Genomic DNA, 121,409 nt, shown 5'->3' with positions numbered 1-121,409 from the left:
AGAAACAGGGACAGTGACATGATGGGAAGCTGCCAAAAGTTCAACCCATTAACAGCATGTAACACATTAACCAGCTGCCCAGAGCAGCAGCTGCCCCAACACAGCAGAACATATGTGGCCTGGGTCTTACTTTCCTTCTACTGGTTCTTGTTGCAGGTCAACTGTTGGTACATCTAGATCAAATTATTGCTGTTCGATGGAGACATCCTGATTTAATTAAGTGCAAATTAATGTAATGCACTGTGATGGGCAGTGTTGCACCACAGAGGGAAATGGGGTTTTTAGACCACTGTCTCTACGTGGTCTGAAGCAGGAGGATCAATAGCTCTGGTAATAATTACCCTTGCAAGTGGAAGTAGAATATCTGTCTTATAGTTCTAATGCAAACTCCAAAGAATGGATATCTATGTTAGAGGATGTAAAGCAAAATTTTCAGATTTAAAAGTGTGCAGTATAAAATTATTTTCTGTCTGTCCTACCCTTCTCCTACTATAATCATCAAAACTTCGGTGAGCTCAGCAACTCTAGAGTGAAGAAATCCAAGTGCAGTACACAAGCCTTCATTACAGACCTCACTCTGCCCTGCAGTGACCTGCATATGAAAAAAGAGGATAGTAGTGCATGTGCAATTTCCTTGGGGACTGCACAAAAGACAGCCCAGATTTGTGCTCTTCTTTCTGCATCTGATACCTAAAGATGACTTTGCTTGCCCAGAAGAAATATCATCCAGGAAAGTCTACCTCACCCACAGAGAAGTGAATTTGTACATATGGGCTGTCAAAGCCTTTTTGAAGATGACAATTCACAGTGTTAAAGGTTAGGAGCTGAAACAATGGAATACAAACCCAACAGGATGAGATGCAGAACTGCACATGGCAGAGGGAGCAGATCTACCCTTTTTGTTAAACAGCCAAAGAGCTCACATGGCTCCCAAGCCAGCTCCTGGTCATGAGGACCTTGGTCCAAAATGCACCCTGTAGCCAAAAACTGAAATGTTCTCAATCCATCCAGACAAGGTAAACTAGGCAAGCTTAGAGACACCATGCTCATCCCACCTACATACCATGATAATACAAAAAGCTGTTTCTTCAGTGGTAACTAGAAGGTTCCCTTCTACAGATGCTAGCACCATTTTGACAAAGCAAGCAAACTGCAGTTTCCCCAGGTCTGCCTGTTGCAGTCACAGCTACTGAAAAGCAGACCCATCCTTGCTGTGAAATGTTCTCACCTGAGACATTCATCTCAGTGAACTCTATGTGAGGCTCTGTAGACATCCACTTAGCAAAGTATGCTAAGGTCTATAGTTTTGTCTTTATCCACCTTGACATCTTCATGTGTAGCATCCTGTGAAGCAGATGGAAGATAATGCCTCTGGTAGCTGGTAAGAGTTTCCTGCAATTATAATAACAACATGAAGCAAATATATGTAGTCTGAAGTGAAATGCTGAAGTTGGTTATTGTACTCTATGACTGTAGGAACAAGATCTCTCCTCAACTTTCTTTATTTTAGAATAAATCCCAGCTGTCTCAGCCTCACCAGATAAGGGAGATGCTCTGGTCCTTTCATCATATTTGTGGCCCTGTGTTGGACTCTCCAGTCAATATGTCCTTGTCTCTCTGGTACTGAGCAGCCCAGAATTGAAGACAGTGCTCCCAAATATTCACTGTGTTTTTATGGCATTCAAATTCTGAGCCTGTCTCTGCTCTATTTGAACTGAAAGATTGTTGTATTAAGGGTTTATCCACTGCCTCCTCTATCTGCAGTATGAAAAGGTAGAGGTGGGGAGGAAAACAGATTCTTGGTGGATTAAATAATTACACAGAATTAGCAGTATTCCTTTGACTCCAGAACTCCAATCTCTTGACTAGCTTGGTTAAACCTGCCTAATTCCTTCCAACAGAGAGAAGAAATGGCAAGGTACACATTTTTGCATTCCTGGAGATTTATTTTCATTGCTGGATTTACAGAAGCTGTAGTTTCATTTCACCCTCTTCTCTCCCACTTATACCACTGGGTTGCAAAAGAACAAGCTGCCACTGCAAGAAATATGTTTATATGTTTTTGTCAATGAACAGCAGGCTTCATTTTCCCAGTCCTTCTGATATCAATGGAGATGCAGGAAATGGAAAAGAAATCTGATGGTCAAAAATAAAGGAAAATTACTAGGTCGCCCCTCAGTGATCTGAAGACACCTGTTGTGACAAAGCTTTTATTTGCCCTTATAGGACAAATAAGAGAAAGACTAGGCCAGGGAATATGTCCCAGGTCTCATCTGGTCACAAACAGCAGCAATCCAACACTTGTGGACTGAGAATAGATCTATTGCTGAGAGTAACCCACCCTTATGGGCAACAAACCTGTCCTTGTAAAACACTTTAGTGAGGGTATGGGAAAGGCAAGTCCTTGTTCTTGTGTGAAGCTTCAGTTTGCAGGACAATGATCAACTCATATTACTGATGAGGTTGTGAGATGAAAAAGCACATGGGATTTATCTAAGGGTTTTCTCACAGATCCACAGAGCCCTAAATTCACAGCTGGCAGCACGAAACTGATCTTTCATCAGAACAGCACAATTTTGCACAGGGCTGTTAGAGTGGACCCTGCAAGAGACATGAAACAGTAGTGAGAACAAAAGAAAATACTGAGGTTGTCTCCTAGAGACAAGAAAATAAAAACATCTGATTTTGAAGGGTGTAGCCCAGAGGAAGAGAAACAACCTCCAAAAGGCAGCTGTTAGAAAATAAAATGTACACCAAAGAACTTTTTTACCCACCACAGCTAAGTAATTTTGCTATCATAGAACCTAAATCAGAACCATACAGGTCTGCAATGGCAGGGTTCAGGCAGATATTCACCAGCATGTGAGTGGCAGTGGTGAAAGTTTCATGGAATGATCACTGCCTTCAAGGAGCTTGTAGGAACAGAAAGCTGGATTTATTCAGGGAACTAAGCCAAGTGCTTGGAGTACTGACCTGTTGATAGTGAGATCTTGGACAAACTTTCTGTGTTGGAGAGGTTTTAGAAACTAACTCATTGCCTTAACTGCCATAAAAAGGAAAGGGCCAGGCAAAGTCACTGGATAAAAACATGTTTTCCCTCATGGAAAACACTGAGTTTAGTCCAAGTAAAGACTGAGATAAAATTAAGGTTCTGACTTAGGTTGGCACCAGTAGAGCAGGAAAGGACCCTGTGACACCAGCATTCAACAGAACGGGTGCAAAGTGGTTAAACCCAGTAAAGCCAAATGCCTTTCTGACCAAGCATCTATGTGCTGGTGCAGGTAAAAAAGTCCTTGGTCTGAGCAGCTGGCGGGAAGTAGAGAGTGAGATACTAACACTCGACCTGCTTTTCACAGGTGCATGCCCTTACAAAGTGCAGGGCAGTAAAAAGTAAACTCTGTTGAGCTTAGTGCAGTACAGGTGACAGAAATAAGAAAATCTACCCAGGAAGAAAGCTCCTGACATCTGGAGGAGGAACTCTGGCTGTTCTGGAACACCAGGCAACCTGAATAAGCACTATTGTTTTTAAAACAGAATGAAACTCACTTGGCATCACTGAATACAGAGCCATCCTCCCAAATCCACCCAGAGCTTGTACTGTTCCTCAGTCCAATCCAGAAACATTCTGCTTGAATACGCTTGAACAGATCCTAGAAATGATGATGAATTACAGAGTGACTAATGAAATCCAGTCTGAAAATGGAGGTAAGGAGAAGTAAAGAGAACAGGGAGCAAGATAGATCCCCTCACCTCAGTGTTCCTTAAGTGACTGACAATACTGCTTCCCCACACCTTCTAATGACAGCGCCAGGAGTTGGACTTGATGATCTTGATGGGTCCCTTCCTATTCTGCATATTCTGTGATTCTATGACTATGATTCTATGAACTGCATTCAAGTCCCCTGGAGTTTCCTGCACAGAGCTTTATGTAAGAAGGTATGCTATTATTATTAATATTAACATCCTACTATACAGCTAACTAGCAACCTATGAAGTATTAACAAAGGTAAAATCAGAGCAGGGAAGAGCAGGGTAGGGCAGGAAGTGCAGGCAGTAACAGATATGTGCAACACACCCAGTATGAAAGCTCTTCAAATTTCATACACATTTTCCTCCTATGTGCTTTCAATGTTCATTTCCTTTTAGCTCAGTTTTAGCCTCCTATTATTATTAAAAGGTGAAGCCTGCAACAGAAATTTTGATCTAAAGTAAATTCCCCATCCCCAACCCTCCTCCCCACAAAAAAACACAGACAAAGTCAGGAGAGGTAAGTTTGTCTTGTCCACCTTTGCAACCAAAGAAGAGCAACTTTTCAGGCGTATGGCTGGACTCCACCCTTATTTCCTGCTGCCATAAACAAAGCTTCAGAGAAGACATCTTCAGAGAGAAGCATTGACAAAGCTGGCTTGGTAAAGTTGTGGGAATAGGAGCAGCTTGAGGAATCACTGTTGTGAGTGATTGCTGGTGGTTTGGAGATGACTGCACTTGGAGGTCGAGCAATCACAGCCCTTGCAGTACAAGGCAATGACAGCTAGGAAAGTCTTGTTTAAATGGGTGAGTCTGAGCAGGGATAATGGGTGAGTGACACTCTAGTGGCAGAGATGGCATTAAGAAAGCAGCAGGAACAGGAAGGCTTTCTTCATGCTGAGAAATTGATAGTTTTGGGAAGATACCTATTTCTCAAGGACTCAGGATTTGTCTAAGAGCATGTGAGAGCCTGGTACATACAGTCAAGCAGAGACCTGGCTTTGTAATCCTCCAGAGAACATTGCACAATGCAACTTCTGTCCAGGGACTGGAAGCTGTCCACGTTCATTGGACCTGAGCTAATAAGCCCTGACTTTAGCAAAACCAGATCAAGGTTTCTGCTCTACTAAAGCAGATGTGCCTCAGCGCCCCAGTAACCAGCACTACCCATTTCTCTAGTGACCATACATGCCCCTGCCCCCAGAGAGCACCTGCAGTGGAACACATGGTTCCTTATTTCACCAGCACAGCTGAGGTACTTTGGCAGAGAGAGGAAGTAAGCATTGAAAAGAGACTGAAAAAGAAATATCTAAGCATGAACACAGGGAATGGCATGGGTCACTGAGCAGGAGGAGCTGGAGCAGTACAGGGAGGAGAAGTATCACTGTTGCAAAGGAAGCATTCCTTGAGAGTGGGGATGTACTAGTTTGGAGGCAATGAATACAATGAGTGCTCAGTGCCACGGTCATTTCCTGTAATCATTCATATCTGCCTTATTGGGAATAGGAGAGGAGGTGGAGAGGAGCAGTGCAGAAGGCTGTCTCCAACCATCCTTCATAGGATGATTCTGAGTACTGGACAGTGGCCCTCATCTCTCCCTTTTCCCTTTTACCTCTCTGCTTCCTGCAAACTTTGTGATGTGTAACATCACAGTTGTAAATCCTTCCTCTCCTTTAAAACCAAAATATTGCTGAAGTGACAGCATTGCTGGTATGTCCGTCACTTAGGTATCTGCAAGGAAATGGGAGATCCTTAAAGCCAAAGGAAACAATTACCATCTCCCAGGTATCACTGATCACCAGGAGGTGAGCTCCCTGTGCCCTGCAGGATTTCTGGCTGGAATTCCAGTCCTTCCTCTCAGTAGAAAAGGAGTAGCAGCTCCCTCTGTAGGCCACCCACTGTTGAGGGCACTGTGGGTGGCAGTCACCTGTAAAGAAGTCAAAATACTTGTACTCTTCTCTACCATTAGCCAACAGAAACAGTTGTCAGCAAGGACCTACTGAGAAACAACTCATTTGGATAGCTAAAATGAAGAAAACTCAAATCAGGATAAGATTCTGAAAATAACAGTGTAATTTCAAAACCCTACAATAGTCTCATGCACTCTGATGCTGGTGGCAAGCATGCACACGCTCACCCCACCCTCAGGTTTCCATTGAACCACTCAGGTGCCCAATAATACCCAATTGACTATCAGAAAACAGACCACACTCTGTGGGTATGGTGTGATCACACCCCACCTTAGGTGGATGGAATTTAAGCAACTAACAGTAAGCTCCTCCACATGGTCTAGCACCATCTTCATGCATGCAAGTATATTACAGACCTATTTGTTCTACAGTTTACCATTACATTTGCCAGGCAAGTCTACAAAGAATTTTCAATATGTTTAACTGTTCTTTGTCACAGGATCTGAAATGGGTTTCCTGGAATCTACATGAGGAATATATTCTTCAATATATTCTGGATAGGCAGTGGGTACATAAGGCTGGTAAAAACCTAGAACAGCTTCTGGTTTTAACTCCATATAATGGGGTTAATGTAGTAGATGTGTCACTGGTCCTTTGCTGTTGGTTGCTCAGCTCAGCATCCCTTTGTGCACTTACTCATCTTCCAAACCAAAGCAATTGCTAGAGAGATGCTCAGTGTCCCAAAACCTATGGCCAAGCCCTTCAAAACTGCTGTCCCCAGACAGGGAGCTGTAAAAGAGAAAAGAAACCATGGTGAACAGAAGTCACATGAAAATTGACTGTGTTTTGCACAGTTTGCAGTTTGCTTGTGTCCTGGGCATTTCCACAAGGAACTGTACTGTTTAGAGCATTGTGTCTGTATACACTCTTCACATGGTGGACATCATTGTCCCTGCCCAGCTAATCCAGGGCCTCCCCACGCCCCTGCCTATCAGCCCAGCCCCATTTCAGCTGGGTTTGGGGCCACTAGTTCCCAGTATCTTTCTCCACATCAGCCACAGTTCTGCCCCTGCCTGGCCACAGGGCCTGCTTGTCCAGCCTTTGTGGTGGCTGACCCCAGCAGAGGAAGCACCTACCACAAGTGAGCTGGAGCCACCTAGGCACCACGAGAGACCTCATACTAGCAGGAGCCTCCCAACAAATCCACTTCTGCCTCAGCATTGAAGCTTGGGGTGGAAACCACAGAGCTGCATTGCTACAGCCACCATGTTCCAGATCACATGTAAAAAGAAATACAAAGTTTTCCCCCAGCTCACCCAGCAAGAGCAACAGGATTAATCTCGGCATCCTGTTTGCATGTTTAGGCACATGGTCATGCTATATATTCCCAAAATAATCCCAAGGTAGTTCTACATTTTCATCTTTCATGGTGGGGTGGCAGGATGGAAAAACCAGCCTTGAAGACCATCTTCTCCTTTACACTTTGACCACCACTGTTTGCTGATCACTGGCTGCCAGTGACAGAGGGTGAGTCTTTGGGGTAATTTCCACTGTAGCCCAACATAGCTTACTTTCAAAGGGCAGGTCAGGACTGGCCTGTAGAGATCTGCTTATGTACAGCACGACAGGCTACATGTTGCTTTTCCATTGCCATCACCTGCAGCCGTGTTTGATTCACTTTGCATAAAACACTTGAAATCTCAGCACTGAATTCTCCTCTCTCCCAGACAGGAGAGAGGATGACACTTACTGGCATGGAGGAGCTCCAGGGGAGTTCAGTTTGCTTGTTTTATTAATCTCAGCATGATAGCTGCACAGACAACAGCACTTCCTAAGAAGCAGTAAATGTGCAGCTAACTCATGTACCACATCCTGCTCTTGTGATGTTCCAGAGCCTTCTACCCAAACCTGGCAACAAAATCCCCATGACCTAATGAAATTTGAGGTGCTTCTCTCTTGGTCATGTCATGAGAATCAAAGAAACACATTTAATCTCTTGGTGGAAGTTGAAAACAAATGCAAATCAGATATGAAGAATATTATAAGACAAAGAAAGCCAGTGCTAAAATAGAAGGTGTAGAGACTCCACTTAAGAGCAAGAACACATCCTTTAAACATTGCAAGCTTTGTGCAAATACAGAAAGTAGACCAGGTCAGTAAATTAATAAAAATTAATTAATTTTGACCTTGGGGAGTTTGCAGACTTACTTATGTTAAGGCCAGTTTCTCATCTATAGCCACACACATAGGCCTGTGGTTTTACCTAGAAATTTCTCAGGTAACAAAGGGAGATCATGAGGGAGTGTTGTTGTAAGCATCATTCTTCTGGTAGAAAGATCTTTTCTAAGATAGAGATTTTCTCACGTTTCCTGAAGCTTGTAGGATCTTTTAGCTGTCCCAAACATAGCTTAAAAATACTGACATTTCTTATTTTTTAAAATCATTATTACATAAAAAACTCCATCTCTTTTCAGAGACAAATTACAGAACGACTTTTCAGCCACAATCTACTCCTCGGCTACACACAAAGGCACAGCAGGAGGACTGGAGGACTTTGGGTCTGGACCTTAATCTTGACTCTGCTCTCTATTCCTCTTGTTTGTATCACTGGCAGCTTGGGTTTTGTCATCAGATTAGGCCTCAAGAGAATGAAGTCAGCCCAAGGTTAAGGGGTAGGGTGGAGGTTTTTCTCTGCAGATTACAACTGAAAAGTTGGCAAAAGGGAATAAACATCTGATGAAACATAACTCCTAGTTCAGAGATCACATTTGTATATTTGTTTCCCTTCCTCTCTTGCCTCTCCAAAGAAGCTGTCTCCTGCACCCTTCAGATTACTGTTACATTTTAGGGAAAACTGCCAAGACAAGGCAATCAGGATGGCAGTCTTTGAAATGGTTAATCCTTAAATGTCAGCACCGGGCACAGAGCTGGTGCCTCCTAGCAATAAATAGAGAAGTTTACTCTCTATTGTTTCAAACCAACTACAGAAAAAAGGGAATGATTCATCATCAAAACAAAATCCCAGGGCACCTCCACAACCCCAGCAGTGGGAGAGTCACTAAAGTTCATAAAAATGAAAAAAATATGGCATTAGATAATTTTGGAAGGAAAAAAAAAACAAAGGGAACTTGGAAAACAGGAAGTGTTTGAGGCGAATTTAAACTGCACTTGAAATGCAGAGATCAGTCCAGAGAAGTGGAATAAAGTATTTCACAAATCAGGACTTTTACCTACTGCAAAAAGGAGTCCCTGCAGTTCACACTTTTTAAAACAGGTTCAAGGGCTTCTGTTTGATCCTCAATCCCCTGAACTACATGTGAAGCTCTTGTAGGAGTAGATGGGAGAAGTACCTAAAATGAGTTCAAAACAGGAGGAAAATCTGAATGGAGCATCCAGAAATATTTTCACATAGTTGTCTGATGAACTGTGGAAGAGTCTATCCAAGGGGAAAAGTGAAATGGTGGGCATTTAATGTAAATATCCAATGTTACCACTTTTGTGTACAAAACCCCCAATAGGTCTCTTCAGTGCACTGGAGAAATTACTCTGATACTATCCATTCATTTGCAAGCAACAATATTTTTAGGTTTGTGAGTCCAGATTCAGTTCAAAACCTAAAAACTGTTAGCATTTTACAATTCAACTGATCTAGAAAAATCTGAAGAATGCCACAGCACTGTCCCAAACATCTCCCCTCAGCTCCTGCCTACCTCAGTATGGGAGCAGCATGACTGCCTAGAGCCAAGGAGGAGAATTTGAGATACAAGGCTTCTGTTCTGGGCTGTGGCACAGACCTGGTTATTGCTGTTACTACAGGCACAGTACACAGGCTAACACTGTCTTAGGTGACTGCTGTACTGACATTCTGGCAGTGCAGCATATCTAAGACTCTCTGGAAGCCAAACAGAAGAAACAGCCAGGGCAACTCTTCAATTTGAGGAGTCCATAAGCACAAAAACCTGTTGGTTTGACCAGAGGACTGATCTACACAGCTGTGATACTGTGCCTACAAACTCAGCAAGGGTGTGCATTTGAACAGAGGATAAATACCTGAGAGCACATCACTCAGAAGTGATGGAGGCAGGGACAGAGTTGACCATAAAGATCCTCAAAAGAAAGGTACTTAAAGTGAGCTCCTTAGGGATCTCTTTCATGCTGAAGAGAGCTGAGAAATAATCAAATAATATGCACAAAAAATGTGTTCAGCAATCAGCTTCCTTATTTTTGGCTGTCTGACCATAGCTCAAAAATATAAGGATCCATAAGAGAATGTGGAGAGATGTTAAAAAGAAAAATGCAAACATCTTAAGAGGGCATCAGTTAATCCCCTTTCAACAGGGTGGGGGTGAACAGGAATGGCAGGGAATCAAAGGATGTTACTGTGTTTTCTGATGTAAGAGAAAACATAATTTCTGCTGAAAACATATGCAAAAGCACGACTGCCTTTCAAACAGATGGAGTGTGAGTACCAGATAGGAACTGGGGAGTTTCTGGCTGGCTTTGTTTCCATAGTGAAGCAAGTGACCAGGCAGCAGTAAACACCACAGGTATACAGAATTATTCTGATCAGGGTATAGAAATCTTGCATCCCACAGTGAGAGTTCCCTTTGCTGTAACACCTCTGAAAATCTAAGGTCACCCATTAGTGTTGCAGCCAATGCCCCATCTAAACGCAAATGCAACTAATCTTAAAGCACACTGGCATTTTACAGAATCATAGAATGATTTGAGTTGAAAAGGACCCTAAAGCTCATCTAGTTTCTACCCCTCCACCATTTTGCACGAAGGAAGTATTTACAAAGAATGATCACCAAGGTAAAGTTTGACTCTTTGAAGGTGGTATTTCTCAATTAAGCAGGCAGAGGAATTGTTCAGTGTGGCATTTGCAGGTCTAATCAGGAGTAATGGAGAGGAAATAAGGAAAGAAAAAAATTTAAGGAAAGCACTAAGAAAATCTTCCTGATAGTAAAGTGCTCTGTCTTGTGGCAAAAGCTGAAAATTTATTCACTGGGAAGTATGTTACACTAAAATAGAGAAAACAGGAAAAAATCACAAAAGAATCCCATATAGCCCCACAGGAGAGAGGCTAGATGATCTCATGTGCTTTCTCTGTCTCTGATCTCTGATTAGCATGCACCTCCAATTTATCTGTATTCGCATCTTGCCTGCCCTTCAAAGTACTAGCGCTCACAAACTCTTGCTGCTGACAGGCAGAAAACTTAAAACTTAAAAGTTTTGAAGAAAGGGATGCCCAGGAGTAGACACTGAAGAGGGCTGGTGAGAGGGAGGTGAAAAATGCTGGGTCTCTAACTCATCAGTTTTTATTACATCTAAATATCCATGGTAATTTTAGAACCAAAGCAACAGATCTCTAAGCTGGCACTCAGAATCGGTGGCCAGTTCAAAGTGTTTCTGTCAAATATTGCTTTCACTCAAAGTATAATTTTTGGTTGACCTACCTCGTCCATCTTTCCTCACCTTTTTTTTCCTGTGGAGCTTTGGCCCTTGGCAGAGGAGTCTGAGAGAATATGACAGAAGTATATGTTACTTCCTCACTCTCTTCAGCTGCAGAAATTTCTGATCTGCTTGCTTCCATGCCAAAGCAAGGAGTGTGCACACAAAGATGTTTCGATTAGGCTGTTGAACAACAGGGCTCAATGTCTGTGAAACAGGAAACCTGTGGCTATATTCAGAAGCCAAGAAATATGAAGTGGCTACCTCTACCTTCAGCTGCTCAAGATAACCAAATTTATAACAGAATGGAGAGCAGTGGAACTGCACCTGCTTTCATTTTCTAACCTGATGGAGGATGTCTCAAGAACAGCTGCTAATGGAAAAGGTGATTAATCACAAAGTTCAAGGTATTCCAGTTGTTGCCAATGCAAGAGGGCGTGGTCACACCGATGCAGCAATTGGAAGGATTCCTGCAGCCCTGAGGAGCTCCCTTCGGGGAAGAAGCTGCAGGATGGTGACAGCACAAGGTGAAAAAGGTGAATAGTGAGAGTACAAGGTGAAAAATGGGATAAGCAATGGCTACAGCAAACTGGCAGCCCAACTGCTGTCAAAAAGGCAGCAGAGGTGGACAGCACGGTTTTGAAAAGGCAGCCTGTGAGTTTTGGACAATTCCACTTTGGACTGGGACCTCTGTCTACACCCAATACTGGTGTGACTGTGCTTGAGACACAAGGCAAGCACTGAGAGCTGGCATTCCTCAAGTTGCTTCAAGTCAACATCTCAACAGCATCAGTAGAAGGTAGGCAAGGACATAGAGAGGAGAATCTACCAAAGGGGCACAAAGAAGATAAAGGGACCAGATCTGTCCTGGGAGGAAAGACTAAGAGGTTTGGGATTGTTTGGCCAAGAAAAAACTTCTTGGTTGGGACCCAATTAATGTATATAAGTACCTGAAGGGAGGGTAAAAACTCCTCAGTGGTACCCAGTGACAGGAAAAGAGGCATGGGCACAAACTGAAAGACAAAAGGTGTTGCCTTCTGAACATCAGGAAACACTTTTTTACTGTGAGGGTGCCTGAAAACTGATAGAGGTTGGGCAGAGAGGCTGTGGTGCATCCCTCAACGGAGAGTGGCCTGCACACAGTTCTGTAAAGGGCTGTAGGTGGATCAGGTTCTAGGTGGCCTGGCTTCAGCAGGGGCTTGGACCAAATGACCTTGAAAGGTCCCTTCCCAACTCAATCATTTCCTGATTCTGTGGTCAGCAATAACAGGAAAGGCTACTTTTCTTTGGAAGTATTGATCATTGATGAGAAGAGTTCAAGTTGTGCCATGGGAGGTTTAGATTGGATATTGGCACACATTTCTTCACCAAAAGGGTTATCAAGCCCTGGGACAGGCTGCAAAGGGAGGTGGTTGAGTCACCATGCCTGAAAGTATTTTAAAAAGATGTAGATGTGGAGCTTAGGGACATGGCTTAATGCTGGGCTTGCCAGTGTCAGGTTAATGATTGAACTCAATGATCTTCAGGGTCTTTTCCAACCTAAAAGATTCTGTGACTCTCTGGTAGGGAGTACAGATGCTTCCAGTACCTTGAGAAATCTCTTAGCTGCATGGTTGGCTGGTTATTGTTTTAATCCACATTCTGATCCCTTCTGTTTCATGCTCAGAATGGGGATATTGGTCATTCAGGCTGCACTTCTTTAACACAGTACACTACAGTTAACTTCCAGTAATTGTTTGGGCATGCTCAACAAAGGAGTTGGGATGATTGCTCCCTGCAACAGAGATGACTGTTCCCCCTTCTGGTGACATGTTCTAACTTCGAGAAATTATTGCACGGGATGATGCTTACCTGACACAGAGTGGCCAATTTGTTATAATGCACATGTTGGGGAAGGGATTGGACATTTCTACAAATTTCTCCACTTGCCTATAAAGGTGGCATATTGCACCCACAAAATTCCTTCCAATTCTAGGTAGAGCCTGTGGACAGAAAGATAGGGTGTGTGTGCTTGAAAGGAAGGAGAAGGTATAGGACAGCAGAGCAAGACAACAGGCAGAAAGTCTCTCCTAACTGCTTCAAACAAATACTTAGAGAAGTCTAAGGAGAGATCTCAAGCTCAGATAGAATTTGCTATACTCACAAGGGAGAGTTTAGCTGGGAATACAATCTGTATAGCTGAAAAGTAACTAACAGGATTCAGACACAGCCTAAGTGTCCAGATCTGATTTTGTCCCCACTTAGTGCTTCTTTGGCAGATTCTCTCCAGTATGTCCATGTTCTGTCATACTTTGGAATAAAGGTGTCACTCCCAACTCCTGCTGGTTTTGTCACTTTTTAAGTGCCCAGGCTGCCTGCTGGCCTAGAGTAACCACAAAAGCAGCACTATTTGTGAGGAACTAGAGAAGTGAAAGCTGGTGGGAAAGAACAGAAAGCTCTGTTTTAATGTGGTTTCTTTTTTTTTTCTTTTTTTTTTTTTTCCTAATAACAGTACTGAGTTGAGTTCTTTGGTCAAGTAGAGAGGGAGGAATCACACTGTAGAAGGTGTGAGGGTAACTCTGTTATTATCTAAGTGTGACTAAATATATCTGACTTCTGCAGCTGTGCCATACCATCAGTCGGGAGCCACAGCAGGACTAAACCATTCAGTTTTCCAGGAGCCAGCAGCACTTCTTCCCCAGCTCTTCACTACCAAAGCAGCAAATTTCTCTGAAACAAGTACCTTTCCAGCATGTTGGTGCTTTCACTAAATGCAGCATTTGTTTCTTAACTAGAGGATGCAGAAGTCCCAGAACTCTGGCAAAAAAAAATCTGTCCCTTCCAATAATAGACTCCTGGAAAGTGGAGAGAAATGTCCTTTGAACAGGCCAGTCTCACATTTATAGCTCTAATAATGACATCCAAGGTGCTCAAGCACACTGACCTTGTGTGGAATTCCTCCACAGTGGCAAAACCTGCAGGAGGCGGGGGAGGCACCTTTATTCCAAAGTGTAACAAAACGTGGAGAGAATCCACCAGAGACACAAAGTGCGGACAAAACCAGAAGGATCAAGACCACAGAGCAGTTTTGTGAAGTGGTCGAGACGCCTTGCTCCTACAACACAAGTCACTCCGGAGGCATCGGGTGGGGATGGCAAAGCCCAAGGACGGAGGGACTGCTCCCGCCTCGGGCAGCGAGGGGAAGGGGACGAGAGAAAGGGGGCAGCCGAGAAGCCTTTCACTCCTGCCGGTGCGGCCTGCGGCTGCTCCGAACCTGTGCGGGGCACAGCAGAGGGGAGAGCGCGGCTTCAGCGAGGGGCAGCACAGAGCACTCGGGTGAGCTGAGTGCATGGGCGATCCCCATGCCGCGGGCCGATCCCCGGCATCGGAAGCGCAGCTCCCTGTGGCACCGCGGTGACTCCGAGCAGTGAGGGCTCCTCCCCTGTGCCCGCCCTCGCCGCTCATTGGCGGAAAGGCGAGCGGGGGCGGTGCCCCTGCGCTGAAGCCCATCGTCCATTGGCTGCGGGAGAGGAAGTGGGCGTGGCCCGGGCGCCGCCGGCCCTGCCCGCCTTTCCCCCGCCGCGCACCATTCGCTCCGGAGCGCTCCTGGGCGGGCGATCCCGGCCGCTCCCCCGCTCCCATTGGCGCCGGGCGCCAGTTCCGCCACGCTCTTCTCGGCTTCCGGCTCGCGGGGCGGGCGAGGGAGCCGGTCGGGACGCGGAGGAGGCCGGTGCCGCCCGCGCCTGTGGTTGCCCGGCCGCCCAGCATGGCATGCGCGTGAGCGGCGGGCCTCTCTTCCCTTCGGGCGGCGGCGCCTGGTGCCGGGGCGGCCGCAGGTGGGTGCGCGGGGCTGGGGAGCGGGGCGCAGCGAGGCCGCGGGGCGAAGCCGCGCTCCGTCCCGGGCGGGTGCGGGGCAGCGGCCCCCGGCTGGAGGAGCCCGGCCGGGCCGCTGGCAGAGCCGCGCCGCGAGTTCCCCGGAGCGGCCGTGTCTGTGAGGGCAGGTCCTGCTTTGGCCTCGGCAGAGAGCAGTCACGAGCCCTCGTGTCATGGGCTTCCTCATTTCGGTGACCGCTCACTGGAACAGATTGCCCGTGATTGTGGAGTCTGCCTCGCTGGAGATGTTCCAGAACCGTCTGGCCACAGTCCTGTGCCGTGTGCTGTGGGATGACCCCGCTTGAGCTGGACCGAGTGACCCATGTGGTTTTTTCCAGCCGTAGCCATTCTGTGATTTCTGCCTTCCCGACCTTCTGGTGGCCCGTGGCGAGCAGAGCCCCCGCCCAGCAGCCCTGAGCTGGGTCTGTGGGGAAATCACTGGGCTCGGTCAGACGGGCTCGGTGTCCGCCAGCAGCCGGGTCTTATTAAAGGGAGGGTCTGCTCTCCACCCGCGACTGCAGCTTTACCAAAATCTGCGGCACAAGAAGGAGAGGAGGGGATGTGTTGCACTGCTTTGTTTGGCTGGTGCCATCATTGAATGGTTCATATGTGATTTTAGCATGAACCTGAAAGCCAGATCTTATAGATAATTATTATTGTTGCTATTATGATTACTGCTATTATTTTTATTACTACTATTATCTTAATTACTGCCTCCTTGATTGGGTCTTCAACACGATGCCCTGCTTTCCTCCTTCCCTAGTGTAAACTGGGAAGGAAAGGAAGAAAGAAACTGTTCTGTGAAGTTGGAGTTTAACATTATTAATGTCTTTCAGATTTTCAGCTAAAGGAGTACTGGAAAGATCATTATAAAGATTAAGGCTCTTGAACAAACAGAGCCTGACTAATCACAGTGGCTCTTCCCTGTGAGCTCTTTACACGAGAGCTGTGAAGATGATTGATTAGAGGCCTCATAAATAATTTTCTGCTGACTGGCTTCTCAGTGCAACGCCATAACAAACAGTGGATTATGCCTGAAATTTACTCCAGCATTCAGCCTGCTGGACTCTGCTCTGGCAGCTAATTCATGTCCTCAGCAGCAAAACTTCTTGTGGTCTCAAGGCAAATTCAGAAAAGAGCCCCACATCAGCCCAGTGAATTATCTTTGGCTGCACAAGAGATTCAGATTTAGTGTCACTTGTGAACTGTGAGTTGTTTCTAGATTTCAGCTTCTCCTTTTTGCAGTCAGGACTGAGGAAGTGGCTAATCATTGACTCCATGACCCTGAAGTTAGTTTGCAAGGGGCTGACACTAATCCTTTGCCAAGTGAATCCTCAGTGTTCTCTGTGTGCAGGATGTCACCACCTTGCCATACCTCTGCCTTGCTGCTGGTCTTTATGGCCCTGGCTGTAGCGGGGGCCGAGCAGTCAGAAGAGAGGAGCTGCGATGTGATTGGGGATGAGAGCAGTGAGTCACAGATGGAGAGAGCCCTGCTGAAGAAACTGGAGCCCCTGAGCCACATGAGGTACAGCACAACACCCTGCAGGCCTCGGGGCTGCACAGTGGGCCAAGGGGAAGGGAGGATTTGGGTCACACTGCAGAGTGGACTCCCCCTGTTAGTATGGTGTCTGATTGGCTCCCAGGTCTGAAGTGCCTGCTGCTCCCAGTATTTTTTGTAATCCAACAGGCTGTCTCTTCTGTTCTCTCCCTGCTGCAGGTTTAACGTGACTGTGGAGAAAGGCAAAACAGAAAACTACATCTACCATTTCAGGGTGTGCAGGGAGGTCAACAGCACCTCGCACGACTTTGGTGGCCTGGTGCAGATAGATAGACAGAATGGAAAGACCACGGTGATAGGAAGAATCAATGAAACCCAGGTCTTCAATGGAAGTATGATTCCACTCAATCCTTTGCTTACTCAGTAGCTGCCTTTTGCCTCCTGATCTGGATTTGCAGCCTGTATTGTTTCTCTCCTGGCAGGTGACTGGATCATGCTGATTTATAAAGGAGGTGATTCATATGGCAGGCACTGCAGTGGTGAGAAGAGGCGAGCTGTGATAATGATTTCTTGCAAGAGGGGAGTTACAGCGGTGAGTGACATCTGGGGTGAGAGAGCTTCAGGAGGCTGCCAGGCCAATGGTTGTGAGCAGAGGGGTTTTGAGGGGACAGTGAGCTGGCCTCCAGTGTCTGGTGCCCAGCTGCACCAACAGTGATAAAACACTCTCCTGGTAAAGTTCAGTGTGTGTGGGCATGTTTTCACATGACTTCACCTTTACCAAATTGCAGAGTTCATTCAGCATTATTTCTGAAGAGCGGGAAAAGGAGCAGGAGTGTTTCTACCTCTTTGAAATGGACAGCAGTGTGGCTTGTCCAGTTGAGAATTCCCACCTCAGCGTTGGCTCCATTCTGCTGATCACGTGAGTCATTTGAAGAGCTGTTTGTGCCTGAGTCATAATCTCCAGTGCTATTTAGAAACATAGCAAATGCTACAGTAAGACTAAATTACTTTCAGTATACTTTCCCACAGCCATCATTTGATGTTACTATGCCTTTGAGTATTTTGGACAAAAGATCTTACTCAAGGTATGATGCAGGGCTGGTGTGTTCCCAGTGAACATTTTCCTTCATAGCTTACAGACATGTGCACTGGAAAAGTTCTGTGATGGCTCTTTGCCAGAGCTGGGAACTCACACCAGGAGTCTTGACTCATTTTCTGTGTTTGTGCTTCAAGGTAATACTTCACATAATGCTGCTAAAAGATTTATGCAAGCAAATTGATAACCTGGGGACCTTTTATGGTCTGGTTTCTGTTTACAGCTCTGTTCTTGAGTGGTGCTAGCATTGTGAGACAGGTAGCCGGTTCAGAAGAGATTTTCTGTAGGATTTCCTCAGCTTTGATTTTTTTTTTTTAATTTTTTATTCCACCTTTTAGGTTTGTGTCACTGATTGCAGTCTACATCACTGGTGGGTTCCTCTACCAGCGCCTCGTTGTGGGAGCAAAGGGCATGGAGCAGATTCCTCACTTTGCCTTCTGGCAAGATCTGGGCAATTTGGTGGCAGTGAGTAAAAATTCTTATGTATTCTCAGCCTGGCCCATGTTAGGAGAAAATAGCACTGACTGTGTTTTGGGTAGATCTACCACCAGGGTGGAGTACCTTGAAGCAGAAGAGGGGGATATCTGTTTCCTTTTTCTTGAGAATGCCATTTTTTAGTCATTGCTGAGACCAATTCCCTGCTTCTGTCCTGCAACTGCTGCATAACAGACTAGAACATCTGCTCCTCAGGAGTTTATACCTTCCAGGTAGAAATGTTCACCTGGGGACTGTGAAATGCATACTTGTGACTTGGTGAAATCACTCCTTGGCCTGATATTGCTGCATAACTGTTCAGAGCTTCTTTATGTCAAGTTTTGGGGAGATGTTTGAGGTAGCACAGAGATAGGCACAATCCCTGAGCAAAAGAGAAAGGTGGGGAGTGCTGTGGTGTGGGTGCTGGGTGAGCTGCACAGCCTGACGCTGGTGCTGTCTGTGCTCTAGGATGGCTGTGACTTCGTGTGCCGCTCCAAGCCTCGGAACGCGCCGGCCGCCTACCGCGGCGTGGGGGACGACCAGCTGGGAGAGGAGTCAGAAGAACGGGATGACCACTTGCTGCCCATGTGATAGGCTTTCCACACCAAGGTCTTTTCTCCCCATCTCCCCAGTGCTTCTTTAGCCAGGTGCCTCCCAGCCAGTTCTCTTTCTCTCACTTCTGATTTTCTTTACACTGTTTGCTTCCGCTGTCTCCGGTGTGTCAAGTCCCATGGATGCCTCTGGATGTGAACAGCACTGGTTCCTAATGGCATGTCTTATAAATATAATGATGGCTTAGGTTTTAAAAGTGCAACAGAGCTCAGGGGAGAAGTGTTGACAGTTGAGCAGATAACAGCAATATGAGTGTTCAACACTGAGCAGGAATGGGAGATGAATCACTAAGAGGAAAAAAGAGGCATGGATGGGTGCAGAAAGGGAAAAAGGTTATGGGTTAAAACAGCTGACACTGTAAAAGGGATATTTTGTGTCTTTTTTTTTTTTTTCCCTAGGGTTTACAGGATCTGTAAGACACTGGAATTATTTTTCTCTGAATGCATTTTCAGCTTTTCTAGCTTCTGCGCTGTTACACAATTTCTGCCAGCATAACTGGCACAGAGTGCTCTATGCCAGACTCTGGGGGTGAAGAGGCATTAGCACCTCTGCAATCTTTTGTTTTCCCTAATGGCAGTGGTGTGTACTTCTCAACAGTTTCCTTCAACAGCTGTAAAGGGATGCATGCCACCCTGTCAGACTGGAGAGGGGCAATGCTAAAAAAAACATAGGAGTTAAATGGAGTCTCGTGACTTCAGTCAAAATATTGACTCAGTCTTCTCAGTCAGTGAGAAGCAAAAGGAAAAGATGTGCTGCTAAGGAAAAGGAACATTTGCTGAAACTGAAAGTGACATCAGGACAAAATGAGACAGGTAGCTGCCACTTGACTTCTGACACAAGCTTCCTAAGGTGACTGCCCACACACCTCAGTCACTGTCAGCATTGTGATTTCATGCTCCCCAGAAGTTCCTTGTTTTGTAGAGGGTTTTCCTATGAAGCAGTCAGTATTTATTTTTATATCAAAGGAACCGTGGCAGCCTGGGCTAAGAATGCTAACACACTGAGAACTGCATAAGGGACTCTTACACGGTCAGCTTTCATAAATCACTGTCCCATTAGGCATGGTGCAGGCCAGTCTTAAGACACTTGCCCTGTGCACATGGTATTTAACATACTGCCACTGGCTGGGAGTGAAAGACCTCTTTGGGCCCGGGTGAAAAGCAGGTACAGTTGAGTTGTAGACTTAATGGGAACCTTCAGGAACTTCACACCTTGATTCTAAATTGCTTTTTATTTGAGAGGCTAGACTGAGCAATCCCATTCTACCCTACTGTGGACTGGCAAAGAACTGCCCTCAGTCTGAGAGCAGAGACTGAATAAGCAAGCCACCACTGTGTTAACAGTAGAGTTCAGGCAAGGTTTGTGTATTTTTAAGACACTGAGAGAAAAGGAGTGACCCTGCTTTCTTTCTGGGTTTGGAGTGGGCAAACAATTCCTGCTTTGACTTTTGTTACAGTCTCAGTCTCTCATAATATGGGAAAAATAGGACGTCAGTAAGTCTGTTACTGTTTTCATGGTGGTGTCTAAGGTAATTTTTTTTGTACAAAACACAACTTTGAAAAATAAAGTGACCAAAAAACCTGGTGCAGTGTTGTGCTGATGTAGCAAGAGCTCACTTGGGTGCCAGAGCATCTCTCTCACCCAAAAGTAAAGGGTTTTTAGTGTATTGTGCCTTGTACCTGAACTCTTGCTGGTAATGAACATGTTCTTGTTAGTTCATGGTTTTTGCTGCCACCTCCTTTGCTCCACTCTGGGTTCTCTCATGCCTTCAAGAGAAGGCTATCCACATCTTTCAAAACTGAAACTTTAGAGGTTCAGGTAGTTATGGATGGATGGGTTATGCTCTGTATTTTTCTGCAGAAATGACAGTAAAAAATAACTTAGTGATGAAGTTTGTACTTTCCAGACACTTGGGAGTTTCAAAGGAGCCAGACCTGCAAAGCCTGATCAAGCATTTTTTATTAAGAACATTGAACATGAAATGAAGAAATGAAACCTTCCCATTTGACTGAAATAAAGTCCAGCCCTCAGGAGTAGCTGGTAACAGTGGCAGGCTACCTGCCTGCCTCCCCTTCCAAGGGTCAAACTAAACAGGAGTTTTATCATACCCAGCCCACTAAGAATAAAATGGTTTAAGGGCAGCCTTCCTCTGCTCACTGCTGCTTCTAAACTCCCCCTCCTCTGTCCCCAGATGACATCAGACCAAACAGGGTGCCAGCAAGCATGGGCAACTTCCTTTGGGCCTGTCTGCATTCAGAAATCCTCAGAAGGCTTCTCACATGAACAAGATGTCACAAAAGTGAGATTCGGCAGCACAGTTAAGACTAGGAAGCTGCTGCCACATTTTATCCATCTAAGCACCTTCCTTCCTCTTTTTCTAACATGGGTCAATAAAGAGCCCATTGCAAAGATCTCTAATGTTTTCCTACCTATGCTATTAGGCTTTCTCCCATGCCACTACAGGTTTCCTACAATAGTAGGTGCTTAACACAGAGAACAGTTATGTTTCACTCAAATATTCATATGACACTTCTGAAAACAGAAAAGCTGAGCTACATGGTTTATAACACCATCTTGCTTTCAGGTATTTGGCTCTAGAGGGCACTTACCTCCTCACAGTTTGTGTAACTCCTTCAGGTATTTTGCCTGTTTGAAGCAGAGGTACTTGTGGTAGAGAATAACTACGCCCAGTTTTTGACCTTTGACAATTTGGCTACAAAACTGCAGAATACCCCATTTGGCCCTTAAAAAAAAAAACAACCAAAGAACCCCTAACCAAACCTGCAGGGGCTGAGTAGGAGAAAATCAGCCTGTAATATAAATTCTACCCTTTAGAAATGAGAAGTCACATTAAAAGATTAGCATTCAGTTCTTGTAGGGTATGTGTTTGGTTTCTTGTAACTGAGAAATACTTGTTTTACAACACACACAAATAAAAAACCAAAAAAAAAACCAAACAAAAAAAAAAAAAAGGCCTGAGGCAAGCAGTACAATCCTGCCAGCCTAAATTTTTTCCCATAAGCTCTCCTGAGGATAACAAAGACAGACACAAAAGGAAAAGAATACAAACTGGTAAGAAAACACACAAAACAAAACCCCAGCCCATTCCACAAAGAGCCTTGGTGCTTCTGGAGACTGCTTTGGATCTGTAAATTATGCTCTAGCACAATGGGAAGACAAACCTAGTGCTGGAAGGTTTCCCCAGTGTTAAACAATCCCCTCCCCTTTGAGTTTCCCATCACTTTGTCATAAGTACTCAGGAAAAACCCTCTGACTGGTTCTGAGAGGAGCACCTGGAGTGAATAGCTGCCACAACACTTCAGCTTTACTGTCTCCTGTAGACATGCAGTGAAGACAAGACAGCTCCTATTGCCACAGGCCTTCAGGTTTGGTATGCATGCTGGAATGGCTATTAAACCCAGTTCATGAGCAGCCCAGGTATTTTTCAAGGTGAAAAAGCAGCAGCCCCTTTTGCTCAAATTCTTGTTTGTCACCTCTGTCACTTGCAATTTGCTAGTTCCCATTCATAAAAGCCCCAAGCACAGGTGCTCCCAACGTCCATGTGGGGCCAGCTCTTCCTATGCCTTGAATTCTGGCAATGATAGTCAAATGTAAGATCTAGCAGACCTGCTGTGGCAAAAAGGGTTGAGGGCAGTTTCCTTTCAGAAATCTTTTAAGACAGAAAGAGATCCCCTTAACATCTTTATGTGGTGTATACAGGGGAGGCATATTCAAAATCAGGAAGAAAGTTGTTTAAAGGCCCCAGGTGACAGTTTTCTTCAACCTTGTAGCACCATTAAGAGACCAAGAGATGGGCTTGTGCATGGCAGTTTCAATCAGTTAAATTCCTTCTCATTCTTCTTGAATGCAAGACCACAGGGGACTGTCCCATTCTTCCCCACCCCAGCAGAATACACCAAAACTGGCAGCTGCCCTGGGGTCAGAGCAAAAGTGAGACCTTTGGCTTCAGAGTTCTTAGGTCTCCTTGAGGACATTGATCTTGGCACAGATCTTGAGAGCTGGTCCCAGCTTGATGTTCATGGCACTCATGAGATGTTCCTCCTTCAGAAGCAACAGGGCCTGACCATCAATTTCCTGTGACCGAAATTCCTCAGCAATTTCCTGGCACCCTGTGAAGCAAACAAACAAAAAAAAAAAAAAAAAACCAGTGAGAAGCACGTGTGATTGGGCACTCCCCTCATTCCTGCTCTATGCACCTCTGGCAGGTACAGAAAAACAAGCTAGGGATCTAACCAACCCCTTTCCCCACTCTAGTCCACAGTCTCCTTGAGCACACAGGCTACTTGAGAAATAAATCTTGAGAATCCATCTCTATGATCTACTCCAATTCAGAAACATGTTCAAAAGCAGGCACCACTACCATTTTCTTTCCAGAAAGAGAGCCCCATCTCCCCAAGCTACTGGATCACAGGAATGCAGGAAAGGATCTTCACCTTGCAATGATGCAATAAACTCGTACACTTCCTCCACACTCCAACGACTAGGATTGCTGGACAGGAAGACTGGGTTGATGCCATGTAGATCTGGGGTAGGAGGGGCCATATTAGAGTTTGCCAGGTCCCTTTCTCCATGACTAGCCCTTACTGACAGGGGTCCTGAAGATGTAGGGGACAAAGCTTCATCATAGCTGGAGTTATCAGAACCTCGACTTGAGTCTTCCTGGCCCTACAAGCCCACAGGAAAGAAGAAAAAGAAAAGGGGTTTGTAAGAAATTCACAATTACAAGCTGCAAAAGAAGACACTGGGAGCAGCAGCTGTCCCAACAGTCTGGAACAAGTGTCTCAGGCTATTGGTCCAGGGACAGCTGACACAAGAGCTCCCTCTCTTCCTCACATCAGACCTGAGGCTCATTTGATTCTTCTATAGCTCAATTCAAGTCAGTCATGTGAAAGACTGCTAATTAAATGGGAAGAGTGGATTGTTTTCTGCCAAGGCTGTCAGTTTGCCTCACTCGCCGAGACCTTCAAGATGCACACGGGAGCGAACACAGAGCACAGAACAAGTCCAAACGTGAACACACAGAGCAGCTCCCTGTGCCTTGTGTAACAAGAGTGTCAGCGTGCCCTTGGCACATCCTGCACGACTGCATCCACTGTGACAGCCAGCAGGGCCAAATTCTGCACAGACCTGCCTTGACAGGTGTGTCCTCACCCTGTGGCGCTTGCCCTGGATCTTTGTTCGAGCGATTTCGGAGCTGCTGCGCCGCGGTCCCCGTCGGCGCACACGGGCATAGTTGGCTTCCTGGAATTCCTTCATCTTCTTCCTCTGCAGCCGAAACTGATGGCTGCAGCTGACATTGTACCTCAAGTAAGGAGAAGCAGAGCAGCAGTGAGAAAGCAGCAACTATCTAAACCTACTACTTCTCCTTGCTCTAGATGGGGTAAGACTACTCTTTACCATCAAGTTCTGTTCCTCCTCCTTCTAAGATTTTCCCTGGGAAGGAACCAGTCCAGACTTCTGACACAAGCAATATTTGGACACCAGGGTCTCGATCTAATATCTGAAGGGTCAATTAAGTCATTCCCCTAAGGGAAAAAAGACCCATAACAAGCACTCTGCTATCAAGAGGAGGCAGCAATGACTAGTCTAACTTCTCCCCAGTTTTGTCCCCAATGCTCCCTTGTGTCTTCGTCTAATACCAATGCATCAGACAGCTACCAGTATGCATTTACTTAGTCAAATGTACATTTTTCTGAAGAGAGGTTCTTTATAGCCCCAGAATTTCCTCCTTCCCACTCCATTTTCTGAGCAAGCCAGACATCCTGTTTATATTCAGCACCACATCCACCTCTCCAGACCTAGAAGCATTTACAAATCATTTTGAGTGCTAAAGGATCTCTGTGGCCAGTACGTGCCACAGAGGAAGGATCAGACGACTTGGAGAAGGGGCACATGCCCAGTTCCAGCAAATGTGCAGTCAGAGATAAGGAATATTACATCTTATTGTTATTACCTTTTAGCACAGGTCATGGAACAAAACCTCTTGGAGCCACGGAATTGGGTTGCTGGGGCATACTTCCCACAATATTCACACTTCAACAAGTTTGCCTTCTTGTCAAGCTCTAGTGAGATACAGAGACATACACCAGTTGATGATCTGAACTGAAGCAAATCACAAACCCAATGATTCCTCATTCCACTGCTCTCCTTCTGAGCAGACAGACTCCAAAAACTGTTTTTTACTGAATCTAGTAAGTCGTTAGCTTGGGGAAGCAACTGGGAAAAGAGAAGCACAAGCTCCACTAATTAGGACCCCAAGATAATGAACAGAGCAGTTTTTTTTCTCCTGGTCAGTAACACTTCATAGAATAAACAAAAAATAGCATATTCCTCACATCCTACAAGGCTGTGAAGGAAATCTCCATCACTGCACTCTCTGCTCTATCCACACAGCCTTTGCAGCCTAGAGTCATTAAAACCATGTACAGTTCAGAATCTGCTTACTGCTGACACAGGATGTGTTAGATCATATTTGCAACAACAACAAAAAAAACCCCACTATCAGTCTTCTGGCACTCAAAAAAGGTGAGATCTTATTTCCACAGCTCAAGTCTCTAAGTCCAGAAGAGATACAAGTCCATAATGCATTAAGTTAATAATACAGAGCAGAAACTTCCAGTAACACTAGCTAGTCTTCCTGGTCCTGAAACTCACCCATGGAAGCACTATCCTCTCCCAGAGAATTGTTGGACAGATTTTCATTCTGGCCAGAAGGAGCCTCTCCCTGTAGTGGTTTCTCAGATTCTTTCAGCAGCTGAGAACAACCCACCTGGGTAAGGAGAGAATGAGTTGGACCCACCAGTAAAGGATTCCCTGTGTCCATCACCCTCTGCCAAGGTACATGCAGCTCAAAATTCAACTCAAGAATCTCTCTGCCTAATAGGGAAGGAGAGATGCTGAAAAAAGTAATTGCTGCTTTCTGACTCACAGGTTTGGTTGTTCATTAAAGACCCCCAAGCACTATCTGCCTCGAATAATGTCCAATTCTATGTGACTCCATTTCCCCTCACTTACTTCCACTTCACTTGCTGCCTGTTCAAAATGCATCTTTCCCAGACAGAGAGGAGAGCCTCCTCACAACTCCTGTGTTAATTATTGCTTTGGTGACTACTGCAGTAAGCAGTTGCTGCAACACTTGTTTTACTCCTTCAAACTCCTTCTCTTTAATAACACTTCTGAATATCGTGCTTCATTCATGACACCCACCTCCCTTCCCTTCCTCTTTACTGTCCATGTCCCAAGCTAAAAATGCTGAACTGGAATATGGGGAAACATACTCCTATGCAAAGATGGAAGCCCTCCCAAGAAAGTGCTACACCTCCTTCCCCCACAACAAAAAAAAATCCCTACTGGAAAGGGTTCTGCTCCCTCCTGGATGACAAAGCCTTCAATGATATGTGTGAGGATCTGGGGCTTGACAATGGCTTGAGGAGGTTTGGAGTCTCCCATCTGACGTGACACCAATGCCAGGTTTGGGGTGGAAGCAGAGGTGGGGGTGGCTGAGGCTCCTTCACTTGATGTGGCATTTGAGGTTGCAATGGCAGCAGTATCAGAATTATCTGGAAAGTTAACAGCACAGGTGTCAGTTACCTTTGCTGCACCTACTTCAGGTCATTGGCACAAACAAGCAGAGTGCTCCTTTGTACCTCACCTCCAAGGCCACTCTTCTCCTCCATGTTTTTGGGGCTGTCTGTTACAGGAGAGGACCTGGCAGGCAGGAGTGTGGTGACACTGGGAGGCTCCTCCTTCTCCTCCTCTGACTCTGCCTTGCGCTTTACTGCCAGGGTCTGAGATTTGCCCTGCATGAATAAAGAGGAACACATAAGCAGACAGAAAAGCTCCAAAGCAAACAAGACAGATCAAAACAACAAAACCCAAAAAAGATGCCTCTTGCTCCCTCAGTACCTACCTCGACTTGGGAGCACATGCCTAGCAAGGAACAAAGCTTGAGAAGCCACAGACTAGGATCTGGTGTCCCAAGTCATGTTGATACACTGGTATAAAACCAAGACACTGTGTGAACCTCAAAGGATTATTGCAGGAAGAAATGGAATGGCATTCACCCAGCCACTTCGAAACAGGTTTTTTGGATAATTCAGATCAGTTTCAACAGGGAGTTGAAAGAGAAGAGGACACACATTCAGCAGGAGCAGAACTGGCAAGGTTGGATGGAGGAACCTAAAGGTGTCCCTGCCCATGGCAGGGATGTTGGAATTATGTGATCTTTAGGGCTCTTTTAATTCCAATTATTTATGATTCCATGATCTGAGCTGGCAAAGTGCTGTTGTCTCAGGGATTTAGGTAGGCCCTAGCTGGACAATTCACAACAGCATGGACAAGGCCTATGGAATTTGAGTTCTCTCTGCTCGGCCTGTTGCTAGGGGATCCTTTAAGGCCTAGAGTCAGTGGCTAGTACCACATACCAAGGGATCTGGAACCCAGAAATATCTGTGCTGGAGCAGTTAATGAAAAACTGCAGCCTGTGGGAAAGACCCACACTGGAGAAGAATTTTATGAAGGACTGTATCCTTTGTGAAGGACTATATCCCATGGGAGGGAGTCCCCCATGCAAAAGCAAGGGAAAATCATGAGGGAAAGACAAAACCTTATGAGCGGACCACAAATCCCATTTCTTGTCCTCCTGAACCATTCAGGGAAAAGAGGTAGTAGAAGAATCAGGAGTGAAGTTGAACCTGTGAAGAAGGGGGGAGGTGTTTTTTGCATTTTTCTTATTTCCAATTATCTTACGCTAAATGGGCAGTAAAATTAATGTATTCCATAAACTGAGTTTGTTTTGCCCATGATGGTCATTGGCAAAATGATCTCCATATCCTTATCTCAACTGACAAGCTTTTCACTGTATTTTTCTCCTCCTGTCATGTTGTGAAAGGGGAGTGATGGAGCAGCAACTTGGTGGTCATCCAGCAGCCAGCCAAGGTCAACCAAACCCCACCTTTAAATGGGATACTCAGTATGTGATGTGGACACTCACCCCATCTGGGGCAGGCTCTGAGTCTCACCTATTCACTTCATGCAAGCCTTTGAATGATAATCTAGAAGACCAACACTTGTAGTCAGTAACCCCAGGGGCTGGATTGGAATTAGTGTTTTTGAGGGTAAAAAACTCTCCACATCCCTTTCCCCAAACCCCTTACCCATCCCATCCCACTGACCTGGGCCTGGACTGCGATTGGTGTCCTAGGAATGAACAAAGAGAATCCATATGCTATTCTCCTTCTCAATGGTATCACTTACTGGCAACTGGACAGACTGCATGTAGAATGCTGCTGGCATCTGAGCCACAACTGGAGAGGAAGCTGGGCTCTTCACCATGTGGGCTGTGCCTTGAACTTGTGCCAAATTCACCCCTGTGGTGAGAGGGGGAGCTTCCTGTGAGGATGCTGGAGCTGAAGATGATGATGGGGAAGCAGCATGGGTTTGGGAAACGGGCTGGACTACAGCTGGCATTCCCCTGGATGTGGGCACTGCTGCAGCAATCTGAGCCAAGCCCAGTGCTTGGGCTTGGCCTGAGCCCTGCTGCCGAGTGCCCACTACCTGCACTGGGATGTGTGGTGGAGGCTGCTGTGTTGCTGACATTTTGGCAGGCCCAAGCTGAGGGGGTTTGATGGGGGTGACCAGAGATTTTGACTGAATAGGAACAGGTGACTTGGTGGCTGGCTGGCAAGGACTGTCCTGCTGGAGCTGTAAATGCTGTGGCTGGGACTGCAACATAGGTTGCACCACAAGGGTCTGTGCCTGCTGCTGGTTTGGAGGGGGAGCCTGCTGCTGCGTAGGCTGAGCTTGCTGCTGCTGCTGGCTCAGAGATGCTGCTTGCTGCTGTTGCTGCTGTTGAGCCAGTTGGAGATGGGTGGCTGTGTGGAGGAGCTGGGACTGGCGGTGCTGGAACTGCTGCTGGTGATGAATGGCTATCTGCTGCTGGATCACCACCTGCTTCTGCAGATGGATCTGCTGCTGCTGTTGGATCAGTGAGTGTGGCTGGATCTGTGTATACGTTGCTATACAAAAACAGAGTAAGAAAAAAGAGAGCACAAAAGTTAGCAACGGTGCAGCTGAGAACAACAACAACAAAAATAAGGTAGCCACTGCATTGGTTTGAGATGTTAAACTCCAAAATCACTGACAGCTTACTTGCAGAGGACATGAGGGATTAAATCAACTTCTTGTGCTAACAGAAAGGGATAGCCTCTTGAGACAAGTCTCTGGGAGGACAGAAGCTGGGAGATATGCTGGAAAAGCTTTTATCACCAAGCTTCCAAATGCCATTCTTGTGAAGGCCCAATGATTTTGAAGAGGAAAATTCCAGGTGAGTGCTTACCTGAGCTGATCAGCGTCTGGCTGGGTGCTGGTGTAGCGGTCCTGGTGAGGTTCATGCCCACCGTTTGCTGTCCAGCACTGTCTGTGTCACCTTTCTTTGCAGCTGCATTCTCTGTCTCTGTCTGGCTCCCCTGGCTGACAGTCACGGCCTGGGCAGCCGCCACTGGCAATGGCTGAACCACCCCGGTGCCCTTCCTCTGGCAGCTGCCAGCAGCACCCACTGAGGAGCTCTGGCTCAGTCCTAGCGAGGGCTGGCTCCCACCAGTGGCCACCACAGCCCCGGAGACACCATTGCTGCCCGCTGCTGCCTGGCTCAGGTTGAGGGACTGGCCCGCCCCGCTGGAGGAGGCGGGGGCCACTGCCATGGTCTGGCCCGTGCTGGTGGCCTGCGGCAAGCCCGAGGCCTGGGAGCTGCCTGCCAGCGCTGTCTTCTGGGCAGAGCCTTGGAGCTGGGCGTTGGTGGCAGAGGTCTGCTGGCTCCTCACTGCCAGGTTCTGCACCTAGAGACACACACAGCAAACAGAATCCATTCGCTTTACACACGCTCCTTGCCGGGAGTGTGACAGAGTTCAGCAGGCAACGCGCTCCGCCCGGCTGCAGGCTGAGTTGATGCCTGGGTCCGTGTGAGGAGCTGCTAACACTGCAGGGCAAAGCTCAGCACGGCCCTCCCCAGGAACCACATTGTGTTGGGTTGATGTGGCCAGAAATGTGTATTCTATCACCATCTGTTGAAGCTGGGTGCGGCAGTGATCCTTATCTCCGTGGCACATATTATCTGCTAATGGGCCATTTTTAAGACAAGATGGGGAATCATCTTTATCTTTTCCACAACCCATCCTCCCTCCAGGAAGATATCATCTGCTGTGGCCCATTGAGTCCCACTGTATGACTGATAAAATTACATCATCCCACTGGGAGATGCTCCAGTCAGGGGAAGGAGCCAAGCCTTCTCTACCTAGATAAAAACTGAGATTTTGAACAGCAAGTTACTTTATTTCCACTGGATTCCAGAGGAAAAGACCTTTCCACACCATCCCTAGACCTTCAGAGGAAAACTCCACCCTTCTACAGGAGCACTGCTTCAACTGAACCACATCTGTCACTGCAGGAGGACTGTAGCCACCACTTAATGGGACTGCTACCAACACCCTGACTGACAGGGTGTCAGATTGTATTCTAACTCTGTCAGGGTTGGGATTGTTCTTTGTAATACTGCATTTCTATTTTAATTTTCCTAGTAAAGAACTGTTATTCCTAATTCCCATATCTTTGCCTGAGAGCCCCTTAATTTCAAAACTATAATAATTTGGAGTGAGAGGGTTCACATTCTCCATTTCAAAGAGAAGCTTCTGCCTTTATTGGCAGACACCTGTCCTTCAAACCAGGACATACATCATCCTCAACTCTCTCCTCTGATTTCAATCTCTGATTGAAATTAAAAATCTCAGGCACTTTGTGAGCAGGATCTGGGGACACAGTCTTTCTCCAGGGCATGGGACAGACTTCAGACCTGCCATACCCTGGCATTGGTAGGACCCAGTTCAGCACAGCTGTAGAAGCATTGAGATACCCCTTTAAAGACCGGTCATTCTTTTTCAATCTTTGTGCCATGTGCCTGCCCCAGGCCCACAGATCTACTCATGGCCCACAGTCCTTCCAACCTCACTAGTTCCTCTGCATTTTGGTGCTCCATCCTCTGTATTTACTTCTGCTCCAAATGCCATGTTATCTCCAGAATTTGATCACAGTTGACTTTAAAAAAAAAAAAATTGCTTCAGACAAGTCTTTAGCATCTTCACAACAACAAACCAACTGGATGGAAGAATACTACCTCTGGCAAAGACTCTTACTTGCAGAGTGAGTGAGAACTGTACACTGAACCTTCAAGAAACTGTGAAGGTGGAATTGATGCAGCCTGTGCCCATGTCAGAAATTTTAAGCAGAAAATAATCTCATCTCCGGAGGCAAAAAGCAAACATGAAAACATGGTGGCAAAAACCTCCTGCCTGCACAGGGACGCGATCTGGGGATGAAATAGCTCTAATCTGGGATAAATACAGGGATAGCTTGAGACTAGTGTCTCAAGTGTGGTGCAGCAGAAGCAGGGGAAAGGGAGGACTCTGGAGTGGGCCACTGACCTGGTCTGTGTCTGCATGGACCCCAGGAGACTGAGTGGCTGGTACCTCCTGCTGGACAGCAGCCACAGCCCCATTGGGCATCAGGATGAGCTGGGAGGCGAGAGGCACATTGCGGCCCAGGGTCCGGTTCACCTGCAGCAGGTTCCCCAGCTGCGGCTGTTAGGGTCAGGTGATGTGGAATGAAAGGAATGGAAGAGAGAAAGGAAGACAAAAAAAACACAAGCAAACAGATTATAAAGGAACACTAAGCTGTAATGTCATACATTGCAAAACCACCAACCCTCCCTGCACTATAACACTGAACATAACCCTCCAAAGCAGGAAACTGGGAACAGTGTTCTTCTGTCAAACATAGCCTGGGCTAACTCCCACAGACTGCCCAAGGCTGTGTATCTAGAACTGGCTGAACAACAAGTGATAAAAAACATACAACTAAGATTAGTTCTGCTTGAAATGAAGGGGATTAACATCTGTATCTCAAGTCAATTGAAAAATGGAAATTATTTTTCAAGTAGGTAACCAAACCCCAAACTCCACAGTCAAGCCTAATGCTTTCTACCCAGCTGCACTTCAAAGCACTTAAAAGAATGACATTTGTTCACATTGATTTATTTGTCTAGGCTTACTGAATTCTGACTTACACCCCTGAGCTCAGCAAGCAGAAAAAGAGTAATTTACCGTGTATCTGTTCCAGAATTAAACCAGAAGAGTAGTTTTATTTCTGTGAGCCACATTCAAGTCTAGAACATATATTACACAGCTGCACTCTAGTAAGAAGTGCTATGGAACCTTTAACATCTATGCAGAGCAGTTGTTAACATTCTCACTTGAGCCACGCAATACAAAGCTCATCTCGAAGGCTGAGCCCAGAATCAAACTTGTGGCTTCAGGGATGAGAGCATCCCCATGCAACTTTAAAATATACTGCACCATCCTTACAGCTAGGTGAGTCCATAAGTGTTGGTAACCCCTCTGCAGTGGCTGGTATCGTGGTCAGGACAGAGTTTGCTGCCATCTCTTACCCGAAGGTACATCTGTGCCTGTGACTGGTTGAGGGGAGGGGAGGTGGTGTTCCCGAGGAGCACGGACTGGGTCAGCGTCGTGGCGCTCGGGGAGCTCACGCTCTGGGACCGACTGATCAGCTGAGCAGCTGAGGTGGTGGCAAGGTTGATCTTACAAGAGAAAAAAGCTTCAAATCATATATGAAGAGATGGAGGCCAAGAAATATGTACAAATACATTAGTGGGGTACAGGAAGAACAGACATTTTATGTTTTTTTCTTGTATTCCACAGTGGACCAACAAGAAGAAATTTCTTGTATTAGAGGGCTTGTCCTACAGGCTACACAGTCTAAATTAGCCAAAGTCCTGAATACTGACCTCTTTTCTATGCTGAGCTTGAGAATCACTGTTAGCATGCAACTGCAATAAGAGATCCACAAAAATACATCATTTTCTCCAGCCTCCTAAGTAAAAGTAAAAAACCCACAAAACCTTCGCTACCGACTCATCTACTCTGAGAAAATCCCAACTGCTCAACACTCACTACAATACCAGACATCCTCTCATTCAACACACTTCTGTCTAAGGCAAAAGCTGCTCACAACTCCTTCTTACAAGTCCTGATCTAATCCATGACAATGTATCCCCAAAGCCACAGGAGAGATCCATGTCTACCTTTCCAACTAAGAGGCTGCTCCCACCCAAAAACCTTATCTGGTTTCCTCAAGCCCCACCAAAAATGACAGCACCCTAAATCCTCAAAGTTGTCTGCATCTTGTTGATTCCCAGCATTCTTAGAAGCTGTGTGCATCCTAAAGACAAGGAGCAGGCAGAACAAGGCAGGGAGTGGGAGGGAGGCTTCAATTTGTGTGTGAGGGAGCATTTTTACTTACAGAAGCCTGGGTGGTGGTGGTCTGCTGCGAGGTGCTAGTGTTGGGGGAGTTGGCCTGTCTACTGGCTGCAATTGTAGCCTGCAAGAGAGATTGGCAGAGAAATGAGTGCCTGAACAAACTTTTCAACCCAACTCAATTATTTGGCTCTGTCTGAACACCTACCAGAACTTACCCTCAGAGTGTATCACCTCCAGTCCTTCCACCCATGGGTACATGCACTACTCTTGCCCAGCTTATCATACTACACACTGCAACTCTCACCCCAGTGCTGAAATCCACTGTTAACATCCAGACATTCCCCACAACATTAGTAATCTGTTGGGCCAATTAGGCAGTTTAGTAGCAATGCAATGACAGCATTCCAAGTAACAAAGCTCAGATTAGAGAGCATATGGTTTGTGGAAAAACTTAAATATTGATAGATTTACTTCCCCCTCTCTGATGCCATGGGAATTCCCCTGCATGAATTTAGTTAGTTTTGTAACTAAGACTTGTGCAAAGCTGATGAGAGGATTCTATTTCTTCTATACTATAATACTGCAGTCAAGGATTTTGAGAACAATGACATACTGGACTAACTGCCAAAGAGTACAGGTACTGACACATTGTTACACACACAGAATGTATTCATGTCACACATAATCCATTTTGAACTGATGATTAAATCTACTAGGTGAGCAAAGTTGATAAAAATCACTCAACAATTATACTTTATAAAATATATTAATTTGCATTGATCTGTATATGTGTCAATTAGAGACAGCCTCCTGGTTGGACAGGTTTACCCTCCTGCTGGTAAAGAAAACATGGCTACTGAGTTCCGAGACAGAAATTTCAGAGGATGCTGCCTGAAATTTCATGCAAACACAAACGTTAAATCTCAGAGAAGTAACAACCCACTGTTCCCTTTAATACAGTTTTTAAACACTTCTGTATCCATTGCTGATTTAAACACCCATCTCTTTTTTAAAGAAGATGCAAGGAGTAGCCACAGGCCTCTGAAGTGCAAGTTCCTTGATGGGGATGCCAAATTTTATCTTCCCCCACTCTGTACCCAAAAAAAAAATTAATCTTTGCTTCAGGCTTCCAGTTGACTGGCTGTTTGTATTAACTCTAAACAATGTGTTTAGGGACTCATTGTCTCATCAGGGATCAGAATGACTTGGTGCACAAAGCACTGTATAAAAAAAAAAACAGGACCTCTGGATCTTCCCCAGAGAATGAACCAACTCCTCTCCTTCTCTGCCTCTTGGCAACTTACCTGCTGGACAGCAGCCAGGCTGTGAAGTTGGGCACTGTTAAACTGCTGCTGGAGCATAAACTGATGGAAGTACTGGGCTGCATTGGGCTGTCTCTGGAGAGCCTGCAGGGCCTAGATAAAGAAGAAAACCCAATTGTCATAAAAATTGCATGCTGTTGAAATGTAATTGAAGAGAGCAATGAAGAAGTTACAGCCATGAGAACATCCCTAGGCAACATGAAAAAGCAGGCACCAGATTAGCACATCCAAATCCATGGCACAGTTACAAATCTGGTGACACACTGAATCACAAGTGTATTCCAGGACAGTGGAAATCACACTTGCAAGACTTTAATAAACTTCAGCAATCTGGGGGTGTGCATGCTCACATGTGCAGACAAGCATTCCTGTGAAGTTTGTGTAGGGAGGGCACAGAGGAACTGGGATGGCAAACTGATTGGCTAAAACTAATCTATTGGATCACAGTACAGATTAAATCTAGGAGGCTGGACACCAAAGAAGTAACATATAAAACACGAAGCCTCAGGCTACAAGAACTAAACATCACACCTAGGTAAGAATTTCTAAATCTGAAAAGATGGCAGTCCTCTGAGCACGGTCCCACCTTGACACACAAGGCAGAGGAAGACAAAAGGGCTCCTCACCAGCCCCTTGCAGTGATGCACTGCCATCCCAGGGCACAGCCTGTCTCACCTGAACTGCCTGTCGCTCGTAGAGAGACATCTGCGAGATCTGAGGACGGGTGCTTCCTCCAGAACTGGAGCTCCCGCTGGTGGAGTTGGAGTTCTGCTCGCTTTCCGTCTCCATGGCGACAGGATCCCAGGAGCTCAGGCTGAGATGGACTCCAGATCTACACCGAAAGAATTGGAAACTAAGTGGGGTTATGGAAAGAACCAAACTGCATTTCACTACATTGCAGCTTTTGTACTAGAATATCTCAATATCAGGATCCCTGCACAGCTCTGATACACCACAGAGACAGCCGGATTCTGAAATTACTCAGAAATCTTACTCACAGTTTAAATCTTTTATTACCACCATCAGAAATGTAACGTACATGTTCTCATACGTTTATTGCCATGCCATAGTTGGAAGCTACAGTATCCTGAAATCTTAAAAAGGTAGAGGAGTGAAGGAGCAGCTGCAGCTCATTGAAACAATTCTGGACCTGACCGCCTCTCCTTTCAAGAGAGACTAGCAAACTGAGGCAAATTGCACTGTGCTTCCAGTCCTCCAATTCGGCAATTTCTGATCCTCTCTTACCCCAGTCCCTCAGTTCCAATGCCCCACTGATACCAACTCAGTCCCTCTTTCTCCCAGTTTAGCCCCCAGCCCTCAATTCTTTCTTCTGATCACAACAACTTTCCAGCTACTTGTTGCTCACAATAGATCTTAACTTGAATATTAGATTAAAAGCTGGTGTCTGTGGTGGCAAGTTCCTTTCAGGAGGAACAGAGTCAGAAGTGGAGTGGCTGAAGTGTTCACTGGCAACACTTGTGAGGCAAAAGCTGCTGAAGAGGTCATGCAGAACCAGGGAGATCTTCCACCAGCAGAAAGATAAGTTGCAGTGAATTGCAGGACTGGGAAAGGACTGGAGAAAGCTTTCATCAGCCAAGAGGAAGAGAAGTGAGGCTGAAGAGAGTGCTTAGCAGAAGAGTAGCACATTCAGATGACATGGGAGTTTCCTGCAAGAAGAAACATGAGCTACACAGGGAGTAGCAGCAGGAGGGGCTAGAGTCAGAAAAGGGAGCAAAAGTGATTATTCAACAGAATTTCGCTGGGAAAAAAACAGACTGACTTTTTAGAAGGTTAAAACTCCATGTAAGATTTAAAAAAATGTATTTCTGGTAAGTCTTATTATCACCAACAGCCTATTTGTTTCCAAAGTACCAGCTGGTTCCTCTGTATGGCTCCTAGTAGCATATCTGACACCTCTAAATGAGACTCCTAAATGAGTGTCCAGGAGCCAGAGCACCAGCACAGCCCCTTTATCTAGACCTTTTTAAATCCAGAGATTACACCCTTCACCAAACGTTTTCCTGGTGTATAAGCAAACAGCCCAGTGCAGCAGAAAAGGAGGTGCAACAAAAGTCTCAGCCAGACAACTTTTTAAATTCTGAAATGGTGTTAAGGGCAGCAGATGACTTTAAAGTAGGGCAACAGCATTAACACTGCAGAGGATAGGTGGCTAAATCAGGGAAGTGCTGCTTCAAACCTGCTCCTCAAAATCTGGACAATTCTTTAACTGGTAAGCAGAGTGCTGCTGCTCCAGTCAGGTCTTCCAAACACATCTTCACCTCTGCCCTGAAGCCCTTCCCAGACATCTCTCCCTGCTGACCCAAAACTGGCTTCCTACACTGCTTCAGCAGTGGCCACCTTCTTCTTAACTGAGACACAACTCCTCCTACCTGGACACTGCTGTCTTCAGGACAACCCTATTTCAGCTAGAAACAGCTGGTCAATAAACCTACCTAGAATATAAAAGCTCTTGAAAAAGTAACTGCCTTAAAAGATCTTCCCCAGAGGGGCAAAATTAAATGAAACCTGAAAATAAACCCTGGGAGGGGAAAGAATACAGACTTTTTGAAAGAATGAAACTGTGCTGGATAAATAAAGTACTTTAGGTGGGGATAAAATGCACATGAAGCTATGCACATTACACCAAGTTCTCTAGTAACTCAGATGCCATTAGGAGATTTATGTTCCCTTGTCCACCCTCAACTTCCCCATTCAGATCCTCCTCATTTCACCTCTTCTGGTGCTCATTAGATCAACTTGCTAACTGCAGAAAAGGTGCCCTAAACCCCTGTTTTCTGCCAGATCACTGAGTTGAATTACCTTACTTGTGATGAGAGCCCATGAGAGAGGAAAGGATGTAACTGATGTTCACCTTAGCCAGAGCAAATACCCTTGCCCTCAACAGCTTCACCAAGCTTCTGCCTTGGTGCTCTGCCCCACCAATCAACATCTGTTTCTTCAGTAAGCAGCACCACCAATCCCTAAGATTTCCAGCATTTTAGAGTTCCACATTGATTTGGATCTTATTAAAATCATGTCCTAGCATAAACAGAATCATACTAAAACACCTGTGGCATGAGACACAGAAAAAAATTTGGTAGGCAAAAGGTCTTTTGGAGACGTGGATAGGATAAAGAAGTATGTGCTCCCTTTACAGAACGGCGGTGAGGACTTTAAGTCACCCACAGCAAAGAGAGTTATCCAGCAAAACCCTTTCCAAACACAAAAGTGAAAAGGCACAGCATTTCCCCAAGCAAGTTCATTCGAGGATGCAGCTCCGTGTCAGTGTAATCTGATCCAAACACAGGCCATTTCCACACAAAATAGGAGAATTACACTCTTTCCCCTCCTCCCGCTGGATACCCAAGCACCTTCCTCTAACAAAAACCTAGTGATCACTGGGCTATCACATCACTTGACTCAGCTAGGCTGCTCCATGAGATGGATAACCTAGAAAAAATTATTAAACCATGGATTTTCCAAACAAACAAACAAAAAAACCCCAACACACAGTTAAAATGTGGCCATTACTGGAAATTAACCTTTGAACAACAGCTAGAACTGCACCTCTAAAAGGCAGACACAGAAGGCTACAAAAGCTTTTTAGCACCACGGCAGGAATGGCCACACAGCAGAAAGGACGGGAAGGGAGAAAACTGGCTCAGGCAGCAGCACAAGCATGAGAACATGGGCCACTCCAGAGCCTAACCCACACTCAGCACGCACCGAGAACACCACAGGTGGCCCATCTACAAGTTCCTGACCTTTCTCAAGCACAAGGACAGACAAAAGTCAAGCCGAACAATACTCCAATCACTGAGCACTAGGTAGGAGGTTGAAAAGTTTTACTTGCTCACCCCATCCATTCCCCCAGGACACAACTGCTGCCTGCAGAACATTTTCTAACTTTCAAAGTGCTTTTGTCACTTCACCCTTAAAAACTAAGCTAGGAAACATGTAAGATTTGCCCGGGTTTACACCACAGGTTTGGAGGAGAAAAACAGCACCCCGTACTACAGCATACTGGCTGCTGCTACTACACGTTCCTACAACAGTTTCCAAGACACACAAGCAGAGCCGCGGGACTGCCGGGACACGGCGACTCTGCTCCGGGATGCTCTGGAAGCAGCAGCGGGAGCGACGCTCCGCTCCAGCCCCGCAGGACCCTCGCACCACCTGGTCCCCACCCCTCGGTGCCCAGCCCGCCTCCCCGCCGAGCGCCTCGCCCGGCCGGCGGCGGGAGAGAGCGCGGCGAGGAACGATGGAGATGGGCAGGATGCAAGGGGACAGCGCGGCGGCGGCCACCCAGGCCGCCGGCAACTCGGGCAGCAAAGTTGATCCGGCACGGCGTGCGGGTGCCCTGCCCGCCCGTGCCGAGCCGAGCCGTGCCCGCAGCCCCGCCGCGGCGGGAGGCGGGATGCGCCGCAGGATGCCCGAAGCCGGGCGGCGGCTGCCGCGGGCGGGAGCGGGGCTGCGCGGGGAGCTGCCCGGGGCCGGGCCGGCCAGACAATGGCTGCTCCGCCGCCGCTGTCAACTTCCATCCCGCGCCGGCCCCGGGCAACTGTCCCCGCCGCGGCCGCCCGCGCCCCGGGCCCCGGCTCACCTGCAGCCGCCGCGGCTCTGCCCCGCTCCGCTCCGCTCCGCTGCCCGCCCGCCCGCGGGACCCGCGCTGCCGCCGCCGCACCGGAGCCCCCGCGCCGCCGCCGCGCCCGCCACGCCCCCCGCGCGCGGGCAGCCGGGCCCGGCCGAGCGGGCGGGGCGGGGCGGCAGCTCCGGTGTCGGGGCGGGCGGGGCCGGGGCGGGGCCTGGCGGCGGCTCCGGCGGGGCCGCGGGCTGGCGGGGCGGCCCCGGAGGGGCGGGACCCGAGCCCGCTCCGCCCGCCCCTCTTCCCCGGCCCTCTTTTTACATCCCGTTTTTCCTTATTTTTTGTTTTGGTTTGGTGGTTTTTTGGGTTTTTTTTCTTGTTTTTTTTCTTTTTTTTTTCCCTTTTTTTTAAATCTCGGCCTCTGGGGCTCCCCCGGCGCTCCGTCACTTCCTCCCTGGAGGCGCTTCCGGGCACGTGGTGCCTTCCCTGGGCGCCGCTTGCCCGTTGCCCGGGTGACGGGAGCGGGAGCCCGGCGGGAGCGGCGGGAGCAGCGCCCGGCCCGGCCCGGCCCCGCTCCCCGCCCGCGCCGCTGGCTGTGCCCGCGGGGTGGCACCGGGCCGCCCCGGTGCGCACAGCGCTCTCCGCCAGCCTGCGCGGATGCCCCCTGTGCCGGGGCTCGCTTTACCGTCCGTCCTCTGGAGGCTGTTAAACGTTAAACGTTAATCACCGAATCAATTCGGTGGGAAAAAGACCTCTAAGAGTCCAGCCTGTGACCGAACACCACCATGTCAACAGACCATGGCATGGAGTGCCACATCCTTTGCTTAAACACCTCCAGGAACGGTGACTGCACCACCTCCCTGGGCAGCCCATTCCAATGTCTGATTACCCCTCTGTGAAGAAATTCCCGTTGTCCAGCCTACACCTCCCCTGGCGCTGCTAGAGACGATGTCCCTGTTGCTAGTTGCCTGGGAGAAGAATGCAGGTTGTAAACTGTATTGGTACCTGCAACAAGCTTTGATGAACAAACAGGACACAGCAGGAGGTTTTCTGCCCCCTCCGTGTGTGCACACGCAGAGGTGCACAGTGGAAACCTGCATGAACAGGATTTTAAAAAGTGCCAGAGCTTGCTGGCAGCTTTTAGAAGAGAGGCTGCGCTGTGCAGGCGCTTGGACCTTGCTTCTCTTGATCGCTCTCAAAGAGCATCAGTGTGTAGCCTGTCAGTTGCCTGGCTTAGGGTGTAATTGGTTATTATGGTAAACTTGGTCATAATCAACGTGATTGATTACTGTAAACTTACAAATTTTTAACTATAATGTTGTCATTTTTAGATGGTAAGTGGAGAGGAAATATGTATGCATGTAGTGACAGGACAAGGGGCGATGGCTCCAAAATGAAGAAGAGCAGGTTTAGATTAGCTATTAGGAAGAAATTCTTTCCTGTGAGAGTGGTGAGGCGCTGTCACAGGTTGCCCAGAGAAGCTGTGGATGCCCCATCCCTGGAAGTGTTCAAGCCCAGGTTGGATGGGGCTCTGAGCAACCTGGTCTGTGGAAGGTGTCCCTGCCCATGTCCTATTGCTTTGGAACTAGATGATCTTTAATGTCACTTCCAACCCAAAGCATTCTATGATTTCGTGGTCAACATATTTGCTTCTAAGAAAATCAATGCCCATGGGGTCAGACCAGTGGCTCATCTTGGTGAAAGCTAATGAGTTTCCTTCCATAATGCCATCACGTGCATCAGTGACAATTGGGATGCAGCAAAAGACAAACAGGAATGAGTCGCGCTCCAGCTACAAGGTGCAGAAGCTCAAGCACCACCGAGGATAAAAGCAGCATAAATACCGCTGCAAATGGGATCGCTGAGCTTCATGTCGCAATAAGGTTGCATCTGGCTCTGTAATGACAGTACTGGGCTATCAGTTCACAGGAAAAAATTCCCATTATGAAATGCAGTTAATCCCCATTGACTTAGAATCACAGAATATTATTTGCTGCTGCCTGAAAAGCAGCAAAACACACCGTACAGGAGGGCATTTTAGAGCAACATTCTTGCTCTAAATGCTGAGGGCTCTTTTTCAATTCAGATGGAAAACTGTCTGGCTGATTTTCAAGGAGATATTTAAGGTTATTCAAAAGAAAAGGTCAGACAGTGAACAAAGAAACAATGACAAAGCAGGAAACCCAGCAAACAGTAATCCCTGTGAATCAACCACGCCTAAAAGCCCCAACAACTAGATGAACGACTAAACCATTTGTCCCAATTGCAAAACCCACTGAAGTGGATTCAAAGGAGGAAACTCCCTGGAATGTATGCAAACGAAGGGCAGTTACTGCAATAGGACTAGGGGAAAATACTGCAATAAAGAGCCTTTAGGACTTAGGGGAAGGGGGGGCGGGGGAGGAGTACTTAGCAGCTGTCGGGGACGTTGCAACCGATAAAGAGAGTTTTAGGGTTTTCAAAACTGCACTGGTGTGCTCGGGAAAAAAAATCACAGGCAAGGAAATGGAGAGATCAGTCAAGGTGGATCAAATGGAAAGAAGGTACAGATAGACAAAGCCAGTCAAATGCAGTCAGTATGTTTGCACATTTTTAAAAATTATTTTAATATCCCATGTTATTCTGCTTTTTTTTGTTGTTGGTTTTTTTTTTTTGTTGTGTTTTGTTTTTTTTTTGTTGTTGTTTTTTGTTTTTTGTCGTGCATATGGTCTGTCTAGTCAGCAAGTAGGATGAAACGTTTATAAACCTGAGACCTATGAAAATGCATTTCTCTGAGTGCTGATCCTTAGGGAACAGGATCAGGCCAGTGACACTGTGCTGATAGGGGTGTCTCTGAAGTATTGTCTCCTGTCAGCGTTAACCTATGTGTGCATGTCTTTTGTGGACTTGCATGCCACTCTGCTACTGCTGGGGTGTGAAAAAAGCTCTCACTCACCTCCACTGACCCAGAAAAAAAAAGGAAGCCACTGGACTTTTCAGTCCACCAAGTTCAGCTGCCCTCAATACTTTTCAGGGAAAGCAGGTATACCTGGCCAATATCTACAGGCAATTCTCCTTGTTCTACTCCCACATCCAAGCATGGTAGTAGGAATGGTAGAGAATACCCCACAACCTCTTCCTTTTGGTATAGGCTTTCCATTAGTTTGTCTATGAGCTTTTTGAACCTGATGATATTTTCACCTTCTGTAACGCCTGTAGCAGTAAGTTCTTATAGTGTAAGGTACCTTTTTAATGTGTTTTAAATTGATTACCAACTAGTTTTATCACATGCAGTCTACCATGCAAAGATTTGCTGAAGAGCAGTTTTCCATTCACTTTATCTATCACCTTCATTATTTTTGTAAATATCAGTACTTCATCTTCTCAACAAATTCTGCTCATTTTTTTCGCCAAGTGATGAGATCCCAGTCTTTTTAGTGTCTCCCGATAAAACATTTGTTCAGTTCCATAATTGTTGTCACTGAGGATCATGCTGCAAATTGTAAGACTACCTTAGAGGGTCTGGCTGGAAACCTGTCAAATGCTTTGCCTACATATAAGGCAGAATTCATTTCATAGATAGCTCACATTTTAGGTGCAGCTCTTCCAGCTCCAGGAAGAAGCAAGAAGCAGTCCATTTTCATTGCAATGATATTTTTTCCCCACTCCAGCCCGTTTTAGAAAAGGAGGTTTATTCCCTGGAGAAATGGCATCTCGCAGAGCAAGCCACGGAGCGATGGTGACACTCAGTGGCCCTGCAGGAAAAGTGCACCTTCCGAGCTCCCGCCTCTTTTTCCAATTTATCAGGAAGACGGCGGTAGTGAATGAATTTTATGCACAGGTGAATAAACAGCGTGTAGCATAAGCATGAGCATCAGCCTGCATACTGTGTGGTACAGATCCTTACAGTACAGGCACATAAACAGACATAGTCTATGTAACTGCCCTTGCCTTCTTTCCCTTTCCCACACCCATTTAATCACTTCAGCCTGGGAGTGAGGGCATCACCTTCAGGTACCTCAGAAGGAAAACCGTGCTCTAACAAGATCAGAATCCATTTGGGGCCATGTTATGTGTTTATTTGTGTCCTCCTTTTAAGGAGTCTACATCTCACTCCTTTTAAGAGCTTCTTTTTGCAGAAAAATCCCTTGCTGCCTGAGATGCTGGTGACCAGATTGCCTGTTAGCTGCCACCTATGCTCTTCTGGACTTTTTTTTTTTTTTTTTTTTTTTTTTTTTTTTTTTTTTTTTTTTGACAGATTAAAGCAGCAAAACTTAGCAGGAAATGTCCCAGTTGCCTCCAGATCATTTGGGCAGCCAATAGCTACCTGTAGTGAGGTGGTGGAAGGAAGCCTCCTGACCACCAGCCCTACCTTTGCTTACACATTACAAATGTTCCTTTCTTGCTCTGGAAGGTATTTCCTATGGATGTCACCAAGGACAGGGAGCTTTTCAACAGCCACAGAATGGAGCAAGCATCAGATTGCCCATCCAGCACAGATTAGCCACTTATTGCATTCCCTAATATTTAATTCAAGAGGCAAAGGTCTCACTGACTTCTATTATACATTCCTATATTATAGGAGCTTGCCACACAGCAGATTTTTTTCACCTGTCTGCTTTGCCAGCTTCCTCAGCTCCTCATCTGCAGCTGAATAACATCTATCTGATTTGAAACCACAGCCTGGAAATATCTGTTTGTATTCATATTTCACACACTTGTTTTTCTCACTTATCTACCCCACTCAGGTACAAGGTGCCAAGACATCCTATCATCAGAAGCAGAGGAATCTTGGTGGGCCTGCTTCTATCAAGATCTAATTTCATGGCAATCTGATCCCGTGAACTGTAAAGCAGACCCTTGGCACATGTCCATTTAGAGATGGGAGAGCCTGGCTTACAGGCACAATGAGCGTGCTGGGTTACAGGCTTCAGGTTTTACTTACAACCTCCCTATCTGAAGTTCAACAGCTGGAGGGCATTGACCCCAAAGCTCTTCCAGTCCAGCCCAAATATCCAGAGGAAGAGACTTGCCAGGACAGGCAGCAGATGTTGCTTTGCTCCATTTGCAGCGCACTATTGAAGACTCTCTGTTGATTCCTAGAATGTCTTGGGAAGGGACAATGTTAGGGAAACAGTCCTGGGAGGCATGCTCAGTCCCTAAATTTTTTGCTTCCTTCAACTCAACCCTGTCTGCTTTTTGTACAGCTGTTCATGGAATGTATAGCTTGGCTCCTCAGGTTTTCTACCTCCCCTAAATGCTTGTTAAGCACTGCTGTGAAAATTTGGTTTTCCTTTTGTCCCCGTGTGGAAGGGCTGGTTCTGCTCATTTTATGGACCAATTGTTCTGAATGGTAAAAAAAAAAAAAAAAAAATGTATTTGCTGTCCTTTTGCAAGCTGTGTTGATCAGGCAAAGGGGGTATCCCAAGAAATCCTTGTCACATGACCTGCTTCACTTTATGTTCCTTTTTCCCCTTTTTTTTCTCCCAAAGGTACTGCCTGTTTAGAAGGATTGCCACTGCTTCCCAAATTCCTGGCTTATCTTGTTCACTCCTTTTCCATTGCCCCTGGGCTTGTTGACTTCATACCTTCAAATTTTTGGCATGACTGGCCTGGTAATTTATCTTTTGGCAATCAGCTCTCTAAAACTAGTACCCATTATTTCTTATCTAGTATCCCCCTTTTTATGAGTGCTGCCTTCCTAATGGCACTGCATATCCTGCTGTGCCATCTGCATTACACACTATTGTCTTGTTGCATGTGCTGCATGCTGAAATTCCTCAGATTATTGTCTTTTTTAAGTAGTGCCACAGGTAAGGATTAGTCATTTGGGTTAATGTTTTGACAGGATGGGACTAGATGTTGTCAGAGTCTAAACATGTAGTGAATTTGGAGTGAGTGTTACTTTGGTTTCATATCCTCCCTTCTAAGACTGCTGTACAGTTCTTTTCTGTCTGAATGAACTGTAAAGTATTCCTTCCTTAGCACTCCCTTGCCTCTTCCCACTCTTAGGTTGTGACAGAAAAATGACTCACAGGGTCAGGTAGTAAACCTGGGTTAAAAATAAGGTTTGTTTTGGGTTTTTTTTGCATGGAGTTTAGTTGCAGATAACTATTGTGTTAATTGAATTGAAAAGGGAGTTCAGAGATGAGATTTGGGGAGAAGAGAGATTTAAAGCACTGTGGTGACCAATTGCAAAGTGTGTAATCATAACATGCAGTGTTTCCTTCTTTTTCATGCACTGAGATCTTCATTAACTCTCAAGTCACTGCCTTCTTTACAGGTTCCACATACTTTATTTCACTTGCTCCCAAACTAATGCGTATTAAGCCAGTTTTCACATAGAAACATAAGGCAAAGGAAATAGAGTGTTTCCAACACTGCAGGGAATAGAAGAGCTGGAACAATGAAGTTTTCCCTATGGAGGCAGAAAATTCAAGTTGCAGAATCAGAGCATACTAGGAGGAAACCTGCTTTGAGGCATCTGTAGAAAGAAAGAGGAAAGAAAAGGCAAAGTGCCTGATGAATTTTTAGGAAGGTGTCTGAAGGCTAAGATCTTATGGGATGAGTGGCAACATCTTTTTATCATTGACATAGGCATTTCCAGTTGTACTTAGGTTTGGGATGCTGTGAGGACTGTATGGAAATGAAATAAAAAGAAATCATTTTCACCTTCCATGATATGCTCAAGCCTTAGTCTACATTGAGATCAATACCTGGGCTAGAAACTGCCCACAGCTGGTAAGTAGATCCCAATTCAACCTGCAGTCCAAGAAGGCTCTGCCTCACATGACAGGATTAAATGCAGAGCAGAGGTGGGCTGCTGTGCCAGCTTAGCAGCAGTTCTCTGCTCTGTTCCAGCTGAGTTTGCACTAACCTGAACTGCAGGGGAAGGTGTATTCTCTCGCTGCCCGGTCATCTGTAGGAACAAGAGGAAGGGGTGTGAGCTGCAGGACTGCGTGGTAGGGCAGTGCCAAACTTCTTTCTCAGCAGCACAGCCATCCCACTACCTCAATTTGTCACTCCTCAGACTGTGAATGCAGGAACAAACTCTAGTGGGTCAGGCCAGCAATTTGTCCCCCCAACATGTAACCCATACAGCTGTAAAAGATCATTGTGACACCTTCTAATGCAAGGATGTTTTTGGTAAATAAACACAGCATGTCCTGATAGCCTTGCATATTTAGTAGTAATTAGCATTTTCAGTCAGATAACACTCTTTAAATTGTGTGTACTATGCATAAAAATTCTTGTACAGGATGAAACAGCAGAGAGAGAGCATATTAGGTGACAATATTTAGCTCTGTAATAGCTGGATTTAAAAGTGTCTTTTTCTTGCCATGGTCTGGAAGGGGGAACAAGAATGTTATTCAGTATATGACATGTAGTGTTGCTTTCTAAATCTCCAGTGGCAGTTTTTCCATTTTGTTCTCAATTTTTTTTTTAATAATTTTTAATGTTCCATCTGCTGTTTTGTCTCATACTGAACACAGAATAATGAGAGAGACTCAAAATATCTTCAAGATCTTCTCTGTGCTAATAATTCATTTAGAGCTTTAAAGGGTAACAAATTATTTTCCTATTATCCTCCGAGACATGGCAGGACACAATGGATGATAGGATTTTTATACTATACATGAAATGCATACAACTAAATTCTGTCTTCTAGTGGATCAGGGTAGCACTATGTAATACTGACTTTAAATAAATGCCAAAGTATTCTCCAGAGAGGTAAAAAGCTGGAGAAGTCAGAGCAAATTGTAAGAGAAGTCTTCTAGCTTGAAGATAGAGGAGGGAAGCAAACACAGTCGTGGAACACATTAACACCCCACAACATAATCTAGTGCCAGGCAGCCTTGTCTCAAAAACTTTTCTAAGCAAGTGGCTACTTGAATATTGAAGTTTTTTACAGAGGATACCCAAGTTTGAAGCTGCAGGAGGACGTGCACTGGAATAAGGGAGTTAATGGGAATTAGGGTCACAGACATAATTATATCTGAGTGGGGGGTACAATTGTTAATTTATGCCAATGTCAGTGAAATCTCACCTGGCTTATAGTAGTCATAGATGTGCACTGTTGCAGCTTTCAGATTCTGCACTTCAACATCTTGTTCCACTGAGATGTTAAGATTCAGAGGACTCTCACCCAGCTGGAGAGAAGAATGGAAGTGAGTAGATATGTACTGATCATCTCAAAATCACCTACATACTAACTTTGCTCCTTCTGCATCAGAGTTTTCTTTCTATCTTTCCAAGTTCTTCCACCCTCTTCCTATTCTGTGAAAAGAGGCTTGACCAGCCTAAAGATTTGTATTTCTAATCTTCAAAAGTCCCCATACAAAGTACTTCAGTTGCTATTACTTGAATAGGCAGTTCCCTGTGATCTTCCTCTTACCTCTTCCAAGTAGATTGTGATTTTGTCTGGTTTTATCTCTGTCTTTTTCACGAGGGGTACCTTCTCCAGCTGTATAGGAAGGCAAGAGATGAGCATGGTTAGCATCAGCTTATTTGCCTTCCCTGTTTCACAGCAGGTTTGGTATTTGTCAGTGAACCACTGTTGACAGAAGCACTTAGCCTAGGACTAGTCAGGTTTGCCTTCCTCAGCACTAGAGATTGTTGGGTGTACATCAAGCCTTAGAAAATATTTTTCAGTTTTGGTACAAGTGTCCTTGGGCTGTGTTCCTACTTTCATCACTTGTAGCAAAGGGAAAACTGGTTAGTATGAGGCTATGTAGGCTATGGGATTCAACACCACTTTATGGAATATCCCTAAAAATGGCATTGGTAACTGCAATGCCCAATGCACCCCAGGTGATTCTAACTAGGTGCTTTTTCATCATCTCTCTGACCTCTTCCTGTGTATACAATCCTCCCTATAAACATGAAAAACTGCACAACCACTTGTGCAAGTGGAAAGCTTCCTTATGAAATAGCCTGTTACATCTTCACCTGTAATGACTATTCTCTGACACTTCTTAAATATTTGGATATTTCTGACTGAAGAGAGATTTTGATATCCTCAAGGAAAGCCGAAGGAAAAGTCTTACCTCTTTCACAGAGCTCTGAACAGGAATGAACCCTGACAGCATCTCCACCTCCACCAGGGCCATGTTACTTGTCCCACGGTCCCCTACGTATCTGCAGGGGGTCAGGGGACAAGCACGTTAGTTGTGGAAGGCAGCACAGCATTTCTAGGAGATGCTAATGGAGACTTCCAAACTTTGCCCTGCCCTAGACTGATATGAAAGCTCAGAAGCATGTCTAACTGGTGGGATAAAGGGACAAAAAGTAGTCCCCATCCACTCACTCAATATGGACACAGATTGTGCAGCAAATGCATTATGGTCAATGTGGAAATAATGTGGCTTCTTGTTGCCCTCTCCAACAGGTGGAAAAGACCTTTGCTGTTACAGGCTGAGAGTGGAAATGTTCCTATTGTTCACTTTCAGTAAGGACAGTAAGGCATGGAGATTATGAATCAAGACTCTCATCCTAGACAGATGCAGGCAAGTGAAACATGGATAGGGACTGGAGTTCCCTGTCTAGTTCCAGCAGAGATTCACATTCAAGGGGATGCACCTCATGCCAAGCATCCCCCAGCATGGGAGCTCAGCTGCTGGTGCTCTGGGGACTGCTGAGCTGCTCTGTGCTGCCTGAGATGGTTGCTGTGGTTCTGCAAGACACTACCAGTGCACTGCCATGCTTGTCCAGGCCTTAATTCTCAATTAACAATCTTCTTGGGATCCACGGAGAAGAAGAGAATTATCCTGTGTCTCTGATTCTACAGACAGGAGGCTTTCATGAGGTTCTAGCCATACAGCTGGGTTCATACCTTTCTCCACTGAAGAAAGAGCCTCAAGGGATCTCATACCTGACAGACACATGGATGTCAAACTCTTTCCTGACACCATCACATTCTCTTGGTACTGTTTCCACAAGCAGGACAAAGACCTCTTCTGTTTTTGGTGGTGGGATGTTATAGTACCAAGTAGTCTGGTGGGGGAGAGAACATCTCTGTGAAGCACCCCAGAGTTTCCCTGAGTAAAGCACTGCCTGTGCCTCCAGGATTGGTAGCCAGTGGCTAACACAGTTGGACTCACTGGCTAACACAGTTGGACTCAGCTGCACTTTCTCTTCATAGATGTGCTGTTTAGCACATTGCATCAGATACACCTGTCAAATGCAACCCAAAACTTGGAGACTCAGCTACCTGTGATTCAAAGCCTCATTCAGTCTCATAAAAAATTGCTGTTAAGGTACAAGGAAGCACATTAGGTAAAACACTGCCCCACAAGGAGAAAGAAGTGTAGCTGTTAACTCTTGACATAGGTCTCAAAGGGAAAATACTGGTAAAACAATTGAAATACTTTAAGAAAGAAGAACAAAAAATTGGAAGAAGACAACTCAGCAGGCAGGATGGTCACACTCATCCAAAGAGCAGCATAGTCCAATCTTCCTCCACCTGCCTGGTAGAGACTGACTGCCTCCCCAGCATGTGCTCATCAGATGTCCTATGCTCATTGTCTGTATGGAAGGGTAGCCAAGCAGTATGGCTCTAGTTACCTCCTACACACATGAACAATTAATAATTGTTGTGTCCTCTTGACTACACACTGCTTGCAGATTCTCTGTGTCATAATATTCTCTGTGGGCATCATCTAAACAGAAGTGACCCAGCAAAAAAGGTTGACACAGGGAGTGACTTGAGTTCTTTGCTGCATGAATGGCTCACAAGTGAATGACTATCAAAGCAGCCAGAAAAATAAGATGTATTCTCCTGATGGACTATTTCTGTTGGTGTACTGGAATAAGTAGACCGCATGTGGTAACAACCCAAAGAATTTTGTCTCAGAAGACATACAGTGTCCAGCTCCTGAAGCAGTGACATCAACAACACACATTCAAAATAGAAGCATGTACTTTTCTGTCTCCTGACTCTCTGTGATTCCTGGCTTCAGATTTACTGGTCTTTTAATAATGACATGCCTCTGTAGAATAGGACAGCAAAGCTGAGACATTTCTAAGATACTAGAGATGGTTACATGAAACCCTGTCAACAAAGTACACCTGAGCACTTTCAAGTTCTACATGATTCTGCCTAGAAGGCAAAATCCTACTCAGAACTTGAGGCATTAGACCTGCTTAAAGCCAAACCTCCCTTCAGCAGTCAGAGGTAAAGCCTGTGAGTTCTGTTCCTTAGGCATACGCACCTGGACGTAAACGCAGCCCCTGCCTGTCGCTTGCACTGTGTAGGTCCCTGTGTCTGCAAGGAGAGATGCCTGGTGCAGGACCAGCTTGTTGTTCCTGTGCACGTGGAACTCCAGTGGAGAAGCCCCCTTTCCTTTCACTGCCACCTTGACATCCCTGATGTCCTGAGGAAGCAGGGCTGCATACTGAGCGAGGGCCTGCAGGCTGACAATCGTGTCCTGGAGGGAGAGTCAGAGTCACCTTGCTGCAGGGCCATGCAGGACCCAGCACATCAGTTCAGGGACTGCAGAGAGAGCTACAGTCCTCATGGCCCTGATTCACACTCTGACAGGCAGGGTCTATCCCACTAAGTGCATAGGTAGGGTCTATGCCACAGGCAGCAGGATGGTTTCTGTTACCTGGAATGGGCAGCTTGTGAGCTCTGGGCTTAGCAGTGCCAGAGACCCTGGGTAATCTCAATTGCACCACACAGAGAAGAGTTTGCCCATGGCACTCCCTTTTCCAAACACAGCTCATACACCTTTGTCTGTAAAGGATGGGTCTAGAGTGATGTGCACATGAGAGATGTGCACATCACTCCAGGCACAACAACTCTTTTCCCCATGATTTTCCTGGTTTGTTACCTGTGTGGAAGCAAATCCTCCAAAGGCATTTCTTTGTGAACTGAGCCAGCGCACAAGCTTGCTCACTGAGGCATCACTGAGTGACAAGTCTGGTTTGGAAACATGAGCCAGGATGAGGTAGGCTACTGTCTCAATCTTGGAAGAAGATTTTTCATCAGAGGATTGTGATGTCAGTAGCTGTGCTGATGGGGGAAGAAATATGTGGAAGAGAAGAACTGTAGAGCCCTGTATGTTCAAAGTTATGTCTCCAAGCTTCAGCATTTTTGCTGTTCCTGCATTTGCCTAGCAGAGAGTAATGGGACCCCCTGTGCTGAACAGCCCTAGGACTTGTTTCCAGTCACTTGTACCAATTGTACAAGAACTGCTTAGTCTTTGAGGGAGAATTGCTGTCAGGCTACTGGAGGAAAGACTACCCAACTTACTTTGCTGGCATCCTCACCATGCAGTGCATAATGAAGGGCAATTTAAGCAAGACCTGAGCTCCCACTTCAGATCCAAGCTCACAAGCACTGAATACATCTGAGCCCAGTTGAATATTTTGCTGCAATGGTAGTAGGGAACTAAAATACAGCTAAGAATTTAATTTAATTGTATGAGGCTTAATCATGTAGGAATCTTCTGCAATGGTACAATAGTGAAAACCTGAAATGCTTTTAAATTCAAAGTCAGTTTTCAGAACAAACCTTCACTTTTGAAAGAAGAACCACCAAATCACTAGTTTGCATAATACCAGCCTCAAGACTTCAGAATTTAGCTAAGGCCCTCTACAAAGAACTTTCATTACTCTTATCACAGTGGAAGGGTTTTTCCTTTATTCCATGTGTATTATCACAGAGGCAGCTCTGAACAAGAAATGCCCTGAATGTGTGCTAATCTACTCCTTCCAGTTGGCCCACTGGCTGTCCTGTGAAGCCAGCTGGCAGCTTATGTGGCTATGCAGTGAGCATCACTCAACACTGGTAGCTAGTCAGACTGAAAAATCCTCTCTCCCTTCATTTTTTCTGTTATTTTTCAGCCCCCCATGTAGTTCACCACACTGCCAGATAAGCAAATGTGGGGAAGGACTTACTTGAACCAACTTAGATAATATTGCCAACTGTTTAACCATAGGCTTAGGTGTTTTGAACACTCACCCCAGCATCCTCACTCAGGACAGAAGTCTGTTTTTCCCCAAGCTAATGAGCCAAAAGGAAGAACCAAGCTCAGCAGCATGGCAGTAAAGGTCCACCCACCCAAGGGCCCTGAGCTGAGTAGAGCAGCAATGGGGAAGCAGTCAAAAGGTTCTAATTTTTCAAGTAAATGTCCTGACCAGCACCTGAACAGACATGGTGAAACAAATTTGCTCTGCAAGATCTCTTGTACTATGTATGAATTGCTGAAGAATGACAGGAGAGTCATGACACAAATAAGCATTTTAACTGCACAAGTTAAGCATGGAACACCTCTGCTGCTTTTGATTAGAAATTGTTTCCTGAGTCTGAGAGAACTAGAGATTCTAATAGCTTGAATAAATTATGATTTTTTGACACAGAATGGTACTTGTGAATAGCTGAATTTCCCAGAATACTGCAATTAAATGCTACAGATATCAGACCTTGAACACAGTCATGATCTCTAGGACCCCAAAGCAACAACCTACCAGTTTCCTTCTCTACCATATCCAGCAGCTGCTTTCTCATCTCCATGTCCTTACTCAGTGTGAAGACATAAGCCATCAAAGCCTTGACATAAAGGCTTGTCTCATCAAGTTTTACCTTCTTGAGGCAGTGCAAGGCATTATCCAACATGGTGTCCTGAAAAAGGAATCAAACCAGGTCAATTTCCTCTGACCAAACAACATGTTGTAGTGAATATCTATGCCAGACACATCCTTGATGTATTTTAGTGCTAGCATCTCTCCCAGAACTGTGAAGAGTGAGGTAGAGTGGCCAAAGCATCACTGACTGTGGGTCGAAAGCAAAGGTGTGCTGGATGTATCATTGGGATAGGGGATTCCTAATACACTGGAGGATCCAGCTGTAGGAAGTGTCTGGTAACAAGCTGGTTCAGAATTACCAGACACACATGCTGTGGGTGTCTGATCCTGAAGGGCATGATATTTTAGAACTGTACCATTAAGCCTGGACTATCAGTTATTTTTTTCTAGAACAGTTTACACTTGTCTTGAAGATCACCACTTTTATTTGGGGGGAGGAGGGGACAGGGCATACCTGTCTTTTTTTTCTCCTTTAACTCTGTTGATCAGTTTAATGAAAAGCATTGCCTCTCCCTGCAAGCCCTTTGTTATTTTCAGACACAACTGTTTCCCTTGAGATGAGCTAGAAAAAGCAAGTGCTCTGCTTTGCTGCAAATCAGGCCATTTATATTAAGAGCTCCTCAGCAAGTTTAAATTTTCCTGTTTAGCTTATTGTGTAGCAAGGTGGGAATGACAGAGCCTTTCACCAGCCCAGGCTGGATACCTCAACCAGGGGAAGAATGAATGGTGGAGCACGCTCCCAAGCCCTGCAGGAGTTCAGGTGTGACTTACATTCCTCTCCAGATGGAGCTCCACCAGTGCAGCAGCAATATAGGCTGTTAATGAGATTGTATCATCCACACCGCCCTGCAAGCACACACAGTCATCAGAGAAGGGCAAGCACAACCACTGCTTGCCTGTCACTGTACAGTCCCAAACACTGCATCTGAGAGAGTACAGCAATGTGCTTCTAGGCATTCCTGGACAGGAGCCCTCCAGGCTCACTTACTGAATATCCTGCAAGTTTGCTGTTGAGGGCAGTCCCAGCCATGTTGTTCACACAGCCTAGACATCCTTTCTCATAGAAAGGCATGAAGTAAACTGTAAAGCAATTTATTTTATTCACTATATTACCACTGTACACTTGAATAAATTTTTTATGATTTTTAGGATTTGTATACAAGAAGTTATACAAGTTTACATGCAAGTCATCTAACTTGAAGAAACTATAGGTTAATTTATGTTAAACAGGTTTTCAGGAGCTGCTTTTCATCTCAGAGGACATTCATTCTTGGGGAGGTTCTGCTTACATCCCCAGATATGAGACAAGAGCACATCTAAAATGAGATTTTAAGAAGCATCATTCACACTGACTAGAATAAACTTTGTAAATGTGGGGCAGGTGGAGATGCAGAACCTATTCCAAAAAGTTCTGTCCAGATAGAAAGCTGAAGGTAAGAAATTAATGACAATCAGACAAGAATGGACACTCCACAGGTACAATCTGGTTTTATTTTGTACTGCATCCAAATTTTAGGAAAAAAAAAGTGTAACCCTTTGCTTTATTGATGTAGCAGCCTGTTTTCTTTCATAGATTTGCCTTGTATTTCATATGGGCAATTTTGTAATCTGACCAGAGTGGATTATTTCTACCTTTACAAAGGTGAATAACCCAAGTGTTGCCGTGCTGTATAAGCACTGCTCAGTACCTAAGCTCTAGGGCATGTTTACCAAGAGTTTGGTGCATTTCCAGCTACACTGCAGGGATCATTTGGGGGATGCCAAGCTTCATGAGGAGTCATATTTTTAGGGCAGTGGAGAGACAACTGTGTCTCCAGACAATCCTGTATTAGAGCACATAAAATATTGTTCACCGTAAGGTACAAGAAGAGGGAGAATCCAGCCAGGGTATTCTAGACAAGCACTAAAATATAAAAATATTTCTCATTTCCCTGAGCCTTTGTAATGCCTTGGCACAGTTAGCTCTGCTGTCTTTTGACTAGAGTCGAAATTAAGAAAGAAATTTAGACTCAGCAGAGTCTAAAACCTCACACAGAGGAAATGACTGCTGGTTTAGGCCACGTTTTTCATTCAGCTCTGGGAAGATGCTTTAGCTGTGCTAGGCCATGGGGACATTGCTTTGTGCTGCTGCTCCCATTGGAAAAGCTGAGGAAGCAACCCAGTGCCTGACATGGAGTTCCTCCTGCTCCCCCCCCACGTGTGGCAGGCATACCTTCAGGTCATTGTTGAAGAGCTTGCCCACGCTCTGGACGCAGCCGCTGGGCAGCTGGTGCTCCTGCAGCCAGCGCAGAGCGCCGCGCACGTGCTCCTTGTCGATGAAAATGTGAGAGCTGGCCTGCCCAAAGGACCTGGCTACAAAAGCTGTCAGCCTGTGAGCAGGGCACAGAGCAACCCCAGGCTCAGGAGATGAACCAGCAAGCACGTTTAGGGTGAGAGCAGCAATTGTGGTCACTCACCACGTGTTGCCCTGCTCATCCCCTTTGCCAAAGGCACTGTAGGAGCCATCGTCGTGTTTGTAGAGCAGCTGGCGCTGGTAACCTGTGACAACAGGACATGGCTGATGGTGAGCACCCCTAGCACTCAGACTGTGTCCTTGCCATGGGAAGACTGCTCCACAGCAAGAGGCTTCAGCAGGTCCTACAGTCAGAGCTGCTGACACAAGCACACCCCCAGAGCTCCCCTGCATCCCACAGCATCTGTGTGACAAGGAGCAGTTGCACAGCACTGCTGATGTGGCCGTGCTGCTGCTCTGCATCACTGGAGCTGGTTGGAGCAAGTGCTGTGGGTACCTGCCCTGCTGCTTGCAGAAGGGTGACATGCTCAGCCACCTCATGGCTCCCCATGTGCCAGGGAGCTGGGAATACAAAGAGCAGTAGGAGTGAGGAGGAAGGCTTTTCCTAGAAGAGGCAAATTAAACCCTAATTACTCTTCAGCACTGCTCCTAGCCCTGCTGGGATTCAAGGAAACACTTTTTATGGGATGTACAGGAGGCAACAAGGCCATGCCTTTGAGCTCTGAGGGCAGAATGCTGTCAGCATCTGTTTGCTCTCCCTCCACCCTCCTCACAGCCTTAGTGTTTACCCTTTGTCTTTCCTCTCTGCCACCACCATTCTCTTGGTAGGCCCTCCTCTCCCAGACACATGTACATGTTCTCAGTACATGCTTGCAGTACCAGAGAAAAAGGAGGAAAGAGGAGTCAAATCCTGTCCAGACAAGGAGACTGGCAAGCTGAAATATGAGGCACATTGCAACATGAGACAGACACTGGCACTATGTTAAACTCAGATTATACTGGAGGGAATTAACATGACCCCAAAATATGTTTTGGAAAATACAGGAAAATATTAAGATACTGAACTCCTCTTTACTCCCAAAGGCTACTCTTTATTCCATGAAATAGTAGCTGATGCCCTATTTCTACAGGGTGCTTCTGTCAGCCTTGGACTGATAAGGGAACAAACAGGCATCACATAATAATGAAAATCACTAATTACCTACACCTTTCTCAAAAAAACAGATTTAGTACCTCTGTTACTGGCAGACATAAGTCATGCCTTCTTCAGAAACTTTTCTTTCCATGAGACATTTCCCTTTGCTCTGTGATACCTTCCTTTGTCACAGCTCTGGCAGTCACTCCCACTCCTGCCCTTCAGCTCCCCACCAGGTCTGTGCCCCACACTCTTGATTTCTAGCAGCTTCATTTTGCAGCAGAAGGAAGAAGGACAATGCTTACCTGTTGTCAGAAATTTCAGTGCTTTATCCCTAATTTCTGGGCTCAGTTGTTTGGTCTTGTTCAGGTACTGGAGTATGTAGATGTTTGGTGCAAACTGGACCATGTTCTGTTCACCACAGCCAAAGGGCATGCTTAGCAGCTGGTCTAAATTTTGAAGTGCTGGGCCCATGATGTCACCTTACATTTGAGAGGAGAGACACAAGAAAAAAAAAGCACAGACACTGAGCAGTGTGAAACAAAAGGATTGCTGTCTTCCCTAGACCCTGATGGGATCCTAGGACAGAGCCAGTCCCTGCCTGAGTAGACATGGCTGAGATTTCTGGTGACCCCTCCTACATTAGGCCAGCACAAGCAGGGAGACCATCATGGTTCTGGGAGGAGGAAAGGAGGCTTGAGGGGGTCTGAAGAAAGGTAAAGAGAGCTGTCATTCCTGGGTGGATATTAAGGTGGGAAAGGAATTACAGAGACAAAGTTAGTGGAAAGATGCAGGGATGGTTTTGGTTCACTTAGGCAGATGGGAGTGACAGAAGTCAGAGAGGATATCCTGTTTTGTGCCTTTTCCTCCAGACACTTGGGGATCGCTGAGAATCATTCCTTATGAGAGGAGTAAATATTGGAAAAAATTACTAAATCAACATTTCTGAGGCCAACATCACACCCCTTACAAATGATCTCATTAAGAGCTGGGTCAATGCATCAATAAGGCCAAAGCTTTGTGCAAGTTTTTTTTCCCTACAGACCCAAGAGCAGGGAAAGCCTTTCTCACCAATTACAGAGAATGTGACTCGGGCAGATCCCTCCAGCACTTCTGCAGGCAGAGTCAGGGAGAACTCTTCAGAGATAGTGTTATCTGGGGAAGGCAGAATCCAGACACTTATCCCGTGGAAGAAGCCATTCATACAAGTGTAGCATCCAAGGAGACCCAGGTGAAGCATAATGTGACATCAAGTCACAGGAGCCAAGACTTGCAAACAAATGCCTCAATTCAGGAAATTTTGCCAGGTAAAAGACTGACATAGACAAATTATAGTGGTTGTTCTCCCAGGCAGGAGTGCTTGCTCTCTGATTAATTCTCCCCCACCTCTGGGTATTTGCACTAACCTGCCCCTTCCATCCTGATCTCATGATCAACAGCAGTCAGGAATTTTTGTCCCCTACCTGCAGGACAGAGAATGGCATTTTGGGTCTTCTCTTGTAGGACACCTCCTGGCTGCAGATGGAGAAAGAGTATTTCAGACAGGGAAGATAGGGAAGACAGAAAAGACTTATCAAGTTTGTCTGATGTCCAAGAAGGGGCTAAACTTCCTCTTAGCATCTTGCTGACTGCCCCAGGGGACAAACCCCTGTCCCCAGGGGTTCTCCACCTGGGATGTGACCAACCTTCACTAGCAGAGATTTTATCACTGTGTCTCTGCCTCCCTGCAAAGGTGTCACAGCAATCCTGTTACCACACAGACTGTGTGACTCTTCTGCCACGCTGCTCACGGTGACGTTCACTCTGCCTGTAGGGAGCACAGGGACACAGTGCTGAGCACTTAGAGCAGACAGCTCTGTGTATGAGCATTAGGTCCAGACATGCAGACATGGGCAAATTCCAGCCCTCCTCCCACGAGCTGTCACACATCCCTCTGCCCAGCCTCACCCGGCCTGGTTGCCGTCACGTTCCACACAAAGGTTTTTGCTTCGTTGGCACAGAGGCAGCTTCTGAACTGGCATCTTGGACAGGCATCCACCTCTAGCTCTGGGGTCTCTGTGAGGCTGGTGTGGACCTGAGCATGGTTGGATGCACAAGCACACATTGGGTTAGTGTTAGTAACAGGCACTGCACTGCAGCAAATACCCTGGGTCAGAAAGTGTGGGGTTGTGCTTTATGGCCCAGATACCAGCACCTGGGGCTCCCGAGGAGCTCAGAGGGCTCAACCTTGTGTTCTGACAGAAGCCATGGAACTGGGGAAACTCACCTGAAGGAACTCACCTGGATACAGTCCTTGAGGTAGTTGAAGACAGTGGCTCTTAGACTGAAAGTCTCTCCTTGGATGACAGAGTATGGCAGTGACACATCCACAAAGAAGGGCTGGAAGACCCTGAGAGAGGTCAGAGGCGAGAAGCCAAAGCCAGTGTCGGCAACACAGAAGGTGTTGGCATTCCATTCTGTGATGGTGTCAGGTACAGCAGCTTGGAGAGATGCTTGTCCATCATCCCTACAGCAGGAAGCAGAAGAGGAGGACTTGCTTAGAAGGAGCCCTGGAGTGTCTCTGGGGAAGGAAGGCAGGGGCTGTTACCAACCCGACAGAGACCAAATCCCAAATCCAAGTCTCCGGGAAAAGCGTCCGTGGTTTTGGCTTCTCCTTCTCATCAGTGTGAGGTTTAGAATCAGCATGGGTAGCTTGGAGGCCTGGTATAAAGCAAGTGATATATCAGAAAACAGCACATATAGCTACAGGTGAAACTAGCTATTCATTCACAGGCCATCCAACACAAAACACAAATGTTTTGTGACAGAGAAAATGAGTGCTGGTGTTTCAATGAGAATCTGACACAGTGTGAGTATTTTTGTGGAATAGAGCTTTAGGAAGACAGAGGTGGATAGAGTTTAACCCAAGGCTCAGTCTGGCAGATCTGTATGGGTCTGGATCCAGGGGGAGACAGCACGCTAAAATGGAGTCACACTCCTTTAAATAATCTGTGAAAGTGCTGGCAGAGAGCACACTACACTTTGTATGAAAAACACAGGGACACCAAGAAAGCATGGAGATTTGAGCTTGTACCTGTGATTTGTAAATCAGGTCCATTAAAATGGACACAAGCTTTGTTGCTCTTATACACAATCAAGAAACACAGCAGGATGGGGGGCAGTTGTCTCAGCTGCAGGCTGGCCAGACCTGGGAGAGGGAAGACCCTTCTCTCAGGAAGTTGCACATGCCCGTTCCTTACCAACAATAGGCTCTTTTCTTAGATATATCTTTCTTTCAAAGCCTGGATGCACACAGGAAACAGGTTTCTTGACTCTAGTGTTGGTAAATATTTTCATGCGCAGTTTCTGGGAAAATAGTACAGACAGTAAATCATTGATAAATCAAAGGGAAACAGGAATGTTGAAACTATCTCGTGATCATGGGTATCAAATGGGGGCTGGTGGCCAGCAGCAAAACACTTACAAAATGCTGTTTGTTTATATCTATATGCATAACCTTATAGGCTCAGAGTCTGACCAGTGCATGAGGAATGGAAACCATTTTCTGAGGAATACTGGGACCAACTATTACTTCTCATACAAGTAGATTTCAACTAGATGTGCACTTCATATGCCTGATCTCAGCAATGACACATAGTCTAAAGAATAATCATCTAGGAGACAGCACAATAACAAGCCTTTTTTAGGGAATCAGGGTCTATATTTGTATTGTAGAGTTTTGTCAAATTAAGAAACCCATGCAATTCAGACTATATTTTGGGTTGTTTTCAGTGTGCTGTTATCCCCTTCTCCTATTTTGAGGTGCTTCAACTTGCATATATTTTATTAAAGAGCATTCTGCCAGAAGCAGCACTTCTTGCATTTCAGTTAGCAGACATGTTAACACTTTTCTGGCTACCATGCTTGTTAGCACATGAGTTTATTTTGTTGTTTGTCTTGACAGTTAGCTATAAAGCCAAACTGTGAAAGAACTGACTCTCTTTTAGTAAAACTGCTTTGAGAATAAGTGAGGAGATACTCAATGAAACACAGAGTTTGTAAATAAAATAATAGCCAAGTGGTGATTGGTCACAATATGGTGAGGTGCTCAGGTGCTACTGCTGTATTCTTGCCACTCCCCCTTTGTAGTTATGGGAGGCTGAAGTAAATTTGTTCATTTTTTCACCACCTTTTTCTTGTCAGGTGGTTTGTACTATGCTTACCCATCTTTCCCCATAGTCCCCAAAGGAGTGTGGCAACACTGAACAAGTAACAGATGACTTCTTGTAGGCATTCAGGAGAGCATATTGGACCTCACCAGCTCAGGAAAAGTTAAGAGGAGGTGCAGGCACTCACCTTAAACAGGCTGTAGACATCAGCCTCACTTTGGTACCACGGTGCACCCATCTGAGCCTTTCTGTGGGGGCTGGGCAGCTGGGGCAGGCAAGGGTACGCCTCAAAATCCTCCAGGCGGTAAGGCAAGCCTCGTCCTCCCACCATGAAGCTGTCCTCAAAGAATTCCTGATACAACTGCAAGGGAAAAGCACGGCCCTTCAAACAGAGCTGGCCAGCAAGCACGTGCCTGGGTCAGACTTCTGGGCTGTAGCCCTCTGTCACATATTGAAGGGCTCTGCAGCTGAGGAAGTTGGCACTGACACAGCTTACACTAGCACATAAGTATAAAGGACATATATGTAGGACATAAAGGACATAATTTAAAGGACACATATATAGGATAATATATACTAAAGGACATAAATCCAAGCAGTGGATGTAGAAAAGTGGCTTTTAGGCTGCAGGACAGTTCAAGCCTTTCAACACTAAGGTGCAAAATTAGGATAAAAATGCTTCTGTTTAAGCACAAAGAACTGGCACATCTGACCTACATACCTAAAGATTATTACTTTAAATACCTGTTAGGAGATGATACAAGTTCTCTGCACTAGAACAGCATCCCTATGATATGGACCACCAGATCACACTGTGGGCCCTATCAACAGGTGTAGTGTGTCCCCCTGGATTTGGTGAAGCTTCTTCGTAACACACTGTACTGCCATAATTTAACTTACGACTTTGCATGAGGCACATAGCTGTTTTATCTCTGGTACATGTTGTGGATTTATGTTAGGATTTTTAACTTTTGCAGTATTTTTGCTACAAGTTTTAAATTAATTACTCTGAAACACACAGCTGCTTTAAGGTAGATGTCTCCAACCCTTCTGATACTCAGAATCCACCTGGGTGCTGACAAAATACTTTTCACCAGCCACTGTGTTCTCTGGGTGCTCTCATCTAGCTACAGTTTTCTACAGAACTGCTCTGAACCACTGATCTGCAGTTTATAACTCAGCAGTGGCTGGGGCAGAGGGATAAGAGGACCCTGCCAGGGCACTCAGAAGAGGCTGAAGAAGGAGCGTGGCAGGGCAGCCACCAAACACTGCAGCTGTCCTGGGATGTACTGTGGGCTTCCTGCATGGAGGCAGAAGGCAGGCAGATGTTGGGGGGTAGCCAGGGGGGCTGCACTCACGCTGTCTGCTGTTAGGGTTTGGTTCTTCTGCAGCAGGACGCTCTTGTCAACAGCTCGCACTGAGCACAAGGACCCTGGAGCAGCCCTGAGGTTCAGCCTGACTGCTGATCCTGGGACCTCCTCCTTGTGTGAGAATTCCAGTTCCACCTGCAAAAGAAGACAAGTTCTGGGGGCTTAGCCTTGGAGGGTGGGACCCTGTGACTCTTATGTGTCTGGGTAGCAGAGGCGAAGACTTTGAATAAGGTAGGGAAGGGGGATGAGGGGAGAATCAGGCCATCCTGGAAATCCATTGGAAAGGTTAAAGAGGCTGCAGTGCACACAGTCCTAGCCAAAATTCCTCTACCACCACACATCCACCACCCTCTGATCCAGGACTACCACAGGGAGTTTTCTTTCCTGTGTTAGGGAACGTATGAGGGACAATGTGTTCCCAAGTCGGTAACAGGGAATGGGGGCAAAAAGAGTTCAAGGGGACCTGGTTTACTCTTTGAGCAAGGATTGAGTATTCAGAGAAAAGGAGGTTACCTGTCTCATTTCCCACCCAAAATACTGCACATCTGGTTTTGCACATATCCAGCTTACACCACTTGGACAAGGATAAAACAGGACCAGGAACTACAGCAGACCAGAGCAGATCAACAATGCTGTCACACTCCTTGTATGATTTCTGCTCACCTTATGTCTAAAGCACTTTTCTACTTCAAACTGCTCCACATCAGCCACCACCTCTCCATCCGGGAAGACTGCATACACCAGAAGCTTGATGTGAGGCAGGAAGTCATTGCCAACAGGCAGAGTCAATGAGAAGGAGCCCTGCAGATCTGCACAAGACAGCAGCAAGGAAGAGAGGGACAACATCCAAACAAATCAAATCATTGCAGTGGGACACACATTAAGAATCAGAAGAGGGACTTGATAATTTTTACCTGCAGATAAGAATAAGCTTAGGTCAAGACATGGATAACCCAAGCTTAGGTCAAGACATGGATAACACCCCACACAGACAATGTCACAAATTAACAATATATCAAGCATACCAGCCATTTCTTTGACTCCTGTCTTCTCCAAAGGTACAAGTTAGTAGTGAAGTCATAAGATTGGATATTAGATCAATTAGACAAGATAGAAGGAGAACAGTTGCCTAGAAAGACACTGAATTGAGGGGAGATTGTGTTGGTCTTAGAAGGATCACCACTCAGAACTCAGTTCAATGTTTCCCACTATACTACTATAAGAATAACACCTGCAGACAGTCACTGGAGAGTGGTCAGTTTTCTTCTCATGTTTTTACTCACTCTCATGCTGGGTAATTGGCACCTTCTTCTTTCTGCTGAAAAGGATCTTGCCTTTTGCTATCACCTGAAAAAGAAAGAGAAGCACCATTCAGGGTCTGAATACCAAGAGCATGAGGAGAGTGTGAAAAGAACACAAGAAGAGAGAATGACGCCTGATAAATGTTGCCCCAGAAGTTTCTCTGGCAGGACATGATTTCCAGGGCTCTGCAGCAGAGATGCTGATGGCATAGCTGGGTAGGCCATGAGAAGGTGAGGCTGCAAAGCATGAGGTACTTCTGAAGCTATGGATAACTGCTCTTAAGACCCAGTGAACTCTGATCTTAGCATTACTAGGATACAGTACTTTTTGATTGTACAAATGAGTCCAGTTCAGTAACCAAGACAGTCATAACCTCTTGGCTAAGCTTTAGTCACATCCTTGCTTTGACTCACTTCTTGAAAGTGGATTTCATCAAAACACTGCTACATACCTCTGGTGTGCATCAAGGCCCTGTGCAAGGGCCTTTCAAGCTTTTCCCTGCAAAAATACAGCTGGGGGAATGTCAGCTGCTCCAGAGATTGCCTCTGAGTTCTCAGACAGATGTATCCCCATCTGGGACACATCTTCTGGGCAGAGTTCAGGCTAGCCGTCCACTGCCATCCATGAGGACATAAGAGAAAGTAGGGCAAATGGCAGGAATCTGTCACCCAAGCTTAGGTCAGACATGGATAACGAAGCAATGCAGCTGGGGCTAGGCGCAGGTCCAGGAAGCGGAAAGCAGGCACAGGTTTGGGCAGAGCACAGGTCACAAACTGTCTAGGAATAGCTTTATCTTTCCTCTGAGTATCTCTGTGCTGTGAGAAAAGGGTAAAATGCCAGTAAGCATAACCTTGCCCTGAGGATCAGCTGTCTTCTGTTCTTACCAAGTAGTAGAAATCAATGTGGTCTTCTTCAGAGCTGAGTTTATTCTGGGAAAGGATATAATCCACCTGCACTTCCTGCTCTTGATCACAGGACATCACATCATTCTTGGCCGTGATCTCGAGGAAGCTGTTGCTCTCAGAGTAGAAAGGCTTCAGCCAGTGGAGGTCATCTACTTCACTTTCATCAGGAAATGCACTCTTGTCACGTGAAGGGTTGTAGGTACCCTTCCCAGCACATAAACACAAGGTGGCAGTACAATTAGGATCAAGAGATGCAGGGCAACTTGCACACCTGCTGAAACTCGGTTACCACCCGAGCTGATGGCAGACTGCACTTCTGTATGCTTAAAATAATTTGTTGAAATGTCATTTTAAAGTCTCTATGAGATTTCCTGTTACAAAGTTTCAGCAAAAATCTAAATCTAGTAGATTTGACCACAATCTTTTTTTTCCTCTTTTATCTTTTCATGGGGGACAGAAAACAAAAGATTTTCAGTGGCTGATACTCACCCTCAGAGAAACCATCGTGCTGTTCCAACTGGTGGTATCCAGTGTGAAGTGAGCTTCCCCCTTTTCATCTGTGAGGAATGACAGCTCTGTCTCCTCATCATTGACATCAACTATTAGATGGACTGTTTCATTTCTGAGGGGAGACTTTCCACTGTGGCAGAATATCTGTAGGGAAGTGGAGGAAGCCAGACTCTGAGGCACTGCTAGTGCATAATATTAATTGCTTCTGTCACTGGGTTCCCGCAGCCCTTCTAGCTTTCTGGCCAGTTGGAAGCATCCAAATAAAAGTCCAATAAATACATGAAACCAACAATTTGAACTATTCAGAACTGGAATAAAATGCTAATACAGGCAAGTGAGACACCTCTATTGAGAGAAAAGGTGAATTCCTCAGATCCTGAGATGTTTCTTGGATATTGCTGCAGGATCTTTGATGATCAGATTTATCCCCAACAACTTAACCTCTGCTGTTCTTTGCCCTCCATGCTGGGGTCAGTACTGGCCCAGATGAAAGTGTTTCTAGCCCCAGGACAGCAGTCCTAGCACCACCACAGGGACCTGAGTCAGAAATGACTGCCAGTGAGCTGATATGCAAGGCTTTAGAGACTTCTGCCAAGTTACCATGAGCTTTCATCCAAAGGGAATGCTTTGTTCCTGCTGACACCACCCTCATCCCATATGCACAGATTACTTTCAGGAGATGCTCCTGGGGAAGTCTCCAGAAACTGCAGCTGGCCCCAGAATTCCAGTCCAGGAAATATACTGTGTTAGGATGGGGAGAAAAAAATTTCTTCTTCAGGAGGCTTCACTCCTAGTTTTGGGGTGCCAGCAGAGCAGCATTTACTTCCCTGGAGACTGCTCCTTTCTTCCTACAAAAGGCTATATCTGTGATGCATTCCCAGCAGAGGAGGGATCCATGAATGTTACCTTCCCTGTGTATGGTATCCCACGTTTGTAGAATGGATGGAGGTTGATAAACTCCACAGATTTCATTATCATTGCCACAGGAATTAAAGCTGTTTCCACAGAAATGGCTCCTGGATGGGAGATGAAAAATCTGTTGAATCTGAAGCAGGGCTCTTAGGGAAGCAGAAGAAAAAAAAGGCAGTTCAACATTGCCTACAACATCTACAAGCTCTAAATTTAGGAGAGAAAATACATTCTTCTAGGATATTATTCTCTCAAGCTTTCTGGGCTTCCTGCTTCATAACATAACATGATGCATCATAGCCTATAAGTATTTATTTACATGTTTATTTGTTTATATTTTTTGAAGATAAAGGGAAACTAGATGACTGTTTTGTTATAAACAGTCCAGCACTTTGCAACTGGCTGAGAAACACCCTGGTATCCAGACAATCACTAAAGAGTTTTACACTTATGAATGGAGGTGAATGGGGAAGAGCATTAGGAAATCTGGTGAAAACAGATGGAAGAGGTACTAGAATAGAGACTGTTACCATGACAGAAGATTTGGGAACCTTAAAGTTACTTTTTTAAAAGAAATTCTACTGCCACATAAAGACCAAAACCAAAGGTGTTGCCTTTGAAGAAGTTGAAGAAGACAGTGCTTCACCTATTATCCAGTACCTGTTCCATTTTCCACCAATTTTGCTGATACAGTTACATAGCTGTCAGCTTCACTTATTTCCAGAGCTTCTGTCTTTATTGTGAAAGTAGTACAGCCATCCTTATTTGTCTGCAGAGAGAGGAGAACAGAGAGAAAAAGTGTGGTGTGGAGGAAGACAAATTGTTCCATAGATGCCAGGCAATCCCAAAGAAGTATTTCCAGATATTGTTGGAACAGAGGAAAGCTCCCAAACCCTAACTGCAGAAACCCATCATGGATACCTTAAGCAGAAAAGATAATCAATATGCTTGGATTAAACACTCATCAAAAAAGTGTCCAAAAAAAAAAAAAAAGTACTTAAGGCAAATCACATAAGAGTTAATTATGTCACAGAGAAACTCAGGAGACTGGATTCAGCCCAAATCCTGTAGCTGAGAGAGCATGGATTTCGTTATGTGAGCTAAAGGTCTCCCTGAAATGCTATGGCCCTGATGAATAAAGCCTGACAGTGTGGCTTTCCAGACATGACCATTCCTGTGACATGGCCACATTAAACACAGGCATGCTGCCAGGTACAGATGGCAAGAGCTTTTCCAATAATTGAGGCAGAGCCTGGGTACAGCCAGTGTTTCTAGCCATGTCTGTGAAGTGATCCTCAGAACCTTCCAGGGCCTCTTACATGCCATGTGGAGCTGGCATTCAGCTGATGTTTTGCACAGCTAAGACTGCACAGCATTCCAGCTGGAGTGCATTTTAAAAGATCCAGCCAGATTTTTATATTCTGGCTCATTGCTGGCTCGCCTAACATTTAGAAATATTTTCCTGTGGCTCTCAGGCCAAAAGAGCTGCATCTGAAACCCGTGGGAAAAAACAAATCTGAGGAATAACCACAAAAAAATAATGGACACAGATGAGAAGAAAGTGTAACCAGCAACGGATATTATTTCAGACCAGACATCAGCAATCTTAAGATGACCTATTGTGCAGGGACAGAGCAAGAAACAGGGCATGGATCCACAGTCCATGTGGTGCTCTGATAGCTTGCTAATTGGTGGGAGTGGTCACAGGGCTGAATAGGGCAGTGATCTGAACAGCCCCACCTGATGGGGTGATCTGATTGCATACAGTGTGATACAGTCCCTTGGAAAAGGTCCCAGGCACCACAGCTTCCCCTGGCTTACACCTTTTCCCAAAGCACAGAGTCAGGAATGCACAGCTAGAGCAGTAATTCCAGCAACAGGGAAGGGGAATCAATGGTCTGATCATGTCCAGCAGCTAGAAGACAACAGTCTGACCAGGCTGGTGCCATCTGAGGTGCATTGAGGCAGGTTAAGGGGGCAGAAACACATTTCCAGCACATGAACCTCCTATTTGTTCACCTACCCAGCCGCCTTGCTTCTGAGTCGCCAAACTTGTAAAATTGTATTCCATTGCCCTCCATGCTCCTATTGCCTGGGATAATGTCATAACAGCAATTTCTACTTTCCCTTGAACAGGCATCCCATAAGTATACCTATGTCAAAAGAGAGAAACATTCACCAAAAGCCTGTCTGCTGACTGTCAGCAGGGATATTGATACAGGACACCTCCCATCCTCATCAGGGGAAGTGAAGCCCGGAGAGCTTTGTGCCTTGTTTGCTCAGGACCTTTAGCTCATCCTTTCAAATCATTTTGCATCCCTCTCCACCCACTATGCCCAGCATTTTTAGTGTCCTTCAGCCTCACACTAAGTGACCAGGCATGAGAAAGAGCCCATCCCAGAGAGTGATCTGAGTGATCTGTCTCCCCAAGACACAGGATAATGCCAAAAGGTCATACTGACAAGTGGAAGATCACTTCTTTTTTATGAGAAATCTGGAGGTGACAGTGGAGTCAAGGGGCAGAGATCACAACAGTATCACATACTCACTTGCCACAGACACTCAGCTGAAATTCCTCATCTGCTGTAGTGATATGTGGAGGGTGCTCAACTTTCATCTCAAATTTTTTCAGCACTGTATGGAAGAAAGTAAGATAAGGATGGAGGGAAAAAACCAATGGATGGTATGGATGAGTATGGACACTGACAAAAGTTGTGTTATAGCTGCAGTCCAGATGAGGGAAAGATAATAATGTCCCCAGTTTTTCATCACCATGCTGCAAATGAGTTACTCTCTCCAGCCACACCACCCTGTATTTGCTGCTGCAATTGCACATGGGACTGCTTTCTACACCAGCTCAGTCAAGCTTGAACATTTAAATGGCACCGGGTTTTGTCTTCACCAATGCCAATTAATGGGACCAAGGCACGATTCCACTTCCCACTGTAACAGCTGGCTTGAGTGGATGACAAACCTAGCCCAGAAAAGACTGACACTGAGCAGCAAAATGTGCTCAATGCAGGACCCAGATGCAGGTAGATGTCAGCCCACAGCCTCTCCTTTGCACTCTCTGCAGCTGCAGAACCTCCAGCCCCATGTGAGGTGTGCACACAGACCCACCCATCCTTGTCCCCATTCTGTTGTTCTCCCAAGGCAAAAGGTGGGATGAACACAGATGCATCACCCTGCTCTCTCCTCCAGCCACCCATATTGCTTTTCCCTCCCCTCTGATGTTGGAGTCTCACCATATTCCTCAACACTGAAGGTTTTTTGAGCCATGCCCTGCTGCACTGAGATGGTATACTTCCCAAGGGATGCTTCAGATGCCAGGGGGAAGGATAGATCCACAATGCCATGATCTGACTTTACATTCTGCCACTCAGCAACACGGTTGTATTCAGGATCCTATTTGAGAAAGGACACACAGAGCCATGAGTCATGTTGGGAGCACATGTACCTGGTGGGTCCAGCCACAGTCAGGCACAAGAAGGCACTGCAAGGGCTTAAACTTGACCCAGCAGAGAGGACTCCAGATCACCAGGAGAGATACCTTCACTTCCCCCCAGTATTATTTCAGTAAACTTAGGGATTGCAAAGGCTGCCAAGAACAGTAAAGCTACTGGGAAGTGGCAATACCATAATACCATGGGAGGGAGAGGAGGCTGTGCTGCATCTGTTGAGTGCCTGTGCCTGTGCTCTGTGCAGCCAGGGTGCTGGGCCAAGGCTCAGTACTGCCCTTCTTTTGCTGAGCCATGTGCCCTACAGGCACTGGTCTGAGAAGAACCCAGGCTGACCACACAGAAAAACCTTCATCAGAACCTGAACTGTAACGATAACTTCATGAGGTTACATTTGTGGCACAACTCTGGGACCAAAAGATCACAGTAGAAGAGACAGACATATCCCTTTGCTCACTTCTTTGTCACTTACCTGCAGCCATATCTGGGAATACTGCAAAAACAAGAGAAACACAGTCTCAGTTTTGTAAAACAGCATCCATGTGAACCAGTATAAAGAATTCTGCCTGAGCAGAAATTTCTGCCCCATCCAGACCCCACAGTACATCTCCTCCTCCCTCTGTGCCAGCTTACACTGGTCTTTGTGCAAGGGACCAGTGGATGAGTGGTTTCCTCAGAAGATAATTTATTAGAATAAATAATGTGCTTTAACAGGCATGAAGGGACATATCTCCTTCATGAGCCTCTCAATGAGTCTCACACTGAAACTCCTACTTCCAAAAAGGCACAAGGTGATACTCACCTCATTTTTAATGACCTTAAGGTTCTCATCAAGGTTCACAATTCGAAATTTCACTGTAAATATAAAGAAAAACATAGTAAAGCATTCTGTTTGCAACATGTACTTGCACAAACCTGCTTCTCCTTTTCTATGCTCCAGTATTCATGTCTCTGTTTACCTCAGGTCTTTTCCCAAACAGCCCTCCCCAGCATCTCCTACCCCAGAGGGCTTTGTCTGGGAGCTCTATACACAGCTGTGTGCTGCAGAAGCCCACAGCCTTTCCCTAGAAAGATTACAAAGTTGGGGCAAACAGTGGGGTTATCTATAGTGGGGTCTGTCTGCAGTCCATTCATATTGTGAACACTCTGGGGACTCTGGGATTCCACAGTTGGAACTGACACTCTGGGTGTTACTCAAACATTAACAAGTCTTCAAGGGAGAGTCCTGGGGAGTTCTGACTTCCCCTTTAGGTCTCACTAGAGATATGACACCAAAACAACACCCAGGAGCAGCGGGCTGGGAATTTGGTGCAGCATTCCTTGGTGGGGAATATGTGACTCAGACTGTTCCTAGAAACACTGGGTAATAGAGATGTGTTCCTTCTATCTCCAACAACCTTAGCTTGCTGCACTTGGTGAAATCTTCCCTCCAGGTGTGGCTGCTATCTTGACCCTTCCCTCTCCATTTTCATATGCCATCTTCTTGCCTTACCTGTTTCTCCAGGTTTGTATAAGCCCTTGTCTGTCTCTATCAGAATTACATTCTTCTGGGGCTTGACCAGAACTTTCTTCTGACCCTGAAGGAGCACATTGTCTTCACTGTGGATCAGGACATTCAGAAAAGCCACCTCCTCTGACTGTCAGGTTTAAAAAAAAAAAATTACCTCAGACTACAAAGATCTTGAAAGAGAACCAGAGGCACTTGTCCTCCCAAAATCTCCAATGTCCCCCTTCTCCTCTCATCTCCTGTGATTTAAGTCTCTCTTTTTCCTAGTCATAGTCTTCTTTTTGTTGTCCAGCTTCTTCATTCTCTTTCTTTGCCTTTCTGCTTGTCATGTTTGCCTCTTTTTTTTAACACATTTATTTTTCCTCTTTACTGTCTTTCCCACCCTGCATCTCCAGCATCAACGTGGCTCAGGCACAGGAAAGGCTGAAGCCCTCTAATTTGTAAGAGAGGAGGCAGACAAGAGACATGTCCTACCTGTGTCTCAGAATCATCTGTTTTCTTGGGAATTAACATGAGGTCTGGCACCTAGTTTGACACAAAGAAATGGGGAAAAAAAAATCATAGAAAATTTGCATTTTATCACAGATATAAGACATCACCTCACTGTTTAAAAATCCCCAAACTTCAGAGTCCAAATTCTTCTGTATGACTCTGTAACCCACTTGTGATTCTAGGGAGAAGCAGTCACTTCCTTGTTCATGAATTTAACAATGAACAGACCAACATGTCATTCTCCCACTTAACATAAATGTGAGAGTTTTATGGAACTAAGTAAAACCATAGGAAAATCAGATCAGGAGTAATGGGAAATGAGATACTGATGAGGCAAATACAGGACATCTCAGCATCAGAAAGACTAAGTTCAGCAGGAGAAAGATATTTTTGGTGATTTTAATTTTTTGCTAACAGCAGACTTCCTCAGCTTTCCAGAACCAGGACTTGCTCTCTCATAAGGGCTGGCACCAAACTCTTGGTTAATCATTGTCATGTTGATGTAAAAACCAAAAGTGACTACATCCCCTCCCTGAATTCTGCTGAGTCTGCAGGGCAGTCACGGCTTAGGCAAAGTGCATTTGTGCAGAGGAAGACAGGGGCAGTTTGTAGAGCCTCAGCACCACACACACCTCCATGGCTCTCCAGGAATGTAGCTGAAGGTTCTGTAGTCAGTGTAATTAGATAAGCTAACTACAGCACCCAGCAATGACAGCAACTCAAGCTACTCCAGAGATATCCAGACTGCCTTGGTGAAATTCAGTTCATTGTGGGTTCAGTGCCATCACAGCTAAATTAAATCGAGCTCAATGCTTGGCTGTGCAGGCTATAACTACATCTGGCAATGTAGTTGGAGTTTTATAGAATGGTCCTCTTGGAGCTGAAGGGGCAGGCTCCTGAGGAAACAAGGATGAAAAGAAGGTATTCCCAATGCACTGACTTTTGCTGTCATATACAAGCACTTTTATGGACAAAATGCTGTACAAACTGAAAATAAATGTTTAGCATCATGATTTAAGTAGGATAAAATGTGCAGATACAGATCAAAAGAACAGGCTTTTTTCCACACAGGAAAGATTCCCTACTGTCTTAGACTCCAGGACACTGTTGTATTCTGCCTAGCACTGGTAGGGAAATATACTCAGCCTGCCTGGAACCTATGGCAAGGAAAAGGACAGTGTGCCCAGAGAAGCTCTGTGCTCTTGTGTGCAAGCATCCACTGTCAAATCAGTAGCCACATTACACTCACCTGGAAGGTGATGCTCTGGAAAGTGCCTGGCTTCTCCACATCCTGCTCCACCAGTGTGTGATTCTGGGATTTTGTCTGCAGGGTGACAGCCAGGTGGATGGCCTCAGTTAGGGAGCTGAAGTGAATGTAGAGCTTCTCCTCGTGGGATTGCTGAATGATAGCAGGGAACACCACCAAATAGTGACTGGAAGAGAGCAGTACATGTTTAAAGACCAGTGAAAGGCTGAATTCTGGACAGGCCAGAATCCATCTCTGCTGCTTTTATGAAGAGGTAGACCAAGGGTGAGAAATGTCTGGAGGACTTCACTGAAGGAAGTTTAGCACTTTCAAACTCCTTTCCAGAGAACTCCCAATTTCCCAGTGTCACCACCCTGCCACCAGCCAGGACACAGCTGCCCAGTCCATGATGCCCCAGTTGTGAGTACACAGAGCAAGGCTGTGTGAGGAAGCCAAGGAAGCCAAACATCCAGCAGCTGAGGCATAAGGCTTCCATCCTCACCAGGCTTCAGCCCCAGCAGCACAGCAAGAACAGAGGCAAAGCTCCTGTGGCTGCTGTAGCTCTGTGGTGTGTACAGTGCAGCTCCTGCCCAAGCCAACACAGGGCTGTCCCTGCTCAATGCCCAGGACTCCACAGGAGCTGCCTCTGCTCAGCCTTCCTGGGAGCCAGGCCCCACCATCCAGCTCTGTGATGCCAAAGAGCTCAGCACAGCCCCTCAGCACCACCCTGCAAGCACAGGCCCTTCCACCAAGCCCCCCCCAAATCAAAAGGAGAGAGTCTCACGGTTCCAGGCTTGCTGCAGCTGCAACTGGGAACAGGGTCAGGGCTAAGAGGAGCAGTGGTGCTCCCATTGCTTGGGCTGGGGCAGACAGCTGACAAGATCCACACTGGAGGAGAAAGCTGTGTCTACTGATGGGTTGGAGCAATCCTAAATACCTCCTCAGATACTCCTAGGTTCAAAGAGTAGGGGAGTTAACATATGGAGATAATATCTTTCCTAGGCTAATGACATTAGCTAATATTTACTTGCTCCTACCAACAGCAGAGTGAAGGCCACATAGCACAGCTCTCCACCCACAGGTGGTATTCCAGGCTGTGGGTGTCAGGACATATCCCTGAGAAGGGGGATATGTGGAAATACATATCTCTAACTTGGGCTGGAGGGGACATGGGAGACTCTCATCTCATCTCTGGTTGGTCTGGATCCTGGCTGTAGTATCTGATGAGAGCCAAATCTGCCCATCAGCTACTGTCCTCTGCTTGTAGAAAAGCTGAGGACAGTTTTTTTTTATCCTCAGCTTTTAAACAGCAACATTAGTGATCTTCCCCTCATCCAGTGGTTGCTCTGAGCTTGGAGTAAAAACCTTTACAAATCACCTCCATTCCATGCCTCTGTCCATCCCAGCCTTCCTGGGTACAGAATCTCTTCCAGGGTAGTTCCTGCTCCCTATGCCAGCTCCTCTCATAGTTCACTGTTTGGCCTTTCCAAATAAAGCATGGCATTTTAAGCCCACACGTATTTTATCAAATCTCTATTTTACACATGCCCGAGCTGGATGCCCAGTGTTCTGGCAGATTCCCCCAGCCATAATGGTTGTACACCAACACCATCTCCTCCACACTCTCCCTGGGCACTGCACCCTTGTTTCCATCTCCTGAGTGGCAGCAGTGAAGTGCACAGTGAATTTGCCCTCTAATTACCACCTCACTTGAAGGTGGATGTTCTCATTCTGTCCCAGCCCCTGCTGTGTTTTAGCAGAGCACAACCAAAGGTACATGAGCCAGAGAGAATTTGCCATCCACTGTGCCTTACTGCTGGCTGAAGCAATCCTCTGGATTTATTTTGGCACAGCCCCATCTATGTGCTTAGTACCCACTCTCTTAAACCACAGTCTAATGTAACAGGGGCACTCCAGCCTTTAACCTAGAGTGACAGTGCAGATAAACCTCAGGTTTAAAGCACTGTATGTCACTGATCTGGGACCATATTTGAGTCTCCAGAATTAAAATGGGTTTTGAGTTCAAGTCTAAACTAGCAAGACAAAAAAAACAGAAAGACAACCAAAATAAAATAAAATGCTGAAGTTCTTTCCTTCCTGAAGGAAGGATGGGGACACTGGCAAGGCTCATGTGAAGCCCTGGGCTGGTCCAGCTGGAGGCTGCAGGTCAGGAGTGACATTTCAGTAGGAAGCAAGCAATACCTAAGAAGTTCTACAGAAGAAGAACCACAGAGAAAAAATTCACTGACATCACAAAGAATTAATTTGTGTCTAAATATTTCTGATAGCGTCCCAGTAAAAAATTGGGAATTTTTTTTTTACAAAATTGGGCTCCTGTACCAAATATAATAACTAAGTACTCCTGCTGCACAAGGCAGACAGGCCCTCTCCCAGGAAAACACCGACAAGGCTTACAAAGCCTGGAAGCAGCTGCCTCTGGCTTGTAGGCAGCAAACACTGTCGCCACCCCTTTCTCCCGCCCACGAGCAGCCTGATCTCCAGCTTGGATTTGAAGCCAAGGGAGGAACTGGTGTCTAGTCAGGGCAGAAGTTGTGTGCTCCCTCGGCTCTGGATGAGGGGCAGAAGGAAGGCAGCAGGAGCAGGGGTGAAGGGGGTGCTGAGGAGTGGCTAAGCTTTCCTTGGAGGAATTCGACCTGCAGTCAGCTATGTGGAGGATCATCTTCCCGTGGGGCTGCATCCTTCTCCTGCCTAGCACGGCCGGCATGCCTGCAATGCTGTAAGAACTCCACTGCTTTGCAAATGTGCTCTGCTCTGTGAGGGATCCTGGCGGGGGGTGGCAGTGTGACAGAAATGGGACAGAAGTCTTAGGGTGAGGAGTGCTTTTCCAGAGAGGCATAATTTCTCACCAAGGTTTTGTGTGGTTTCCATGTGCCCTTTCCCCACATTCCCCCTGCTAATTGGCTCTCCCTTTAGTGCTTTTGATGTAGACCATGTATTTCAGCAAGGATTCAGGCAGAATGACTCTGCCAGCTTTCTGCCTGTCTTCATTCTGACCTGCCAAGATCTCATGTCTCCTACTGTGTTTCAGAGTAAGTTTCCTTAGGGCTAAGCTTCTTCCCAGAGTCATAGGTCACCATTTAACAGTTTAGCCAGCAAAGCTGGGTGTCTTTACAAAGTGAGCAAGCGTGAGCCCAAGTATGTGATAGGGATGCTCTTGGTGAAGCAGTGTGTTCGTTCAGGCTTGGCTGGCCATCTGCTCCCTCCACGCCTTTTCCCACACCTCTGTCAAGGACAATTCCCAGCACAGCTTCTCTCCATGTACTCTGTCAGCAATGCAGCTCCTGTTCCAGCAGGCATTGCTGTGATACCCAGGCTTGTGAACTTGTTCCTGCTTTCTTGAAGGTGTTTGTCTTTGCAGCCATGGCACAAGTGCAAACAGAAGCATGACCGTGCGTGAACAGTTGATGTTACAGTGAAAAATATGGCAGTGAGTTGGGGCTGGGTCTTCTCCTGCTGCATGTGCACTTCTCCAGTGGGAATACTTCCTCTAGAACATGTTCCATAGGCTGACAAGCTCCCATGCAAAGGATGTGCTTTGCTGCTGTCTGCTTGCCCCTGTTGCCTTCAGCATGAAGCCTTGCTTTATGGAAATACCACTTGCTTCAATACCTTGTCTGCTGTCCTGCCTTTATTCTGATTTTTTTTATAGATTCGTGATCCAGCCTGGATCTTGGGATCCTTGGATGACAGCCCCAGAGATGTTCTCTTTTACTTTTATAGCTCAGAAGCAAGGGCAAGGGATGAATTATTAAAGGGGTGTAAGAAAATGTTCCAGAGTAAAGGATCATTAAGAGAAGGGAAGTATGGAAGGTTTCAAGCAGTGAATTTTTTGTGCTCATCCCATCCTTTGGCACAAGTGGCAGGAGGGAGGTCCCATGAGTCAGCTCAAGTAGGAAAAACAAAATGTTGTTGGTGTGTGTTTTGAGATCCTCGAGGCAGCTTGGCAGCATTAAGTGTGACAGCAGTCAAAGGCTCTGGGCCAGCAGGACTTTGACTCCCTCTCACCAGGGTGCTGGGTCCAGCTGAGAACTGCCAGCAGGTCACCTCCCTTCCTCCTGCTTGTCTGATCTTTCCAGGCCCTGCCCTCTGCTTCCTGCAAAACATGCTGATGGCTGAGCCTGACCAGAGGCATGAGTGGGAGGAGTCAGTGATAAGAATTTTACTTGAATGTTGGCTGTTTGATGCAACAGTACAGTAAAAGATGAAAACAATCTGTGAACAGCTTTTTGGTGTTATGGATGCAGCTTGGAATAGATGCAGAGGTGGGACAGCAAGTATAGTGCAAAGACAAGAGTGTCTGGAACTGGTGCTCATGAGTCTCTGTGGCTGGGATATGAAGCTGGGACACGAAGCTGGGACACTGGGTCCCTCACACAGGACATTGTTTCTGAGCCCAAGAGTAGTAGGAAAACCAGCCACCAAAACTGATGGTGGTAATGTACTGTGGTTCAGTGAAAATATTGAAGACTTGGGAAACCTGCAGGAGTGCCAAGCTGCTGCTGATCCCTTGGATGACATGGGGAGATCCCTTCACCTTATTTTCACTTTCAATTTGTAAGGCAGTGACTTTATAATTTTATATGTCCATGCAGCATATACTGCTGCCTCACTGTCAGTGTCTGCAGTACCCACACATGAAAATAGTCCAGTCCCACTGGTGTCATGACAGCAGAATGAAGAGACCAGAAGTCTGTTAGGAAGTACCTAAATACAGGTCAAGACCTGCCCTCTTAGAAAGTTAGTTTAACCTGAGTTTCTTTTTTCTTCTTCTTCTCCTCTTTTTTGTCTTTTTTCTCTTTCTTTCTCTCTCCTCTTTCTTTCTTCTCTTTTCACCAGAAACTATGCTGTGGCAATACCATCTCAGCTCTACTACCCCTTCTCAGAGACAGTGTGTCTCCAGCTCAGCAGGGAGCAAGCAGTCCCTATCCATGTGTTGGTCACCTTGCAAAGCAGAGCTGGGAATGAGACTCTGATCACTCAGTCCATCTCTCAGTTCCCCTTCTTTCATTGCACAAGCTTCCAGGTAAGGAAGATACTTTCAAGGGCTCTCATTAGGGTGGATATTCCATGAGTTCTGCTCTTGCTGGGCAGGAATGCAAAGAATTGTGTCTTCCCATGAGGACACCTTAATTGGCCAGTGATTCTTCTGCTTCAGCCTGCATAGGTCTGCCAGTGTCCCTTCTGCTGTGTAACCCCACTAATATTTTAACCTTCTAGAAAACTTTTTGAAATGTTCTGCGATATCTTTCCAGGCAAGAAGAACTAGACCAGCCCAAAAGTAGTATCATAAATGTTATTCACAAAACCTCAGGGTCAGTGAAAGGGATCCACCCTGAATAATGGTTATAACTATACCTGCAGGTCCCTCCTCCTGTTGGAAACCCTGATGAAGTGGCTTTTGTTGCTATCACAGTCATGGAAGCCAACTCAGAGTTCCAGAAGAAACAGAAAGTCCTAATCAAGCACGCAGACAAGAAGACTTTTATCCAGACAGACAAACCTGTGTACAAACCTGGACAGATTGGTATGGACAGAATGCCATGTCTTGTGAGAGAGACAGTGGTCCTCAGGCCACTGAATGTGGGGTACTCTCGAGTCCTCTGAGCAGGACCTGCTTGGGAAGGGAGATGGGCCAGAGGCTTCCTTCTAGGCTTTTTGGGGTTTGGGAATATCTCTCCTGTATCAGCTGTGTGCCACTGTGAACAGGGCTTGTGTGTTTTCCTTGATGCCTGGCAAAAGATTTAGAAGTCACGGTGTTGTACTCATGATTGCTCCAGTCAAAGCCATGACTGTCTGTAGGGCCCTAAATCCCTGTCTTCCCCACAGAGTTCCTCAGGTGAGGATTGCAGTCCTACAGGTCCCGCCACTGCCCTAGCACAGCTCGGATCACCACAGGGTTCAGCAGTTTGCCCCATGCCTCTCCACACTTTCCCCTGGGATGGCCTTCACTGCAGGCAAGACTGAGTGGCCCACCACAGGTCCACTGTCCAGAAAACTGCTTTCCCAGCAGCACAGCCACCCTTCCCAGAAAGCCCCACTCTGCCTCTCCTAGCACTTTTTCCTAGCAGGCTGCTTGGGTTCCTAGCAGGGCTTTGGGCATAGCCTAGGGGTGGATGGCTCTACCTGCTGCCCACAGCCTCTCAGTGAAGCACCTGTACACATCTTTCTTAGCCAGGTGTTCTTACTATTGAGACACTTGATTTCATTTCAGCCAGTCCTGTTTTCCTCTTGCTTTCTAGTCAAGTTGCGGATTGTGACCTTGGATCAGAACTTTATTGCCAGCAGTGAAACAGTAAGTCAATGGGGAAGATACCTGAAGTCTGCAAATGTTATGAGCTGCCTGTATGTCTTCTAGATCATTGCTTGGCCCAGCCAGGAGATGTGTGTACAGTCTCAAAACTGCTTTTGGTGCTTACAGTGTTTGGCACCACCTGCAAGACAGGAGCTGCTCATGATGTTGGGTTGTGGGCAGTGCCTAGGAATTGCTTAGAGAAGGCTGATGGATGGTTGGGGAAATAAAAAATCCCAGGGAGGTGGATGGTAACTTACCTGAAAGCATCCCAGCAGTGACTGTTGTTTCCTCCCCACAGCAGCGCCTGGTGGAACTGAAGGTAAAGCTCCTACTTTATTGAAAGTGATGAACTCTTCTCACCTTGGGGAAGACACAGGTTTGGAGATGGGGGTAGGGAAATTTGGGTGCAGAAAGTCAGTTACCTTGGAATGAATGGGGACAGTCCTTGACTGCCTGTCCTTCCTTCATTCTGTGTCCACAGAAGTTTGGCAGAGCAGTGTCATGGCACTGATCACACAGGCATTCCTGCAGTAAATGATGGGTAAATGATGGGAAAACCAGCAAACCTTCCCAGAGTGGCTACTGGAATTATAGTCCCTCTAGCCTATGAATTGAAGACTTGTAAATATTCCTTAGGGAGACTTTTATAATTACCATATAGAAAACAAAAGTTTCACCAGTTAGTGTTGTGACTGCACAGCTAGAAACACTTCCTAAAGCAGCTTTCAGACCATTATTCTTAGAATCTGTTCCATGTAATCGCTGTGATGAGAAAAGACACCTGAGAGTGGTGGTGGGGTTTGTAATACCCATGCAGAGAGGTCAGACTCTAGCAATGGGCACTAGTTAATGTACTTATAATAGTAGTTAATGTCATACCCAGCAAGGCATTATTGCATAAACACATGGCTTCTGAGACATTTGTGCAATACTTTTTGCCAGTTCAGGCAAACATAGCACTCTGATCTGGCTTCATCTCATCCAACAGCACTGCCCACTTGTTCCACATGAAGCACATCATCAGAGTTCCTACTGGCTGGGCAGTGTGGCTGTAGGCAGAGTTCTGCATCCTGCCCTCCCAGAACCAGCAGTGGTCCTTCATGACTCAATAGTTCCCCTGCATGGAGTCCTGGACTAGTTTTCCCATTCTTTCCTGCAAATTCAAGACATCTCTGCCTAGAAATCACTCCCCAGTAGCTGGTGCCTTAGGCAGAATATCTCTGCAGGGACCTCATGGGCTGTGCCAGAGATCTCTAAGAAGGACCACTTTTTTTCTCTCAGTGAGACAGGCAGCCACTAAACAGCAGTTTTGCATCAGAGATGGCAGTGCAACCAGGGAACAATGATACAATGAATTTACTTTGTCAGTGAGACAGGGAGAAAAGTCCTTTCCTCTTTGAGCTTGGACTCACCTGAGCACTGTAGCTGTGCCATAGACCGGGCTCTCAGGACAAGAGAATATGTGGTCAGACCAGCCCTGGTACCTTGGACACCCTGCAAAAGAGTCTTTTTGCACTGAAAATGACTACTCTCTACTGCACCTGTGCAGGACCCCAAGGGGAACCGGATTGCACAGTGGCTGGATGTTGCACCTGTGGGAGGCATTGTGGATCTGTCCTTCCCGCTGGCTGCAGAGGCACCGCTCGGAGAGTACACCATCAGAGTGCCTGACCTCACACGCACCTTCAGGGTGGAGGAGTATGGTAAGAGCCTCAGGAAGCTGGTGGCAGCACAGAAAGGTGCATTGCCAGCCTCCAGCCTGCCCTCCCCACGCACAGAGCTGGGTGGGCCATGCAGCTGTGAGCAGCTGTGCTGTTGTGCTGTCTGCTGGAAGTGCAGTTGCCTGCCCATAGGTGTAATCACTGACCTCACCCAGGCCCACTGGCTTTCTCCTACCCCCTGTCCTGAGGATGGGACTGAGACTGTGTCCCACAGCTGTGCTCTGGGAAGGAGACTCAAGCTGCCTACTCCCATCCCATTCTCCCAGCTGGGCTATTCCTACCAGGCCCTGTGCTGGTAGTCAGGGAACAAAAGGAGAGACTTTTTTCTGTAAGCAACCTCTTAGGAAGGATTGGAACAAATTAAGTCTTTCTATTCTCACTGAATTATATTTCTCTTGCTTTCACACAGTGCTGCCCAAGTTCAGTGTCTCCATCCAGATGCCTCAGGTGGTCACCATCCTAGAGGAAAACTTCCCCCTCCGCGTCTGTGGCATGTGAGCTGACTTATCGTGGCAGAAGGTGCATTTTTACTGGTTTGGAAAATGCACAGCCATCAATAACTGAGCTCAGAATGTTCTCTGCCAACTCTACCCCCACCCCAAGAGCTGGTACCCTGGCATCCTTTGCCAAGCAATTCTTCTGGACTCTCTCCATTTCCTCTCTCCCTGCTTTTTCTGAGTCTGAAAGTGTGGCAGTGCATTCCCCCAATGTAGCACGTGCCCTACAATACAGCACCTCTGCTGTGTTGTTAGTGACAGAGTTGTAGGAATAGTGGCTCAACACAATGTCCTCTAGCCCTGCCTGGTGGGACCAGTGCTGGCTTGGAGAGAACTTGCCCTCCACTGCCTTCTGTCTCCATCTGGTGAGGTCATTTGTACTTCTTGGGCTCCTCTGCTGTGCTGATGACCCATGAACATGCTGCAGGCTGCTGGGCTGTACGGCTGCAAACCACAGGATCAAGTGACCTAACTCACTCTTGAGCCAGTGTGTCTGTGTGAGTGCAAGTGCTCTGTGCTCCCTTTGCAGGTACACCTATGGGAAAGCCGTGCAGGGCAGCGTGAGGGCTGTGGTGTGCCGTAAACACATCCGCTATAGCCGGAAATCTTCCAAAGCCAGGCGCAGCATTTGTAGGGAGTACACTGGCGAGGTGAGCACGTGGGACACCCACCCCTCTTGCAAAAGGGAGGAAAGAGGGGAGAGAGACAGAGTTTGCCTTCATGATTGGTTAAAAAATGCAATTTCATATTCCCAGACAAATGAGGATGGCTGCTTTTCCACTGAAGTGAATACTAAGATTTTCCACCGGAAGCATGGTGATAATTATGATTTCAACCTGGAGGCTGAGGCTTTTCTGAAAGAAAGTGGAACAGGTAGAAAAGACTAATTCTACACTTTGTGGGAAATCTTCTATTTTACACTCATAAAATGTACTTGTCTTTGGGTTTTTATGTGTAAGATAATTGAGTTCATCCAGTCTTGATGCCTGCTCTGGCAGTTCAGTCTTGTTCTGAAGCCATATTTTAGGACAATCCATTGGAATGAGATCTTATTCAGAGCAACTAGAAATAATCAAAGCCTTGAATGTGTAGTGTTATTAGCTCCTCATTAGATTTATCTCCACAGCCCAGACAGGGAGATAAGGTTTCTTAAAAGGTTCCCTCTCTCACAAGATTTTGCAAAGCCTTTCTTACAAGGAAATGTTTTGCAGCCCCTTACCAGAAACAGTGACACACATTTACTTAACAAACAACTTTGGTGATTTCAGATGGGTACAGGGGACAAGACATCAGACTGCGAACTGATATGGGAAATGCAGGGGAAAATGCTGCCTTCTGGTGGCTGCTGTGAGGAGAGAAGGAGGATGGAAAAGGACAGTTATGAGTAGGACCATCTTAAAGTGGGAAAGGCTGTTTGAGAACTGACAGAGACCCCCAGTTAGACTGCTGTCATTCTGTCAGGATGCAGGGGGCACTGTGGCTGAATGCGTGTGTATTAAATGACTCTGAAGTTTCATGGAGAAACTGCCATCCCCTATGAGTGATAGTCCAGCCCTTAACTGAGTTCATTCAATCTTGATGCCTGCTTAGACATGATACTCACCTGCATGTGCCCCCTGTCTTTCCAGGGGTGGAGTTCAACACCACTGAAAACTGCAAGGTCACTTTTGATATTACAACTCTCCAGTTCTGGGGGTCAAGCTACTACTATCAGCAAGGAGCTCCCTACTATGGAAATGTGAGTGAAAAGGGAAGAAACATGGAAAGCCCGGTGGCTGACCCTAAGCAGGTGGCAGGCACAAAAGTGCCATGGGGTCCTTTTGTTCTGAGCTGCCCAAAGCTGCCAACACAATCCTCTGTCCCAGTCCCTCCTTTGACACATCTACTAAGAGGTTATCCGAAGATCTGACTGCAGGATCTGTGGCTTTGCCAGATGAGATGTCTGCTGCATAAATGGGGAAGGGTTGGAGAGGTTAAAGTTCACACCAAGAGTCCCTTTGCAGAGAGGGGGACTGGGACTTCTACTGGGAGGTGGATTTTCTATCCTGAGGCCTCCAATTCTCTGACTGTTCTTTGCATTGTTACAGCTGGAGCTCAGAAGTGCCAATGGGACACACCTGAAGAACAAGAAGGTGATTCTTACAGTGTCCTATGGGAGCAGGAAGCAGACCAAGACCTACCTCACAGATGACAGTGGGATGGCCTCCTTCATCTTAGAGACATCAGCATGGGACAACAGCAGTAAAGTTATACTACAGGTTAGGAACCAGTTACTGCAAACCAGTGTGGAGCTGAGTGGGTAACTGGAATTGAAATACATTATAAGGGCAGATCCATGCTAATACTTTATCCACATATGCCAGACAGAAGCAAAGCGGTTTGGTCCAGGGGCTAATAAGCTACTTTACATAGTCAAATGACCAGGCTCGCTCCCAGGGTAGCAGCAGCATTGCAGAATTTCAGAGTTCAGCCAAAGCCCCAGTAGTGTACAGCTCCCTGCTCCTGCTTAGGCGCTAGTTACCCCAGAGCGTGGTACAGCAGGTTCTGCAGAAGAGGACTGACTGAACCTGGCGTAGGTGCAAACAGACACCTTGCCCCGGGACAGCTCCCAGCCCACTGTTGAGTCAGCCTTGGTTTTGGCGTGGAAGAGGTGCCAGAGGTGCTCAGAGCCCTTTGCTGTGCGGCAGGCGCGGTGGCAGCCGGAGGAGCCGGGCGTGCGGCCTGTGAAGGTGTCCTACGGCACCGCGGCGCTCCCGCTGCGCGCCCGCCACTCCTCCAGCCGCGGCTCCCTGAGCATCCAGCCCCTGCGGGCAGCGCCGGCCTGCGGGGAGGAGCAGCACATCCCTGTGCACTTCCACCTTCTGGCCTCCGAGCTGGGCCGCACGGCTGACAGAGCCCGATTCTACCACCTGGTAAGTGCGGCACCGCCTGCGACGCCAGCTCTGTGCCAAGTGTGCCAGCACCGGCCCTTGCAGCTCAGCCACCCCCAACCCTTTGCTCTGCTCACTTCCCTTCAGGTTATGGCCAGAGGGTCCCTTGTGCATCATGGCCAAACAACAGTGCTTCTTGATCCACCGTCAGGTAAGAGCATCTCACTACCAGGGACAGATTAAAGATCCAACGAGCAAGTCTTTCCAGCCTAGATGGAGAAGGAGAGAAATACTTATACTAACAGGAAATCACAGAACTGGCACAAAAAAACTATAGAAAATGCGCTTTTTCCTGTCTTTTAATTTCCTTTTTTTTTTTTTTTTTTAATGATGAAACTGTCAGAGTTTATCTGCCAAGCAGGGAATTATCAAAGACTTCCATGGTAACTTATGGAGCTTCTCTGGGCTCAAGCGGAAAGTCATTTCTCTTCTAAGTGCTCACTGTTGCCAAGGTGTGTCATGATACAAGGTCACTGCTATAAAATCCTCCATCCTGGCCTAGCTGTGGTGTCCCCAGAAACAAGGCAGAATAGATTTTATCCAAGAATCTGTACAGAAGTATTACAGAGGAGGAGCAGGTAACTGTTATAATCTTTGGATTTCAGACTTCCTTGTATCTTGCTATACTTTTTCTATTTTTCCTTCTTCCTTCAGGTCAGTACAGTGGGGCTTTCAACATCACTCTGCCCACTGACCTCATTTCATCCATGGCTACCCTCTTTGTCTACATTGCCTTCCCTGAGGGACAAGTGGCAGCTGACACCTTCCGTCTGAAGGGCTCCAGCTGCTTCAGGAACCATGTAAGCAGTGCATAAAACACAGAGGGGCAGGTAGGCTGGAGGGTGGCTAATGATCTGCCAGCTGGCAGTAGATTTCCAACAGAATCCAATAACCTTCATCATCTTTCCTCCATCTCTCAGTGTCTGTAGCCCCCCTTTCTTCTGCTGTTTCAGGTGAAGCTGGGCTTCTCAGACTCAGTGGCTCTCCCAGGATCCACTGTCCGTCTCCATTTGCAGGCTGCACCAGGCTCCCTGTGCAGCATCCGTGCAGTGGACAAAAGTGTCCTTCTCCTGAGGCCAGAGGCTGAGCTTTCCAAGGATAGTGTGAGTCCCTTTGGTGCTGACTGTTGCTGGTGGATATACTGACAAGTACTTGAATGAGGTCAGGGCACGGTTTAATGAGAAAAGATGAAGGCCAAACCATCAAACACCAGCCGAAATTTCCAGTGTCTATAGAGAGTAGGTTATTCTGACATAATAACCCACTGTCACCCCCAGCCTGAAGTCACATCCTTGTTAAACATACAGTGCTTTACCACAGTGTCAAGCAGGAGGCAAGAGGCATCCATCTCCTGAACCAATTCATGACAGCACTCTGAAAAAAAACCCGTTTAAAAAAATGCCAAACATGAGATAAGCTCCACGTGTTTGTTCCAGCTCACATGAACCAGACAGCCATTCCATTCACAGAGTGGGCTCTAAGTGGTGTATTGGCAGTGGAAGGGTCCCTTTACTTCTCTAGACCTTGGTCTAAGGACACCTGAATTGCCTCTTGACACTGTCTTGGTGCATCCAGGATGTGTCTTCAGCCAGACAAGAAGCTGTCCAGTGTTGCCCCATGCAGGGAAGGTGTCCTTAGTGTTTGCATTGAGTTCACAGATACAATTATTAATCTAGAAGTGGCCACAGCTATGCAGCCGTACCCCAGAGAGGCTCATGTTCTTCTCTGGTGCTATATCCAAAATTTGTGAAGGCTCTCCATAAAATTCAAAACCCCTTGGGGCTGTGTTTGTTTGTGACAGGCAGGATCTGAGGTCACAGGAAATATCTGGATAGAAATGAAAATATTCCTACCTCTCACACTGACCTGTACTGTTTTCATTTTCTCTCTACAGGTGCATAATATGTTCAGCTATGCTCAGGAGCAGCTCAGCACCCTCACAGATGTCTACAGTGACTACTGCACTATCCACAAGAGCCCAGGAATCACTGATGCCTCTCAGACCACCCTTTCACCAGGAATGATGTCACCATTCATGTACAAGAGTTACTCTTATGCAGTGTCCCAACCAGATGTTTATGAACTTCTGAAGGTAAATTCAATTCTCAGAAAGCCTGAAATATCAAAGCTGAGCCCTTCTGTATCCCAGGCCAGCACTGAGAAGCTTCACAGATTGTCTTTCCTGTAAATGCTGGTGACTTCACAATCTGAATTTGCTAAGCTTCTAAACTACGAGATCAATGATGCTCTATGCTCCCAGCATGATAAATTCCCACTGATCAGGCAGATTCCTAGAACCCAACTCCCTATTAGTCCCTTTTAGAGTTTCTAAGGATTGGAAGCAGAGTGGATTGTCAGCCTGTGTCAGAGAAAATTGGAGGTTGGAAAAGCAAAGTACCTGAGAGAAAAGGGGGGAGGGAAAGGAGAGAAAGAATAGTAGAAAGAAATGGCAGTGAAGGATAAAGAAAAGTCTGGGTTAGGGTGGACAGCAAACTGTGATACCTAAATAATGACTTTGTGTGCAGGCATGCAGATGTTTGTGGTCACCCTCACAATCCTTTGAGGACCAGGCTCTGGGAGCAGGACAGTTCTGCCATCTCTCCCAATATAAAATTGCAGGATGTGCTAAGGTGCAACAACACAGAGAAGCTGTGATATGCTGGAAGGCAGGGGAAGAGGCAGAGCCTCAGACACACCAACCCCTCCACAGAAATATACCTTCTTTTCTTTCCCTTCTTTCCTCCAGAATGCAGGTCTAACATTTTTAACCAGCCTTAAAATCAAGTCTCCAATTGAGTGCCACATCCAGGACACTTTGACCAAGACTACATGTGTACATCTCGATTTTTCCTGTTTCTTTGGAGAACATGGGTAACATATAGGCTGCACATGGGCAGCTGACATGCAGTGTGCTTAGGAGCTGGGGATGGCTTACAGAGATGAGTGGGAGGTTGCACAGGAATTGAGCTCCACAGGGAGAAGGGAAAGGCCCTGGCGTGAGTGTGTCCAGTGCACTGGAGGACAGAGAGGTGGCTGCAGGGTTCAAACCTGTTTGGAAGCTTCAGCTGGTGAGCAGGGAGACGATATGGTCAAGGACAGAAATGGGGCATCTGTCTCAGGAAAGAAAATCTGTTTGTAAGACCAGGAAAGGTCTTTTTGGAAATGAGGATAAATCAAGATTGACATTGGTCAGTATCTAGGCTTTTCTTCAGGGAATGAGAGCAAAACTGTGAGCAGGTAAAATGTCTCATGGGGGAACCCACACATACTGGAATTCCCCTGGCCTCCTGCCTTGTCTTGTGGAAGACAATAATGAAGTTGAGGGCATCATGGAGAGGACAGGGGGTTTGGGCTGGGAGTGTGAGGGATGGAGAACTGAGCTTTTCTTGCCTGAGCTCTATCCTGGTTTCACAGTTGCTCTGCCTTTGAATGAATGTTTGTACCCAATAGCTTTTGACGAGCTGACAGACTTTGAGAGCTGGTACCCAGAATCAGATGCTGCTGTTGAAGCTGCTGAGGCAGAGCACACCGAGCTGGGCAGCGAGCCAGCACCAGCACGTACCTGGTTCCCAGAGACATTCATCTGGACTCTGGTTCCCATCAAGTGAGTAATCACCCACTGTGGCTCCACAGGGACACAGACTTTCTACCTGACACAGTAGAGAGAATGGGCAGGAGCAGAGGCAGGGCATTATTGCCTTCTGTGCACAAAGTAGAAGAGGGAGGTATGAAGACGTGGATAAGGACAATGTATTTTGGTTCAGTTACTGTCTCTGCTTGAGGTTTTCCAAATGCTTCTAGGAATTTAGCATCACACACTCTTGCAGGCTGTAAGAGGCCTCTCCAGATCCATAGCTGAAAATTCTATACAACGCAGATCCTATTAGATCAAGTTGTAGTAAAGTACTCTGTATGCCCAAGGATGGAGATTCCTCAAACTGTTTCCGTGTTTGACCATTCTCATGATATTTTCCTATGTCAGGTCAGAATCCCCCATGTTCCAGCTGTGTGTTGCCTTTTATCCTGTCAATATGTACCTCAGAAGAGACTAGTTCCATTGTCTCCACACCTTCCCAATAGGAAGTGTGACACTATACTCCATGGCACAGACTGTGTGTATAGCACAGACCCCCCCACAGAACCCTCCATGCCCACACAAAAGAAGAATTGCAGCTGCAGGAGTGCTCAGCAAATTTTGGGATGCATTTTCCTCTCAAGTCATTCCTTGCCCACTATTTGCTATCCTTCCCATACCTCTGTCCTACTTGCCAGGAATCCCCACACCTTCACATACACTTCCATTTTGTAGTCTGAATTTCTGCATTTGTCTTCCCAAGAAAAATTTTTCCAGGATGAGGACAAACCTCTTCCACTCTGTTTTCTCCTCAGTGATTCAGGGGCTGCTGAGCTAGCTGTCACAGTACCTGACAGTATCACAGACTGGAGAGCCATGTCCTTCTGCACCTCGGAGAGCCATGGCTTGGGAATCTCGGAGACCGCCAGCCTGCGGAGCTTCAAGCCCTTCTTCGTGGAACCCACCTTGCCCTACTCTGTTTTCCGGGGAGAGTCATTTCCCCTGAAAGTCAAAGTCTTCAGCTACCTGAAGCAGTGCATGGCGGTGAGTGACTCCCTCCAGCATGGTTTGGAGCAGAGGAATGAGTGGAAACTACTTTATTAATAGAGACTCAAACAAAGGGACTGCTTGCTTAGGCACTGGGCAAAAGACACCAAAGAAGTTTTTCAATTTGATTCTACACAGAGCCATCACTGACCAGTTTATTCCTCCCCAGAAGCCAAATCTTCCATGACTGCATGTCCATAGGACACTGCTGGTGTCCCACAGATACTGCAACGGGCCATCATCATAGTCACCCCTGGCTTCTGGGATTGATTGTTATTTGGGTCAAGGACCTGAATGGAAAAACACAGCACCTCTGTAACCTGTACTCCCTTTTATTTCACCTCTAGCTTCAGCTTAGCCTGATGGACTCCAAGGATTTTGAATTTCTGCATGAAAATGCCAGGTTCACTCTTTGCCTGTGCCCTGATTCAGCAAAAACATTTTCCTGGGATGTGAGGACAACAAAATTAGGTAAGGGATCAAGGGAGGGGCAGAGGCGGGAAACACTGGCAGAGCTGCTTGAGGAATCCAGAGCTGGGCTGGAAGGGAGACTGGCCTACTGTGCAGAGCATGAGTGAGCAGCCCAAAGCTGAGCAAACTAAAACATAGGCATAGATGTGCCAACTGGCCTCTTGATGTTTTGTTTTCTAGGGAGGGTGAATTTCACTGTCACTGCTGAGGCGATGGAGCGGGAAGATGTTTGCACGGAGCGTACAGCTGTTGTGCCAGAGTCTGGAGGGAAGGACACAGTGGTTAAACACCTGCTGGTGAAGGTCAGGCTGCACTGCAGGGTTCTGGTGAGGCTGGAGCTCAGGACAGTCCAGTGGGTGGCTCTGGGAAGGAAGAGTCAGCTGGGAACTCCCTGGGCACATTTCTCGGAGAGACTGGTCAAGGGGCGATTCTAAGGGTAGATTGGATTGGAGCTCCTCCACTGGATGGGATAGAAACATCAGAAATGCTTGCTGGCAGGGCAGTGGGTTCAAAGGCCATGCAGCAGCTTAGAAACCTTCCCAGTACAGCTTCACTGTTGGCATGGATGTCTCTGTGTGGTGCCCTTTGCCAAGGCCCACAAGGATAGAAAAGCACATGTGGTGCTGCATGGCTGCTCTCTGGTTTTACTACTCTCCCTCCTGAGCTGACCAGCCTTTTCCCCACCAGGCAGAGGGGCAGCTGGAGGAAAAGACCCACACCTCTCTCCTGTGCCCTGAAGGTAAGTGCAGAGGCCCCCAAATACTCTATTACTGGGTCTGTGCTTGTGCACAGAACAAGGAGATCAGGTGGAAGCAGTGTGGTGTTTGAACAGCTCTAGGACTCTCTGGAGGAGTGCAGGGAGAAGAAAATCAGGAGTTTTGGAGCTTTTATAGGTAGGCAAAGCCATGCACCCTACCCAGTATTAAAAGCTCCTGGCAGCATCAAGCCACAGTCTAACCACATCACAGGCCCTCATCAATGGGTGGCTGGATCTCTGTGTCATCCTCTCTTTTGAATGCTGATGTCACCAATTGATGAGGTGATCCCAGAACTGTTTACACCATCTCCTGGGGGGCACTTGTGACTCTGCCATGCATGTTGTTCTGATGTTTTTGCCATTTCTAGGAACTTCAGCCTCAGAGACAATCTCTTTCACTCTGCCAGAGAACATTGTCCTTGATTCAGAGAGAGCCCACATCTCTTTCTTAGGTGAGTTTCTAGAAGAGTCTTGGGAAGCAATATTTCTCCCTGCAGGACACATCTCTTCTGGTGCCATTATGTCTTCTTTAGCAAACAAAGTAATGGAAGAGAATATGTACAGCAAGGTGTGGTACTGTCTCCCAGAGCAGTATCCTATCTCCTCTATACAAGTGTCACTGGATGGATGGATGGATGGATGTATTATTTCACCAAGCCAGGGGAAAGACAGCCAAGTGCCATATCACTGTTCCTACAGTCTGTAGACATCTCATGAGCAGAGGTGAACTGAGATCAATGTTAGCAGGTTATCTGGAGAATCTGTGAGACCAGAATTGATTTACATTGTAAAATGTAAAGGATACATATTCCTCCCAAAGCTGTGGTTCTGTCCTACAGGTGACATTATGGGAACAGCACTGGACAACATAGATGAGCTTCTCCAGATGTCCAGTGGCTGTGGAGAACAGAACATGGTTCATTTTGCCCCAAACGTCTTTATCACACGATACCTTGAAGAAACAGGACAGCTGACTCCAGAAATCAAACAGAAGGCAATTGCCTATCTGGAAAGCGGTGAGTGGATTTCCACTTGCTAAGCTGGTGATGCCCACTACAGTACTTGTGTGGAAGGAGCCTCAGCAGAGGCCTGGTGCTGAGCAGAATTTGTGCAGCATTACTAGACTGACACCCTGGTAATTGTGTAAGTCAGGGTAGCGCATGTCAGTGGAACAAGTGATACACGGCACCCCTGTGCTAAATTCCTCAGAGATAACACTCTCTGTAATGATCAGCAGGATTGGTGGGGCAGGTTGGCACCTGGAGAACAGGACAGGCACACAGCATCTTCACTAGCCCCAGCCTCTTCCTGCAGGATATCAGCGGCAGCTCCTGTACAAGCACGCGGACGGCTCATACAGTGCCTTCGGGGAAGGAAGTGAGCCAGGAAACACTTGGTAAGCAGCAATATCCAGACATAACTGAGGAACAATCTGGATTTTGGGAAATCTGGGGAAACTGAGGCGGTCTGAAGGTGTGGAGTTTTGAACAGAAATTGCTCCTGAGACCTTTTGGAAGGTGTCATGCCTTAAGACCAGATGGAAATTAAGCACCACACAGGTGTTTGCTCAACACCATTCTCATGCCAAATCCAAAACATGGCACTGTTAACAGCTACTGAGAAGAAATTAACTCCACTCTAGTTGAAACCAGAGCAATACTAATCTCTTACTCCATAACATTTAGTTGTCATGCCAGGTTTCATACTCTCCAATATGCCATCACTTTCCCTATTTATCTCTTTTGGTAAATATACAAAATCTTCCTGTTGGTCTATGGAACATCTCTGTCAAATGTGACAATGAACTAACTTGAAGTGCACCTGTTGGATTGTTTATTTTTGGGCATCCCAAACAAGACTGATTCTGAAAACTTGACAGCAAAGGCACTTTATTTACAGGTTTTCAGAATATTTGATGCCCAAAGAGGACTGGGAATGGGTCTGAGTAAGCTCACTAAATGTCAGCCCTCCAGGGCAACACAGCACCCTTGGAATTATCAGAGCACTGAAGGTCTGAAGAATTGAATATTTTCTGTCTTGCTGCAGATGGCTCTGACCTCAAGCTTCTTGGGCTCGTGTGCATTGCTTTCATCTGCACAGGGGCTGTGGCCTGCTGGTATTGCTACAGGGAAAATGGAGAAGACACAGAGACTCTTGTCTCTTCTTAGAGACGTGTATCAAGTGACAGTTCAGTTCTATTTCCCTCTTCCTTCCTTGGCTCTAGGCTTACTGCTCTTGTCCTGAAGACCTTCAGCCAAGCCCGGGATTTCATCCACATAGATGAACAAAATATAAAGGATGCTGCCAGTGCCCTGATTAAAAGTCAGACTCCATCTGGCTGCTTCAAGAGTGTGGGGAAGCTCTTCAACAATGGTCTGATGGTATGACATGTCCTGATGGTTCATTAGGTACCTCAGAGCTCCTTCACTTTCTGGTCCAGTTTGAGTGCCAAGAACAAATGAACTCTGTTGCAGGAGGAAAGCTCTGAAGTGCCCAGGGTCACCCTTGGGTGACACTCAGGGTTGCCTAGTCACTATGGCACTTTTTCACCTTAGGATTGATGAAGGCTTGCATTTGATGATGTGCACTTGGGAACTGACACAGTGCCCTGCCCTGCCTCCATCTCAAAAGCTAACACACACCAGCTTGCAGCGGGGTTGTGGGAACATCACTTTCCCCTGTCATTGAAACCTGCCACTGAAAATCTCACATTTGGGAGGGGAAGGGGGAATGTCCTCAGCAGAGGGAGGGAGTCAGCTACCCAGAAGAGACTGGGGAACCCTGGCAGAGCAGTGCTCTGGTAAGCAGGACCTTTAAAAGTGTATCAGTCCTGTCACTTCCTTAGGAGAAGGAATAGGACCAGCACTGTTGCCTGTGCTGGCATTTTCTAGGGGACCAGAAGGCACTGGAAAACTTTCCCCTCTCCCTTCTCACAGCATCCCTGTTCTGTGTTTTGTGTGTCTGCAGGGTGCAGTGGAGGAGGGCCTGGGGCTGAGCTCTGTGATCGTGGTGGCTCTCATACGCTCGGGGATGCCTCACTCTGTGAGTACTGCAGCAGGAGTGGGCTGTGTGGGCAGCCTCTCACAGGAGCTCCTGGGCTCTGCCTTTGGTTCCCACCCTCTTCTGCACACGTGAAATCTGCATTCCCTTCCCAAACACCCTGCCCGTAAAGAGAGCACTTTCCCTTGTGTCCTAGGACCCAGTCGTGGGGAAAGCTCTGAAATGTATAAGGGACCTGGTCAATGCTGATCCTGGCAGTCCCAACCTCTACAGCCTGGCACTGGCTGCAAATGCCTTTGCAGTGGCAGGTGACAAGGCCCTCAGGCAGAAAATCCTCAAAAGATTGGATAAGGCTGCCATAATATCAGGTACCATGGATTCTGGGGCAGGAGGGAGGGCCACTGGCAGAACTGTATGGAAATCCCTGAATTGAACAACCATGGGAATGAAGGGCAGGAGGGGGGGTGTACTGCCAGAGCTTTGTGGGGAGCCCAAAGCTTGCCTATCCAAGCCTGAGTTTGCCAAGCTGTCCCAGATTATATCCACACTGTGAGACAGATTGTTTTGATGGATGATCTCACAGTCCTGGCCTCCCAGTCACCCAAACCAGGGGAGCTTCAGGGAAATTGTGGAGCTCCTCCCCAGCCTGCAGGTCTAAGGTTTTGCTGGGAAAGCAGGGTGTGGGAAGCAAATAGGGAGTTATGCACATAGATCTTGTCCAATTGTGCTATACCCAATGTACATGTTAGTTTAGTACCTATATACAGGGGCTGACTAGAACTCCAAGGTCACTAAATACAGCTACACACTCCATAAATGTTCCCACTACACCTCTAGATGACCAAATATTCTGGAGTCAACAGTCCAAACAGGAAGAAGATTCTCTGCCTTGGTATCGAGCTCCATCTGTTGATGTGGAATTGACATCTAGTATCCTCATGGCTCACCTGACAAAATCAAGTTTGTCATCAGATGAAATCAAAAAGGCATCCCAGATTGTGTCTTGGCTCACCAAGCAGCAAAACCCATATGGAGGCTTTGCTTCAACCCAGGTAATCCCCTTGAGCCATCATAATCATTATATTTTATGCTGTTTTTTTGACAGCAATGGGTTGTAACAGCCCGTAGTAAAAAAAAATAATGAATAAATTTAAAAAGGATGTATGGATTTACAGGTCCTGGGAGTTATGGATAATCCCATGCTAAAAGCTAAAGGGAAAAGCTCAACCCTTATTGTGCTATAGCTGTAGTATGAGGGAGGGAAAGGCTGAGGACTGGGCATGCATAGGAAGCAGGAATCCTACTTTTCCTGATGTTTTTCCCTTTCTTCAGGACACGGTTGCTGCTCTGGAAGCCCTAGCTCTGTATGCAACCAAGATCTTCAGCAAGGATAGCCCTGATCTTCAGGTTTCTCTCACTTCCAAGGGGTTCAGCCAAAACTTCCAAGTAGACAAAAGCAATCGCCTCCTTCTGCAGACAGTGGAGCTGCCAGCCATTCCCCAAGATTACACCCTGCATGTGCAGGGCCACGGGTGTCTTTTCCTGCAGGTAAGCCCAGTCAGGAAGAAAAAGTCTGTCTGGTGAATAGCCTTGAGAGCCAGAGAGCATCTGACCTTGCTACTTAGCCAACAGTAAATGTAAACTGTAGTAACTTGCAAGAATCTGGGCATCAAGGCTGATGGGGGTAACTGTGATCCAACAGGAAGGTAACATCTAGTTCCCAAATAAAATCTGGATCAACTCCAGCCAGCCAGAGCAGCTCCTCTCCTCCAAGAAATCCACCGGGAGCAGTGCACTACTGGCAGAACCTCTGCTCTCTCTTAACACCAATACAAGACAGCAAGCAGTAGCTGAGCATGGACAAGAACAGTCTGCAGCAAAAGCCCCTGCTGTTCTCTGCCATCCAGCTGCTTTCTGTCGTGGCAGGCCACCCTGAGGTACCACAGCCCTCCGGTGAGGAGCGAGGCCACCTTTGCCGTGTCCGTGCAGACAGAGTGCACCGTGCCCGGCGCCTCCCGCTTCCCTGTCACCATTCGCGCCCGGTAGGTGACACAGCCCCGTCCTCCCCTGTGCTCAGGCTTCTGGCACCACACCCTGCCAGGGCTCCCCTTCACCTGGGGGGTCCGAGAGCTGAGGTGACCCCACTGTGCTCTCCCCAGCTGGGTGAGAGGCACAAGGCCCCAGCGGGGTGGCTCAGGCTGTACTCCTGTCTTGTCCCATGCCCCTCACCACAAATTCTCCTGAGGTCTGAGGGTCTCACCCCCTTCTAGGATTAGGTCTCAAAACACTAATGATGTGAAGGTCCTGTGGGACTGACGCATACTCCTAAGTGTTCCCTTCTCTGCTGCACTTCTGCCTGGCTTGGGGCAGAACTGCCAAGAGAACAGGCATAGGATGTGATATTCCCTGCTGTGCCTAAAGAAGGTAACACCACAAGGCTTCCAAGGAACTTATTAGTCCCCTTGGCACAATTAAAAATGAGATCAAGGGAAGCACAAAGATTTATTACAGTACAGGAACAGGTATGCTTTCAGGAGAAACACTGGAAAGAAAGGCACATTCCTCCACCTGAGTACCAAAGCTGGGCTGGAGTATCTGGAGATCATGGCTCAGAAAGTAACATTAGTGCTGTCCCCTGGGTTCCTGCTGCAGCTACACAGGGAACCGTGTGTCCACCAACATGGTCCTGATCCAAGTGGAGCTGCTGTCTGGATACAGCCCCGTGGCAGGTTCACTGGAAGAGGTGAGAACGTGAATTTGTGTCCAGCTGGGATGGGAACAGTGATGGATGTCCATCATGCAGGACTGTATGCTGAAATGTGATCATTCCTGTGGGCAGAGAAACCAGGGTTATTTTCTTCCTAAGAAATCCTTATACTCAAAGTCTCTTCCAAGCTGCACCTTGCTTTTCCCTATATCAACAGCTTCCCTGGCCACGTAAATATTTTCCCCATACTCTCTCAAGGACAAATACCCTTGAATACTACTTCTTTTTATTAAAGCCTTTCTGTTATTTTCCCCCCTATTTTCAGCTAAAGAAAATGCCTTTAGTGAAGAAAGTTGAAAGTAAAGCAGACCAAGTCGTTCTCTATCTGGAAGAAGTGAGTGTAATCTGGGCTAACATCATCCTTAAAGGGGTTATGAACTGACAGCTTTTATTCTTGTTTACTGGTTTCATTACTGTTTCAACTATCCAGAGCTGTTGTTCCTGCATACCAGCCACATTTGCTCATGTGTCAGTTGGCAGTTGTTCACCTGTAGAGCCACTTACAGGGCTACTTAATTTGAGTGAAACAAGGCAAACTCTCATGTTAAGCCTAGTTCAGAGACTACTGAAAGTCCATATATATGGTGCCTGATTAGGACTGGGGAGTAGTAATAAGGTCCATCTAGTAAATCCAAGCAAGCCTGGAATCTTAAAAAGGTCTTAAGCAATCTGAATGCAGAGAGAGCATTGCACGGATTTTGCCAAGATAGTTTGAAACTAAACCAAATGTTTGTGTGAACAGAAGTGCTCACTCCACAGCCTCATGAATCAACTACTCCAGCCTTTTCCTAGCTCCATGAATACCTAAACAGCACCAGAAATGAGACCTGGCGTGTATTTAAAACTCCTGCACTTCTAAGGAATGTTTCTGTGATTCTTCATCCTCAGCTTCTCTCAGGAGGCTGAGCTGAGCTGGCCCCATAGGAAATGGGTTAGTGTCATGTGAATGCATTAGGCTTGCAGAGCTGCTGCTCTCATTACCTCTACAGCATAGAGAAGAAAAGGCAATACAGAGAAATATTTCAGCTCAAGCTGCCAGGAAACACAAGGTGCACTCCAATCAACAGCAGGCCATGTAATTACAACCCTCCAGCAGATGTTCATCCATAGTTTGCACTTGTCTGCTTGATGATGAGGGTTATGTGAGACTGGAGAATAAGAGCTGATGTCACTGTGAATAAGAAAGTAGCCACTGAGGCAAGGTGCATGAAGGAGCTCAGAGTAGAGCTGGATGGGAAGGTGGGATTGGTGGGGAACACCAGCACTCCATTTAGTAGTGCACACTGACTTTAGGTTTTTGATGTTTCTCATGAGCTGAGTTAAATTTGGTGACCAAAAAGTGGAGATAGTCACAGAATGGAAAGCAAAGGATATTTCTGAGATGGACTAGAAAGCAGAACAGATCTGTTACAGTGGTGAGGTCTCCACAGAGCCTGAATGCAAGCAGGTGAAAAGGGTTGTCTAACAGGACTTTTCTGTCCTTTTGTTTTTAATCCTCGCATTTCTTGGTCTTAGCTGACTAGACAGCCTCAAACCTACACTTTCCTGGTGGAGCAGGACATGCAAGTGAAGGATCATAAACCAGCTAATATCAAGATCTATGATTACTATATGCCAGGTGAGCTCAGATGCTATATTGCAAAATCACCCAAATGAACTTCTGGAAAGAAAATTTCTGAATTTTGTTGAGTCTAAGACAATACAATTTCTGACATGGTTATCTGACTGTCCCTTAGAAACTCTCTAGGCATTGGCATAGGCAACTTAACTGGTTGGTTTACAAAATGGTAGGTCCTTCTCTCTCTGGCTCCAGAACTTGCAGGCCTGAGGGTCTGGCTCTCCCAACAAGGAGCTGTGCTTTTGAACACTTACTTTGTGGGAGACAGAAAGGCAGAGGGACCATAATGAGAAGATGACCCAGAAGAGTAAGGCCCCCTTAGAAAAATAACACCAAAATCAACTTGTCCTCTGTTTTGTGGGGTTCCTAGTGGGAAGAAAAGCTAGAAATGTGTCAGGGATTGCTATTCCTTCAGAAAGTGAGGAATTCATAACTGTGATGAGCTCTTTAGGACTTGCAGCCTCAAGCCTTGGGTGAACCAAGCTGCAGAGTCATGGGCACACACCTCTGGTGTCATGTGTTTAGGAGAGGAGAACTGTAGCCTGTAAACTTAGGGAGCACCTCTCCTAGGAACAGTGGCACAATGCTGGATTGCTTTTGTGGGTTTTTGTCAATGTGTCTCACCAGCACTTTCTTTCTTGCCTTCCAGAAGAAACTGCAGTGATGAGCTACAGTGTCCCGTGCGAGTGAGGTGAGGGCCCAACACCTCTTTTGTTATCACAGGGATAGTCCTGAAGAACATGGAAAGGGTGGGAGATGCAGGCAAAGGCCCTTGGTCAAGAAACTTGCCAGACTGTAGGTCCAGGGTAGGAAGCAATTTGCAATGCCAAGTAAGGGTGAGTTCCTGTATCCCAGTGTTTAAACTGAGGGGAAGAGAACTAAAGTAGATTTGATGTGACAAGACCATGACAAAGTTGGAGATATATTCCAGAAACAAGGACTGCATGTACCAAGTACTATCACCAGCCCTGGCCTTTTGCATCAAATACACTTTATTCAAGTCACCACTTTCCTGGAACTTTCCCTGTAGTTTCACATCCCTCCAGCCCTCTGCTCACAAGGTGCCACACTCACCTTTGCTGCACAGCCTGGCTCCATTTCAGGGCCAAGCCTTTCTCCATTTCAGCCCAGCTTCTGACTCACACTAGGGAATGGACACCTGCCCACCCTCCTTCCATGCTGAGCAAAGACAAAGCTTAAGTTTGACCAGCACCTGCCCCTGCTCTAAACTTTCCTTGCACCTGTGCTTTCCTGCCCACAGCCCACAAGTCCAGGAAAAGCACCTGCTCCATGAATCACCTGTAGGGAAGGCACGTGGACCTGTCCTGGGATGTCTGCCAAAGGCTCCATACCCTTACTAGGCTTTGTACAGAAAAAGTGAGAGAGACTCTTAGGTCATAAAATATTCTGAGTTGGAAGGCACTCACAAGGATCATGGAATCAGCTCCTGTCCCTGCACAGGACACCCCAAGAGTCACACAGTCATGTGCCTGACAGCTTTGTCCAAATGCTTCTTGAACTCCATCAGTTTTGGTGCTGTGACCACTTCCTGGGGAAACCTGTTCCAGTGCTCAGCCACCCTCTGGGTGATAAGAGTTCTGTCCTTAGGCTGACAGTACCATTTGGTCACAAGGGGCAAAAAAGGCCCCTAAGTTCCCAGTGGTTAGTTTTAATAGTTCAGGAACTTTTTTTTTTTTTTTTTCCCTTTATTGTCTTCACAGGAAAGGAACAGATTCCCTCTCTGCAGTTTCTGTTAATCACTCCTTTGTCACACCTGCCAACTGTCACCACATGGAGATATGAAGAGAAAAGGCTTGGAATTTCCTGCTGAGCAGTTAGTTTCTGGAAGGCTCAGACTGTGTGTGGTGTCTTATTAAAAGTAGAAGACTATAACCATCTGACTGAATGATTATTGAGGTTTACTGTTTTTCTCCCAAACCAGGAAAATTGCTTTTAAAAGCAGCTGGGAAAAAAAAGTTCTCTACTTCTGCTCATGTACAAAACTCTGCCTCTCCACCTGCAGAGGTGCACAGGAGGAGATAGAGTATCAAAAAAACCTGATCCATAGACCTAGAAACAGATATTTCCTGCTTCTAGCTGGCTACATTTTCCCCACTGCTTACCATTCCCTTGCCTGTCTTTGCTTGTATCCCATGTTTCCCACCCAAGACCCACCATTTCCCCATGCCACTGCTGGTGTCACACTGGAACTTGCTGCCTACCTCAGCTACAGACAGCACGGTATTCAGCCACAGCTCGCTCCTCTGCAAAAGGACATGAACAAGGTGATTACACATGGATGCACTCAGAGCATCCATGTCTTTTCCCAGCCAGAGAATCAGGAACCCAGCACCCCACCCCTGAACAGTAGGAAATCTGCAACCCACCTGGTTGGTAGTAATCATAGATTTTGATGATGGCTGGTTTCAGGTTCTTCACTGGAATTACTTGTTCCAGTTGCAGAATGAAAGTCTGAGATTCATCATTGAGCTAATGGAGATGGAAGGAAATTAGCAAGGAAGGGGAGAAAGATGTCACAGCATCATCATGTTCCCTGATTTGAATGTTTTCCTGCACTACATTTCTTTAATCCAGTCCTGCACTGCATTTCTCTAATCCATTCTAATCCATTAGAGATTCTGGACTTTAAAACTGAATATTGTGAGGAATAACACTATTCTAATCCAATGACAATGAAATTGGGCAAACTTTCTCTGCTCCCAATTCTACTTGTGCTCTTTTCTTACCTAGACCAGCCTCAGGCTTCTCATACAGATCCTTGTCCTCTGACCTTTTGCTCTCACTGTGCCACAGCAAATGCTTCTGTTCTCACTTACCTTCTCCAGATAAATGTAGACCACATCAGCTTTCACTTCTATTTTCTTAACAATGGTTTTGTTCTCCAGCTAGGATAGGGAACAATAATAGAATTAAATCTGTGAGCATTTTCCTTAGGGTTTCCTGACCTGAGGCACCCAGCATTTTAGTGAAGAGAAGGTATGGAGCTGGACTCTGGGTGGAACTGTGCCTTTCTCATGCCTAAGGGCTTTAGTGGTCCCTCTTGGACACCCCTTGTGAACATTTCATCTATGAACCACACCGACCCTGCCCAGGGCAGAGGAATCTCCCCCTCTGGGAGGCTGTGTGGTAGTACATATGACTCACAAGTTGGTCAGCAAATGGGTGCAGGCACCAGTAGAGATTCTTATTTCATCTCACTGAGTGTTCAACTGCTTTTAAAGACCTGCATGGGGGCTGTGATTTAATTAGAAAACAAAAGAATCTTTTTAGATAGAACTAGAGTAGCTCTGAGAAATCCTGTCTTGGAATTTCTGACAAATAAATCCTGGTGTCAGCACACCCAGCAGTACACTTTGTTCCTGGCCAAGTCCAAATACAGTCAGTGGGAGAAGATGAACCACCTCTGATCTCCCTTGTGGGGCTATAGGAAAACAAAAAGTTGTGGTGTAATTGCAACAGCAAAGGTCCCCTGCAAATTTAGCTACAGCCTGGCCTGAAATGAACAATTCTCAACAGGAGTAAGCAAGCAGGATCCATTTATCACAGCCGGGTTTTGTTATTCCAAAGTTCTCACCAACATTCTGGATCTGGAAGTCATGACGAATCCAGATAGCAGGGAGACCTCTATGATCACCATGTTGGATGTGACTCTGCTCCCGATGTAGCTGGAGAAGAAAAAACAGACTCTGTGAGGAAAGTTCCCTCGCAGCCCCTCTTCCCTCCACCACCACGCCCTGAGCCAGGGATCCCATCCGGGATGGGAGCACGGCACCCACTGCTCCGTGTCACAGGAATCAGCCAGCGCCCTCCCGCTCCCAAACCTGCGCGATTCACCCCGTGCTGTTCGCAGAGGGCCGGGTGTCTCCGCGGCGCCCTGGGGCTGCCCCGCTGTCCCCGGGAAGCTGCCCCGGTCACCTGGCGAGGATGCGGGCGGCGAGGCGGCGCGGGCTCGGCTGGCTGCAGTTGGCCGGCTCGGTGCTGACCCGCAGCGTGAAGGCGCCGGCAGCCCGCGGGGCCGGCTCGTGGTACCGCAGCACTGCCTGCAGGACGGGCGGCAGAGAGACAGGCCGGGCCTGGTGTCAGCGAGGGGAGAGGCAGAGTGCTGCTCCCCGCAGCCCGGCTCCTCACCTGGGCGAGGACACAGCCGCTGCCCTGGGCCTGCACCAGGAACTGCCCCGGCAGCTCCACCAGCGCCGCCCGCTGCACCAGCAGCCGCTTCTGGCGGCTGACAGCGAACTCCTTGCCGAATGCCCGCTGCGACCGCACCCTCACCACCGCCGGCCCCCAGGCGCTGAGCGCCCGCGCCGCGAACTTCGCCAGGGCCTGCAGGGCCACCACCGTGTCCTGGAGAGGGACAGACGGACAGATAGCCATCCTCTGAAAGCGTCGGCCGCAACGACGCTGGCTTGGAGCCGGAGGAGCTCAGCAGGGCTGGTGCTGCCCGCCCGGGGCGCAGGGGAAGGCACGGGAGCTGCTGCTTACCTGTGTGGAGGCAAAGCCGCCGTGCGCGTTCTGCTGCCGCGCCAGCCAGGCCGCGATGGCGGCCGCCGCCGCCATGTCCCCGGCGTGCGCCCGCGGCTTGCACAGGTAGGCCAGCAGCACGTAGGCCGTGAGCTCTATGTCCCCGGGCTGAGCACCGGGCCACGGGCCTGCGGAAGCAGGAGAGCTTGGCTTGGGGCTCCAGTGCATCTGTCCTCCTGCAGCACGAAAAGGAGTATCAGGGCTGTTGAGGGTTTCAGGGGGAGCAAACCCCACTGTGCTTTCAAGGCTCCTTCAGTACATTCCCTGTACTCAGGCCAGGATTGCTATATTGAATTTATTCTCCATTCTGCTGTGGCTGGGCATGCATTAGTCCAGAATCCCAGCAGGCAGCACCTGATTTGATGGCCTGTTCCTCCAGTCTGTACAGCAGCTCCTGGGTTGTCTCATAGTCCCCAGCCAGGGCAAAGGCATAGGCCAGCAAGGCTTCTGTGTAGATGTTGGTGATGTTGTGAACCACCTTCTGCAGGCAGCGGAGAGTAGTCTGCATCAGCTTGCCCTGTGTTGGGAGGAGACACGTGCCAAACTCTGACAGGGGTGAAACAGGGGCTGGGGAACTCATTCCAGGGAGCCACACCATGTCTTCCCAACATATTTCCAGAGAAACCCATTAAATTACAGACTGTGTTCAAAAAACAGGCAGTGCACTGGGAGCCATCACCACCAAGCGCTACTACATCAGGCCAGTTTCACAACACTGGCTATTTTGAGGGATGACTTCATCATTTGACCAAACATTGACTCATTGCCAGAAGTTCCCTCCCAGTTCATGGCCTGGAGAGCACCAGAATCACAAGCTGGTGTATCCCCCAGGAGAGCAGGAGGCAGCAGGAGCGAGCTGAGTGTGCTCACCTGCAGTGGCAGACCCATCTCCAGCAGTGCTGCAGCGACATAGGCCCCCAGAGAGATTCCATCATCCATGCTGCCCTGTGAAGGGAACACACCTTTCACTCCTATGGTCTGTTAGGAGCGCTCACTCCTCAGAAGGAAAAGCATTGCTCTTGTATTTTCCCTCCTTTTATGTCTTGCACAGATTGCAGAATGACTTTCTAGGATCCTTTGGGATCCTACAATCTCCTGCTGTCACAAACCTGTCCAGTCATTCTCCAGCAGTGCTACCTGTCCTGGCCCACCATTACCTTTAGGGAGGAGTGAAAAAAGTTTCCTTTGGTGGCAAAGCAGCCATTGGGGAGCTGGTTATGCTCTAGCCAGTGTAGGGCATCCTGGATGTTCTTGTCATCTACATAGATGTATTTCCTGGCTTGGCCAAAATTCTTGAGTACAAAAGCTGTCAACCTAGGAAGAGGATGAGTTGTGAGAAAAAAAGGAAAACAAAAAAAGGCAAAGAGAAAGCCAGATGTCTCCTGGTGCTTATCCCTGAATAGTTAGATAGTGGGGGGTGCATAAAAGAGTAATTTTCATAAAGGAAGTCAATCTAAAAGTGCAGATGGTCCACAAATCCCACCCCAGTGGCTCATCTTCCTGCCCCTGTCTCCACAGAGATACTGCTTATGTACTACTTAGTGCTTTACCCAGTCATTTCACAGGTGAAAACCCTCCTACTCCTTCTACTTTTACCTGTTCCACTTCATCTCCCCCACATTACTAGAGACAGTCTGGAATTCCCCATTTTCTTTCTCTCTTCCTTTCCCAATTCATCTCAGCCAAGCACCATAGGTGTAAGTTGTGCCAAGGCAGCTCCTCTCCACTCACTGAGGAGAGGATTTTTTATTGCTGTCACCTGATTTTTTTCCAATCATGTGCACCCCTCTTGGCTGCCAGGTCACGAGTAGCATGACCTGGTGTTGTGTGTGGGCCAGCAGCAGGGACATAAAGACCAAAAAAAGACCTTTCATTCCCTGGGGCCACATCTTTGCTGTTCCACTTCCCCAGAAACTCTGCTGCCCTGCCTGACTGCTTTTTCAAGTGGCTCGAGTGCCTCAGACTCTCCCTGTCAGACTTTATTCTGTCTCCATCCCAAAGAAGGAACATCTTGGCACTTTCTGGTGCTCTGACCCAGACAGGAAAAATCAGAAGTGCAGGATGTTTGCAGTGCTTACCAAGTGTTTCCTTCTCCATCCTTCTCCCCAAAGAAACTGTAGGAGCCATCTCTGTGCCTGTAAAGAAGTTGTGTCTGATACCCTGGGGAGATGGGAACAGTGATTAATATGGCACAGCAGCAGAGGGGACAGTGCTGACAGAGTGGGTGCCAGGACAAGAGTCACTGGTGTGTTGGGCACAGGGGAAGGCAGAGGGCAGGGTGGCTCTGCTGTACTCACCACTGCGCAGGAATCCTGTTGCCCTGTCCTTGATCTCGGGGCTCAGCTGCCTTGTCTTCTCCAGGTACTGCAGCACATAGACAATGGGGGCAAACAGCACCATGTTCTGCTCCCCACAGCCGTGGGGCAGCTGCACCAGGTGGTCCAGGTTCTGCAGTGCCATCCCCATGAGGTCACCTATGCAAGGGTATAAGAAACAAAGGAGGTGTAATTGTGATTTGAGGTGCCTTTTCAGCCAGGCAGGGGATAATAGTGCTTTGTCTCAGTAGGGGGAAAGCGCTGGAGAAAGGAGGAAAGAGGAGGAAACAACTGAGTGCAAGATGGAGAGTGGGGATTGTTTTGCATCTTTCCATCATGACTACTCTGTGGACTCCCTGGAGAGCTTCCCCTTACCAGCTTTTGCATTCTGAAGAGCTCCAGCTATAACAAATACTGTTTGTAAAAGGCTATGAGTAGAGCTGCACCTGCTCAGTCTGTGTCATATAGACAAGCAAATATAACAGCATTCAGAGAAAGGTTGAAATGCTTCTGGTCCTTAGCGAGACCTGTTCTACTTGACCATATGTTAAGCATCAAAATGTGAGGAAGCCAGCAGGGGTGCTAGTCAGATGGTGTGAAGGTGTCTATATATCCTCCAGCTAGTCAGAAAAGCCTTGTGTTGTTTCCTCTGCTGGGGTTCTGTTACACAATATTCATGGCTACTTATGCCAGGCCTGGCTTCATAGCAGTTCTGGCCTGCAATACCAACAGATGTATTTAATGGTAGCTATGGCCAGTCCCAGTGCCTTCTCCAAAATGTTCTTTTTCAACTTCATAATGCTGAGAAAGATTTCTTCTCTCAAGGAGCTTCTGCTGTAGCATGGCTTTGAGCTTTACAGTTTGTATCTACACAGAAATAGCAAGATCCTAGGGTCTCTGCTCCAAGGTCTTAGCTAGAAAAAGAAGGATTATTTTCCTGTGCAGATTACCCTTCCCATGAAGGACAAAAATCTGAAAGCCTGGTGTTTACAGGGAATAGAAACACAGCATCCTCTCTTTTGGGCTGTTTCATGTCAAGTGGAGCCTCTGACACCAAGTTAAGCCTTGTTCTTGGGTACCAGGAGCCTGTGAGCCCACAGCAGAAGTCACTTACCTGTGATAGAAATGGAAGCCCTGGCAGATCCCTTCACTACATTGTCAGGGAGACGAAGGTACACGTGCTCTTCAGCCATGTTTCCTATTAGTAGGATAAAAGGTGCAGCATGAAAAACCAAGTCAAAAGCCTTTAACTGGAGAGACAAGACTGGCTTAGGTAAGTGGGACACTGCTGACATCCTGCTCACACAGACTGTCCTGGTCATTGCACCAAGGTGCATTGACTGGAAACTTTTCAGATTAGGCCAAACATGAGAACTGCTGGTGGGGCCTAGGACCCACCAAGCTTCACTTCAGCTCAAATCACTACACTTCAGAAAGCTCACAAGAATCACAGCTGGACATCACTCAGCTGGAGGACATCCTGGTGACACTTGCAGTGCTGCAAGAATGGGGTGGGAGGGGTGGAGCACCTCTCACTGGTGACTATCAAGCCCTAGGAGTATCCAAGGGCTGCACTGTAGGAAGGAGGCTACAGAGCAGGATTTTGCCACTTACACTCAGCAGCAAATTCAGTAAGACAGCACATGTGGGAGTAATATTTCTTATTTGTTTGTGTCTGTTAGGAAGTGAAATTTCCTATATGAAAAATAATTTCAAAAAAATTCTTTCATGAGACCTCCCACAGTTTAGTTTTACTCTCAGGTGTAGTTATTCAAGGCAGCAGAACCCATTCAGTCTGTGCACATACATTGTCTCAGGCACATACCTCCTCTTAGGCACAGAAAGGAGCTGTAGGACTTCTCCACTAACACACCCTCTGGCTGCCAGGCAGAAACATGCACATGGGACAGGAGAAACAAAAATACACATAAAATTCCCAAATGACAGCAACATTTCAGAGCAAGTTTAAGTCTGAATTCAGAGGTCAGGGACTCCACCCTCCTCATTTTTGGCAGGTCTGCCTGCTTCACTGCTCAAAGCATCATAAGTAAGCTCGAGGGACAGGGTTCTCTGGCCAGTGAGCACATACAAAAGCTCAGGCAAAGCATGAAAAGCAGGGAAATATACAGGGAGAAATATAGATGTGGGAACACAGCTCAAGAAACTGTACTGCAAGAATAGGCTTGGCTAGGTCCTAGGAGAAATAAAGTGAACTAAGCCACAGCTTTGGTATACTATTGCTGGCCAAAATTTGAGGTGATAAACTATTTATCCCACCCCAGTCTGCCTTCCCCTTGGGCAGGAATATCATAGAGAGAAGTGAGGCTGTTCTCATACTGACCTGGACCAGCAAGTGTTTGGTGAGTGTGTGCCTCCCCCTCACAGCAGCTGGCAAAGGCTTCCTGCCCCCACACCGTGACATGGTGTCCAGAGCTTCTGTCCTCACTGAGATATTCAGAGTCCCTAGCAAGCAAAGTCAACAGAGTCCTTTCCTTATACCTGTGGCCAAGTGGAGTAAACTTACTTTAACCAACTTTGAGATGGTTTGGGCTCATGGCCTTGGTGGTTTGGCCAGTAAAGGTGAGCCAGACAGTGCTAACAGCTTATTCAGACACCCTGAGCATGAGGAAAGTCAGAAACATCTCACCAAAAGTGACTTCCCTGCACTGCAACATGATTTGAACAACTGAGTCTCCAGCAGCCCTTGGAGCCCAGCATGCCCTTCCCAATGGATATGAAGCACAGGACCAGAAACACAAAATTCCCCCACCCACATCCATGCAGCCTCTTCCTCCCCAGCTGGTCCCACAGCCCTCTTTTCAGGAGTTCCTGCTCTCTCTGGTGAGTCTGTCTAAGGAGAGAGAAAGAAGGCAAAAATTATGGATTGCATGTTTGCACCATTAAGGACAAATTTCAGGATTCAGAGGACACACGGCTCTGCCAAATTCTCTGCACATTCCCACGGTCTTTCACTTCAGTTTTAGGGTTCCCCATCACCAGTCCCTTTTTGCTACCATACCCAGCTGGACTGCTGTCACATTCCACATGAAGGTCTTGGACTCCTCTGCACACAGACACTCCTTGTCCCTGCAAGTCTGACATGGCTCCACCTGGAAGTCTGAGGATTTAGCCAGGGCCACCTGGATCTGAGGGAATGACAGATGTGGATGAGTGACTGGGCAGCTCAAGTGAGATGGCTTGGCACAATAAGCTGTAAAACTGGAGGGCAGAACAGGCCCTGTGGCACAGGCACACACCTGTATGCACTGCTGCAGGTAGCTGAAGACAGTGGCTTTCACCAGGAAGGTCTCTCCACGGATGACAGAATATGGCAGCGTCACGTCCACAAAGAAGGGCTGAACTGTTCTGAGGCTTGTGGTGGGGGCAAGGCCAAATCCCCTCCCAGCCAAGCAGAACATCTTGACTTTCCACTCTGCAGCAGCAGCAGGTGCTGTGACTGAGACATTCCTGCTGCCATTGGAGCTGAGAGGAAGAGAGAACTTGCATGGAGAGATTCATCTGCTAGTGGAGAGGGAAGGAGATGCAATGAGATGTGCTCATGGTCCTGCTGAGGGAGGTGGTACAGCTCCTCATGCTTGGACCAACCTCTGCTGTACTGCCAATGACACTTGCTCCAGTGGCTTAGAGCAAGGCATTTCTCAGCAATTTTTTTTCCCTAGAGCCATAAACCTTCTTTAAATGACAGTAATGGCTTTATGTCATTCTCCTGAGCAAGACACTGTCCAAGCATTCCAGCTCTGTACACTCATAGTGGTTTGGTCTGGATGTGTACTCCTGTTCCTTTAATCTGTGTACACTTCAGTTCTGCACCTCAAAGTCTAGTAGTCTGACACATTAAAGTGCAGGGAAGAGCCACATAATTTGCATGCAGAGGTCTCTTTACATCCCTTTTACACAAATTCAAGTCAGCCAAGTCTCTGTAGCAAAGGGTCAATCCTTCTGTCCATTTGCAAAGACAGGAATCACTTACCCAACAGAGTACACATTCCAGATCCAAGTCTCAGGGAAATAATGGTGAAATCTTTTGTGAGTTGTAAATTGGGGATGTTCCTCAGCAGTTCTTTGGTCTTCTGTAGAAGGCACCCCTGCAAGAAAGAGTAAGGAGTGAACCTTGCCAGCCATAGACAGCCTAGCAGTGGGGCTGGAGGCACAGCAAGCACTAAGAGAGACATGAGGAGAGTCTGGCAGAGGAAAGCACAAGGGACTGGACTGATTTCATGGGAGAGATTAGAAATGAAGGGAAAAGAGAGTGATAGCAGGAGAAGCAGCTTGCAGTGAGCTGATTGCAAGGTTTCCAAGACTTAGTCAGACAAAGCCCTTTCCTGATCTGACCCAGAGTTGTTGCTTAAGAGACTAAGAATCTCCAAGAGCCGTTTTAACCAATGCTTATATAATTCTGTGAGTAATAGCATTGTTTGCTTGCTTGCACAAAACTCACATTCTACAGCAAGCAATGGTTTAAAATACAGGCAGGCACGTGAGCCAACTTAGTGCAGTTATCAAGTGCAAACTGAGACACGGAGTAAAAACATGACTGTCTCTGTGGCTACAAGTGGGGACAGAAGCTGGGTCTCTACAGCCTGGGGAATGGGAATAGACACTGGGAAACAGATCCTGGACCCCACTTGGGTTTGTCTGAGGAAAGGGAGTGCCATCCTTTAAAGGTGTCAGGGAACATCCAGGTAGTGACATTCTTCAAGACCCTTTTTTGTAGGGACTGGGTCACTCCTACTGAGTCTGGACTGGGCAGCTAGACTGTGGCAGCAGCACCCAATACTCCTAAAAGAGACATTATCCACCACCAGCAAACCCCAAAGATCAGAGGGCTTTGCCACCTGATGTGATCTCACATCCCAGGTGGGCTCAAAGTGCTTACCTATGGATGGCTTCCTATCCGCCCGACGGGAGCATTGAGAGGGCTTCTTGATTGCAAGGTTTGAGAAGACTTTCAGTCCCATATTCTATCAGGAAAAGAAGGAGCGCAAGAGAGGCAGAGAAGCATCTGTGAGTAGGGAGGATTGGCTGCTGCTCTTCAAAATTACTCTGGAAACCATGGGGGTCAGGACAATCCAGTTCCCAGGCAGCCCAGAGCAGCACTGGCCCAAGCAGACACAGTGCTGCGGGAGGCATGGAGGAGATCTGCCCTCAAAGCACCAAGAGGTCTGCCTGGGAACTGCCCAGAACAGTGGCAAAGAGCAGGCTAACAACTAAGCCACGTCAACAATCTGTGGTCTAATGCTTGGCATCACTCCCTGTCTCTCTTTTGTCTGACACTGTAGATAAACAGTACATAGCCCAGGACTTCGTTCCTCATTCCCATTCAAGTCCAAATAAATGGAGTTTGATGGTCCAGGATTTCATCACCTGGATGTGCAAGTGTGGAGGGAAATACAGGCATTTCTACCTAGTGGGGTTGTACATCTATTGAGACAGCCCAGTTCAGTCAGGGCAGACAGCAGGGTCTGGCTGGAGAAGGAAAGGCCTTCTCAGACTGCTTTGGGAGAAAATACCTCAGATGCTCATAATTGCAACAGCTCTGGGAAACATCCTGTGGTGATTACCCGGAAGAGGTTGAAGATGTCGGGCTGGAAGGAATTGTGTGGCCTTCCTCGTAGCAGAGATGAGGAGGACTGGGGCTGCACACAGCGATCTGAATGCTCTTCTACCTGCGCAGGATATCCACGGCGGTAGGCAGCAGGGAACAAACCATAGACCTAGGGAAACTCACAGGCAGGGAAGGGTTGGGCAAGGAGCAGATACCTCCAGATGCTTCACTCCATCCTCCTCTAGCATGCACATCAGCTCCTGTCCTTCTTCCTAGGCAGGCCCTGCATTCTCCTTCATACACAGACCTCCTCATTCATCGGCTTCCAGCTCCCCTTGCCACAGCCCCTGCCTGTCACACCCAGCTCATCCATCACTCCCGAGGCTCTGCCTGGCTGCAGACACTCACCATCTGGCTGGTCAGCTCATGGTCTGGTCTGGTGAAGAACATGTTTTCATCCACTGCCTGGACTGCACACAGGGAGCCAGGCGCTGCCTGCAGCTGGAGCTGCACTGCTGACCCTGCAAGGGCTTCTTTGCCTGGGAATCCTACCCTGACCTGGAGCAACGCACCAGGAAAGGAATATGAAAAAGAAAGAGGTGTGAGGAGGATGACAGACAGATGGCATAGACAGAAAGAGGAAGACTAGCTGGAATCTCTCCTACTCAGCCACTGCTATCAAAAGTAATTGCTGAAGCTTCCCTGCTGCTGGGCACTGTGCTGGATCTGAGGATCTCCTCAGGCTTCCTAGCTTCTGCTCATCAGCTCTCCCCCAGCCACAGAGGTGAGTCTCACCTGGTTTTGGAAGCACAAGGCAACATCCAAACGGATGCTGTCAGCTGTGACCCCTCCACTGGGGAAGATGGCATACACCACTAAGGAAGGCGACGGGGACAAGTCGGCAGTGAAGGTCAAAGGGATGGAGAACGAGCCCTTCAGCACTGAGGAAGGAAAGGCAAATGTTTGCATCATAGGCCCACTGACACCTCCTTCTGCCCTTCTTCTTTTTGTGCTATATAATCCCAAAATGTCAAACCAATTCCTGCTGCTGCACTGTCTGCCCTCTCCCTCCATTCTCTGACCCTTCCCCTATGTCTTCCCAGTCTCACTTCCCATCATTGTTTCATTCTGTCTTTTTGCCCTCTTCCAGCTGACACAACTGCTTCCTCAGCCTCCCTCTGTCCTGTTTGCTGACTGCTCCAGACCTATAGATTGAGAGAATTTGGGAGAAACTCTGGCAACCCTTTTGTCCAACCTAGAAACCACCTGCAACTGTTTCTCCTTCTCTGCCATGACTTACTGTTCAGTTTCCCGATCTGGATATTCCTTTGACCCCTGACAACAATTCCAGACTTGCCAGTGACCTGCAGGAGGAGGGATGTGGGATGAGCAGACTGCTGTTTGCCATAGAGTGCATCCACACTTACTTATGTGGATACTGCTTTCAAAAGCAAAATAAAGCCCCCAAAATTAACTGTGAGTTCAATCCAACCCCAGACTTGAGGAGATTTGCATCACAATTGGGAAGATTTAGCACAGGAGTCTGGTCTAGTCTGTTCAGTGAGGACAATGGATTGGTAGTGGGCTCACTACCAGATTGATGAGTGATAACTAAAGTGTTTCTGCTCTAGTAGGCTGGCCTCCCAAACAGACCAAAGCCCACCTCCAGTGAGCAGCTGTTTGATAACCAGAGTGAAGAAGCAGTTTTAAAGGGAGAAGACACTTCCAGCTGCAGCCTTGGCAGAGGCTAGGGGGCTGAGGGGCTACAAAGACAGAACCTTCACCCATCCATGGTGGTGACTGAAGACCCAGCACCAGGATCACAGTGTGGCCAGGCTGAGCCCTACCAGGCATAGCCTTCACCCACTCCCCTGAGAGCAAGGTTTAGCTGTCATCCCTCCAGAGATGACCTAAATTATATCCTCAACTTTTCCTTAGCGTCTGGTCCTGTCAGTGCAGCCTTTCCCCCCAGGTTATCTACTACCCTTACTCACGTAATATGCAAAACTTATACGGCTGGTATCTTCTCCCAGGTCATCCCTGCTGAGTGTGAAGGTCACCTGGACATTGTGCTTCAGCCCACAAGGCAGTGTTTCCGTAGGTGGGTGTATGTCCAGGAAGCTCTTGGTTGTGACGTGGAAGGGCTGCAGGTGATGGTAAGCGTTCGTGTAGCTGACGTCAGTCCTTCGAGGGGTGCGCATGAACTCCTCCAGCGTGAACCTCCCCTGAAAGGGCACCAGAGACACAGAAATGGAGAGTTTCATGCTTCAGTGCTTTGTTAGCCTGTCATCAGCTTGGTTTGGGAAAGGCTGGTGGCTTGGTGCCTTCCAGGTGGCGCTCTGCAGGGCTGCCTGGTGAGCCCAGGCCTGAGCTGGCAGGGGGGCTGCAGGCAGGAGTGGGGAGCACAGGTACAGCTCAAGGACTCTCACTTTCCCATATGCAGAGGTGGTGTTTACCTCCAAGAAGACTGATGAGCTGTTCCAGGCAGTTGTGTCGAGGTTGAACGATGCTATTCCACTGTCATCTGTGATGTACGTTTTGATAAACCGACGCCTCATGAACCTTATCACAAGATAAACTTTCCTGTTTTTCATACCAGTTCCATAGTGATCCTGAACCTTAATCTGGTGACAAGGTGAGGCAGGAAAGCCAAAGTCAGATATTTCTTCCAGTGTCATAACCAAAACCTTCCTGTCTCTGACATAGACCTTCCTGTGTAGGCCACCTACAGACTTCAGTCTGGACCCAAGAAGACAGGAGATTTGTACAACTCCCTCATCTCTAATGTAAAAGCTGAGTATGGTTAAAATCTGTCTGCTCCAAAAGATGTGTGTGGCCAGAATATGAGCAGTTTCTCTCCTAGCCAACAGCTGAGACATCCTTGCATCCCAGCATTCCTGCTGAGACACCACTCATTGCTCTCAGCAGATGCTAGAGGTGTAAACGCAAGAGGGAACCTGAAATGCAGCAACTGCAGCCACACTGTCAAGCAGTGTGACACAGTGCAAGGCAAAATACTCTGTCTGAGGAGCAGGAAATGCCTTGGGTCAGCTAACTTTACCAGATTCTATATTCCTTGGCAAATGATAGGAAGCGAAAAAGCAAGGGAATAAAATCACCTTCCCCCTGTATGGTACTCCAGGGATGTAATATTCATTGGGTGTCTCAAATACTGCCCTTGCAGCTGTCCTGGAGATGAGGATTTGGCTGGAGGTGTTGATCTGCACCCCTGTTGGAATGCAGAGTGCAAGTGAAGCAGAATCAATAGCAGAGGTGACTATTGCACTGTAGTTTAATCTCACTTTGTTATGCCTAGCCCCTCTTAGCAGAGTGTCTGAAACTTCCTTCCCAACACCAGCATTCTGCAAGGTTTGGAGGCTGCTCCTATGGCAGCTCCATCATTAGTTAAGCTGTTTGCAAGCCTCATGGACCCACAGCACTCCTCCAGTTCCCAGCCACTCCTCATCCTCCTACTGCTGGCAGAGTAGCTCTCCACGTCCTGTGAAGATCCCAGCAGCAAGGAGGAGAGGGAGATGTGTGCCCTCTCTAATCCTCAACCCCTTTAATGGTTCCTCTTGCCCCTACACCTTCCCTGTTGAGGCCCTGGGTACCTGTGCCCATCTCCAGGAGAGAAGCTTCTGCATAAAGTTTGTTGTCTTCCTCGCTGGGAGCCAGGTTGAAGATTGATGTGCTGACAGAAGGGGTGAAACACCCATTGCTCGCTGTCTGCAGTAGGAGTGATAGGTGTTATTGGGGGCTGGGGAGAAGGGAAAGGGTTGGAAGTACAAGGGATTAGTCATTATGCCATAACTATTGACTATAACAAATAATAATGCAGAACTCATAAAACATTAGAACATGTTTCCCCGGGAGGTGGTGGATGCTTCATTCCCAAAACATTCAAGGTCACACTAGACAGGGCTCGGAGCAGTTCATTCTGCTCCCTCAGCCCTTGACACTTCATCCTGTGTGGTGCTTCTTTACTGCCCATACACCTTCCAGGACTTTACTCACGGGACCACTGTATTCCCTGCAGGTGTCCTTGCTGGCATCCTGGGGCCACCTCCTTGTTCTCTGGCACAGAGTCACCTGCATGGTCCCTTGCACTGCTTTCCCATAACTGTACCTGCAGGGAGAACACCAGAGGAGCTTCTGGGGAGAGGCACTGTGTGCTCTGTCCAGCACACTGCTCCACACAGGTGCCTTTTGTGACAAAGGTTTTACTGCAGCTGGCAAGCAGGCAGGCACAAATTAAAATATAGCACTTTGAGTACTTTAGTGCAATAGCATGGACTAGCATCCAACAGATGTAGAAACAAAGGAATGGATGCAGAAATGAACAAAAACAGACCCACACCCTCTGGTGCTCTCCCACTTCTGGGCACTTGCTACCCTGGAATTGCAGGCAGACACAGAGAGTGGACCTGGTTCATCCACTCAGTGAAGATATTAGTTTCAGGAGGAAGGCAGCAAAAACGGGTGTCCCTGCAGACAGCAACTGCAAATTGCAGAAATAGAGGCACAGAGTGACCTCAGACTTGTCTCACTGTGGGCTTATCTCATGATCAGGGCTCTTGTTTCCACTTGCTCTGCTGATTTAGATGTTTAGGTATTTCCTCTGCCTGCTTTGCTGCCTTTCCTTGCTTTGACTCCTCTCTGACTTGCCCTTTGGAACAATGCTCCTGATGGTATCAGTAAAAAGATGACATCTGTGACCCATCCTGGTGACAGTACTATTTACTACTACAGCCTCATATGACCTCATTGTAACTGTCCCAATTAATGAGAACTTATGTCAGATCAATCAGTGGCAAAAGAGACACCAAAAGTCTCCAGACAATGCAGCCCCAAATACAAATGAGCTCACCAGATTTCGAGTGCTTCTGAGCTCATTGTCCTCCCTTCTTTGTGTTTATACTGTCAGAGGTCCTGCCCTCCTTTCCACCTCATCTGCTCATTTTTTGCTGATAACCACATAACTAGAGAAATTTATCTGCTGCTCCTAAGAAGGTAACAAGTTCAGTAGCATGTAAGTGAGAAGGAAAGGCATAAACTCCTAAAGAAATGCCAGCTCCTGCTCCTTTACCTCAGCATGTCTGTCCCATATCTGGTGTTTTTCCCACATAAGGTCTTTCAATGTTGGACAGACACATATTCCAGAGGAGGGATCTGTTGCCTGGGGCAAGGCTCCCTATAGCTGGATGTTCTCTGTCATGTGGGGCTGAGGTGCCTCTTCCACAAAGAAGAACCCTTAGCTTGATTCTTGAACTATTTGGGATTCTTCTAAAGGGATGGCCCTCTCTGACCCTTCTTGAGCCACCTCTCTTTGATGGATTGAAGAGATAGGAGACATATGGAAGGAGAAACATAGTTTAGATGGAATCTTTCCTTTCCCCTGAACATTCTCCTTACCTGCCACACACTTGCAGTGGGAAGGTTTTATCTGAAGCATAAATCTGAGCTGGTCCCACGAAGAAAACATCAAACTTTTGCAACACTGGAACAAAAACCTCAGAGTTACTCCATCAAAGGCAAAAGACTACCTGGGCACAGGGTCACAATAGGGAAGAGTATGTTCTCATGAAGGAACATGTTAATGAGGAAAAAGCAAGCATTAATTAAAAACAGAAACCAAAGAAAGAATCTCCCTTTTTTTTTTTCCCCCCCCAACAATCTTGCAGAGGTCGTCAGTTTATTCTCAATCTGCCAGAAGATACCTTCTCCAGGAATCTCCAGCACAATCTCCCTTGTGTTCATTTCTGATGTTGCCCATAGATTTGTGTTCAGTCATAGCTCTCAGGCAGTAAATATTTTACAACGTTTGGTTTTACATTGTTATACAGACAGGCAAACAACAAACCAGCACCTTCTTCCATCCATTTCTTCATTCTCCTTACCACGTTCCTCCACCTTAAAGGTACTGGACTGGACTGAGCTGGACTTAAAGGACTGGGCACTGATGGTGTAGGTCCCCAAGTAAAGTTCATCAGCTAACTGGAAAGAGAGATCTGCAATGCCCTGTTTTGGTCTCACATCCAGCCACTGGCCAATGCGGTTTTGTTTTGGGTCCTGCAGTGCAAGGGAAGGAAAGAAAAGGCAGTCATTACCAATGCTTGCTATTCTCTGCCCAGAGTCCTCTGGATTCAAAGGTATTTCAGAGGCTCTCACAGGTTCCTGCTGTTTTTTGCCCAGATCATGATGCTGAAGCACCAACAGAGGGGAACCAAACCAACCCATGTTTGCTTTGCTCTGCACAGCCATGGAAAAAGAAGGTATGGAAGGTTCTGACATTTAGACTCTCCAGTGTCCAGTAAAGATGAACTATAAAAATTAGCTAAAGCCTGGCTGGCATTCCTGAATGTAGAAATGGATGAAGTCAAACCATTTGTACCATCAAGTCTTGTTAACAAGAAGCATTTGGATGGAGAATGTGCATGCACAGAGCCTAAGAAAAGTAACTTGAACTAATAAGACAGCATCCTAGGTACTATCCATACTGAAATACCTTTCCTTATAACTTCTGAGGAGTCTGCAACACCCACCTGAATTTCCACCATGGAGTACTGCAAAGCAAACAAACAGCACTGTCAAAAATTGGCATGACATAGCAACCTTCATGTAAACTTCTCTTACCCACCCAGTCACAGTTTGAACTGTGACAAACACTCTGATACAAGAAGCTTCATCCTACTGAAAGCAGGACAAGTGCTTTGAAATAGTAAGGAATAGTAAAAATCTATGCTATTCTTCATATTTGTTTTTTGATCCCTGCATATTTAAAATGCATTTTGGTAGGTATTCAACAGCCATGAAAGCTAGAATTTGCTCTATTTGTTTATACTTCATTATCTTATTAATACAGGATATATGCTTTCCCTATGGGGAGAAGAAATGGGTGTTTGATCCTAGATCTCACCAATAGCCTGAGAAAGATGAAATTAAGTCAGCGATAAGGAAGCTGGAAGGATCTCTCCCTTTATTTTAGTCTGGAAGGATTTGGTCCAGCTCCCCTAATGTGTGCCCTTCAGTATTAAATTGTCATGGCATGAATTCCTGTTGGCTCTCCCTAAATTGCTTGAGGACTGAGGAGTGAAATAGCTATAGCTGCTGGCTGCAGATATAATTGCTTACTGAAGAATGGCATCAGCCTTGCAGTTTCCTGGCCACCACATATGTAATTCTCTGGCAACTTCTCACTCCCTTGACATGGGGACAATGAGCTGCTGCCAGCAACAACTCAGTATAATTTGGTTGTACTGTTTTCTCTCTTTTTTTTTTTTTTTCTTTTTTTAATCACTTCCTGTGTATCCTTCCCCGTATTAATTAATATTTCTTAAAATGTTGCAGCTAGCTTCAGGCTCTCCTGCCATCCTCAGGTGCCACACACATAGCACAAATAACTGAGCTTTCCAGAGCTGTGGGAGGGGATCTTCGAGTCTCATGATGTTTGTACACAACTTTGTCTGATAATTATGGCCATGGCAGGCAACCCACAGACTGGTCCCCAGAAGCCCTGCCTGCTTTTTTGGCAAAGGGAGGTGCACTCAGCTAGCTGGGAATGCTGGCATACTCCCCAGATACCATCCAACCCTTTCATCAACCAGCATCCAATCTCTAAAAGCAACACCAGCCAACAGGAATTATTCAAATTTGGTTTTCTCAAGGGCTAGCATTGACCACCCTGGGTGCTGGGACTGTCCCAGCCTCCCTGGCATAGGGCTGGTAGAGGAAGCAGAGCCATCTGAAGCCTGGAGACTTCCTTGCCCCCACTTATACAGGCTTTACCTTGCTGTTAACAGGAACAAAGTCTTCAGTCAGTGTCACAATCCTGAATTTCACTGGAGGGAGAAAATGGAATAAAGCACATTACAGACAGAGTGCACATGACAACAGACTTGCCCAGCACTTGTCTCACCCCAGAATCCTAGCTCCACCCAACCCTAGTGGCAGCCCCATGCCTGCCCTGCAGCCCCTCTCACCCTATCCCTAAACACGTGGAGCAGCACAGCTGCTTCACAATTTAAGGGTTTTCCCATGGGCTGTACCCAGGGCTACCCTCACATTTCCTTGTCTGCAGTGTAGGCAGACCTGTCCTACCTGGCCCTGGCCAATATCCAGGTCTGCTCCTTTTTCCAAGCCAGCTCTGCTCCTAGAGCATGGTGCTAAAACATGGGATACCTCAGTTCAGAAGGCAGCACACCCCCTCTGTCCCCATGTAAAGCATTCACAGGAAATGGGGAGCAAAGCCTGGCAGTGCCACTTTCAGGGTGCTTTTTTCTTTGCTCACCTGTCTCTCCTGGGTTATAGACAGGCTTATCAGTCTGAATGAAGGTGCCTGTTCCAGCCCTGCGGATCAGGACTGTTTTCTCCTCACTCACACTGAAGTAGTGGCCATTGGAGATGCGCAGGTGCACAGCGGCCACCTCCTGGCTGCCTGCAGGTCGGGGCACCTGGGACACAAAACAGGAGAGCCACAGGTTAGCAGGCATCAGAGCAGTGCTCTTCTTGCTTCAGATGCACAGCAAGGCCAGGCCCTTTGCCATCTCACTCTGGAGACCAGTGTAGGGTGTCCCTCAGTGGCTGAAGGCTGTGTGTGTGGAAACACAGGGAACAACGCTTAGCAGCTGGGATTGGTGCTGGACAAGAGAAAAAGGAGGTGGTTCTGACATAGAACTTTTGTTTACTCCTTCATGTGACCATTGTTAGAATCTGCATGGAGCAAGATGGAGAAGACTTAACTCAAGGGAAGAAAAGATCTATGATGATGAGAATTCTGTTTACTAGAGTGTGAGGATCACAGATACTGAAATCCCCCTCTTATTATCAGTGCAAACGAAGAAAATAAGGATCATGAGTTGGGCAAATAAGAGAGATTTTTGCTGAGCTTGTGCACACCCTCCCATGTCCTACTTAGTCCTCTAGGACTTTTTCAAGACCAGAAGGAAAAGCATGGAAGGAAGCAGACATGAGGGGAGTTGTCAGAGATGAGAGGTCTGACTCTTCCTGCGTCACAGATTCACAAACAGCTTGCTGTGACAGTGCATCCTCCTCAGGGGAGGGGAGAGAATGAGCTTCATGACTGCCATTTGGGTGCTTCCAAGCTATCAATCCTCCTCAGACCTCTGCTGCTGAGCCAGGCAGCCTTTCCTCAGTGTGCCACCAGGATATCCCACAGGAAGAGTACCATGTGGGCAAAGACAAGGAGCAAAGACTCCCCCTTATTTTGCATTCACTCCTTTCCATACTGTCTTATCTTCTGTCTTCCTCATTCTCTCTTTCTTCAGTGAGAGGCAGATGAGCAGGCTGGGAGCTGCCAGCTAGGGGTCCATGCCAGGAATGCCTCTGACCTGGAATCTGGTGCACTCGAAGATCCAGTCGTTCCGGACCACCTTGCGGTACAGGCTGAGGTTGCCAGATGGCTGCACAAGAGTTAAGGCCACACGAATAGGCTTTTCAACCCCACGAAGGTCCAAGCATGCCCTCTGGGATGAGGGGTAGGGCAGGGCAGCTGGAATGATGATCAGGTACCTCCTGCAGTGGGGAAACAAGATGTCATCACATCCCAGCAGCCCTCTCACCCACTCTTGGCACTAAAAGGCTGGCCTGAGAAACAAGAGAGTTTGTCCTCTCTCTGAGACTGGGAGTGTTGCTCTACTGAGAGATTGGACAGAGTGAGAACCTTGCACAGAGGGGATGGAAGGTATAGAATTCATTTCAGGTAAGTACAAGATGAATACTTTCGGTGACAGAACAGTCTTTGCCCTTCTTGCTTTGGCACACCTCCTCAGCTACCCTGTCAGCAGATTGGTTCCTGCTTATCCTTCAGCCTTGCAGCTGATTTGCCCTTCACTTTCCCTTCATCCTACCTCATACTGCAGCCCCTCACTCTTGTTCCCACCACCAGTGCTCACCTACTTCTTGTACTGCAGCAATATCCATGAGAGAGGTTCCCATCTTCAGGAGAGCCCTGCATTCACAACAAGCTCTGCACCTACCCCATGGCTAGCCCTTCCAGGAGGCAACTCACAGGGTCCCACACTCTCTCCCTGCTATCTTGTCCCCTCCCTCTGCATTCACAACTATCAATCACTAGGTTTTTAAATGGCACTTACGGTTGTGCCACTATCCCCAGGGTGTAGAGCAGCCAGCTCAGGAGGATGGGAGTCCACATTTTCCTGGGAGAGCCCCAAAGGGTTCCTTTGGAGGGCTGGTCAAGAGAGAAAGTGCTTTCCAAAGTCTCCAGGACACCTGCTGTTGTTGCTGTTTCTCCCAGGAAGCAGACACAAAGCCCCAAAGTTTCCTTCCCTCCACCTCATTCCTGCATTTATAGCACCGCAGGCACAGGGCTGTACCATCCAGAATGTTCCCCAGCCAATCCAAGTCCTTTTGGACTCCAGCCTCACTGCTCTCCTACTCCCCTGTGGATGGACCAGCACCCTTCAGACAAATGTGCTTTTTATTTTGCTAACCAGCAGCCTGTTTCCTGTTCACTGCACTGCCCCTGCTCCCTGGGCCAGTTGCAGCCCAGGTCCCATTGTTTTGCCTCTGGCTGGATTGTCCCATGACCCCTTGGCACCCACGTGCACCCAGCTGGAGCTCACTGTGAGCTCCTGTGGTCATGCTGTCCCCCGGCTTTCTGAGTCTGCAGCACCCAAGGCAGGTCTCAGTTCTGACATGGAGACCAGGCTTTGTACAAACTCAGTGTATTTGCATAGTTCTCTGCTGCTTCACAGAGGAGGAGAGCACAGGGAGCAAGCAGAGCTGGAGTCCTCACCTTGTCTCTGCCCTACAGGTATTTCAGTTTGAAGAGAAAATTGAACAGGTGCGACTCACCCCAGCTGTATCTTATTACTCTGCACTCTAGTTCAAGGCAAACCTACTCATACCTTCACCAGTGGAGGAAATGAGGGCCAAACATTGGTCAGGCAGGTCAAAATCTGTGTGGCTGAAGTCCTGCAGGGTCTTGTCTAGCTACCAAAAGACTGTGCTTGAGTCCTGAGTGTTGGAAACACACACCAGGGTGTCTGGTTCGGGGCCTTCTCTTAGTCTACTGATTGTACTGAACTTTCCCTGAGTATCTTACCATAATTGAAAAGAGAATCTGACTCTTGAAACTACTTATTCTCAACAAAATAAGTTCTTCAATTTCAGTATCGAACTCATTTAATATCAAAATGTACCACTAACTTATTCTTCAGTACCAAACTGAGCTCTTCAACATGTAGGGCCTAGTAGCATTTTCCTTTACTTTACTACAGACTGACCATAACAAGGAAACTAGGTTTTGGGGCTTTCTTTTCCCCACTCATGCACGCACATGTAGTGGGCAAATACAGCTCCTCTCCCTCCTTTCACTCTCTGTGGGCTTTGTTCAGGTCAGAGCTGCTGGTTGGGAAAAATGAGTAAATGCACCTGGACAAACAAGCCAACAGGAACCAGTACAGGAGCGTGAATCATTCTCTGACACTAAGCTGCCCTTCATTTCTTTCCATGGGTCTCAAAAGTACAGGCAGTGCCTGTTGAACAATCCCAGCTGACATTTGTTTGCTCACAGCAGATCCACAGCAGTTCTTGGGGACAGCCAAATCCCTCATAACAGCACAGGGGCTCACAGTGGCAAAGGTATTGAGTATCCTGACTCCTACTGACTCCAGCAGCTGCTTTGTGAGAGCAGACATGTAAACACCTCTCAGATTCTGTGCTTGGCACTGATTGGAATGCTACACCTTGAGCATCCAATCCAGTCTAACTCCCAATGAAACAGAATTAAATAAATGTAGGACCAACAAAAATGAAGAGTCAGGCTTGGTGTATGTGATTCATCTGCCTCAGTCCTATCTCCATCTCCTACTACCAGCACAGTGACCAGTTGCTGGTGGGCAGGAGGCTCTGGGGAAGGCAGCATCTCTTAGCAGGGCTCCTGCATCCCCTAGGACTTGCTGACACGGCACACAGGACCTGGGTGCTGTCCTGTGCTAAGACCTTTCCCCAGCCCACTGATCCATTCATCACCTGGCCTAGAGACAGGCAGGAAGCACATCCATTGTGGATTTGTGTCCCTGGAGGCCAGCAGCCCTCAGTGCTCAAGCAGTGAGCTGATCACAAGCTAAATGGAAGGATGCACACCACCAAGCTCCAGCCTCAATCACCACTACCCCTTGACTTTGTGAAGGATGAAAAAATTGCTGGGATGTTTGACATCTGCTGCTCTAAGTAGAGAAGGGGACATTGAAGCCAGAAAGAAATCAGTGTGTTTTGTACAAAAGTGGTTTTTTCCCTGTCTAAATTCTCTCAGAATTCTTAGACAGCCACCTCCTTCCAAATGCTCTCTAGTAGCTGGACAGTACAGGTATTACTGTTTAAATCTCATAAAGAACATTTTACAGGACAGAGAAGAGTTGTTAAGAAAGTGGAATAGAAATTACAATGGATAATGAGTCAAAAGTGACACTGTGGATAGTTTTTATACAGGGTGTGTGCACAGATATGCACAGGAGCAGTGAGGGGCTGTGTGTGACCTCCTGCAGAAATGGGCTCCTGCATAAGCTCACCCTC

General features: G+C 47.0%; 6 protein-coding genes across 9 annotated transcripts; 2 read left to right on the top strand and 4 right to left on the bottom strand.

Annotated features, from left to right (window-relative positions):
* Window positions 1-1,962: 1,962 nt before the first annotated feature.
* On the bottom strand, window positions 1,963-11,482 carry KLRG1 (killer cell lectin like receptor G1). Its single transcript, XM_079315844.1, has 5 exons — window positions 11,136-11,482; window positions 6,354-6,446; window positions 5,523-5,674; window positions 3,547-3,650; window positions 1,963-2,601 (listed from the first exon to the last, which is right to left on the bottom strand). The coding sequence occupies exons 1-5, from the start codon at window positions 11,251-11,253 to the stop codon at window positions 2,490-2,492; spliced, it is 579 nt and encodes a 192-aa protein (XP_079171970.1). The 5' UTR covers window positions 11,254-11,482; the 3' UTR covers window positions 1,963-2,489.
* Window positions 11,483-14,636: 3,154 nt separating this feature from the next.
* M6PR (mannose-6-phosphate receptor, cation dependent) lies at window positions 14,637-20,228 on the top strand. The gene is made up of 7 exons (XM_079317462.1): window positions 14,637-14,926; window positions 16,318-16,488; window positions 16,681-16,853; window positions 16,944-17,053; window positions 17,250-17,380; window positions 17,896-18,022; window positions 18,500-20,228. The coding sequence occupies exons 1-7, from the start codon at window positions 14,862-14,864 to the stop codon at window positions 18,620-18,622; spliced, it is 900 nt and encodes a 299-aa protein (XP_079173588.1). The 5' UTR covers window positions 14,637-14,861; the 3' UTR covers window positions 18,623-20,228.
* A 356-nt stretch (window positions 20,229-20,584) lies between these two features.
* Window positions 20,585-39,116, bottom strand: PHC1 (polyhomeotic homolog 1). 3 transcript variants are annotated; one of them, XM_079317436.1, is made up of 16 exons: window positions 38,914-39,115; window positions 34,986-35,142; window positions 34,293-34,403; window positions 33,032-33,109; window positions 32,517-32,558; window positions 32,160-32,309; window positions 31,138-31,293; window positions 29,001-29,499; window positions 27,920-28,680; window positions 26,316-26,463; window positions 26,015-26,223; window positions 25,319-25,433; window positions 24,618-24,726; window positions 23,816-23,966; window positions 23,098-23,329; window positions 20,585-22,773 (listed from the first exon to the last, which is right to left on the bottom strand). In XM_079317436.1, the coding sequence occupies exons 2-16, from the start codon at window positions 35,097-35,099 to the stop codon at window positions 22,619-22,621; spliced, it is 3,030 nt and encodes a 1,009-aa protein (XP_079173562.1). In that variant the 5' UTR covers window positions 35,100-35,142; window positions 38,914-39,115; the 3' UTR covers window positions 20,585-22,618. The 3 variants fall into 3 exon arrangements, with proteins under 3 accessions (XP_079173562.1, XP_079173560.1, XP_079173561.1); XM_079317434.1 differs by lacking the exon at window positions 32,517-32,558 and having other exon boundaries at window positions 38,914-39,114; XM_079317435.1 differs by lacking the exons at window positions 20,585-22,773; window positions 23,098-23,329; window positions 23,816-23,966; window positions 32,517-32,558 and adding an exon at window positions 24,062-24,189 and having other exon boundaries at window positions 38,914-39,116.
* A 3,231-nt stretch (window positions 39,117-42,347) lies between these two features.
* LOC306804198 (alpha-2-macroglobulin-like protein 1) lies at window positions 42,348-72,709 on the bottom strand. Of its 2 annotated transcripts, none has more exons than XM_079310474.1 (37): window positions 72,521-72,709; window positions 71,740-71,923; window positions 70,473-70,523; window positions 69,984-70,128; window positions 69,294-69,346; window positions 68,964-68,984; window positions 68,279-68,438; window positions 67,583-67,667; window positions 67,057-67,186; window positions 65,694-65,802; window positions 65,031-65,140; window positions 64,104-64,268; window positions 63,594-63,818; window positions 62,691-62,754; window positions 62,071-62,216; window positions 61,396-61,542; window positions 60,225-60,398; window positions 59,129-59,234; window positions 58,481-58,589; window positions 58,170-58,395; window positions 57,837-57,963; window positions 57,575-57,696; window positions 57,353-57,404; window positions 56,961-57,044; window positions 56,195-56,371; window positions 54,918-54,999; window positions 54,674-54,830; window positions 53,233-53,307; window positions 52,345-52,498; window positions 50,706-50,887; window positions 50,085-50,300; window positions 48,746-48,867; window positions 47,922-48,012; window positions 47,270-47,338; window positions 46,922-47,024; window positions 45,752-45,793; window positions 42,348-42,367 (listed from the first exon to the last, which is right to left on the bottom strand). In XM_079310474.1, exons 1-37 carry the CDS (start codon window positions 72,586-72,588, stop codon window positions 42,363-42,365), a joined length of 4,338 nt encoding a protein of 1,445 aa, XP_079166600.1. In that variant the 5' UTR covers window positions 72,589-72,709; the 3' UTR covers window positions 42,348-42,362. The 2 variants fall into 2 exon arrangements, with proteins under 2 accessions (XP_079166600.1, XP_079166599.1); XM_079310473.1 differs by lacking the exon at window positions 42,348-42,367 and adding an exon at window positions 45,148-45,358.
* A 1,514-nt stretch (window positions 72,710-74,223) lies between these two features.
* On the top strand, window positions 74,224-97,232 carry LOC306804189 (alpha-2-macroglobulin-like protein 1). Its single transcript, XM_079310463.1, is given in 36 exon segments — window positions 74,224-74,473; window positions 76,594-76,780; window positions 77,119-77,281; window positions 77,997-78,049; window positions 78,348-78,368; window positions 79,599-79,752; window positions 80,180-80,264; window positions 80,797-80,917; window positions 81,023-81,140; window positions 81,896-82,005; window positions 82,355-82,525; window positions 82,955-83,179; window positions 83,285-83,348; window positions 83,852-83,997; window positions 84,151-84,300; window positions 85,092-85,289; window positions 85,944-86,007; window positions 86,010-86,030; window positions 86,648-86,801; window positions 87,587-87,815; window positions 88,166-88,289; window positions 88,470-88,591; window positions 88,977-89,028; window positions 89,415-89,498; window positions 89,886-90,062; window positions 90,361-90,442; window positions 91,271-91,427; window positions 92,014-92,088; window positions 92,243-92,414; window positions 92,884-93,098; window positions 93,379-93,594; window positions 93,973-94,088; window positions 94,699-94,789; window positions 95,079-95,147; window positions 96,329-96,431; window positions 97,081-97,232. Coding segments are annotated over 36 exon segments (4,401 nt in total). The 5' UTR covers window positions 74,224-74,402; the 3' UTR covers window positions 97,122-97,232.
* On the bottom strand, window positions 94,746-119,025 carry LOC306804215 (alpha-2-macroglobulin-like protein 1; the record flags this gene model as incomplete). Its single annotated transcript, XM_079310520.1, has 36 exons — window positions 94,746-94,875; window positions 98,654-98,695; window positions 98,819-98,921; window positions 99,269-99,337; window positions 100,027-100,117; window positions 100,368-100,492; window positions 100,581-100,796; window positions 100,935-101,149; window positions 101,328-101,490; window positions 101,844-101,918; window positions 102,131-102,287; window positions 103,052-103,133; window positions 103,271-103,447; window positions 104,403-104,486; window positions 105,114-105,168; window positions 105,630-105,751; window positions 106,308-106,434; window positions 106,546-106,771; window positions 107,280-107,394; window positions 108,186-108,270; window positions 108,871-109,023; window positions 109,263-109,412; window positions 109,650-109,795; window positions 110,155-110,218; window positions 110,849-111,079; window positions 111,311-111,478; window positions 111,974-112,083; window positions 112,466-112,580; window positions 112,869-112,980; window positions 114,267-114,351; window positions 114,752-114,923; window positions 115,397-115,417; window positions 116,640-116,692; window positions 117,142-117,304; window positions 118,202-118,385; window positions 118,967-119,025. The coding sequence occupies 35 exons, from the start codon at window positions 119,023-119,025 to the stop codon at window positions 98,655-98,657; spliced, it is 4,314 nt and encodes a 1,437-aa protein (XP_079166646.1). The 3' UTR covers window positions 94,746-94,875; window position 98,654.
* Between the last annotated feature and the right edge of the window lie 2,384 nt (window positions 119,026-121,409).

The sequence above is a fragment of the Erithacus rubecula genome, assembly GCF_903797595.1.
Source record: "Erithacus rubecula genome assembly, chromosome: 1".
NCBI classification, from domain to species: domain Eukaryota; kingdom Metazoa; phylum Chordata; class Aves; order Passeriformes; family Muscicapidae; genus Erithacus; species Erithacus rubecula.
This window is presented reverse-complemented; position numbering and strand designations above follow the sequence as displayed.

Excerpts from the sequence above, each read along its gene's own strand:
- KLRG1 (XM_079315844.1), bottom strand. The coding sequence starts at position 11,253 with ATGGAAGCAAGCAGATCAGAAATTTCTGCAGCTGAAGAGAGTGAGGAA. Across the intron at positions 3,651-5,522 it reads TCAGTGATACCTGGGAGATG|GATCTGTTCAAGCGTATTCA; the intron begins GTAATTGTTTCC and ends CATCATTTCTAG. Across the intron at positions 2,602-3,546 it reads TCTGTATTCAGTGATGCCAA|GGTCCACTCTAACAGCCCTG; the intron begins GTGAGTTTCATT and ends TGTCTCTTGCAG.
- M6PR (XM_079317462.1), top strand. The coding sequence starts at position 14,862 with ATGCGCGTGAGCGGCGGGCCTCTCTTCCCTTCGGGCGGCGGCGCCTGG. Across the intron at positions 14,927-16,317 it reads TGGTGCCGGGGCGGCCGCAG|GATGTCACCACCTTGCCATA; the intron begins GTGGGTGCGCGG and ends CTCTGTGTGCAG. Across the intron at positions 17,381-17,895 it reads GGCTCCATTCTGCTGATCAC|GTTTGTGTCACTGATTGCAG; the intron begins GTGAGTCATTTG and ends TCCACCTTTTAG.
- PHC1 (XM_079317436.1), bottom strand. The coding sequence starts at position 35,099 with ATGGAGACGGAAAGCGAGCAGAACTCCAACTCCACCAGCGGGAGCTCC. Across the intron at positions 26,464-27,919 it reads TGCAGTCTGTCCAGTTGCCA|GGCAAATCTCAGACCCTGGC; the intron begins GTAAGTGATACC and ends TTATTCATGCAG. Across the intron at positions 25,434-26,014 it reads AGGGAGCAGAACCCTTTCCA|GTGGGTTGTTCTCAGCTGCT; the intron begins GTAGGGATTTTT and ends CTCCTTACCCAG.
- LOC306804198 (XM_079310473.1), bottom strand. The coding sequence starts at position 72,588 with ATGGGAGCACCACTGCTCCTCTTAGCCCTGACCCTGTTCCCAGTTGCA. Across the intron at positions 67,187-67,582 it reads CAGCTGAGTGTCTGTGGCAA|GTATACTTATGGGATGCCTG; the intron begins GTGAGTATGTGA and ends CTTTTGACATAG. Across the intron at positions 58,590-59,128 it reads AAGAAAAGAGCCTATTGTTG|GCCTCCAAGCTACCCATGCT; the intron begins GTAAGGAACGGG and ends GCTTTATACCAG.